The following is a 109,016-nucleotide window of genomic DNA, read 5'->3' as shown; positions in this document are numbered from 1 at the left end:
GTTTTCAGAATGAAAAGCTGGAGTTTCAACCAATTGACACACCCAACGACAATGAGAAGATGCCTGACTAGCTTTAAGCTTTATCCATCCATAGAACGCTTAGCTCAGCGCTTCTCATCTGGAATTCCTCCAGGAGGAGAGTTCACTTTTTAGATATCATAGACAAATGTGTTTGTATGATACCCCTACAGCCCCACAAACACTCACATTTAATCTTAAGCCAAATATTGGGACCATCTGCTACCAGGTACTTTACCTTGTTAGTGCTCAAACCCCAACCACATTTGAATACTGAGGAAGTGAATTTGTGCATCGCGCCCGTGGCCAGGGGCTCCTGCGACAGGACAGCCGCTATCGAGCCCCTTCTGCCTTTCACCTCCCTGCTACGCGAAGGGTGGAACAAGCAGCTATAGACACTCCACCAAAGCTCGTAAGACTCAAAAACATCCTGTAAAACCCCAGATCTAACATGAACCAGTTAACATACAAACTATCCAGAGCACATGATGCTGCATTTATGCTGACTTCATGCCAGCTTTATCCTGGCTGAAGGAGAACAGAAACTACCCCTGGCAGCATAAAGGTGAAGTGGGAGTCACACATCGCCTGCTGTAGCTGGTGTGCCAGCGTGGGGAGGAGGCTCCGAACTCTGTGAACATAGTGAGTGTGACCTCAAGCCTGATCAGCGCAGCACAGCAGACGGCCACAGCTAGTTTTGATCTCATACAGGAGAGCTCTCAGAACCAAATTAAATAATATCATTGGACCACGGCCTTACTTGCTAAAGAAGAATTTCCTACCAGCTAATGAAGGCATCACTGTTCCAGTCCAAGGCAGCTCACGATTCTGAAGAAAATCCACAGCTAAGCTGGGGAACTTCTGCCTTTAGCCTTATGTTTTCTTAAGAGCACACGTTGCCATTAAAGGCTGCCAAAGCTTTAGATGCAAGAGGAGATGTAGAGATTTCCTGTGGTGGCAAAATATCATGATCAGAATTAGTTCAAAGATCTTAATTTCAATTTAATTAAGACACATAACTGGATCAGAAAAGCTGCATCCTAGGGACACAGGAATCTTTCCCAAGTTGCTAGTCACGTCATTCCTCTCTCCAAATCTCCTTTCCCCCCTGGCATCTTTGCATAACAGTCCCTAACACACAGATTTTACCTCTTGTTCTGTTTTGTTCTTTTACCCCAGGGGCCACCAGCCGGGCCAGGGCTGCTGCGGGTGGAGGGATGGCTGTCGAAATGCTCCTCCTATGGAAAAACCATTTCCTGCATCTTCAGCCAGACAGACACAGGTAAGGAAAACTATCAGTCTTGTTTGTAAATTATTGTTGCTTGGGTTGGGGTTTTTACTCCACCCATCATGCATATTTTGTTCTGAAATCATATTTTTAAATATGAAGGTAGTTACAGAGACACCAATATGCTGCCCAGGTAGGCTGGGAATGAAAGCAGCCAACAGCAAGCATCAGTGCCAGCCAGTCGTGCCAGCTGAAGTCTTACAGGTACAAGACCCTGCTTATGATTAACTAGAGACAACATACAGGAGGTAGTTTCAGAAACTAGGGATTCCTGAAAATACTGTCCATTGCTGTTACATGATCTTCATCTGAAGAAAAGGTACTTTCTCCCAGATCTACAAATAGGATTCCTGTTTTTAAGAGCCATTATACAGGTTTATGGACTCGCCACGTAATTAAGTAAATCTCAGGGCTAGCTGCAGTAACACTACTATTGATTACTTTGGCTCACAAAATACACTATTGCTATTGCTAAGTAAGAAAGATGAGGGCAATTAATCGGTATATTGAAAGCAATGGTCATCAAGCACCACAAGATTTAAACAGAGAACAAAAGCGAAGCAAGGAAATCAATTATTCAAATACTGGATAGTCAAATCTTCTGATCTGGCAACACATTTAAACAAAAAGTATAGAAGGAAGTCCCCCTGCATCATTAGAATTAATTACACTGGAAAGTCCATATAGCCACATGACTCCATCTTGAAAAGAAGATCAATTAAGTACTATACAATACATCCAAATTATTTTTTTCTAATTATTAGCTAAAAGGCTTTAGAAAAGCCCCCTTCCATGTGTCTTTGATCCTCTGTCAGCAATTTCCACATACTTACACCTGTACTTTCAATGTTGCCTTTCCCTCTCTTGATCTTCTAGACAAGAGGAATTAGTACTGAAGGATTCTGCAGTAAGAAGCCTTTGAAGCTTATTTCTCTGAGGTAAGGCACCTTCCTGCCCCCACAGCTGCCAAGCTGTATGAGCCACAGATCAGCCTGTTCTGCAAAGCCTCGCCTTAGCACCACTGAGCCTAAAACAGGCCTTGAACATGTAGATTAAACAAATTAAAAACCGAAGGGAAGTCTGTGATTGTGAGGTGCGTAATTTTCTTTCATTAACAACTTTTATTCATCCCTTTATAGAGCATCCTAACTCTTTCGTAGCAGTTTCCTTTTACACGGCAATGAACTGTTTGTAATCCCTTTCATAAAAAGTCTTTTCTGCCATTTCTGTGGGAGAAACACGTCCAGCTGCCCCAGGTTCTGTTATAAAGCTGGGTGTCTCAATACCCCAAGTACCAACGTGTGTCATTCTTTGTTCCTTCAAGATATTTTCTTCTCAACGTGTGTCAATCTATGAATTTTGGTGATAATTATCACACAATGAGAAGCTGTGTCAGGGTGTGATCCTGCAGAGCATTTTCACGGTGAGTCCCTGCTGCAAGAACCGGGTAAGGAGAACTGTCCTTAAAAGGCTGGGGGTGGGGGGGAGGGGAGATGAATCGTTAAAAAAGCAAATCGGAAAAGTGCGTAGTGGAAAGGGGTTGGGTTTTGGTTTTCAGCCTACAAACTTTGTGCAACTTGTTTTAGATGATTTGTGGAAAATATTTTGAACAGACAAGCGCTTCCAGTCCTTCAGAGGGGGTGAATGCTACCCTCTGAATCTATTAACTTTTGGTTGCTTAAATTACTAAGCACCAAACGTAGAGCAGAGAGACTAATTCAATCAGAAAGGCCAAAGGGATAATTCTGGGAGACAAAGCAACGCAATGCGGAAATGCGGACTAATCAACCGCTTCATCAAAAGAAAAAGGAAACAATTTCCCAGCCTTGACTACAACCCCTAGTTGGTTCTTCATCTTTTCAGGGTTCTGTTTTTTGCTCTGCAGCATTTCTTCCATCTCACATTTGTTCCTCCGCTTCTGTTCTCTGTGCAAAACTGTTTCATTGGCTCCCGGTTCTTTGCTTTTATCAAACGAGCCGCCTCTGCTCTTGGTTTTCAGCAACTAGCCGAATCATGAAAGGGAGCACGTAGGGAGAGGTATTTATTATATTTAATGTCCAAGCCTACCTTCTATAATTGCTTGGAATAGCGGTTGAGTAAGAACATCCAGAGTCGCCTTGTGTCTGCGGGGTTTTTCAAAGCACGTATTTGCTCCATCCAATGGCAAGTGGCTGCTCACCGATCTCTACCAAACCTTCAGCGTAACCAGGACATTTAGAGGTTGGTAGAGTAACAGACCCAGGCTTCACCAGTAGGGAGACACTTCAGGCTTCTGCTTTTATCTACGCAGGTGCTGTTATGACAGATAAAATAAGCCGGCACATCGGAAAGAAGGAACTTGCAGAAGAAAAGACAGGAGATGGGAAGCACAGCCGAAAAAAGCGAGAGAGACTATTTAAGAAAAGATTTTCTGGATTGAGCCTCTTCTCTGGGTCCTCCAAGAATAAACTGTAAGTACATCCCCAATTATATTTTGTACGCATTTTTAACCAAGAAATTGTATGAGTATTTCCAGAGCACCTTTCCAAGAGCCACCAACAACACCTTTGTTGCCCCTGCTGTATTAACTGTCTCACAAACGAGGAAACAGAAACCAGCTAACCAAACAACTTGACCTAGAAACTAGCAAGGCACTAGCAGAAGTAGGTATGAAATTAAGGTCTCCAAACGTTGTGCTTCTGCTTGTTTATCTATTAACTATTTCCCTATGCTTTCTCCCAGCCAGCAAGAGCTCTGGAGGGGCAGTATCTCTGCTAACACAAACGCTGACGGTTGTGATAATCCAGGACAGTTTCTAGGAATGACATTCTGCTGGTTTAGTTGCAGCAATATCCCTGGCTCCAGGGTTTAATGGGGACTGGCAACACACGGGCAGCACCCAAAGTCCCTGTTCAATAAAGTTAGTGCTACTAAGTATCTTGCATCAGAGCAAAACCATTGCTTATGGTGCCTTTATGCTTACCACTCTTTTCAGACAAAATAAAAAAAAGCAGTGCAAAACTATTCCTTTTTTTATCCAAAGAGGCAACAATGAGTTTGAGCTTTGTGCATGAATTAGCTTTGAGTTATCATCATCATTCCTTCAAAATCTCTTCTTGGGTCTTTGTATTTGGTATTTTTCATCCTTAAAATGTGCATGCATCATGCTAAAATTTGGAGTAGTTTCCAAAAAGTGCCTTTTCTCATTCATTACAAGACCCATTTTCTATGCAGATCTCCTAAGAAGAGTCTGTCTTTGATAATTATCATGAAATTACCGTCTTAGCAGGAAGTGCATGCGAGTCTCTGCAATTACTCCGCTAACTACATTAAGCTTGATAGCCACAGCAGCTGGTTACAAGCTCAATATAAGATTAGAATACACTAGCCAGAAAATATCCTGAGAGACAGATTCTTCTCTCAGACTGACCCAACTGCACAACAGCTAATACCAAGAGCTTTGGGTTGGGATTTGCCTTGCTGCACTGCTGAAGAACCAAACTGGAAACTTAGCTGGAAACCAAGGAGTTAGCGAAATTACAGCTGTGAATTTTCTCTGTTGTCCATCATTGCACTGAAGCGTGCATTTAGGAGGCAGACAAGTGCAACTGAATCATGCTTTCCCAGGCTTGATCCTTGTGATGAAAACAGATTTTCCCCAGTTTGATCTAAAAAAAACCCCCAAAACAGAAAAGTAGCATTCTTGTTCCATGGAACTCTCACAACAATGGAAAAAGAGTCAGTCCTCAGACTGTACTGTATTCGGACAGAATAAGGTGAAGGTCTGCTAGGTCAGTAGCTGGTAATTCAGACACACAGAGCTGTGTGGAATTCGCCTTCATGCAAAAATGAGGCTCATGGCACCCACAGGAAAGCTGCACATTGAAGAACTGAATAGAAAGCTTTACCTAGTTGACTTAGGGGTTTTTTAGGTTTTGATTTAAATGGTGATAATCTTCTAATAATTCTGTGTTCCAAAACTAACGGCTTGTTAGCACTATTGCAGCACCAGAGCCAGACTCCCTGTTTTGGGTCCACTCCTGTTTTCTGCAGGTGACCGTACACTGCATTTGCTCCTTGTGTATCCCAGGAAAAGCCTCAGGAAGGGTTCATAAATCACACACTAATGGCTTCTGCCACTCTCATCCATCGAGGAAGAGCAGAGGTTCAACTTGTCACCTTTCTTTCTGACTTTTCTAGCCTTCAGGGAAGAGGTCAGCTTTTGGAAGACAAGAGGAGATGTTTACACAGAAAAGGTTCCAAAAAGCTGAAGCCAGCGCGGGAGGAAATATGTTCTTTAAGGCAGCCGCATTCTGGGAAGATGTGTCCGAAATGCGAAATCCTCATCTGCCAGAAGTGTGAGACGCTGCACTCAGCAAGCAGCTTCATTGCCCACAGCCTGCTGGATCACTACGACAGAGGCACCGGCTCGACTACATCGACTGCAGAAAGTCAAGGATATCGAGGTGATTAAAGAGGTGGTGTGGGTGCCTCGTTGGTACCTGACTCCATCCCAATCGCTAATGCTCGGATCCACGAGGCTGCCCGGATCTCGAGTCTGCGCAATCCGCGTGCAGCACCAGCAAGTACAGCCCCACCACAGCCCACACTCACCATGGGTGGCAGTTGCACCGTCGCTGATTTAACTAGCATCAACTCTGCAAACAAAGATTTGTGAGTAGGCGCTAAAAGTTCCTCAGCTATTAAGAACGGGGATCGGCTTCAGAAACAGTTTCAAAGTTTTCTTATTCCTCTCAAGGAAACAAGATTATTCCATTAAGCTGCAAAAGAGAAAGTGAATATTAAATGCAGAACCACTGGATAAATTACACTTATTTGTAAGGTGTGTGTATGTTTCAGTGTTGTTTATGGTCCGAAACAATAAACATTTATTTATTGATAAATTAACTAGCATGGCTATGCAATGCGATGAGGGAAAGAGGCTTCTAGAGGCTACCCCGGCCACAAAAATTCCAGATGACATTCAAGATCCAGGCATACACAAGGCTATTTACCTCCATGGAATTTATCACAAATACAGTTTAAGGGTGGAAGAAGCCTCCAGAGCAGACTAGCCCAAGTCTAGCAGCATGCAGCTTTTCTTCCCATGCAAGCTGGCACAACTCAATAGAGGGAAATTAATCCAACACATATGGTAGGGAACGGGCTAAACATAGTCTCACACCGCCATTAAAGTTACTTTTATTTAGCCACACAGACGGAACAAAGGCTAGAAAGTTTGGACCTCTGTCCCACCATTCCTCTTCCTAAGTTCCCAAGCCACTAGTCCATAGGGGAAAGGACTCGCTCTCTCTGTCCTTCCCACTCCCTCTTTGGAGCTGTTCCATTTTTATTCAAATGAACATTTGGTAATGGGACTGGAAACCAGATTTTCTTCCTATCCCTAGGGAATACTTTAACTGAGCTACGTAATCCACTCTAGTATTGAGATTTTTCCCTACCGTGCCACGGAAAAGTTTCGACAGGAGGAATTCAGAGCCATGTATACAACATTCCCACACTCCAGAGTATCCTGAGCAATACTGCTCAGCTTCTTTCTGATAAGCCAAACGAACGCTCTAGGCTGTTTATTCAAAGAAGGTAAAGAGACAATTTCAGGAACTAGAACGAGCTGCTTTGCCCGTGTTGTACAGGTGGTCAGATCACAACTGTACATCCAGAGAATCATCACAGGGCAAAGCCTGTTAAGCAAGAGAGGAGGGAGAAAACCTCAGGCAGGATTCACAAACTGGAGTGAACTGCTACCAGGTTCCTCACCTCTGCCCAGACTTCAGTGGTTCTGGACACGTGCAGCAAGTGTCCAGACTTGCTCCCAGACACAGCCTCCTAAAGCCAAAGATGAGATCTCACAAACATCCTTGCACTACAAGGGTTGCAATCCCTCAGAAACTGTTTCCATGGTGCTTGACTTTCACTTCTGCTCCTTTGCTTCATAAAAGTCAAATGATGCCTGGCAAATCAGAACTAACCTTTTAGGTTTCTCTCTGGTTGCTGTTCTCAAACTGCGATCCCTCACAGGTTTCCCAAGAATAAGCCATGCCATTACTTAAGACATATAATTACCCCCATCAAGCAATCCCAGAGGAAACTTCATCAGAAAATCATCTGAAGAAAAGCAAGGTAACAGACAAAGGACTAGCTCATCTCAGCAGTGGCACCTGAAAACATAGAATAGTTTGGATTGGAAGGGACCTTAAAGATCATCCAGTTGCACCCCCTGTCACGGGCAGGGACACCTCCCACTGGATCAGGGGCTCCAAGCCCCATCGAGCCTGGCCTTGAACCCCTCCAGGGATGGGGCAGCCACAGCTTCCCTGGGCAACCTGGGCCAGGGCCTCCCCACCCTCATCGTGAAGAAATCCCTCCTTATGTCCAGTCTAACTCTGCCCCTCTCCAGTTTATCCCCATTGCCCCTCATCCTATCACCACAAGCCTTTGGGAACAGTCCCTCCCCAGCTTGGTTGTAGCCCCTTCAGGCACTGGAAGGTCGCTCCAAGGTCTCCTGGGAGCCTTCTCTTCTCCAGGCTGAACAATCCCACCTCTCTCAGCCTGTCCTCAGATGGGAGGTGCTCCAGCCCTTCGATCATCCTTGCAGCCTCCTGAGAGTCCAACACAGTAAAACCTGGTAAAATAGGTTACAGAGCTGAACCGGCTTTTCGCCAGGTGTTCTGGAGGTGAAACAACTACAGTTCTATCAGCAGCCAACTGGCAGTTTCTCTTGTGGTTTGCTAGAGGACAGCGAGATCTTCACGTGGGCTACGAGGCTGGAAAGGCATCTGAGAACAGCATTATGATACCCAGCTCACTGAAGGACAAAGCCTTCTCTTCTCACCTCAGCAACAGTTGATGCTGCTTTGCTACACTGTGTGTAGAACAGCCAGTAATATCAGCAGGGTGAATGTAATAAATTTCCTGGCTAGCACTGGCACAAACACACCTTCTTTCTGATGGCTGCAAAGTCACGCTTGGAGATAATGACAAGATTTTTATTCTGCACGGAGGTAGTTTGAGGAGCATGGTACTCAAGCTTTCTCAGCAGGGTTAGCTGTTAAAATTACTGCACCTCTCCTGGACTGGCCACTAAAATCTGCTTTGTCCTGCATATTCCTGAGACCACATCTGTTCCTTCCATGCACTCGGGTCTCTAAGTCTGCAGTATCACCATGGAAACATTAGGGAATCCAGCTCTGCTGGCTCCCTGGCCCCTGAATCCCAGGTTACTTAGCTGTGCTCCCTAAGTAGGTGATATGTGGACACGAGGCCATGCTTGCTGCTCCCACAGAAGATGTCAGTGGAAGCTTTCACATCCTCATGGCAAAGCTGGTTTTCTGAACCAAGATGACAAGATACGAACAATTGGTAGTTCCTTTGTCCACTTAGATCTCTTCAGACGTTATGATTGTCATCTTATTGAGACTGATTTGCAAAGCTGTTCCAGTTACAGAAACAATTTCGCTGCTCACCCGACTCCCAGACCATCCCCACCACCAGTCAAGTGCCTCGAGCAGAATGGTTTTGCCCTGGGAACAGCGGTGTGGTGGTTGCCAGGTGATAAAATTCACCGCCCTGAACTCGGTCTGCATTTTACCTGGTGAGCCAAGCCAGAATAAGGCATATGTGTCTGTGAAAACCCACAGCCGCTCGCCAATGGAGAGGTCCAACAGCATCACAGCGCTGCCCTCTCGCGTGGCAGCACCCACTAGAACTGCTGCCACCAAAACTCTGCTCCCTCAGCTCTCAGGAGGGTTATGCCAGACAAGTTAATTCTAAAACTGGTTTTAAGAAAACTCTGACAAAAACTGGAATGCATTATGTGAACACAAGATTTTGGTTTCAGATTTTAAAGGCAGCTCAGACGCATAATTATATTAATGCAATATATTGTGAAGGAATAATAGAAATACTGATTAGATACTTAAAATATTTAGGCTAGAAATCATTCCTAAAGAATAAAGCTATGATCATAGACTGACATATTAAATATTTAGAGCCTGTACTATTCAATTATCTGATTTCAATAGCTCTAGAAAAATTGAAGAGTAATATCGGACTCTATTATATTAAATATATGAATAGGCTCTGTCAAAGACATTCATTAGAACATGAATGACTTGATCAACACACCACCGCTGATAAAACTGATAAGACAGGCAACTCCACTGGTGAGGGGCAAATCCATGGGCGCCCTTCCCTTGGGAATTAAATACAGGACAAGCAGCAGTCTAAATGCAGCAGCTATCAAATCAAACGATACAAAGTAAAGAAAGCAGATCCACCACGCAATCACAGCCAAAAGAACAACAGAGCAAGTCTATAGACCCCACACATCCCCCAGTGCAGTTGCTGTTCTTAAAGCCGCGTATGGGGATCTCGACCTCTCCCTGTCAGATACAACGCGGGCCTGAAGAAGCAGAGCTACTTTAAGAAAAATCCTTTTTCCAGTGGAAATGTACAGATCATATTAGAAGCAGACTTGGAGAAAACTGTTCCCAGAACATGAGACCATCTGAACTGCAGGTGTTTCACACCAAAGTTGTAGCTTATGTTTCTTTTCTGCAGCCACATAAAGCTATGACCTCTCCAAAGCCTCCACATTTAAAAAGGTCATTGCTCTTACTCGCCATTATGATTAAAATCTTTAAACTTTCCTATTATAATACAACCATGTGATGCTTCTGAATTCTGCAAACAGTCTAAAATAACGGCTCAGAAAAAGAAAAAATATGATCCCACTCAGCCCTAATGAACCCACCGTGTGAACGCTACAGCTGGATATTTGGAGGCAGATGCAGAAATAATCAATGGGCTGATATGAAAAAATTCCAGTATTCTCCTCTTGGATGACAAAATGTGGAGGGCAGACTGCCTCTCCTCCTACTTTTCACAAAGCCACTCACTTGTTTATTTATTTGCTGAATGACAATCTGCATGCCACACGCCACAGACAATGGAAACCAACAGAAAGTGGTGTTCTATTTACTAATACAATCCAGCAAACCAGTACTCCATCCAAAACTTGACAGGAAGATATCACAAAATTAACCTTGGTGACCTTGTAAACACGGTTTCACGTAAGGTTCTTCCCTGAGAGGCCAAGCTGGGAAAGGTTCTTGTGGGATGTGCTATCCTATCACCTATCTGAAGACCAAGTTAGTCCAATTTACATGAGGAAAATACATAATATTCTTTTGCTGCCAAACATGAAAATCCATCATCTAACAAGCCTCTTCCCCCAGTCTTGCTAATAAATTGTCAAGAGTAAATGTATTTGTTTTTCTTTACCCTTGCTACAACACATCCATTCAAGGGCCATTCGCCATCACAAATACTGCGCAGAAATAGTATTTTCTAATCATCTCTAAACACTAGCTATCTCAGAGAAGATGGTGGGGAAATCACATTGCCTACCTCAAGTACTTTTATCATCTGCAGTAGTGTCACATCCCAAAACATTTCACAATACGAAACATCTTTACTCTGTGCCAAATCCCAGCGGTAACTGATGGAAGGTGTTTCTGCTACTTCCTCCACTTTGCAGACAGGAATCCACGGCAGAGAAGTGAATGACTTATTCAAAGCCCCCCAACAAATCTGGGTTGGAACATGGAACTAACTTGCCTTTGTAGCTATGGATATAAAAGCTGCCGCCGCGCTCTCTCCTGTCGCACACCTTGCACACCAGCGCCAGGCAGCGAAGAACGTGCCAACCGCATCTTGAGTTCTGGGAGAGGTTATGTCCCCCTCCAGATGACATTCCAGAGACGTCCAAGCACTCTGTCTCACTGGAAAATGTAACATGTCCAGGAATGGCTACTTACACACATGCTGCGATTTATCCTCTCATCTGCTTTACAAATACAAAAATTTAAAAAGGGAGACATGGCACGCTTTAAATGCCACTATATTACTAAAAAAACCCAACCCAAAACCAAAACCAATCACAAAATACTTGCTACTTTTACAATATTCTAGAAGCAGAGGTCTTTCCAAACAGATTAGCTCCAAGGGGAAGGACAAGGGAATCAACTCACTATGCTATCCTGGCTCCAGACAGGTTCTTGATCTCTAAAAGAAACAAATCCCTAAAACAACAACAAAAAATAGTATATCACTCTCAACAAAGTAAAACCACCTTTAATTAAATTCCTACAGAAAACAAAATTTCTATGCAAACCAAATGTTTAGTCAAAAAGTAAATATATATGTTTAATTCTCTTTCAAAGGTCAACGGGAATTGAGAGCTACCAGTGTTCCTTGGAGAACAAGCAGTAGTTAAAGTCCATTTTGCTGATGTTCAGAAACAGTACGTTACATCTTTTAACCAGCAGTTCCCTATTGCACGTAACAAATTTGCTCTCCATTTAAGCACCTAAAAGCCTGGTACCTCACTAAATAAATTAAAACAAATCCAGTTTCTTCAGCAACCATCTTCAACATATATATCTTGGTAAAGCGACATTATTGCAAGCTTCTAATAAATACAGAAAGAAAAGATTAATGACTCCTCATTGGTGTTTGATAGAATGATCTTCTCCCATAAACACTTGCTTTTCCAAACATTTGGGGTTTTTGGTATGTATGCTCTAAAAATATCACTATGTGTAGGATACTTAACAAAAAATCTCCATGTGCAGGTCAGTACGTTTGCACGGCACAACTAATCCGAGATACAAATTTCAATGTAAGGCTGTAAAGCTCCTCTTGCTGAACCTGAAATAAATGTGCCTTTTAAGGAGTTGAAAACAAAGCCCCAGAGGCTGCACAGGAGACCATTACCAACAAGGGATTCCCAGACATGTTTAGAACTGGCCTAACTTTCCTCTGACCAAAGGGCTTCTGCAATTATGTAACAAAAGGAGAACAAAACTGTGCAACCCTGAAGATCTGGATGCCCCCTTGTTTTCAAAGGTCTCCTCCCTCCCATCTGGCCCTCCTCAACTTACGAATATCTACTCTTCTTTCGGCAGCAGTGTGAGACATGAAGCAGCTCCCTGCAGTACAATGACACTGTGGTTGCTATTTACAGTAGAATTAATGCATTGGTGCCAGCAGGGCAGAGGCAGAGTTCATACGAAAAATACACATAATACAGTCATTTTTAGCAAGATTAGGATATAAAAAAAAAAATTACTCTTCAAGTCCCAACTTTAAACAAAGAACAGTTCAGTCTGAGGTCTTCACACCTCCTGAGTATGTTAGAGTACATCACCCTAACGTATAAAAACAAATATTTACACCTCCATAAAGTACCACAGAATTCTTAAAAATGCCTAGTAGCTCTCAGCGTGCAAAGTCAGCAGGAACTGATTATCCAGGATCTTCACTGTTTGTGGAGAGAGTCTTGGAATCAAGCATTCAGAAGCAGAGTGCAAAAGACTCGGGAATTATTGCAACCCATTTCTTTTTGTCGTTTTTTTGTTTTCTTTAATATTTAAAAGAAGTTTTGTTGGTCCATTCTAGAGTTCCCCTTTAAAAACACTTCTCAAGGTAACATTCACCTTAGTGCAAATTCAAACATCTTCTAGGATCTGTAGTCTTTTCGAACAGTGTGAGCCATCCAGTTCACTTTCGTAGTCCAACTTTCCCGGAGTGCTTCATCAAACTTTTGCTTAAACTGTTTTAGTGCTTCTTCCTCACTCTTCCCTAAGGCCAGAGAGTCCTAAAATGGCAGGAAAACAAGTACTTTAACAATTTCAAACACCACAGTTAAGGCCTCTTTCACCTTCCAACATAAACCACATTTTTCTTTCTGTTTTGACGCTTGTCACTTATCACTCATTGAATCATAGAATAGTTTGGGTTGGGCAGGACTTTAAAGCCCATCCAGTTCCACCCCCTGCCCTGGGCAGGGACACCTCCCACTGGGTCAGGGGCTCCAAGGCCCATCCAGCCTGGCCTTGAACCCCTCCAGGGACGGGGCAGCCACAGCTTCCCCGAGCCGCCTCGACCAGGGCCTCCCCACCCTCATCATGAATAAATTCCTCCTTATGTCCAGTCTAAATCTGCCCCTCTCCAGTTTATCCCCATTGCCCCTCATCCTATCACCACAAGCCTTTGTGAACAGTCCCTCCCCAGCTTTCTTGTAGCCCCTTCAGGTACTGGAAGGTCGCTCCAAGGTCTCTTTGGAGCTTTCTCTTCTCCCGGCTGGACAACCCCAACTCTCTCAGCCTGTCCTCGGATGGGAGGTGCTCCAGCCCTCGGATCATATTTGTAACCTCCTCTGGACCTGCTCCCACAGCTCCCTATCCTTCTTACGTTGAGGATTCCAGAACTGGACACACTGAGCAACACATCAGCTGCTCTTTTCTGGGTTTTCTTGGTTTAAGATAAAATTAAATAAGAATTAAGCAAATAACTTTCACCTTTACAGCTCTATGCTTGTGCATGAGCTCTAACCCCAAACACCCCCAAAATGACTACATCTAAGATGCAGGGTAACCAAACTCATTACAAAATGGCTGAAAGGAACATGCAGTCACAGTTTCCTTTAACCACTAGGGCTGACTGCAGACCTTCTTCTGCAGGGCTGAAAAAGAAAGCTTGAAGAACTATGTGGAAGTTAAAACCAATTACAATTTTATTCACCTTAGAATCCAAATTCACATACTAGGAAAACGCAAAGTCCTGCTAGCTGTAAATCCTGCTTTACCTTGAGATACTGGATGTCCTTGACAGAGGTTAGCTCTGGAAGCCCTGCAGTTAGCATCAGTGCAAAGAGGGTAATAAATAGGTTTCCATGTTTCCGCAGAATCAAGTACGCTTCTTCACAATACTGGCGGAACCTTCATGTTCAACCACCGAGCACATGCAATGAAGACAACACATGAGAACTGATCAGGCAGTTGACAAATATAACTATTTCCGAAAGCTGTTATCTGGTCCAACCCAGTAACAGAAAGGACAGAGAAGTCTGCAGAACCTTCAATGTGTTCCTACAAAAATACCCCATGTCTTTCCAACAAGCACTTAAAACATCGGTACAAAAGACGAAAAGCTTTAAAAAAAGGCCACTTCTTCAGAAAGAGTGAAAAACACCAAAGGTAATGCCAGTGCCCCATCTCCCCGAGAACTGTTAGGTGAAATCCCCTATATAGTGGGCCTACAGTGCAAAACCAAAAGCCCCTCCCAACCCGTCTGTCTCTGTAAGGTAATTCCTCCCTGCAAACATGGTCAAAATTGAATTGAATGCCAGATCTGGCATAAAGACCCATCAGACAGACGCTTGAGAACTTGCTCATTGTCCCCAAATGTGCCACTGTCCAGAGACTAAGCTGTGAATTTCCATAGGATGACGAGTTATACATCAAAACAAGTTCTCAGGCATTTCTAAAGGGAAAGTGGAATCCTACTGCCATTTAAAGTACTCTGTGTTCTGCAGCTCTTGCAATAGCATAGCCACATAACAGCCTTTACTTCATGGCTTTAAAAATCGAGCTACAAGTTGATTTGCTCACTCTCCAGGAAACACGGGTCACTGACAGTTGTTTTCCATTTTTTCTAGATGCACCATAATAAATCTACGTACAGTTTCTTCTACTAGAAGTAGCTGTAAGCTTTATTAAGCTATAGCCAAGTACTTGATTTCATACCTCTGTCAATAAACTCTTCCTGGGGAAACTGTCAGCAAAGCGAGAGCAAAACACTCAGAATGCCCTTCCTGTCATTGGTGAGAACGATACAGAAGGGAGAAAGAAAAATCCACCTCCACAGGTAGGATCACAGAGGGTAGACTTCCCTTGCTACGTTCTTCCATAGTAGCTCTAACCCAAGATGGGGAGGGGCATGCAGATGTGCTGGATTATGTTATGGCTCTATAGAGCCAGGCACCTAATTAGGGCCAGGATTGATCAACACACTGAATGAGCACTGACAGGCAGGAGGGAGCCTGTTTCTAAATCCAGTCCTCCACCTTGCTTCAACAGCTCATGGAATCTCTCCCTTGCACCCAGTGCCACTGAAAGTAAAAAATGTGGACCCCAGAAGAATCTGCCATCTCCTGGTGAAGGAGAATAAAGGGAACCGCGTCGTTCTACTGCAGAGCTGCAGGTTCTGACGTACAAAGTAACACGTATATTCTGGCTCAGGCAGGGAAGTACCCAATATTGTATATGCACGTTAGCACACTTCCACACAACTACAGATGAGCAAACCAAACCCACCAGGTTCCTGGTGTGCTGGAAATTATCCCTAGAGATCATCTCAGTCATAAAAGGAAGAGATCAAAAAAATACTGACCGGCCAAATTTTTCGGTGTTCCCTGTTTTTCCTTGTTGAATAACATGAATGAAATCATAGGTGAGTATGAAAGGTACTCGTTCCCTTTTAATTCCAAACTTGGACTTGAAGTTGCCAAGAATATGCCCAAAATCTATATGAAAGAGCTAAAAAAACAGAAGTGAAAGTTAATCTCTCCAGGGAAATATTTCCTTTTCTAACAATCTCTACAGGATGCTGTTATAAAGAACAGTCAACTCATAGCGCTACTCTCTGCAGCCCATTGTTTCAACCCCTTGGGAATAGTTAGTTTTAAAACGTTTCAAGATTTATTTAAAAACAGTGATAACATCTACACTCTTACAAGTAACGTGTGCTACAAATCAGTGTGCAAAAGACAATCTCAGTTTTAAGCTTTTGATGTCTGCTGACAGATATCTTGTTGGTAATAGACAGAAAACTGAGCCCAGTGATGAGCCCCTGTGGCTCAACATCATCATGCCTGAGGGCTTCTAACAGAAAGTCAGGAGCAAAGCCAGCAGAACTTAACCCTGTGACAGTCCTCTCATTTTAGAATCAAAGATAGGGGCATTTCAGCTTTCTTCCAGTAGGTAAAAACTTAAGAATACTGTAACTATAAAACTCACTTTTATAACCCTTGCTACTTTTATTGGCAGAATAAAATCAGACAAGTTACACCAGAAGGTGTAATTAAACAGGAAGTTACCTTTTTAAGAGTTTACTGAGGTTCCAGGTTTGAGTCACAGCACTGTGCTAGTACAGAGTTCCACATGGGAAATTTCTGCAGAGGTGGGCTGCAGAGACTAACTTCAGGAAAACCACACTGCACAAAATGGCAGTTCATGGCTTTAAGAGTATCTTTCCAAAGGCCATCCTAAGACTACTTTTATTCAATGAATCCGAACCATTAACAGACCTTTTGGATGATCTGAAAAAGTTCTGTAAAGCAGCCTCACTCGATACAGAACCGCATACTAAGTAGGCATTGGTTGGTCCTTTGGCTAGTCCTACCACCTCCTCTCTTTGAGGCTCCCTTCAGTTCTCAGAAAACAAAGATATCATTCTAACAACATGTGGATTTAATTTTACTGGGACACAAAAAGAATTAAAAGTTCACGATAATTCTTGCACAACAGTGATATCGTAGTTGTTCTGCCTGCAGAAGAGGTTTTTACCTGACCATTTTTCCTGACCATGATATTGTCACTGTGTCTGTCACCAATCCCCAGCACGTAAGTAGCTACACAGTAGCCAGCACAAGACAGAGTAAATTCTTCAATGGCTCGATCCAGGTCATCTCTGTAACGACAAAGACAAACAATATTAGTGCCCACCACTGGTAAGCCATATCATGCCTTCACCTCAAAAAGGATTTTTGCTTGTTCAAACCAGAAACCCACTAGGCTGCTGTAAAACTAGAGTTATTTGAGAAAAAATACTGTAAAATGTATGGAGAGCAGGAGAAATGCAAATATGAAAGGCAATAAAATCAAGACTTGAGATCCATGTAGTTTTCTGGAGTGGGTTTGTTTGTTGTGCCAAATCTAGAATAATTTACTCAACAACATGCAGTGAAAATGCTGCAAATGCCAGAATTTCAGATGGATCGTTGTTTGAATTCCAAGGGCACCGTGACTCTGAGTCAGAACTTGACATAGGTAGCAACAAACCTACCACCAAAGCCATATGTTCCTCGATACTGAAACAAAACTACAGAAATTTTGTAGTTGAGGCCATAGATGAGAAAATAACTGGAGTGGTTACCCTAAGTTGTATTCCTTCAGCCAGTTCAAGAGAGCATCTTTGTTAAAGGCAGCAGCAGCAGCAACGTTGCTACTATTTAACTGAATGTCAGCAATGGTTTCTGAACTAGAAACAGCCTCAATAAGGCCAGAGTGATCCCCAGTCGCTAGACAGCCGTATGGCAATATCCTGAAAAAACAAACAGATTCGTGTTAAACACAAAACTAGCAAGAATGTTTCTTGGTCTATCAATATTTTGAGAGGGCTGAACGCTCAGGCTAACTTCAACGTTAAACTCTTGAAGGTATCGCAAAGTTAAAATACCAGCAACACATTTAAAACATTATTTTTTCCTGTCACATAAACATATGCAAAAAAAAAGAGAAATTATAAGCAACCTATTTTTTTCCCTTTTCCTAGGGAACAGAGTTACTTGTAATTCAACAGGAAAAACCGTAGAGGGAGCCCGTTGCTGTCATTTGTTATCCACTGGCTAAACAGACAGCAAGTTATACTCACGAGTCAATCTAGACTAAATTATTTGTGTAAATGGAACAGAGGATCTTATCCTTCTTCCCCCCATTCTTCCTCTTTCAACTTAAAGCACTAGAAATCCTTTTAAATATAAGCATAAAATAACTTCTTCCAACTCTTGCTAATTTTAAGCATAGAAACCTGGCCTGAAAAAACAGGAATGCATCTTTTAACCCGCCTGACGTGTACGAATATTCCTGGGTATTCATGTACTGTGCCTGGTAAAAACATCTACACCACATGACTGCATTAAAATAAGGCTCAATTAGAGATATGAATCAAGGAGAGATGTGTCTAAATAGGTAACTGCGTTTTCCAAAATGTTTCCTCACTTCAGATGTTTAAAATGCTAAACAAAATGGCAACTTAGATAGGAGCTCAATGTGTGCAAGGGAAATGTGAAGCAAACTCTCCAAAGGCACAAGGTTTCTGCTCTCACACTAGGATTTGTATCTACATACAAACCAGATATTAAGATTGATTGCAACAAACAGAACCATGTCTCCAAACTGACACAGCCTATTATTCCAAGTCCTGGCAGTAAAACAAAAAACCCCAGACAGAATTGATAGGAACTTTTTGGCATAACAGCTATTAGATAACTGAACAGTTTCTCTACCTCAGTGCTAACACAACTGAAGTGACACTGCGCAGTCATAACTACATAGCTAGGGATTCTTCTATATTGGCCACGATGTGAACTGAAAACCAGATTCAACAGGGCATTCAGGGAACGCTCAACTTCAGAACAAAGCAAGCAGCATAGACCTGGAACCTTCTTTCCGCTTCTATTCTAATCTATTTCCCCATTAAAAATCCCACTCCCTGGACCAGAGGACTCCCACAATGAACAGCAGGGCATCTGTAATTACCCAACACCAGCGCTCGATAGAAGGAAGCACTGCCCATCCTTATCACGACACGACAAATGAGAGCAAATATTGCCAGGTTAAAGTGCACGCTGGCCTTCTTCCATGGCATTTCAACCCACCCTCCTTGCAGCTTAACCGGGCACACGTCCAACAACTTCCCCTTCACAAGCAGGCAATGATGAAAGCCTCCAGCCCCTGGAGGACCGCGCGCTTACAACGGGAGGAAAAAACATCCTTGTCAGAGAGACAGTTTGACAGGAGTCAAGTTAGGGACAAATCCTCTGGGCCCTTTCCATCTCATCCTGGTCTTTCTGACTTCAACATCTGTCAGCAGGATATGCTCCCTGCTTTTTAACGCCAGTAATGAACACGGACAGATTGATACAGTGATCCAGGTCAGGACAGAAGGTCGTCTTCTTCATTCTATTTAACATGTTCTTCACATCAGGAGTTTAATTCTCTGCAGTGGTACCTTTCCAAATACAACACCAAGTTCTGGTAACTTAACACATTCGTGGTAATGGCAGGTTCAATGGTTTAGACATGAGCATAAAGAATGCCATCACAACTAATGTATTCTTAAATAGGTCTGTGAACTCTGATTTGATTCATACACAGCCGCTTACTATCAGAGCTCACACGTTAAAGGAGGTGAAAATGAAAACCCACTGTCAGTAGACAGAGAAATGACAAGAGAGTGTGGAGAACTCCCTCTACCTGTCCAAAAGGTAACCACTTTTCTGACAAATCAACACAGCGAAAGTTACTCATCACAGATCAAACTCCTCAAATCTAGGATTTTCTGTTGATCTAGTACTTTACTAATTTTTCCCCCAACACAGTCTCAACGCTGTAACGCAGGTAAAGCGGCAGGAAACTTTGATGCACTGATTACTCTCCTAAGGGGTGCAACATTGCAGACCCCACCACATTCTTGGGAAGGCAGAGATTATACTCCTCGGCCGTGATGTATTTGTAAAATTCCTCACAGAAATAATAGAAATTTATGTAATTTACTCTGAGTATGCCCAAACAAGTGACCAGATGCAGAACTTTTTTAAAGCAAAATAACTTGAAGAGTTGTAACTTCTCAGGGGCGTTGGACTCCGGAAGTCTTATTTTGTCATTCGGCAGTTGCAACCCCAATATAAATACCATTTAAGTTAAGTTTGCTCCTTAATCACCCATATTGAAGTACAACAAACAACTAGAGATAAGCTGCAGGAAGAAGTGAGGAGCTCAGTGGCACATACTAATGTCTTAGGCCAATGATTTTCCTGCTCGATTCCCAGGTAATGGTTTGTCTCAGAAATGAATGGCTCTGGGGATTAATTAACAAACATGCTTCTTTCGGTGTACTCATTTCTCTCTGGTTACTTGAGTGGCTGATGTCTGAGGCAGACTGACTCTGAGCCAGCCTGCTCAAGCAGTGCTTGCCTGAGGTGACTCTCTGCTGTCTTAGGGCTGGGCACGTACTGTGAAACAAATGCAGCCTGAGCTTTTATACAGCTGTGCCCCCCACGGTCCATCCAGCAATAGCCCAGGGTGAAGGACCTACTGGAGTGGAGTGTTGCATCTTCCCACATACACATCTTTCCCGTTCCAATGCAAACCCTGTCCTGTGCCTGGATTTGGCGAGAATGCATGCACGGGAACCTACCCAACAAAACACAGCATGTATGAAAGAAGTCTAGCCCTGCAGACAAATTAGTTGACAGTTAAACCAACCAACCTTTCTCCTTCTTCAGCTTTGGAGATACCAGACCCAACATATGTTTGGTGCTCCTCTCCAGAGCTGAGAAATCCCACTGGGAATATTGTGCTTGCTTTAGATACAGACTGGGCTAAGAATTCATTTTAAATTACTATTAAATGACTGCAATTGCAGTGCAACTAGAAGTAATCTGATCCTGTCCCAAACTCCTTGACAGCAGCACACTGGTTGCCACTTGATCCATGCTCCACAGAAACTGTATAATTTGCTTGTGGCAACGTACTATTGACTGGAAGAGAGGCAAATGGTGAGTGCTCCTGCTCCTACACTGCTGAAAGAAGGGAGAAGCCCTGCTTTTACTGGAAAGGAGTCACCAGACTTTCTGTAGTAGAAGTTGAGAAACACAAAATCCATTATGCATCCACAAAAGGACAAAGGGAAGCAACAGCTTCGGGAAACTACAGCCACAAAGGATGATAGAGGGCATGAAGGAAAGACTTCACTCATTGGCGTGGATGTATAGAGTTGTGTTTTTCAGGGAAGCAGAGCTATTCAGCACTACGTTTACACCTGGCACTGCAACTCTTACCCAAGCAAAAAGCAGCAGGCCAGCAAGTCTCGACCCATGAACAAGGCAAGAGAAGTCATCATCACTGCTGCTAATTCACAGATTTTAAAGTTGCCTTTTCTTGAGAGGCATGCAGACCATAAACATAGTGATGACAAACTCTTAGCTGCATCCTCATGCTTCAATTTTTTTTTCCAATTGCTGTTTTGTCCAAATTTACTCTCAACTGAAATAACTTCAGAGCATTCCCTTGGCAACTGCCTGGTTAATCTCTGATAGACACAGAACTGTAACCCTGCCTCAATCCCAGAATCTTATCTTATAATTATGAGGATGAATGGAAGGAAGATGCTCCCAGTTAGATAAATAAATGGAAGAGGCCAATTATAGAACTTCAATTCTCACTAGGAACTTCCCCTTTCCACTTTTTTTTCTACTGAGAGTTTTAAGAAAAATCTCAGACATCAGAGCCGCTTTTCGGTTTTTCTTTGTTGCATTTGAGAAAATGCCTCAGTCAGGAAAGGTACATTTGACGACTCCTAATTGCTATTCCTGTTTGCTAGACATGGTGTGTGGCCCAGGCTGGAACCACAAACTAAGCCTCTGGGAAGGCAGCGACCACAGAACGCCTCATCTGGGATTCCACAGCTGCCAGAAGCTGTCCTTGCCCCTAAACGCGGAGCAGTCTCCTCACAGGCTATTTATAATGACACAAACTCTTACGTTTCCTCAAATCCATGTTCAACTTACACACTCAGAGACCTCATCGCAAACATACACTTGCAGAAACGACTAATTATTCACATTAACTCAAAGGAATCTTTCCATAAGCAGCAAAAGTAACAAGCCTGTAACTGCACTTTTCTTTGAGGGCTGATGTTATGTGCCTTATGAAGCTCCCACTATTATGTCTCAAAGCATTTCAAGTAATACCTAAATAAGTCCTTCTAGTCTTATAAACAACATTTCAAAATAACACACAAAGGAATACAACTCTTTCACAGGCATAAAAATTTGAATTTATGGACTAAAAATGGCTTATAATAATGTGACACTCAGTATCTTCTTTAGAACTATTTTTCAAAAAAGAAATCAGAATTTGAGAATTATATTAGCTATAACTGATGCACAGATTTGGCTGTAAAAGTTTCCCAGGCAGGAGAGGCTCACATGATAACAGTGAACAGCCCCTAGTACTGTTGCCCTCTGGAATACGCCAGCATTCCTACAAAGAAATCATGCCTATATTAGCAAATAGATGAAAGTAAAAGAGACATTTTCATTCTGAAAAATGCTTTATGACATTCAAATAATGTTTTATCAAGAAAAGAATGGAAAGTGGGACTTCAGAACATACACTGAAGATGTTCACAATGACCGCAAGCCTTTGGGTATAAACAGTGATGAGAGGACTGCTTACACAGGAAGGAAAGGGGACTACTACAAAATAGTTATTTGCTAGTTACACAATTGACGACAAAGTGATCAGCTTACTGGGAGCAGACACTGCCTTAGAGACTTGACTAATGAACTAATCGATAAATGAAAAACCCGCAGCCCTCCTCGGAAACAAGTTTTCCAAATATCAGGAACTCCTGCACTTGTGGTATCTTGGAATGGGTTTATTACTCCATTTTTAGAGAAGCGCTTTGTAAGGAGCAGCAGAGCAAGTGGAAGGTTCTTCTCAGCTGACTAATTTCTAGAAAGGGTATTTCCCATTAAATCTACCTATTAGAGAATCTTGATGGTGTTTTCCAGATGCAATCCTCAGCAGAGACCTCTTAGCCCGCAGATGTATTCTGTGTTTGTACCTCTCTTGCACTCGTGTATCAGAACTTAAGAGCCACAATTCCCATAATCACCAAGTTCCCATCTTTGCATATGCCTGGAAACTCAGTGACCATTAATATGTAAGTCTGTTACATGAGGAGTTGCATAAACTCCTCTGTTCGGGAAGGTCACAGACACGAACAAAAGGCTCAAAACCAGCTTGGTGGACCCTTAACTCAAGAACTGTTTCCTGACCTCATAAGATGCTTTTTATCTAGGTGATTTTCAAAGGATGAAAACAGTAAACTACATAAGAGAGCATAGGAATTTTTAATCAGTATGACAACAAGAGATACAGCGCACCAGGAAAAATATTCTGCTTGATAACAAACAAGTGAAACTGGGATTTTTTGCTTCTTACATTATTTCTTTTTATGTCTAAATAATTTTGTAATGTGGGCAACCTACGGAATGAAATGCAGAGAGAAGCCATCAAATTAGTTAAGGCAACCTCTTTCCTCAGCCTGTTCATCTTGGCTACGACAACTGAAACCTCTGGGCATCAATGCAGATGTTTTGAAAGGGGATAGCTGGGAAGGTATTTAAGAAACAGAGAAGCTTTACTGCAAAAAGTGGACTCCCCATCCAAATACGCCAGCCCTCATGAGATCCTTACCGGAGATCCAGACCAGCTTCTTTCCAAAGTATGTCCATCAAACGCAACATCTGGAGCGTCAACATGTCCTGTCGGAGATCTGTAACAAAAGGTTGAAACTCAGTGTGTTGTCAACAAACCTTCTAATCTTTGTAAGGCTTTCAGAAAAAGGTAACTAAAAATACTCACCAAGCCTAAAGGTTAAAGTTGAACTACACATTGTTATATTATGGTGACTGATAATGCCTATACTTTGAAACCTAGTCAGAAGATGCTTCATTTGTTTACTGATGTCAGAGCAAACCACATTTATATTGCCTGCTTAAGCAAGACAGCTTAAGCGCAAGTGTGGGAATGAAGACAGAAAGGAAAAAATTTAAAATATTTGGTATTGCTTACCATCGCCATTTTTAAAGATGATCCCTACAAGATCTCCTCCAAACATCTTATTGTTGTATACTATCCATAGAGGCTTCATTTTAGAATCCATATATCTACATTTCTCAACACTAGAAGAAAACACAAGTTTTAGTCAAATAAGAATAATTCAACTGAAAAGGTCTAAATATTGTCCAAAACACAACATGTACAGTAGACTTCTAGTTGGAGTACTTGGATGTTATCTCTGCTTTCATTCTGCAACTATGCTATGAGCACTTATCAAGTTATGAACATATCTGTTACAGATGGAATGTATGCGATACCCTGACTGGCATACACATTAAATTAAGCACCTGCATTTGCAGAGAAAACAATTTGCTTTATACCCTTTCACATCAATTTTTTAGAGTTCACTATTAAAGTGTTGTTAGAAGTTTTAATAGCTTTGTGCTTATTGTTATAAACAGAAGCCAGGAATGCAGTCTAGTTCACTTTTAGGCTTACATTTAAATACATTTTGCTACGGTAATGCATTAAGAGGGTATTAAGTTTCATGGTGGATCACAAAGATGTTCTAACCTAACTGGTATCTTAACCTTAGGAAGATTCCCAACCGACCTTCCCTCATGATAGAAAACGTTCCCACTGGCAGCGCATCTGTTGAGCAGCACGGCCGACGGAAAGCAGAGCACATGCCTGTCTGCTTTCCTGTTCCCCTGCAAAAGCTGAAGTGACATTCTATTCACTCAACTTACTGTAGTTCTGAAAGTATGACAGAAGGATTCAGAGGAGACTGGAGGTCAGAAAGTGCTTCTCTGTAAGCATTTTGTTTCAAACACGTATGCATTGCATCTTTTCCTTTTGCTTTGCTTTGCTTCATGGCATTCAACTTAATCAGACTATTCAAAGTCTTCATTTTATTAAGGGCTTCCACCTGAAAGAGATATTTATCTTTAAAAGCTATTACTCTGATTTTACACACAATACAATGTGAAATCCCATTTCAAAACAGAAGATTTAACTAATTCTATAATTTTTTTAAAACGGAAATAATAAATGGCAATTAAGGTGATGCTCTCTCAAAAACATACATGCAGCCTTTTCCAAGTCCCTCGTATCCCAGAAATCCCATTTTCGTAAGTTATAAAAGACACTGATGGGATGAAAGCTCCTATGCTTCGCGTCATTTTTGATAGCACGACTTAATATTTCCAATTAAATTAATGAGGTATTTTAACGTATGATACATTTACACAAATTCCTTCTTCAAAACACAATTCTGTCCACTATTTCAAAGCATGTAACACAGATGCCTCTAGCCATACTGGAATCAACAAAAATAGAGGTATGAAGCATCTGCTAACAAAGCCAGCAGCACTTGAGACAAGCTGTAGATGCAGGAACTTCACTGTACACACTCGGCAAGTTGCACACCGTACGATACGGCCACATGAGAACTCCAAGACAGTTTTCACATCTATAACTACACTTAGCTTTTACAGAGCAAAGGCTTGAACGTTCACTCATTAAGATTCTGCTGAAGTTAGACATAAGGTAAATGCTCTACTCTATTAAGGTGTTCCAAATCGTAACATCTCATCTAAGCAAGTGTTACCTTAAAATACGTACAAAGACAAGGCAACTATTTGAGGGTTGGAACCAGATGATCTTTAAGGTCCCTTCCAACCCAAACTACTCTATGATTCTATGATTTGCAATCGATACAGGTGGGTGTAACTGTTTTTTCTTTCTCTTCTGTTTTGAAAACTTTTTTACGGGTACATAACTTCAAAGAAAACCAGTAAACTAATGGTGTACACATACATAACACCAACAGAGAAAGGTCCTTCAGTAACAAACCTAGAGAGCACAGGCAACAAATAGGATTTCTACACTGCACCTCGTCTGAGCACCTCGTCAGCCAGATAGAAAAGGGCAGTTACAACAATCAGCTGCATTTGCCCAATTAACATGCTTAGTAACACCTGGATTCTCTAGCAAACAGCATTTAGTAATTACTAAAGTTGATTTCTATAGAAGAAAGCTTCAGTCTAACCGACAAGGTGCTGAGTCGAACCTCACCGCTCCTCCAGACCGCCCGAGCCCTGCCGGGCAGGATGCTGTGGAAGCTGAACGCAGTTTGATTACAGAAGCGAGGCAGTGGAGACCTGCCAGGTCAGCCATCTGTCAAAACCAAACGCGCCTGCCTCTTCCACTATTCTAGGAGCTGTACAAACATCAGTGACAAGGGAACAAAATGGAACCTGCATTGTGCAAACAGGAACTTTTTGAAGTATTTCTACTTTGAATTTCTTCCGTGTTTGCACAGTTGGGAATTTTTCTGCCCCATCTTTGACTGCACTGACATTCGTTTCCTCTAAAGTGCACAACCCTGTGCCTAAAGCATCTAATCTTTTTGTGATTTTGACAACATTAACGAGCACACATGGGTAGTAAGAGACAGGCTTTTCAATGTCCTGGGAACTGCAGTGATGAAGAGCACAACAGTACGTGCCCATTCCATGGGCTTCTCCAAGCATAGTTCCAATGCAGACAGTATCAAAACTGTCAGAAATGACACTCACCAGACGAGTACCTACTGAGTTAGTTTCTGTGGCCTGATACAGCAAAACCAGTAATTCCAGAGAGATCACTTTTCAAAGATGTTTCTGGTCACAATCTAAATTAACTCGCTGGAACTGCATTAGAGCCTTCAAACAGGATTTGCAAGTGCCTCTATTAATGATCTGCTGACACATTTATTAGGGTATTTAAAAGCAAGCAGAGCTCTTTGGTTTTCTTTTTTGATTTTTGTTTTGGTTTTGGAAATGGTACATCTATATTAACCCTAAAATAAGTACATGGTTTACTTTATTTCCTGGGAGAGCTACGTTGTATGACAACTTCAGGGTTTTTCACAACACCTTTTAGCACAGGCCACAGCTGCAGGAAGCAATCCTGGACTCATCTAGATATAGTTTAGATAGAAAGGTAACAGCTCCTACCCTTACCAGGGAAAAACATCACCAGTTTCAAGTGCATAGAAACCCTATTTCAGACAACAACCCAGTCTCCTGTTCTACTCAGAACATATTAACACTGCTGACAGTATCGCGCACATCTTGAAACCCTACAGAAAGAGCTCCCAACCTCTGAGGCCCCACTGCTCTCTGTGCCAGGGAGGACTGCTCCATCATCCATCTATTCAGCCTTTTTGTTTCTCAGCCTCAGCTGTGCTTCCTTCTGTTCCCTGCTCCACAACAGATGGGCTTTGCCAAGGTAACCAGTGTGCCCCATAGGAGCAATGGGGTAAATATGTGAGTTACAGGCTGGGCTAAGTCAAAATTTCAAGGAGAAGGGCAGTCTATACCTGTTTAGCAAGCACTTTCATGTGAGCGACACTTCCTCGGCAGTAAGCTTCAAGTATCAAACCGAACTGCACTGAAACGGCGGGTATGTGAACCTCCGACCTAGAAGAACAGCTGCTCATCAGATCACAGCATTTCCACATTAGTGTGCTTCCAGTCCTTAAAATGAAAACAAAACTGCCCCAACAAACCAAACCCCTCTGCCCCCAAACTTATGGTTCAGTAGATAAAACAATGAGGCAAATCTCTTCAGAAATAACAGAACAACTCTGTGCTGAACACAATGAAAACTGGGTGGTTCCAGTGCATGACACCTCTTTCAAGGTCTGGGACTGTTCTGGAGGTAGTAATGCTAGGAGATGGCAAGCAGAGATTTGGTTTCAGGAACCCTTTTTATTCAAGCAAGTAATACTGATAAGTCATAGAAGACGAGATCGAGATTCAGGGCTGATGTTAAACCTTGTGTTCTCAAAACTTTTAATGGAAAAGTCAAAACGTGCCTGAGGCGGAAACAGTTTGAAACAAGCCACTGAACCTCAGACCAGAGCAAATTATCACCCAAAACGTTTTCATGTTGTACTTGCACTTTTTACTTAGAAGTATTAAAATTTGTACTTTGAAACCAGACTAAACCTACACTCCAGTCTGCAAGGTGTCTGCCATTCACAGAACTGGGCACCAAAAGTGCAAGGATACATAAAACTGCTTTTATTTGCTGTCAGAGACTCTCAAAGATAATATAAATTTTTCCCAACTGTGAGATATAAATATTATACTTTCACTGCGCGCACAGCCAAAATAAACACTAAAGTTAGATACAGAAACGTAACTTATCCAACTTTAGAGCTGAACACAGTGTGGAATACTTTCATTGAACAGTGTAGCACAAACCACTGTGATATTTTTAATTATAGGCTTGCTCTGATCTATAAATGCCAAAGGAAAAGAAACATAAAGAGCCCTTGTAGGGGACTACGATGAAGGCTTGATTCAAAAAATCCTCAAGAAATCCCATTTTCTTGTGCAATCAGGCTCAACAGTTTCAGAAAGATGCAAGAGAGCTCCTACCTTAGATGCCAAAACAACATCTGTCCTATCCTCCTGTTAGCAAGTGCTCTCTCTAGCAGAAATCTGGAGAGAGCGCAGTCAAGAAAAGGTTCGTATTTCAGGACTTGCACAAGTTGAAGAAGATACTGAGAGAGCTCTTCATCACTAGAAGGAGGTACATAAAGGCAGTCAGTAACAGAGTAACGAGATTAACGACGTTCCAGTCAGATGCATGGGACAAAATACAGCGATGCCAAACTGGTTTCAATAGTAGCGTCTCCCAATAGCAAGTGTCACATGGAGAAGGACAATAATATCCAACTCAGTGTACGTTATTCCTCCCACGGGATCTTAAGGCCCTCGGACCTGCAAGTAAAAATCTCATGATCTGTTATGGCCTTTCACAAGATCAAGACCTCAGCCTGGGTGCTGGGTTAATTGTCCAGGAGATTAGTTATTTCAAATCATTTTAGACTTGGCTCCCTTTGACCACTCATTCTCCAACCGAGGAACCGGACCTTTGAAACCATAGAGAGAACCAGTTAAAACCCAGCAGACAGCACGGTGGGCATGGACAAGAACTGGGAATGCCTGTGGGCCCTTATCAGAGTCACTCAGCTCACAGAGCAGAGGGAGAGGCGCATTTCCACCACTGAAAGCAACCCAGTTAGCCTGTCTTTAAAGTCCCTGCCTGTCAGTTAATAGGTGCTAATTTATTGAGATACACCTACAAAGCCTTTGGCTCACTTAGCCAAACTGCTTTGTTTGGGGTTTTCTGTTTGGCTGTTGGTTTTTTTAAACGTTAAGTACCACCAACATGAAGGTTTTTAGAAGCTAAGGAGAAGTGCATAATCCCTGAGAAACCGAGTGTCCAAACCACTCCTGCTTCAGAAGGGCAAATTTACATCTTTATATTTACATATAAATATGTACATACCACTTATTTACATATTCTGACACAGTCCATACCTTGGAAAAACCTCTATGCTCACCGACTCCTTCAAGCAACATTCTGACATAAAAATAATTTCAATAGTTTTCTTCAAAATCCTGTATTCCCCTCCCCTCCAAGGCCCCTCTCTCACTTAACAACCACGTTACTCTAGAACAAATGTGAATGTCCCTTGACTTTTTACACTACAGTATCTTTTCCCTTATAAAAGAGATGCAAACATTGAATTCTTTCATTGTCTCTATCTTACTCTGAAAAACTTCAGTAACTTGGTATAAACTTTCAATTATGCTGTGTTGTATTTATTTTTGCCTACTTTTTTAGGATCACATTTTGGTTACAGATTTTTAGGACCACCTTTAGGTTACAGGTTTCACCAGCTGCCTTCAATAGGCTTTTTCAAGAAGCTGAATACTGATTTCTGATCCCCAACAGTTTTGCTTCAGAGTCAGAACTAAGAATACTGGAAATCATTCCAGATGTAACGATTCAGTACTATTAGGATCACCCAGCAACTAAATTGCTTGTTTGCATTTGAAAGAAGTCAAAATATTTTTTTTTTACCCCAAAAATCTAGCCTTGAACATTAAAAAAAATTAATCATTAAACTATTCAGCACAGAGGATTCAGAATTCAAGGACAGGAAATCCAGTAATGCTGCAAATGGCAGCGTTACACAAATCTTGCCCTAGGTTACACTGAGGAGCAAAATTCCATGTGACAAAGGAAGAACTGCATAGCAAAGGTTACCGTGAAGAACAAACAAATCAGTAATTCTGGGGGTTTTATTGTTTGCTACAGCTTACACTGCTATGAAACAATGCAGCCAATACCTGGCACCGCATGTGAGCTGGCTGCAGGGCAATTTTTGTAGTATTCAACACCCTTTGATATTAAAGCGTTCTCTGCACTGTCTTGCTCTCCCTGTGTTGTGGAAAGGGGTCCGCACACAGCCCTCCTGAGGACAAAGGGATGCTGCTGTTGTCCCAGCAGCACAGACAACAATGAACACTGAACACAAGATGTCAGAGTAAGGTTTTATTTGGCTAGCAGTTTATTTATTTATTATTTATTTGACTAGAAACCGGACTGCTTTATTTGGTGATCTACTGATGGCAGGCAGCGCATTTTAAATGCTTCCTCTTTGGGTTTTTGGTTTTTTTTTCCTGTAGATAAACAGGACACAGCTTTTCACCCCAGAAACCCCTGCCTGAGATGATACAACATACTCACCTCATTTGCCTTAAACAGCCCACTGCGTATTCTCTCACGTACTGGTCCGGGTAGTTGAAATCCAACAGTTCTAAGGCTTCTCTAGGCAGCAGCTTGGGCCATATCTGCAGGAGAGCCTGCAGCTGGTTTAAAGAGACAACTATTAGGTTACAAGGAAAGTAACTCTTTGAGAAGGCAGATTGGTATAACTGCCCATAAAAGCACTCACACTAACAGAAGGACACTACAGACTGGTCTGGAAGAAAAGAGTGAGAAATAACAAGTGGGCCCACTTCTGATTCTTACCTTTTAAAACAACCCCAAACAAAGATCAAGCAACATCAGGTATGTATGGCTTCGACAGAGCTCCAATAAGATTCTGATTATGTTTTGTAAATGATTTTATAGATACATACATATTTTTATAATGGTAAAACTTTTCAGTATTAAAAAAAACCTTTATTAAGAGAGATCTTTGCCAAAAATATTTCTCCACCTCAGCTGATGGAACCTTCCCCCCGCTCCACTGATGAGTCAGGTTAGATATTAAAAAAAAATCCCAATTCTGAAGACAATGATATGCTGGAAAAAAATACAGAAAACCCTGACGTATTATTTTCGTCTACTAAGAAGAAAAACATCTAGAGGTCTCAAACTGAACTAGTTTTATCAAATTTTAACCAATCTCCCTGTTGAGGGTGTATTTTGATGTAGGTACAGGGCTGCATGACCAAAACAGCACACCACTACTTGAAATAAACAGGCTCCAATATGTGCAGTGTCTCAAAAGCACAGCACTGTTGCTCTCTGGAGGAACAAGGTGTACCTCACGGTAAAAATCTCCTTTCCTACAAACTGGGGGCAGGGGAAGGAGGGAGGAAATTTTCTGTTGTTTAATGATGGCCAAGTTCTGCCTAGAGAATAAATTCTGCCTGTAAATTCTTGTAACAAGTTCTGCCCCCCTATTACACTGCTAGGCGAGCAAGTCTGGACAGTAGTAAGAGCAAACACCTTCACAATTCCTTCAGTGCAATTATTCTACTAAAATATTGCAACTCAATGAAAGCTTGAGTGAAATCAGCGCAGTAAATGATGCCAGAAAACTTTAGTCCATTGTACATAACCGTAGAAATCACTGAACCAATAAAGATGCTCTACAAACCTTAATATTCTGTTTCTAAAAAAACCTTACTACTTTCAAGCTGCTTTAATAGAAACAGGAATATAGTTATTTAGTTCATTTTTCTTATAAACAGCTGGCTTCTTGTTGGTCTGGGGTTTGTGTTTGTTTGGGTTTGTTAAAATTTTTGCCTTAAGTGTCAAGACTTTTACTGGAGTGCTTACAGCTAAACACGCATTAATAAAAATGCTATTACTGCTGCATGCATGCAAGACAAATATTGCAACATACAGCTAGTGTTTATTTATATAATATTTCATTTTCATGAGTGGTAAATGATGAGTCCTGATAATTTTGGAATTAGTAAAATTCATGAGTCTGCCTTTCCCTACCTAAAAAGGTAACTGGGAATACTCACTGTCTGTGCACTACAGAAATAGACCATGCTTGCTGCCAAAATCAATATTAAAATATAAACCACAGTATTGTCTATACATGAGCAAACATAAACACTACGTTCTGTCCAGCAAGTAGACAGTAACAAGCAAGATGACTACATACATTCAGTCATCTGTTTAAATAAAATGCTTTTTACGTATTTTTTAATATTCCTAAATTTAAAGGACTTTGAGCTCTCAGCTAATACCCATACCCCAAGCAACTCCTCAAACCCCTGCTACCAAAGGCCATATTTCAAAGCCCCTAGCAAGAAATCAGAATGTTTTCCTTCCCATACTTTAATGACTCAACAAATACCTGCTTATATTTTTACAGCTCGTATTTCCAGATAACAGTAAATTCAGAAGCACATAATGGAATTACTATGGAGCAAAGGATCCTCACATGTGAAAGAACACAAGAGAAACCAACTGAGCAAGTAACGTGTGGGTGCTACCTCTAGCATACACTCACGTAGTGTTCATACCACAGACAATGAACTAGAATGAAATTCCAGTTATTGTTATAAGCTCATAGCGCACACACCTCTAGCTGATAGAAAGGATGTAATGAAAAATAAACTATGCTGCAGGCAAACTAAGATTCTGATTGATTGACTAGATAATCACAGAAGTCACATGGTGAATAGACGGAAGCCAAGTTTTCATGGAGCGGCTTCTTTTACTTCCAAGAACACCTAGCTTGTAATAGGCGAAGGTCAGAACACTGCGCTGGAACAGGAATTTATACCATCAGATAAGCTTTCACAGAAGAAGAAACTTTAGTTTAGAAGTTTAAAAGGGAGACTTGTGGTAAGACAAACACTCTCAGCCTAAGAGCCCACAAGAAGCTCTTGACTCCTGAATTGAGTCCAGCATTTTTCCCCCACCATTACTGTCCTTTTCTCTTACCTGAGCAACATCTTCAAGTTTGTTCCATTTTAAAGAGAGCAGCAGTTTGGGCAATGATTGTGGAAAATTTTCACGACAGTCGTATCGCAAAGTCCAAATAAGATCCATTTCATTTTCACAGAGTTGAGATAAAGGATCTCTTTCCATTATTTCTTTTAGCACAACATAAAACTTCTTACCACCTCGACCCTAGAAAGTGAGAAACATATAATGTTTTGATATGTTCACTAAGATGCTTAGATGTTAGCTCAAATACTAGAAATCCTACAGCAGCAAGAACATCAAACAAAACTCATGGAAGACAGAGAAATGACTGCTATGCCTTCCTTTCTGATTTCTTAATCTGTAAAAACCATAAGGAATAGATTAAAAAATCCAGTGCACAGAAGTTTCTGAAAAAAACAATAAAACTTTAGAGTTAATGACACTAGATGGCAATATTTCTATTTTCCAATTCTAACACAGAGAACTTTTCCTTTAGGGTGCAAATACTTTCTCCTTTTGCTTTTCAAGTAAGCAAACTCAATATACAGATCTATTTTTTTTTAATTAAAAGCCAAAAACCACTTTTCCAACAATAAACAAAGGGAAGCATATTTGCAAAGTAGACAAGGCTTTTTTGTCCTCTAATCCAGACTCGTCTTTTCCAGATATCTTACTCCATATTATATATTTCATGTCTCTGAAACATTAACCTTAGTGCTGATTCTGTAAATCAGTTTGTATGAATGAGTCCTGACACTGGCTCAGTTAATGCCTTCTGTCTCCAGCCGTGCCCGCAAGGGCAGAAATCAAAGCAATGATATGGGCAACAATAGTACTGAGTAAATTAACAGGAGACAAAAGCAAATGATTCTTCTTGGTAGGGAGGCAGTAGCTGAAGCGAAAAAACTAGTTTCAATACATATCTTGAAAAACAATATAGCATGCTCTAAAGAGCACGAAGACAACTTTATTGTTACAAAGCTGAAGAAGTTTCTATGTAACGTTAAGGTCTTTGCATTAGTGGAAAACTATAAAGGAAGGAAAGGTCAGGAGAAACAGTAGTCAAAAATCAACTAGGATCACAGCAGAAACAAACAGCTCCCACTCTGCACAGGTTTCCCATCTGACAAAAAGCACTCCTGCTGCACACAGAACTGAAGTTCAGTTCCTGCAAACGGTAAGTGCCCAAGCCTTGCAAGTATAAATTCTGTAGGAGTGAGTAGACTTTAAAAAGCCAGCTGAATTGCAGTACTTGTTTAGTTAAACTGATTACATCCTCTGTTTCCGTACCAAAGTATGGGAACAGCCCTGACAGTAAGGTGGTTCTTGTATCTGAAACTGTCAGTCTTTCAAATTACAAGGCACAGTACTATCCAGCTGGCACACCAGGAAGATTCCCAATTAATTGTACACCAAATTGTTTGCACCCAAAGTCACACAGTTTTCACTTTTCCTAAGGTCTTCAGGCTCTTTGTGTTGCAACTGACCTGTTTCCAACGAACTACTTTATTCTTACCAAAAAAACAGTTAATACTGTTGATCCAACTATGCTTTCACCATCTGAAATAGTTATGTCCTGTATTTTTGTATATAATACAAAGAAAGTGTGTTCAAATTTTATTCATGTTAGAGCAACCTAGTTCCTCAAGAAGAGCATCTAACCACATTTAAGAATCATCTTAGAAATCAATGACCGGCTTTGAGAAAGCTTATCTGGAAACATCTGACAATCAAGCAAATCATCATACTGGATAAAACAGCAATTTTCAGCAATACTTTTTATGCTGCTTAGGTATCTTTTACAGATCCAGGTCTAATATAATCTTTGCTGCATTGCAAATCCATTGAGTATGGGAAGCAACTGTGCTTTTTGATGGAACAAACCCAGCCAAATAATTCAAAATATATCAGAAAAAGTGGATATATACCTGAATTTTAAGGCAGTTCAAAGAGAACTGCATAAGAAAAGAGTAAGCAGAACTGTCATTAATTGAGCAACTGACTTATTTCTAGATTGATACAGAAGATAAAAACCACACACATGACAAAAAATTAATTTTAAAATAGCCTTTAGCAGACGCTTACCGCCATTGCAGCATTGTCACTACTTCTTGCAATCTCAGCTGCCTTTTCAAGTATCTGTAAAAAGATGTTTTTAAACACACCAGATTTAGAAACAAATCTGACTGCATAGAAATAATGCTCAACTCCAAGTTACTTTGGCTTCTAATCACAATGAGTAGTTAAACACAGATGTAAATACAATTCTCCAAAGGCTATTCCGCACACTGGTGCAACCAGCAGAGATGTGTTGGAACGGTGACTGCCTGAGCTAATCAGACAGCTGAGCTGGTCAGGCAGGTGTATCTGCAGCCGACAGATGCTGCTGCTTACAGGTACAATTCATAAAGTGAAATATCAATTAAGCAAGATGACTAAGGAACTACATCTCCTCTCCCTCAGAAGCCTGCCTCTGCCATCGCCCAGGAACACACCACCAACCCCAGGCACAGATTCAGTAAGACCTGTGCTGTCTTTATCAGGCGTACAAGAAACAATAAGCAGACCATGAATACCCAGCAGCTAATATCCTTAAAGAGGTATACCAACTTGTTTTATTTCTCTGTGTGAAATGTATATTAATATGATGGATTATATCTACTTGGCTACAATGCTTCTTTACCTACTGTGCATGAAAACATGCACAAACTCCCCCACAACATCCTAATTCTACGTCTGATGCTTGCTTCCTTGTGCTTTTTAGGGTTACTCTGTTTGCAAGTAAACTCTGAATGTTTCTGCAAGCCCAGCTCTGCTCAGCAGAGCCACGAACCCCTCGGGGTGCCAGCAGCACTGACCATTAACCAGCCCAACACACGGCTCCTGCATTACACAACAGTTTCTTTGCCAGCTGCCAAGGCACATCTACTCACTTGGCCCCAAACACAGTGCGCTGCCAGCAGATTGATGCTATGATCAAAAAGATTAATCTATTTTTGCACATTACATTTCTTCAAATAAAGACTTGGCACCTGATTCTCCATTTTCTTGGCAGAAATAAGCAACAACACTGGGAAAATCTGAAGCAGGCATACACCAAGCAAGTCCTATCTAGACAATTTTGAAGAACAGATTCTCAGCGGGTGTAGTTCAAGCAGCTGCAGTGTTATTCCTGATTCAGCAGCACCTTTAGCAGGAGAATCTGTTTTAACAGAAGAATACTGCCCTAACAAGGAGGAAAAACCAAACAAAATCCAATTTAAAAAAAAAAAAAAATCAAAACACAGTCCCATCGTGTTATTTGATTTTGTTTTGCTCACTCTTAAAGCCAGGATCCTTCTTTGATCAAGCTGAAAAAGCTTAGTGGTTTCAGTCTTTGTGTTTACAATCCCCATGGTGCAAAACACTCAAAAAAAATTCAGACTAACGTATGCATCAGCTAAACCTTGTCCTTTCAATGCATCATTAGCAGTTGTTTTAACACTTATTTAAGTATTCATTTCCTAGTCTTAGCCTTATGTGTTGGCTTGTGAACAACTTGCTCTCCAGTGCTCACACTACAGACATCGCCATGTGTATTCCAAGTACACCCCTCCTCTCTAGACAAACATCCTGATCCAGAGCTGTAGAAAATAGCAGGGCAACTTACATGAACCTAGATGGAGAGCAGACCTCAAGAAATCTATTTGCATACAGTATTAAGAGCTTATTTATCCTTAAAAGGATTTTAGCTCACAGAGGAAAGAAGTGCCCCAAAGAGCAGGTAACACACATCTGTACAAAGAAATAATAGATCTTTATAGACCAAACGCACCCTGAACGTTTCCAGAATGGCAGGTAAGTTTAGGTTTTTGTAAGATCATTGATACTGGAAACTGAATCCAATTCTGACCCTCCAGAGGCTATATAAATAGTATCTTTAAAAGCACACTTCTTCAAAATACTACCTGAAGACCCCGAAGCCAGAGCACTGGCCCTTGCACACACTGGCAGTTTAAAAACCTGTGGTACGTTAACTAGAAGGAAAGAATGGGGGATTCGGTGCTGAAAGGCAAGGAGCAATAGCTACTTGCACATAAGCATTCCTGACTGCTCTCTATGTCGTACCTTACCTTATCAAAGGGAGGGTAATTAACAGGCTGTTTGGAATATTCTTGAAATCTAATGTGCAAAGCTGTTGCGTTTTCAGTGTAAGGGTTAGTCTGGACGGTTCCCATTGGATTCAACATTTCTTCAAGCTCATCTGAAACATTACACAGAACGATTCATGTTACAGGCCAGGCATGCATTCAAATTAAAACACATGACAGGCAAAGACACAACAAGAAATATGTTTTGCAGCATAATACTTCTACAAAACCCGGCATTTCCAGCATAAACTACTCACACCTCTGTGTGGATGTGATTTTCCCTCCACAAAAGACAGAACTTTTGGGATACTATTTCCAAGCAGACTCTTGCTATTCCTCCTTCCTGATCCACAATACTGTCAGGAAAGGGATTAACCTTTTATATATATATATGTATATATGTATATATCTCTCCACATAAAAAATACAGGTAGTAAAGAGATTATGACAGGACAGTAAATGTAATGCACGCAGTACATATTCTACTATTTGACACTACTCTTCTTTACCCTTCCAAGTGTTTGAAGTTCAACTCTCAAAAGTTAAACCTTACCAGGAAACGATGACCAGCTGTGCAGTACCAGTTCTCCACTCTTCAACTGTCCTTTATAATCAAACACCATCGTATTTACCCAGGCCACAGGATAATGCTGTTAAAGGAAAGAATTTTCACATGGAAACTAAGATATCAGTGAATATTATTATGCAGCAAGCACTACAGTATAAGGAAAACTGAGAGGCCTGCGGTTTTTAAACAGTGACACCTTTCAAAAAGGCAGTTGAAACACACGCGTAGTTTCCGGTACGTACTCCAGTACCACTGAGGACAGTGAGAATTCTAAAGGGGTCACTCTGCCAGAGTCAGAATAGACGTGTCCCTGAACGCAAGCCTTCCCCCAAATGCAAGCCTAGATGTTAATTGTTTTGCCTTTTCCCAATCACATCTGCTTCAGAGTTCAGAACAAAGCTGACCTTTCAAAATACAATGCTTTAAGCAGCTATTTGCCCACAAGCTTAAGACCAAATTTTCTAGTTCTTTTCTCAATGTCTGAGAAGCATGAAAGGTATTCCATAGCAAGATCTGCAGTTCTTAATACATACGCTCTTTTTAATTTCTTTTCCCCTTTGCATTCTTGACCACTAAAATGGGGACAACGGGAGATTTCATAGAATCATTAAGTTGGAAAAAACCTTTGAGATCATCAACTCCAACCGTATTTTTCAGCAGTCGTCTCAACAGAATTCAGAGGTTCACTGAAGAAAGACAAATGAAATAGTTACCACTTTTCCTGCTTTCCTAATGGTTTGGTATTTGGAAGGATTCATCGCCTTGGTGGACTTTTTAGTTTTCATCTTATCCATGACAGCATAGACTGCAAAGCAGAGCCTTGCCATTCTTGGTAGATCACAGACATTTATTTCAAACTCAAGTACTTCATTCCAAACGTGGTCGCTTCTCCCAGATATTTCTGTGCTTACAACAGTTTTACAAAGGAGTTCTGTACCATGGAAAAGACCAGCCCTAATGTGAACCTGCAATAAAGAAAGGAGAAGTTTTAAGCTTGCTACAGAATCTACAAAATTCTCCATAGAATACGATGCAGAACACACAAATACGCTTTTCATCAATATCTCAATCTTAAAATAAATTTGAATTTTGAGGTTTTAAAATGAACCAAATAATTGAGAACAAATCCTTTTTACTTTGCTCTTCGTGTTCTCGGCCAAATCAAAATATATTTTTTTTAAATAACGTTTGCTACCATTTTTTCCGTACTGAATTACTTATATAACAACATATGACTAATAATAATAACAACTTCTCTGTAGAAACAAATATAATATCTGGATATACAGATCCTTTTAACAACATGCCTAACAGAGGAAATCATAGGAAACAAACAACTTAGCAGAATGAGAAATGTAACACTAATTTTCTAAATACAAATTCAAATCTCCAGGAAGAATCAATTTGCACTTCTAACTGAGAAAAGTTCTGGGTTTTTAGCTTAAGAAAAAAAAAATTCTTACTTAAACTGTTTCTAGAGAAGACACTGCTGACCCTCACATCAGAATCACCTGTAATAACAACATAGATAATTCCCAGGAATTCTGTTTGTTTTTAGTGCCCAGAAAACAACAAACCCAGCTAGCTTGAACAATAACAATAAAAATAAGGGACAGAAAAGGAAAAGGGCAAGGAGAGAGAGAAGCTGGAGTTATTAGCAGTGAAATTCAAACACATCACAGGCCACTGCTAACATGTGACTCATTTCTGCATTTTAGTTTAATAACATGTGCACAAAAAATGGCATGTTTCCAGGTATCCACGCTCTTGGACAGTTTTAATAAGGGTGATAAGGAGGAAAAGAAAGTTGAATCATCTGGTTTTGCAGATGTCCCTTACCACAGTCACAGGGGCTCAGGCAGTAACACTAGCTCTGGCTCACTTACCCATGCAGCACAATGTAGCACTGCTGATGTACAAGCAGCTTGTAACAATAGTTTTGGGGGAAAAAAATGCATGGAGTATCCCGAATAAAGCACCAGAACAGCAAAACTTCAACAGTAATTGAATCTCTTCCTAATCTACATGATTGTCAAAGTAATTCATTGATTGCCACGTAAAATGAAGGAACTGAAGCTTGTTGTGCCACACAGGCAAGAGTCTTGTAAGGTCCTAAAGTAGTCGTGCGATACATTCCCATGTGCTAACAACCTGTGGTCTGTAGAGCAGGCAGTAGCCCAGCCGTGGACATTTCTGCAGGAAATGATACTACAGCTTATTTTTGTGTTTAACACATTTAGAAAATAAAACACAGGTTGCACGGAAGCGTACAGTCCATGTTTGACACAACATATTCTGGACTACAAAAATACTTGATGTGCCATTGAAAATGTTTTAATATTTAACCTACTGCTGTTTGTCAGATGTTTATGACAGCTTAGTTTGCTTAAGCTTATTTCACATCAATACAAGGACTTCACAGATAGCCTTAAAAACCCAAGTACCTATGAACATTCATGTCATACTGTCTGTGATCATTGATAATGTTCTAATGCTCATATCCAACTTTAGAAAAAAAGTAATACTGTAGCAAAAAAACCCCAAGATTTTAACCAATGCTACCAATATAACTGGGAACAGGTAAAAACGCTTATCCTTTTGTTGAACTGAAATTATATGATTCTGAGTTCACTAAACATTGAAAATCCTTAGAGTGATAAACAGAATGTCTTCTGATACCAGGCACAGTTACTTACTTTGGCATTTTCTTCTGTATTTAGTTTATTACCCTTTAACAGAATAATCTTGAAAGGGTTGGAAATATCCCACACACTCTGAGGAGAAAAAAAAACCAAACACAAGGTCATTCTTAATTGAGACCTATTCTAAAAGCTAAGCATTTTAAGCAGAAGTCATAAATACAAACTAAAGAACATGCATTTTTAAAAATACAGATTTGAAGTCTTAAAAAATAAATTGGCTATCATGACTGTAAGAGCATACAAGATGCCGTAAAGGAAAAGAAGTTAGAAAAAACACTCAGCTGAAAGGGGTTGGGGATAACAAAATACATTGAATGCTACTTGCTGACAATTCAAAATAACCCTTCAACTTTATTGTTCAAGTGGAATATGCAGAGTGTGTAATAGAGCAAAGCCTGTCCACATTTCTTAGAACGACAGTATGTAAATTGAAACTGTGCTGCACAGCCGTAACTTAGCAATACGGGAAGCACCCTATTAAAAGAAAGTTAGATGCACACTATGGCAAAAGTTGCTATCATTGAGGTGGCAACACCACGCAAGGTATCGGGGTTAATGTGAGAGATCACAGACCACGACTGCCCAAACCAGCAGAGCCCGCACATCCTGTTGAAGTTGGAGAATCCAGTCTCTCTGGAATAACTTCTCCAGCTGCTGGTAACAGACTATTACCTGCTCTTTTGTGTTGTGACTGAAAGCAGAATCAATAACAACAGAAAGGAGACAGTGGAGGGAGGAGGAGGGTGTATGAGGTGAGGGAAGGCAAAAAGTTTCCCAAAAGCCTCATAATTTCTGATGTAAACCTGCTCACAAGCAACAGGAGGCTCTGAGCAGATCCAGGTGACCATTACTGGAAAACAGCAGTAGCAGCACAAATCCCAGGCACAAGTGATTTATATTCTGCAAGTCACTGTTCCTTTTGGGTTTTAGACAGTCTCTTATCAACTTACAGTTGTTGTTCTTGTTTTTTTTGGTGGCAGAGGAAGAGGAAGGTTGCATGATTTTCGGTTTATGGCAGCTTCTATGGCAATCATCTCCTGCTCGCACATTTTCTTTATAGTAATACACTCAACAAGAGTCAGCTGAGGAAGAGTCCTGTTCATCACACAGTTGCGTATATACTAAAAGCCCATGGAAAACAGTTATCAGCTATTAGACTATTTCTATGGTATAGAGGAACAAATCATACGCTACAAAGATACAAATTAAATGTCGCACATGTGTTTTACGGTTGGAAAGGGCTGCAGACATGAGTAGGAAGCGTATTACCATTCAGCACAGCTGACCATCCAAGGTCACACTTTGGCCAAGACACCAGAGAACTGTTACGTTAAGTTCCAAAGAGCTTTATGTACCTGAAACTGAATTAATGGATGATCACCAAAAACATACTCTAGCCTTCCGCTAACTTGCAGGACATAGTCAGCAGGATCAACTTCCTCATCTTCTCTTCCATGGATAGTCAAACGTTTTCGGATTGCCAGCTCATTCAGCTTGATGGGGTTCATGTTAGGAGACACCTGAAAACTAAACACATCCTAACAAAACACAAACAGGAATACTGAATGCCAAACTTGTCATAGTCAGACATACAAAGCTTAAATCAGAGCACACAGAATAATAAAGCTAGAAATACTTAACTGTTAAAGCCAGTCTATTTTAAAGCATACAGTTAATCTCTACATCTTCAGTGCAATCAGAGCAAGAGCCACCCTAAAAGCTGCCAAATGGTCAACTCCCAAACATATCAGAAATACTTCTAAGAACACAGAACTTCATCTAATTGATTCAGCAGTGACAGACAGACTTCTAGATCAGGCTATTGATCTATGACAGCTTTGTAGTTTGGAATGTGAATGAGGGAGACACTGAATCACTAAACATATTTCAAGGTATTTAGAAGTACTAGGTGTGTTGATTTTTCTTCTTTCTGGCCACTAGGAAGTTATCCTCTTTCAAGGCATCATTGCCCTCAGAAGAAAAACAAAGCTTCAAGTACTAAAGCAGAAGAAACTGTTAACGTGATTAATGTACAAACACACCATCTCATTTGGAGGCAAACAGAAAAGAGGTAGCAGTCAATAGCCGTAGCATTCTGAACACAAGACAGAAAAACTACAAGAAAGGAAACTTAATCAAACGCTTAGAGGCTATCCGTATATTTCCAAATTATCTCTAATTCTGATGTGTTCTAAAAAGGTAAAAGGCAAGAAGTTACTTTCTCTTTTAAATTAAAAAAAAACCAAGCAAACAAAAACCAGGTATAAATTCATTTAAAGTTCCTAATATAAAAGGCCTTCCGTGGCCATCACATTATGATCTGCACACTCTTATTTACAAAAAAGTTGATTCTGTGAGTTCTGGGGTTTTGTTTTGGTTTTTGTTTTTTTATTTATGCACACACACTCCTGAAGATGTAAGCATTTTAACGGTAGTTACTTACAAATGTGAAGCGTTATTTGGCTTACATTCTTTCGACTTCTGCTTTTTTCAAACAGAAGTTCACTGGTAAGAAGCCAAGCTGCCCTACTGGAAAATACCTAACTCTGGAAAATCAGGCAAAATGACTTGCGTGTTGTCGGTTTCTGCATGGTTCACAACAGCTTCCCCCTTTCAGAAAGCTGCCAAACTGTGAAGGCTTTCTTCTCCTATCATAACTGCTAGTGGGTAGACAGGGAAGCACATCTTTTTTTCCAAGGAAGGTGGTACTTTATGGCAGCTGCTTTCCTTCCATACTGTAGGTCTCCATACATTAAAAGCCACAGAAATGGGAGCCAATCTCTTTCTCTCGCTCCAGAGTCAATTAGGGAACTTTTACAGCAATCACACACATTCCAGGCAAAAAAGATTTTAATATTCCTTTCTGTCAATATTGCAGCATTCCTACTAAAAGAACACAATAGTCCCCATACCTTCTGATTTAATTCTCCTGACATGATTCTAGTACTCAATGCAAGTGGTAAAGCCTGAAACAGAGTTTACTGCTCTAAAATCAGCTCAAATTTGAACAGTTAACAGCCCTGAAGGTCAGAAACTGGCAGCAGAGGCATTCGAAATATTTGAAACGTCAGCAGCCCAAGCTATTACAGCGGCAGGCAAACACATTCTGCATCAGCATGAACTTCTGCACTGCTTTTGTCCCGTTATCACATGCATGTATATACACAATATTTTACTCAGAAGCTGACAAACACAGATACTTTCAGTCCTGGAAAACTGCAAGACCTCTGCTAAGCCAAAGACAACTGGAATTAGGTTTTGTCATAAAAATACCCATACATCCAACATCAGCTAGTGCTACTGGTGACAAAATTTAGTGTTTCCAGAGTCAGACTACCATTATGGATTTTGAAGTTTTTAAGTTAAAAAAGATAGCATCAGAAATAATACTGTTTTGTAAGTAAGAGCGGAACTATTAGAAAACCAGTATATCTAACACCTGGGTCAAAATGGACACCAAATATAACAGATACATTCACAGACTTGTGAGAATTTAGGGTTCCTAATGCTGATCCCTCACAGTTATCGAAAAAAACACAGTGCAAAAATGAATTAATGGGAATGCTGGACTCAAGGAGAATCACAGCAATTTCACCATCAAAATACTGAAGGTAAATCATTCCTGGTGGAAACTAAAGAGGTTTTTATTTTAAAAATAAGCTAATAAGGGGTTTGTCGGCAGAAACAAAAAGGTCACTCCAAGTGTCAGCTAATGTTTTATTGGTCTATATGCACCTCTAGCATAGCGAATACCAATTCATCTTTTTAAAAAACGTATTGCTCAACCTAATTAACAGACCAACCTCAAAGATGTTCAGCCTTCAATCACATACAAAGAGAAGTGTCTCGAATGTGGTGTTTTCCAATTCACCAGCATCCCGAGCCCAAAATTGAACGCTAGTGTGGCAATACAGCAACAGATGGCCAAAAAAAGTCCTGACTTTTAAATTATAGTTTAAGCTGTACACTTAAGTGAATGTGAAATAATATAGAATATACATGTTGTGCATTTTAACTTTAGAACTGTAATTTGACTTTAGAAGTTCAGTTCACAACTGTAGGTTTATGTCCTCACTTTCTTTCAGGTGCCAAGGATCCTGGTGAAAGAACTGGCATTTTAAAGCAACCGCCATGATTTCAGTATTCAATTTCATTTACATCCTTGATCAATCACAGGATAATTCCTATCTGGATCAAGAACAGTACATGAAACGTGATGAACAACCATTCCTACCTGGCAGTTATCAAAATGAACAGCCACTACAAGATTTCCGCCGTAGAGCTTATCCTGGAAGCTCTCTGGGATAACAGGTTCCTGTTCTGGTGGGTAAGTGTGCTTTAACCAGTCCATCCAGGAGAGACCCACAAGCGAATGAATCTTCTCCTCACTGATTCTCCGCATTTTAGCTCGGAAGTCATTCACTTCAGGATCTTGTAAGGCATCAAACTCATGGAGACCTGAAAGAATCCAAGCAAGCAAAAGGATACATACCTATACAATTACTGCCTGCCTATTTACCATCCCACTCAAAGGTTATGTAACTGATATCCCATCCAAACTGGGTGCTCAAAAGTCAGTTGGGTTCTACTTTACCCCGTACATCAGTGGACTTCCCAAGTTATCTGCATGATTCCCACGCAACCTGGCATGAGAGTTGAGTTTAACAACAAGAGTGAATGCCTCTCTAAGGCACCATGAAATGGAAAAGCCAATCTCATCCTCAATTTAGGACAGCTTGGAAAGTCCTAAGTCTTTCCTCACAGGAACAAATGCAAAGAGAGCACAGCAAATGCCTCCTAAAGACCACAAAGGGGAAGAAGTGTTTGCAAACTTATTTTTTTAATCCCACAGAAACATAGCATCATGTGTTTTGTTTAACACCAAAACTGAAGGACGGTAAATATACACATTTATCCTTGAATTTCTGTCATGATTAAAGTCTTCCACTCAAGTCAAAATGACAGGACTAAAACTTCAACCAATCCCAGACTAGTGGAGCTCCTTTTCCAAGATCCATAAAGAAGAACTACACAATGGAGAGTCCACACAGCTGCGATTTGTCGGTACTTCAGGAGGCACAGCACCTGCAAGCATGTATTTGTCTCCTTTCTCCAGAACTTTGAAGGACACAGTACAACACAAAGCGCTGAACACCTGAGAACACCACACTAGGTTTAGAGGCTGAGGCAGGAACATGCCAAGGTACAGAACAGCAGCCACAGATCCTGCACAGCTATAACAAGCAAAACATTCCACTGAAAAATGTGAATCTCTGAATCTGTCTGAATGGTTAAACTGGCAAATTGCTTCCATTGTTGGGGTTAACAAACAGGCAGACAGTGCACTTCTGAAATCTAAACAAAACCTGCAGTCTCAGAAAAGGACTAACAATGGCTCATTGTTCAGAAACAAGAGGTATGACCTCACACCACCCTGCCGATCCGGGTTGAATAACCAAGCAGAAGAGATTTAAAAGCTGAAAATTCTGAAATAACATCAAGAACAAGTTACTGTGAAACCTTTAAAAATAGCTTTTCATTGTTTGCTGAAAAATCAGTGCCACAATTGAGAGCAAAAACAAGAATCACATTGTTAATCAACTCAGAAACCACGTATAATACCACCATAATAATTTCTAGCTCCTTCTCTGTGTCCAGGTTGTTGTTAGGCTATTTATGATAACACTTTTCAGGGGTTATGCGTTCCTTAGCCTAGCAATAATATTATAGATTTTTCCCTCATCTAAGAAGATAAAATTTGCTCCTAACTGATGTAGTAACATAATATAGGCCAGGAACATGCTACAGAAAGCAGCTGTCAACAACTTTCAAATATTTCACCTCACGTATTTAAATTCATTTAAACTAGATCAGAATTAGCGTGAGAAAGGGAAATGTCAGGGAAATTCTTACCTTTTTTTCTTTTTATTATCTCTTTTCCTCACTGTTCCCTGCCCCACTAAGACCCTCACACAAAACAAAGTTTATCCTCATTTTCCAGAACAGTTAAATGTAATTACCTTTGCCTATAAGGACTCCTATTTTGGAATCCAACTTTTCTCCTGGATCACAATTCCTTGTCACTAGTTTAAGGACAGGAAGAAAGGGCCTAACATCACAAAGTCTCCGTGATTCATCCTCTAGCTCTTCATGGACAGCAGTCTGATTCACGCAGGAGAACATGTAGGAGTCAATCTCCATGAGGAGATGAAAGAGCGGATAGGCATGTGCCTGCTTCCATAATAGCTGCAAAGAAAATAAATACATGAAATAAAACAAAACAAGAAAGCCTGGACATGTCTTATGGCACTGAGGGTGACATTCATTTCCATTTATATTCTCCAAAGAACATGAGAATAACACAGTGGCTAACTTGGTTCATTTTTATCCCTATATATCATTCTGTGTTTACTTGGGCAGCCCTACCCCTTGCGTGGACACTGGTCTAGGATGGATGCGGTGCCACCCTGTTTGCAGGACGCCTGTGGGGCCACAGCTGGCACTGCAGTCACACTGCATGCAGGGATTTGGGAGGCAGACGCTCTCCACTCTGACCAGTGAACTGTCACTCTTCTCCATCCATTCCTAGGCCCACCCAGCAAAACCCCTCTCCCTCAGGACACAGCTAGACCTCCTTTCTCCAGGAATTCTTGTAGTATATAGACAAGAAGTTCCAACTATGTGACTCCTGAATAAAAAACTCCCCATTGTCTGGTTAAGGATTAAGTAATTTGTAAACTACAGGCAAGCCTGTAAGGCAGCAAGTTGCCCACAGAACACTGAACATTTTCCTGAACTAAAAGCTCAAGTAGCAGATCGCACCCTGGGTAACACCAATGTGCCAAACACGGAAAATATATCAAAACTTTAGTAGAGATCAAAATTGGAAGTAAAAAGAGCTCTCCCAACCTAAAAACCATTCAAACCTATCTGAGAGAATGTTTTTGCTTTCATTTTAAAAGTTTACATTTTATGGCTTTGTTTCTGAAGCTGCAAGATCAATAATGACATGGCAAAACCCACTACTCAAACTGAAGCCTTCTGCCAAACTGAAGATGTATTTTATAGATCCATACAATGGAGTCTGCCTTGAAAAACGTAATCCAGCATATTCTGCCTAACTGAGTGAGAGCTGGATCCAGCAGCTATCTTTGGTGTAGTGCAAAAATTCCAACTTCAAAGGTATCAAACCCCTCAATCTATTACTGATCCAGTTCTTCTCCAATAGCTAACCGCGTCAAATAAAAATCCGCACCTTTTTTGACCTGTCCTGAGCCGTCTAACTTCAGTTCCCAGTGAGTGGTGCTTACTACAGCCCTTCATGACTGTCGAATGTTAAAAGCCACGAAGCCCCTGAAGCCGACTTCCACTGAACACGGCCACCCCTCACCACCCAAAGGACTGGCCTAGTAGAACTGTGAAGCCTACAGGAATGAAGCACTCTTCAGTCCTCAAGTAACTGGCTACTTTTCTTCTTTTCCCTTATTGTAATCTTAACTGTTTCATGTACGAGACAAACTCCTTACGTTTGCTCTCAAGTCCACTATTTATATACCCAAGGGTCCACAAACTGGGGCTCGTCCCAGAAACGTGGCAGGAGCAAAGCCACTAACCCAGGATGCCGCCAAAGTCTTCCATTGGATTTTGCTTTCAAATACTGGGATTTCCATGATATAGTCCACAGTCAGGATCAACATTCCGCTTCTTTGAAAAGCAGCTCAGTATGAGCAGTGCCTGGTTGTGGCATATTAAGTTTCAGTCACACCACCAAGAGAAGCAGACAGCCAAGTCCAAGTTCCTTACTGTTGTCACTGACATGCTTGTTTTTTAAATTCTTCATCAGCTGAAATCACTATTCCATTACCTTACCCACCAACTAACCTGCAGTTGCCAGGTTACCCTTTTAGTAAAACAAACAACATTTTTTCCAGTCGGAATTATTTCAAGTATTTCAGTACAACACAAAGCTTATGTCTAAGATCACTTCAATTTCTAGTGGCATTCTGAATTCTTCTAAAATACAAAGTGGTCCACAGCATAAAAAGTACACTTCAATGTCTAGAAAGTTTCAAATCAGGAGCACAATAAATTGTATGAAGTTACCGCTGATAGAAAGAATTTCTATAAACAAATGAGTACCTACCGTCAGACTGAACAAGAATGGAAAAAAAAAAAAGGTCTTTATTTGCCAGGCAATGCAATAGAATGAGAAATCACACTTCTTTATTTTGTTTCAGAATTTTGTTATGTTTAAGGAGCAGATTACTTGGTGGTGTAATTCACCCACAACTTAATTCCACAGTAACTTGTCTGTATGCCCTCACAGGGCCATTATCTGATGAGAGGTCAGGAGATTACTCTTTAATAACTGTGGTTATTTCCTTACACGCTCCCCTAACCTAAACAATTCTGTGATTCGTTACAAATATAAGTTAACTTCTAAGTTAATTGATCGCTTGGTACTACCTGTTTAATATGAGATATGGTGGCATCTCGAGGGACATCCAGGTTGATGTAGATGCCAGTGGGCAACAGGAAGTCCACAGATACCGAGCCATCAGCACCAATCTGTGAATCCACTGCCCAGATGTCAAGGCTGTCTGTCACGGCAGGAGGCATTATGGAATCTCAATAATATCATAACCACATGGCCTAAGGGGGAAACAAAAAAAAATAAAAATCAATATACTTAACCTTCTATAATGAGAGACACATTTTAAAGCCTTTGGAAAGTTTACATAAGCCTGCTTGTACAGCTCAGTTTGCAAGTCTGGGGCCTCAAATGCCAGTTACTGCAAATACATAAGCACAGTTTTACTCTTTAATTCCATTTAGTACAATAAAACCACTTAGCTGGTAAAGCACTATCATTGAAACGTTTATATCACTAAGACAACGTAATAAGAGAAAAATCTAACTGACTAGAGGTTAGCTAAAACAATATTAGAAATTCCTTTTGGATCTTCTCTAAAACTATTTACCTGCACAAAACTCAACCAAATCACACTGCTTGGACAAAGCTCAGCAAAGCTTAATGTGAAACCACAGGATCGTTGTCAGAATTTTGTTTCTGCACATTTCCTGTCAGTTGTCCACAAATGTGGCCAGGGTGACATAATCAACTTGAAGAGTCAATATTACTAGCAGGAAAATCATCTTTAACTCTTTTAGAATGTGACATTTATCTCCATATGTTTTCACCCTTACAGAAAGATCATCCCCTACGAACTCAGCCTGCTGTGCAAACTGTCCTCACTGCAAGGCAGGGGGAACCTTTTGAGCCATCTACTTCAACTCACTATGCTGCATTCCTGATTACTTGTCCATCCTATTTCAAGATACTTTTATTTATTCTTAATGCTATCACTAGATTTTCTGATCTTCCACGTCTTACCTTTTGATTATCATTCTCTAAAGGTCCATTTTCCCTTCAAACCCTGTTCACAACAGTATTTACATTCCTCTTCATCCAGACAATGATTTCAGCTGTTAAAAGGATGGGAAGTGTCATAAAACACTCCTGTAGAGCATTTCTCCATTGAAGACTAGTTACCCCTACACCTTTCTAATTCTTGTTGGACATCACAAGATGTGGGAAATCACCATTTGTACAAAAATAAGCAAGAATGTGCTACTCCACTAGCACTGCAGTTTTCCACTACTTTTATCACTTCTTCCCTTCTCTTCTAGATCCCTTCCATGCTCTGAAATCAGGCCTGCCTGCTCAACTGAAGGCATTCCTCCCATTACAGCACCAGCAGAAGCAGCAGGATATAACCAATACCCCAGCATGCTGTTCTTCATACATCACAGAGCAGGTTCAAACTCGTCGGCAAAACCAAAATCATCACAACAGCTTTCTGAAATCCAGTTGCTACCACTGACCGCATTGCCAAAGTCTGCTCGATAAACAGTATTCTCTGCTTTAAGACACTAGGCAAAACCCATTATCAAAAGGTAACCCTTTCTACAGGTGCTACACATACCAAGGCATCCCTACATACGCTGCAGGAGCGTTTACACTGGCCATGTCATTGAATTACAGGTAATTACCATGCTGTGCAAACTGTCCAGATGCATGTGCATTTAGGAATACAGCTCTTCAATCCCAAAGCACCCAATTACCGGGAAATCTTTTTATATTGTACTCTAGTTGAACTAACCACAAAGCTCCAGGAGATCAACTACATCACAACAAAGGTGCTTCGCTCTCCTCCTTCTCCAGCTTATCCTTTTTCCTTTATAAAACAGCTTAATTTGGGAGAAGTCACACCACTAGTTACTCACTACAAACTTCATGACATGCAGGAGTTAACGCTTCGTTTAGAATTAATTAAAGTCGTTTGATGCTCCTATTTCACAGAAATTCAACTCTTAAAAAACGGTAGGCTTTTAGATCAAACAACTCGTTGCCATACACATGATCATCTTTACCTGACAACATAGATGCAAAAGTGCTATTTCAGAAAGTCTCCTTGTAATCCCTTGTTTGATAGCAACACCTTGCAATGAAATAAATAGGCAAACAAGCATGGATGTGCCTATCATGAATTACAGAATATGCCAGCAGCACAAAAATCAACTACTACAGAAGTATTTTATTAACAAGCTATTAATATTTTACACGTATCATAGAGGGTTGCTCAGTTCTGACTTCCAGTGATCATCATTGTTGAATAAATATTCCATTGAAACGAGCACTTTACAATACTCACAGCCCATCTCTGCCTTGTTCCTCTGTACTGGTTTCTATTCCTTCAGTTACTGTAAATGTATACAACTGCTCACCCGGCACTGGGGAAAACTGCGGAGATGAAAGCCTCCAGCAGAGACAGAGGGTTAGCGGCAAACACTGCAGCGTCCTTTAGCTTATCAGTCACTGGGGGAACAGCGGGTCCCACACCCGTGGGGAGCCCCGCAGCGCGCCCACAGCAGCCAGGGGGTACCTGGGCCGTGCTACTGTGAGCTCGCCACTTCAAAGCTGCTGTACCAATGTGATATTCAATCTATTATCCTGAAGGCTAATCAAAAAGAACATTAATAAAGGGAAAAGAAGCTGCAAGGAAGTTGATAAACAACAACATAACATGGTGTTAGAGGAAAATTCTGGCACCCTACTATCTCTCATAGCCCTTACTCTCCTGGGCTGCCTCACAGCACCAAGAAAATCTAGCATTTAGATTATTCTTTAAAAGAGATATTGTACCTTTGAAATGATGTCACCTACCGCTGAAATGTGGTCACAGTTCTCTTGGGATGAAATGTAAGTGTGCTATCCCAAACAGATGGCAAAAAAGCTGTGTGTGAGGAAGGAATCACTTATGCATGAAAAGGTCAATTTCCTTAAGAAATAAGTTTCTTTTACGCCATTTTTGTCCAAGAAGGGCATGCTTTAAGGACACACAAGTATCTACAGCTATTCAGGGTAAATACGAACCCCGGTTTATTTTTCTTTTCACTAAAAATATGAATATTTACATGAATGAAAATATAAAACTAACTCATTTTGATTATGCAAAAAAATAAGAGCATTCTGCTCCCCACATTTTTCCTTTATGTCCTGAATTATCACAACTGTTAGGCAGCACATTCGAGATAATCATCACTGTGATCATTACAGCCTTTGATTTCCTGCTTGCTTGTCATGTGGAAGCCAAGGGGCAGCGAGCACAGTTGTGAAGGGCCACCCTATGCAGCCACATGAGAACAGTGTTTAAACAATACCTTACTGTCCCAGACAGCCTGGATGACAATCTGACCACAGCAATTTTCTAGGAAACAGCAGCAGCAGCATATCACGTTGTCTAAACAGCAGAAACAGTAAGCACTTACACAGTACAATCCTTGTGATCATTTTTCTAACGACACAAGCATCCAGTACTACAAAGAGATGAGCAAGCCATAAAGGAAATATTTGAGGATAAATCACAGAAAAGAATCTAGCAGCAAAGATGGAACAGGAGAAGACTTATGTCCTAGGCAACTTAGGAGGCATTTTTAAACAAATCCAAGGAAAAATTCCTCCTCCTTTCTATTTGAAAGCGTTCTGATTTCTTCTGCAGACTCAGAAATCAAATATACACATTAGATCAGTGTGCCAGCCCATGGCTCTGTGGAACTACATTCTCTTCTACTCCTAAAACTGTAACCAGCCCACGGGTGCGGCCACAGCCCAGGAGCCTGCAGACACGCACGGCTGCTGCGCATCCAGGAGAGCGGCAGCAGTTTCAGTCTCGCACCAGACTCCTGTTCCACTGGCCTCCCCTGGATTTACACCGACTGCAACAGGGTCACGGCAGACACCAGCTTGGCTCTCCTGAGTCCCAGGTTCCTGCAAGCAGTTCCACCTTCCCTGCAGGTCGCTGAGGGCTCCCTACAGTCTGAAGTGCTGCCAATGGGAGAACAATACAGACAACTATGACTGGTTTTCCTTTAGTCGGAAGGACCTGCCTCACCCTGGGCCATGAAGGCAGCAAATCTGGAGCAGGGCTGGGGCAAGAACACTGCTGCTGCCCTCCAGCAACACTCACGCAGTGCAATGAGGGTTAACCTGGAATTGCAACCTAGGTTAACAGTTGAACGTGACAAGTGTAAGCACCTCCTTTGGGCAACTCGTATGTACTACCAGGAATGGTATTTTCTGTTCCCTAGACCCCACAGCAACCCTCTTTAAAGGTGGGAACTAACGCACTGACGATTAGTCTATTCTGTAGGTCATCTCATACCATGCCACTGAAATTCCTACTTTGCCCCCCGAAAATGAACCACTAGAGGTTCTGGCCTTTCACAGCTGCTTACAAACTTAAAAAGTAAATACAAATAACTTGATTAGAAGTAAATGCCCATATCAGCAAAGCTAAGATTGTTCCACCCCAGGAATGTCATGGTTATCTAACTACCACAGCAAAGACTTTAAGAATCCAAGACATCTACAGCGTAGCCTGGGAAGTTATTTTTAAAGATCATGTGGTACTATAAATATTTCCCAAGAGTTCAGTTCAACTGCCACATGAGCTGGCTCTATGGAATGGAAAATTAAGCTGTCCATTTGGTCAGGATTCCTCCAGAAATCAGAATAAAAATATCACCATTTAGTTTTCCAAAAATATCTACATAGAGAAAACAAGAAAGGCCTTAAATTTAAATGCCATTCCCTCCTAGTCCTCAGACTGATCCCGAGAGTGGTGTCTCAGCTAAAGTCTACATTCTCTTATGGTCCTCATGAAATATAGGTAATTTTTCACAAATGAGAAGAATTTAATTAGGTTTTTTCCAGCTTTATTCCTCTGCTGTACCCATGGTATCACCCGCTAAGTTCTTTAAATCCTGGCTTCCGTTTTTAAACCACAATGAATGGAGTTCCTACTTCGATATTAACGCCTCTAAATAAAAGGCCCAGTTCTCAAGAAATGTCAAGCACTTGAATTTTCAATTGATTTCAACAGGACTTAGAGATATGAAGAAACTGTAAACATGTTACCTGGTTTCAAATTAAAATTCCATTTGATTTAAAGCAACTTGATTTAAACAGATGTTTAGATTAGATAACCTCTGGTCATCTCTTCTTATGGAAATTATTCTACAAGTCGATGAAAGTGTAACTTAAAAACTAGCCACAAATGAGACTGTCTTTATAATATTTCTTCCCGCAAAACAAGCCTACAAGTAGAGAACGACACTATGAAAATGGTATTCCGGTCTTGGGAGACTTATCAGAAATGGTTTGAACAAGAAGGATAAAGGCAAATTCTTATCCCTCATTACTGAATAGTCAGACAAGTAAACACAGTTCATGCTCCCTCCAAAGACTATTCATGAGGAACCAACAAAATCAATAAAACTTAAGTCTCAAGCTTCTGATAGACTTCATACTGCACATCATTCATAACGTACAAAAAATTACAACAGTAACAGAACAGCTTCTCATAGGTAAATCTTGACTATCCTTTGCTCCACCTTGAAATCACTATATAGATACACTGAAATACATAAATAAAATTAGGAGTTTCAGGCCATATTTTGGTATTGTACAGTTCAAGGGAGTTGCAGGGAGAAGAAAAAACTCTTTTCACATTTACATGCTACTACCTGAAACTGTCTTTAGCAGCATTTGACCACTGGATTACACTGAAACTGGGGCCACTATAAGAAAGTGTCCCATTCCAGCTCACTGGAATCCAGCTCTGCATGGTCAAGACAGAAGGGAATACAAAGAAATGAAAGATAACCACAGATTAGAAAAGCACTGTCATCAGTTAATTTAGCAACTTGACCAACACAGAGAGTCAGGGAGACAAGAAGGAGAAAAGCTCTAATGAAGCAAAAAGCCCAGGCAGAAATATCCGTATTCTCTATCAGCTGAGCTGTGAGAATGTCTGTGGTACATTCATCTTCAGGAATGTTCGTCATCAGCTCCCTCAGATACATTGGCAAGATTTAAACAGTGGCAGGCACAGCGGGACCTGTCGTGAAGAGCAATGCTCCAGGATAGCGAGATGAGCGACTACAGCCTTGGGAGAAGGCTAGACCTGGTCAGTTCACAACCTAGGTGATTCGCTTTTGCTAATCCAGATCTCTGGGTATTTTATGTACTAGGGGAAGGTTAGCATGAAATGTTAGCATATGTTGAGTTATAATATTAGAAAATGAGTCTACTAAACATTTAAATGATGGGATGCTCACATGGATACTTTAAGCTTGACTTTAACAAAAAAGGTGAACAAAGCAAGGACAAAGGAAGAAAAAGGACTGGACTGTCAGACTGGAGGGGAAAGGAGGAGAAAGAGCTGAGCCTTTACCGAGACCCTTAACCCAGAACAAAGATACTATCTTAATACAGGGGAGTCAGACAGTTTCCTACAAAGTTGCAAAACTGCTTGTGCCAGCCAAGTGAAGATGGAAACAGAAGCAAGAGGAGTTCTGGAGGAAGAGCGACAGTTCCATCCAGCCGCAGGGCCGCTTTGCCACTTCACAGTTCTTAAACTCATTCGTAGAACAACTACAGCCTAAAGGTCTGGCTTTGTAACAGCCAAGCTATCATCCAAAGGAAAACTTCGTGTGTGTGTCACGAACCTGAAAAGATGTTTAAATAATCTGGAGTTGTGCTTTTGAGTGATTTACTGAACTAAGGAAACCGTGGGGTCCGATCTCCCCCCCATATGGGAATTGTGCAAAAGTCCTTAACAGTCTAATAAAGCCCCTCGGAAATATTGCATCAGCATTAGCTCTGCTCTCTGGTATTTTCTTGCCTGTTCCACAGTAAACACGGAGGAAATGAGGAATAAACATTCCATTTACAAGACAACTAAATATATAAATGGTTGATATTTCCTCTTTTTCTGAATTGTACAAATGGACCTAGACCATCAAATTTCACCAGCAGCCAGCTGTTTCACAGAATCACAGAATAACCAGGTTGGAAGAGACCCACCGGATCATCGAGTCCAACCGTTCCCATCAAACACTAAACCATGTCCCTTCAGCTATTAAAACAGTACATCTCTAAATTATGAGCTAGATGACTTTCCACTATAAAAAAGTTAAGATCAGAAATTGAGGTTTTCCTATATATAGATACCTTTGCACAGAGGAACTGAAAGGTTCATTTTTCAATTATTTCTGATATTTCAATCAAAACCTCTAGGAAAGAGGGTTATTCTCTAGCAGAGAGATTGTATGCATCTAGAAAGAGAGGCAAAAAAGTGAAATAATTAAAAACAGTGGAAAATTAATTAGGAGTGAAATACCATCCTAAAAAGAGCACACATGACCAAAGCATAGCGCTACCACAAAGCAGACTGTGCTTAAGGCTCATATACAGAGACGCCACGGATACTAGAAGTCAGAAGGATCCAACAACTCAAGTCTAATGACAATTATTAGATATATTTTATGCATCTTTTTCATTACACTTGTTTATAAAGACATCTTGAAATGCAATGCCATTTAGCAGAAAAGAACAGTCCTAGGAATCACACACAATCAATACTTTTGTCATGAAGTTAATAGTAATATAGCCAAAAGTAGTCCTGGCCACCCATCCTAAACGCTAAAAATAATTAAGAATGTCTAAGAATCAAAGACTAATTTAGGCTTGAAGGGACCTCTGAGAGTCATGTGGTCCAAGATTAGTTTCTACACTGAAGCTAAAGCAGGCTGCTTAGGAGTTTGCACCATTAACTCTTAAAGTCCTCACGGATGGATGCTCCACAGTCTCCATGAGCAACCACTCGAGTGCTCAACCACCCTCACAGCAACAGTAGGACATCAGGAAGAATTTCTTGCCCAAGGAAGCTGTGACTGCCCCATCCTCGGGGTTGTTCAAGGCCAGGCTGGATGGAGCCTTGGGCAGCCTGATCCAGTGGAAAGCGTCCCTGCCCATGGCAGGGGGAGTGGTACTAGATAGTCTTCAAGGTCCCTTCCAACAAAAACTATTCTGTGATTTTTTTTCCTCAATGTTCAATTGGAACTTTTCTTGCAACCTGTGCATTCTGCCACTTGCATTCTGGCTTTCCCTCCACCTCTCCAACACCTGGCAGTGCCTTCTCCATAACCCAGTGGAAAACTCTAGTAAGGATCCTTCTCTCCTGCTCTCCTCCAAAGGTCACACACATCCCATGCACCCCACGAGTGTCAGATGCCTCATCACCTCGGCAGCAGCGCTCGGCCAGCCTCCCTCCAGGCTGTGAGCATCTCTCTTGTTTCCAAGACTCTAAAAGCACTTCAGTGAAGGATTCCTATTGCTTTGTCACGACTGAAATCTGTACAAGCATACACAAATGTCCAAACTAAAGCAAACAAAGAGGGTTAAAAAAAATGACAAATTAAAATCAATTTTAGGTTATAAAATCTGAATTCTCTAAGTCCCTTAAAAAAAAGGGAGGCGGGGAAACAAGTTTACTGGCTCCTAAACACAGGAATGAGTTTCGTGCCTGGCTGAAGCCTGTATACAGAGATTCGAAATTACTAAAGCTGTCTCCAGTGGACAGTTTTCATTTTATATGTTTGGAGGGCTCAGTTTCAACTTTCTTGCCCATCTGTTTCAGTAACTTGATTAATGGAGTCAAGAATTAACTTGTCAAAGTAAGCGTGCAAGCAGCAAAAAGGTATTATTTTATTTGGACATTGTGATAGGTACCTGTATTTTTACTGTGCTAAGTGAGTAAAAGACAAATAACTTCAAGCAACAGTTTCCAAAAACTGCAGAAATGAGAATCAAAGCATCAAGTGCTGCCAGAACCTTTCCCAAGCATGTTTACCCACCACTTGGCGTGTGGCCTAGATCAGAAACTGATATAAATTCACACATGCTGACTTAAAACAGAAGCACTTGCTTCAAGTACTTACAGAAAGGGAACTAACACACACACATCAATCTCTTTAAATCCATGTTTAACTGAAATATTATAATGATTTATTTCCTGCCTTTAAAAAAAGGTTATAAATCCAAACATATTACCCTGCCAGTTAAAAACCATTTGGCAATAAAAACAAGCAGGAAAAGTTTAGCTTGTCTGACTCTGCTTCACAGACATTTTCTACTGAAATTATGACACCATGTATACATCCCTTTTTAAGGAAGCTAAGAAAAGTCACCTCCTCTTGGCAATAAAGCAGGGCGCCCAAATATACTTGTTGTCAACAAACTTCATTTTCCACCTGCTTTCAGCTCTAATGGCCAGATTTTTCTCATCCCCAACTGTGCATCCAGTGCATTTCCAGTGCCTCCTGCAGAACTACTTACGGATCGCCCAGCATCAGTGAAACCTGCACACAGACAGCTGTGCAGATTGTTCTCTTTCTGACCTCCCCAGGAACATGTTTAAACACCTGACAATGTGATGCAAACAAGGTGACAGAAGAATGGTTAGACTTCCCATCTCAGGGAAGCTCACCGAAATGAAGACACCGAATCAGTGTGTAAATGTTTGGGCATCTAGTGCCAAAGGGTACAGTCAACAGTCCCTGAGTAAGGTAGCTAAGCTGCTTATAGCACAAACGCGACACGTTTCCGCCTAGAATTCACAAAAGCTAGAAATACCTCAGAAATAGGCAAGAAAAGTCATATCCGAGATCCAAGAACTGAAAAATTAGGCTAGTTTGATGGACAATGGAATTGTAATACAATGCAAATACTAAAACACCAATGACCAAAAAAAAAAAAAAAAAAATCTAAGTTGCAGAGAAAGTACCAGGAGTGGGAAGTTACAGACAAAAAAGAAAACAACTAATTTTCAAATTCCCTGAAAGATACAGGCAGAGTTTAACTTTCGCCAGCAAATCAGGGGTTACATGCAATTACAATACTTCTATACTAAGCCACTTGCTGCCCCAAAACACGCCCAGTGTGCACAGCAGCCAAGAGAAAAATCTGAAGCCCATCTGAGTCTCATATGATACAATTGCTTTTAAGAGGGCAGATGCTTTAATAAGAGCCCAAAAGAGCATCTGTTAGTAGCAGATCAACTGAAATGAGTATGGAGTCACTGCTTTTTTTTAATGCAACTATAACAAAGTCCAATACCATAATAGCTTAATAACCATGCTACTGACAAGAAGCAGCCAAACAAACCACCTATAATACTTACTCCAGAGAACCCGTTCCTATTTCAGTTTGACTGCATAGTGAAGATATGTTTATTAAACATCGTTTCCGTACTATTACCCTTGTTTTCTCAGAAGACTCTACAAGATGACCTAAATGTGACCTAAAAAAGCAAACCACAACCACCTAACTAATCAAATGAGACAATCAATCAGCAATTCAGTTGGTTTAATAGCTCCGTAAACATCTTGTGCAGGAAAGTCAAATCAACCACGTTTTCAATCTCTTTGATTACTACAGTACCATATTAGTATTAATTTAATTGTTAGATCATGTAACATGAAATCCTTAAACATGAGGCTACGGAAAGAAAGAAGGGAAGATAAAAATACATGGAAGATGCCATTTATTCTAGCAATATAGGTAGCGTAATCACGAATTACATAGTCAAAAACATTTATACCTGCTACAAATATTTTTAAATGTATGCTCAAGTTGGATTGGATCAACATCCATCCACTGCAATCAAAGACAAAAGCAAGGGAAATGGAATTCCTTTCACTCTCCTAACCACATGTTCTCTTTTACACTTGGCTGTAACCTGGCTTCTGGGGTTTTTTAAGAATGTAATGTCAGCTGTTGTTCTACTGTAGAGAGTTTGAGTTGATGACAGAAATGATCCCATCTTCCTATTCATATTCTAAGTTGAGAAACAGCAGGAGAAAGGGTCAATGTGTCTTCTCTTAGCAAGATCTTGCAGATGTGCAGGACAACATGCCTCCAGAGCCTAGACATCATCTCTATTTAGCACTACCTTGCAAACCAGGCCCTTGGCAAAGTGCTATAAACAAAAAATAGTTAAACTCCCTCAAGAACAAAGCAGTGCTACCATTTTGCACTGAGATCTGCAAGTCTGTAGGCCAAGCCACAAACACAAGGCATGTCACCGCACTCCTCCTCACATAAACAATTCTTTCTCTAAACCACACTGAAAAGTCCACGCTGTGCTTGTAGGAACTAACACAGCACAGTGATCAGGAACAAGGGCTGCCATTCCCTCCATCCCACACAGAGCCCAACCTTTCTAGGGATCATCACGTAAAGTACCAGGAAACAACCTGGATTCCTCCAGTAGCTTTGAGGGGAAAATAGTTGCTGCCCCATCTGCTTAAACCTGAAAAAAATAAGTTACTGCTCCATACACAACCTTCTGGAAACAACCTTGTAGTGCACAAAGGTACGAACCAGTCCAGAAACCTCTCATGACAAAAGCCTACAGCAGGCAACAGCCAAAAAGCAAGATGAAAGAAAAATATCAGAGGCAGCCTTCCACAGTTTGGAAGTTGCAAGGACGAAGGAACAGTGTGAATCTCTTGTGACCAACACTAAAGTACCACTCTGGCATTAATGTTTTACAGCTATGTCAATAATCACGTTTATGGAGCCAGTAAAAACAAGCAAAGCCTAGCAGCCAGAAGGCAGGAGCCTGGGAGGGGGTGTGAAACACATCTTACTGTAGGTGCAAGATAACTAGAGACTGATTCCAGAACCTCCCTCTGAGGAAGAGTCTTCCATGATGTGTTGCCCTTTAAGGGGCCACATGCCATATGTCTGAAGCACCATCCCCTCAGAAGCAGGATGTTAGCTGGACTAAAAACTGGGCATCCCCACATTCTAGAGGTTTCCAAAGGGTGACATGATGACAAACCAGACGTGGGAGCCAAACACACCATTCCAAATCCATCGGAAACCTGTCATAGGAAACCCACCAGCACCAGCAGAGCAAAGAACAGTGTTTTGAAATTGCATATATGCCGCTGCTGGCACATACACCATCAAATTACCCTAACAACAACAACCACTTCCACAGAGGTTAGCAAACCACAGAGAAGCCTCCCAAACATGATGTGGGAATTACAGGCAAAGCACATAACACCAGTTTTCTATATCAGCACTGATACACTGGAAAAACCTGTGACCTCCTTCCTCCCCTATACTATAATATCTACCCGCTTTATTAGGTGCACAAATAGGAACAAGGTGTAACAGATGTGTTGTCAGATTTTTTGACTACGAGTGCGTTTGAAAAAACAAAATCAAAGAAGGCCAGCACTAAAAAAACTAAAATGCACTCAGCAAAGTAACTCCAGTGCTAGAGGAGAAAGCAGGCAGCCACACAAGTGCTGCATCTCCTGCTTGGAGACTGCTTCTGCCTCATTCTCTCCTTCTGTTCACACCATGTACCGCAAACTGTGACCTGGAACGGGATAAGTTGCTTGGCTCCTATCGTGCTTCAAGTCATTTCCATCTCAGAGCCAGCCTCCTGCACTGTAGTCTTCTCCCGAACACTGGCGAGGCAAGGAGAGCAAATGCTCCTCACACCTTACACAGAATTTGGTGAGAAATGAGAGAAATGCGTATTAGCACAGTGGTCAATGCACTGGCATCTAATCCGATGGTCTGGTTCATGCACAAAGCGCAGAAAATCCAGGGTCCATGAATCGTACACATTTAAGAAGCCAAGTTTAGCAATTCCTGTGTCCTCCACGGTCTCTTGCTGCTAGATTTCTGCTCTCTTCCCTACAGCTCCCTGTGCTTCCCTGCTCTATTCTCACAGCTGTTCCCATCTCTGTGGCAATCCAGACGTGGCATTGACCGAGGGGTTCCTGGTGCTCCTTGGCATCCCTGGGGACAGCCAGGGGCATGGCTATCCCTCTAGACCCCAAAACAGACAAACTTATCCAGTACCATGGTCAAGTATCAGAAACAAATCCTTCATTACAGGGTGACAGCAGGTAGCTTTATTTTCCAGCTAACCAACGATTCTCGTTTTTTTCAGACCAGCAGAACAGAAGTAACGAGAGGTGGTTATCAGCGTAGCTGCAGATCACATCACGGTCACTCTTTCATGTGTCAGTACACCTTCTGCCTTCAAAGCATGGGTGGCAAATGTTTCAAAGGCTGGCAACTGTTTTACTTAGCAGACCAAGGTACCAGTTGTGCCAGCATTCTAAACACCAACAGCTAATGAGACCTCCAACTACATAACACACATGCAAGCATTTGAAGCAACTGCCTCAGGTGGCAAATACAAACTGGATTCTGATGAGCACACACCCTTTCCTCGCTGCATCTCTGTGGAGCACAAGGAAAACAGAACTGTCACTTGGGTGTCAGCAGCAGGGCCGCTTCATGGGTCAATACGGGCTGTGAGCTCAGCCAATACCACCCCACACCCTGGGCTCTTATCGAGCTTCTCATCAACCAGCACCCCCAAGTCCTTATCCGCAGGGCTGCTCTCAATCACATCAACCGCCATCCTGTACTAAAACCACAGATATTGCCCTGACCCAGCTGTAGGACCTTGCACTTGGCCCTGTTGAACCTCTTAAGGTTCTCACAGCCCCACTTCTCCAGGCTGCCCAGGTCCCTCTGGATGACATCCCATCCTCCTGGTGTGACATCTGCACCACTCAGCTCTGCGTCACCTCCAAACCTGCTGAGGGCCCACACCATCTCGCCGTCTATATCATCAGTGAAGACTTTAAACAGCACTGGTCCCAGTACGGACTCCTGAGGGACACGACTTAGCACAGATCTCCATCTGGCCATGGAGCTGTTGACCAGTACTCACACAGCAGAACCGCACATAAGCATCATCCTAACGATGCCGTGCCCAAAGGCAGAGACCAGCTTTGACCTTCTAAAGGTTATTTCTGCACTAACATCAAAGAGACAAAATATTTTACTGATAAAAGACAGCACACTGCTACACAGCCAAGAGTGTTCTACTTCATGGGTGCTGGTGGTGGGTCAAAAAAACCGCAAAAATATCCTTTTGAAAAAATGGCCTTGACCTTTTCCGACATGTGTCACTTCAAAAGGCAGAACACAATCGTTCTACAAAACTCGCCTATCTCATAAAAAATCTAACCAAAACACAATGGGCGCAGAGCTACAGCCTCTCAGCATGTGAAAATACTCAGAGAAAACTGCAAAAAACAACAAGTAGAGACAGAAATTGCAGCACATTGAGCTCTAAACTAAAGGAGCTGCAAAAAGAGATCTATATCAGAACCACAAGTCAGTTTACAGCCTTTCTTTTTCCTTAGGATGGACAAAACAAAGACCACAAAGCACTTTCATGAATAACTAAAAAATATGGGTCAGTGTTATAACTTAAGTTAAATGGATAACAGTTAGAAACATGATTTGGTGCTAAATGCAGTCACCTGTCTTCACTGAAGCACTCCATATGCCAGTGACACTCATCCAGTGGGTGATTCCGAGCAGAAGCTCTGTACTTGCTGCTCTGAATCCCGCTATGAGGAAAACCGGCTCACCCTGCCCACTTTGTTTTGAACATTCTGATTTCTAACAGGGTTGAATTTAACACTGGGGGGATCTCTCTGACAGGGACACATCTGATGGTGCTCAGGGTCAAGTAACCCAACAATCTTCCTACTCGCTGTAGTTCAGAATTCAACATGACTGAAATTATGAGGCAAATAGCAATCTTCCGTCCTTACAATAAAGTCAACAAAGGAGCGGAAAACTTCAGGCTCTTACTAGCACTGGAAAATGAAGGACCTTCAGCTAAAGGAGCAGAGAACAGATACTGCCAGATGGCAAGGCATCACCTGCACGACTAAGGATCAACAAACAAAAATTAACAAAACCAATGTATTTTTATTTTTCCCAGAATAATTAAACCATTTTACTTCTGCTCTGCTACCTCCAAAGGAAACGCCTCTGGGCAAGGCAGAAGGAGAACACACTGCTGTTAATGAAGCTGAACAAAAAGACTCCAGTAGATGGCAATTTTTTCCTCTTATTCTGTCAGGCAACCAGCCATTCTGCGATCCGAGCACAATGTGCTGAGATCTAGATTAGCAAAGCCTCTGCCAGTGGAAGCCCTTGCAAACGCGCTCAGTACTCAAGAGGCTGCCTCTGCCAGTAACTTCAAACAACAACCACCGAATACATAAGCATCCCAGGAGAGACTGTGGGCCAGAGAACCTACCGGATCTGAGGGTACTCTACAGTTCAAAAAGCTCTACGTTCTAGGCAGCATGTGACCATTGTATAAAAACAGCAGTGTTTTTATGAGTCACAAACAAGTGCTTAGATTTGCTTTATGTTGATTCATAATCACAGAGTCAAATGAGTAACACTTTCCAGCTCATTTCCACTTCCACTCCAGTTCAGGGCACAAGTGATTACCCGACTGGTTCAGTAGCTCCAAAGCTGGTGACAAAGAACTGAATAGTTTAGATTGAACAGACTCATCTGTGTGAAGTTCCCCCAGCTCCTCCCAGAGCCCACAGATCACTCACAGCTCCAGGCAACTGCCGCAGCTTTGCTAAATCTGGTTCACTAAACCTGGCTGGCTGACCAACGTGAAGAATCAGAAGCCGTGGGCAAGAGCAGTGCTCCTCCTGCAAGAAAACCAAAGCACATGAATACACAGTGTTGGGCTTCAAGGCTTGAGGCTGAGCTGACTGAACCACTGAGCAGTAGCCGAGATGGGCGCAAATGAATCCCACGCCCTGCACAAGCCCTTGTGCCACCCAGAGAGATGCCTGCGAGTACGAATGAGCTGCCAGCCCACCGGGCTGCAATCGCTGAGCACCCTCAGCAGCCAGACTGCCAAAAGCCACCTTCTGGAACACTAACACAGACTGCAAGCGGTGACACAAATTCTGATTCTTCATGGCTTTTCCTTATATCCAAAGCAGCGTTTGAAACCAATTCTCAGGGAGGGGGGCACTAACTGCCAGCAGCACAGCAATTCCTACCCCTGAAAGATGTCAGTGAAGCACTGGTTCACTGGTCCTGGATCACACCACAACTATGTCCCATACTTACGTCTTCAAACCGACTTTTGAAGCCAGGTTTATTATTGGGCAGAACACAGGATTGTTAAGGAACAAAAATTACCTCCACACCATCGTTTTTTGGTAAAGAAATCTTATATCCACTTAATGAGCTCAAGGCAATTTACAGATGCTATAAAGTTCATGAAGTCCTTCTCCACAATTTCCTGTTGACTGACTTCAGCTGGAAATAAAGAGTTCGGGCACACAGCTCCCACTGCCTCTGCCTCTCCTCAGAAGTCAGGATGCCCCGATACGGCCTTTATCATTGATGCATTTTCTACTCACCAGTGTGTCCCAGATAGACAAACACTACAAAAACCCTCAATGGTTCCACTTAAAAGTTACTAAATGAATAAATATTTACTTGCATTTAAATAGTGAGTTTGAAGACAGCATGTTGGCTCTGCAAAGATATTATCCCAACTACTGAGTTACTTTAAACATGATTAACAGGACTACTCGATATTTGTTTCTTGTTGTCTCTTCTGTGTATTCAGTTTTCTCACTGCTTTCACAGGCTGATGTTTCACTTCCCATTTACATTCTGTTAAATGCCTAACACGAAGCCGTGCAAATTTATTTCTATTTAGTTCCCAAATTCTGCTTTTTGTTGCATGCATATTTGATTTTATAAAAACGAGAACACACTAGTAGAGTTCAATAGCAAAATAAAACAATTAATCTCTCAGTATTTAATTGTTATGCACTATTTTGTGAAGCTACTTCCCACTCTGCTCCAGATACCAGTTTAAAGGCTTTGTTAAAACAAACTCCAAAAGCGTGGACTCCGGGAGATTATGAATGAATACAGCAGTGTCTAGCTAAGTTTACTTCAAAGGCATGCGACTGCGGTTTAATTCCAAACTATTACCACATGATAATATGATAAATACAAACAGTATTCATAGCTAATGTCATGTACGGGGTAAATACTAGCCAAGAATACAAGTAATCACTAGGGATATTTCTTGTGATGAAGAATGGGAAATCCAAGCATCTAAGAACAGCAGTTTACCCTCAGCTATAAGCAACACTCAAGTCCAAGTCTACCAAGCTCATTTAGGTAATGAAAAAGTGCATTTTAATTTGCTTGAGCTCCCCACTCTCCCCTCTTTCAGACAGTGAGATTTCCACAGCCTCATACTCTGGTGCGTTATCCAAGGAGCTGCATGTTACGTGTCAGACTGTACAAATGCAGGTTCTCGGGGTGTGTATGGAACCGCACCGAGAACCAGCACTGTGTTACGAAACCAAAAGGGAGAGTATCCCTAGGGGAAGGTGGAAGCACAACGAGCAGAGTCCAAAGAGCGCAAGGCCAGGCAGTGCCGGCTGCTCAACAGCCAGCACCAAACCCATCTAGAGGAGTGGGGAAATTCACAACCTTCTCCCTTAATGCCTCTTTATATAAAGTTCTACAACCTTCTCAATCATCTGGTATATCCATCTTCTTTTAAGAAGAAAAAGTGCGTGGCTATCAAAGATTCTATCTTCCTAGAACTGACAAATTATTCCTAACATCATCAACAATTTTTATTTAGTTTTTAAAAACTCCCCTCTGTATTAATAAAATTAATCGTATTTCTTCATGAAAGTTACTGCACATCAAACGAGGAAGAATACCTCAACACGTATGCAACTACCAGGCTCTGCTCAGGGAATTTTGGTTGGGACTTGAGGGGTTATTTTGAGTTTGGTTTTGGTTTTTTTTTCCAGATAGAAAAAAATGTAACAACATCCAGCATAATTTCAGCACAACAGCTCATATAACATTGCATCCTCTGAGAATCCTAAATTTGCACTACTGCCACACTAGAAGCAGGGAAGTGCTTGGTTTAAAAGAAACAAACACAGCAAAATCAAACACAACCAAGAGACAACCCTCCTCACATGAAATCAACGGTTCAGATCTGGATTTAGATCCAAAATTCAGATTTGAATAGCATTCCTATGTTTTACGCTGGTTTTGAATGTATCACTTAGAATTACAGAACAACCGACAGATTAAGAACCCCCACACTGCTGTTTTCATCAATGCTCAGCAGAGGAATTTCATAGAATCACAGAATCGCTTGGTTGGAAAAGACTTTTGAGATCATTGAGTCCAACCACACCTGTCCAGACTCTGGAAACCACTTCAACAATATGGCATTTTTCAGCTTCCTTCATTAATAAAGAGGCTTTGGTGGATTAAAGAACTACCCACCTTCTGTACAAGCTTATTTCTGATGGAAGTAAAAGCTCTTTGTGGCATCAGGGAGAACTGCAGTGAGAAATGTACTTCTCCAATGGGAGAAGGAACCGAGCTGTGGTAGCACTAGAGCTGCACCTTGCTCCAAGTACCCTTTCCCGTGCATTGCTGCACGCAGCCCCCTCAGCTGCGGCAGCTCTGACCCAAGGGACAGCAGAACAACCCAGGGCATCAGCTTCCTCCACAAACAGATCTCTGACACAAGGGAACGACTCCTTACCCTTCATACTATAGATGCTATGGGAACGGAACTGCCCTAATCAGGTCAGGAATAATCCTATATTCAACATGATCACATTGCAAAGCAATTCCTGACACCAAGATGAACCAAGAAGAGCAAGACAGAAAGAATTAAATGCAATCCTCTTCACTTTGTGTGCAACATCCCTAAACCTGACATAGGCTGGAATGCAAATGATACGCCCTCTATCATTTCCAGAAGCAAGGTGTGCCAGGATTGAGAGAAGGCAGCAGATGCATTTGAGAAAGCGTGTGTCCTCGTATGATCACCAAGTTACGAGATAAAGGCACACATCAGTTCCTGGCAATGGGCACCAAAAAGCTCTCTCTTCCTCTGGCAGATGAGAAGGAGTTCCTCCTCGTTCCAGGGCAAACCGTTAGAGAAACTTTCTTCTAACAATCCCTTCACTATACCAGAACACCCGTCTGCCCCAGGGCATGGTGCTTCACCTCCAAATCGCACCACTGGCAGACAACGTATATCAACCTAGGCACGCAGCAGAGCACTAGAGCAGCAGCGCTCAGAGTGAAGAAAGTGGTTCTTAAAATAAGCCACAAACCCAGAAAATCAAAAGTGCGACTCTTGTAAATGAAACCAAAGACTTTTCAGTTTTCAACAATGAAGAACAATAATGAAAAATATTCTCATTGCCACACTTTGACAGCACAAGAGTGATTTAGCAAGGGGTGTCAGCCTTGAGGAAAGACGACAGATATTCACCTTAACTTCTTTCAAATGCTCTCCCACTATAATTCAGAAAGCAAGCCTCTCTATAATCATGCTGTACTTCTCACTAGGAAATCACATCACAGAACAACAGAACATTAAACAACACTTACACCATTTCATCTTCCACCACACCCCAAGAAATCTTTGTTCAGGTTACCTGTGTCAGCTACTCCTGAGCTGGAAGTTTCAGGAATGTTGCCATTCCTGAAGACTCGTCCTTAACTTGTTGGGTTCTAACCAACCACCCTGCTTTTTTTCCAAGGAAATTGCTATTGCACAGGTAGAAACCCTTTATTACCCCACAAACAGAGTTAAAAAAACCACAGTAAAAGTAACATGCTATTTTGCTGGCCACCAAGTCCCAATAAAATTAACAATGAAGCAGCAACTTCTGGCATCAAGAGTGTGGAAAACTGCCATAATAATTTGGATATATTAGGTCTGGCTCTTTGGAGCTTTGTCAGTAGAGAGCACACAGCCTGCATTCCTCATCTCACAGGCCAATAACACCAGAAGTTCAGGTCCAAGCAGGGATATGCCAGTATTTTAAAAACCTGCAAGCAGTGATGGGCAGACAAAAGGAGCCACCAAACACTGTAAGCCTCTAAACGCCGTAGCTAAACACGACGGAAGCAGACAAGTTATCAAAGTACAAATAAATCTGAAAATACAGTGACGTAATTTGTGTAATTCACATTAAAACGGAAGTAACTTGAGGACACTAAAATGGTTAGCAGCGGTGACAGATTAAGGCAAGTGTTGCTCTGCCTTCTCATAAAAATGCACCTAGAACTTAACTGGAACAGGAATATTAACTCAGCAAAACCAGCTATAAATAGAAGGGGGTTAATCATTCAAATTGTTATTCCTGTGAGAACAATACACTAAAGAATTAACATCTTAATGTGGTGCTTTAAAAATCCTTTAGCTGCTGTACTACAGTCTGTTTCCACCTACTTTTTATGAATAATTCCTCCTGCTTTCTTTAAATACAATAAAGGAGATTTTCTTTCAACAAAAGCGTTTTCACAGGCACTGGGCAGAGTGTGGCTGTGCATCAGCTGGGATGATTATGTGGCCACTGTAATGGATTTTTATAAATGAGGCTACTTAAAAATACACTTACCTCTTCTCCATACTAGCATAAAGCACATAAAACCTATTTGCTCTTCATTTCAACTATCATAGCTGCTCCGAAGGATTTTTCAATTAAGAGCTTGCATTTATCCTAAGGTAGCATGTCACACACATTAAGGTCCCTGACAGGTGACGTGATGTATATTCAAGGACATAAACACAAGAACACATAAACACAAGAGAAGTTTACCAAGCAAGGACACCACAGAAAGAAGAAAGAAGGTTCCCCTCCCTAATGCCAAGATGAAGACACACCATGTTAACCAAACTCCCGCAGGCTTCAGCAGCAGCCGTGTGACACACTTGGAAACCAAATTAATTACTACAAATCCCCAGCCAGTGCTTCACCCACAGTGGTTCTCACCCAAGAAACTCAACGCTGAAGCTTTCAAGTTAAACAAAAAGTGGAAATAGATCAGGACTTGTGTCATTTTGTGGTGAATAGCAAATCTAATATAAAGTACCCAGAGTATTTGCAGTAACAAGTTAGGAAAGCACCCCATGCATGCATTCAGTTCTGAAAGACACAGAGCTGCTGCAAACCTTGATGAAGCTACCTCAAATTCAGATGAGAGATGAGGAAGAGACTTGATTGTGGTTTTAACATGACTTCTAACCGTTTAAGTTGCATCTTGTTTTTACTGAAGAATTCAATTCCTACTCAATAACCTTTCATTTTTACACAGTACTTCTCTGCCCTTCTTAATCACCACAGCACTTCATACATCAGGATTTATTTACAGCACCCAAAGGAAGTGAAGAGTACTATAGTTATCAAAACAGACTGCTGTAAAACAATAAACAGTTTTTACGTACTCCTGTTAGCGGAACCTTGAGGCAGAATCACATTGAGAATTAAAAACTGGTATCCTAACACTTAAAACAACAATTCAGTAAAGAAAAATGCTTTTATTACTACCCAAGTGAAAAATAAAGTTAGAACATTCTGTTGAGGTTACTAAAATGTCCAGCATGGCTAGAGGGCACCCAATTCAAGAGTGAGTAAATATTTCTTAATAAAGAATATCACTTCCTTATATTATTATCGGTAGTTCTATACGTAAACAGTACTTCTGAAGCAGTGGGGAAGTAAAACTGGCCGAGGTTGAAGACTCTCTGTACTCCATACAGTTTAATACACATTTGACAGTGGTATCTCTCTATCTTTAAATAACACTTGAAATTTTGCAATAGTTGATAGACAGTTTGTAACCACAATAGATTTTTATTTAAAGAAAAGTCAGTTATGTAGGTGGATGCAGATTATTAGCACACTAGAAAGTTGGGGTTTTTTTTGATTTTTAATAAAACATAGAAGGACCTTTGTCAAAATCATTGTCTGTCTTACCTGGATATTAAAAACAAGCTGAACAATACCAGCCTGCAGAGAACAAATAATCAGTCCCTCCTCGTTCCTATTATCAACAACAGAAAATCTCTTTTTTTTGCTAGCAAGAATTTTGTGCCAAAAATTAATGTACCATTTGCTGCTGACAATCTGCCAGACTAACGATGCTTGTCTTCACTGAAGAGCATTCAGAAGGTGCTCCTAGTACTCACTTCCCAGCCGTCACTTATCACGGATCCCCAAAAACAGCCCTCCCACAAAAAGAAAAACCAGACGGCTCTTCTCTGCACACATAGAAACACGTCTTTACACTTAAAAAATTACTAGAGGTAAATAATTTATAGAGCAGATGCAGACAAGTGTTCTTCACCTCCTGATATTATAGCTTAATCCTAATGCCATGGTGCACGGAAGGCTCCTGTGGAACTGCCATTCTAAACCAGACATAATGGTTGGACTCAATGATCCGGTGGGTCTCATCCAACCTGGTTATTCTATGATTCTATAAGAAAACTCCAAGAACAAAATCACAGAGTCATTTAGGTTGGAAGTGACCCTTAAGATCATTGAGTCCAACTGTAAACACAACGCTGCCAACTCTACCACTAAACCACGTCCCTAAGCATCTCCACGTCTTGCAAATCACTCCAGGGAGGCTCCACGGCTTCCCTGGACAGCCTGTGCCAGTGCTTGGCAACACTTTCCCTGAAGGAATTTTTCCTAATGTCCAATCTAAACCTCCTGTGGCACAACCTGAGGCCATTTCTTCTCATCCTATTGCTTGTGACCTGGGAGAAGAGACCAACAGCCAACTCGCTGCAATCTCTTTTCAGGGAGCAGCAAGACTACATTGCAAATTTTGTTACCTCCTCGATTTGGACTCATTACTGGGTTTTTTGTTCCTGCAGATTTCCACAGATTAGTAAAAGGGCTCATATCCTACTGAGTCTCACTGATACGTGGCCATTTCCTCTGCCCATACAGACCAGACACACGTACAAGCTGTTCCACTGTCATCTGCAAACCAAGCACTAACCTTCTTTGCCCAGAGGGTCCCTGGTCGTGCCTCAATCCTCCTCAAACATCCCCCTGACATCCTCAGCAAGGCACACAGGTAAATACACAGCGAGGTCAGAGGTCAGAGGTCCTCCTTTGCATCAGCTGACACAAAAGGAAGACGCTCAGCGCTAAAAGCTAGAAATACAAATAACTCCAAGCCCACGGGATTTTCAAACCACCACACACAATGGAGCGCCCCAAAGGCCTTTCCTGCCTTGGCAACACCCAAAAAGGGTCTGAAGAGAGGCAAACCCAACATCCCAACCCCGGTTGGGATGCTGCCAGTAACCCTCAAGCACTGAAACACCCAGGTGCAAAACCAATCAGGAAGGGGATACAACGCCAATGTAATTTTTAAGTAACATTTTATGAGCTTCTTTCTACTATATCAGCTTTGTACTTAGCTTTTGAGTTTCTACTGACAACAGTGATGGTTTCTGCCTGGCTCTGGACTGTGCACAGGCGCGTTTGTGTCACACTGCAGGACCTGGGAGCAGCCTCTGGGGGAGTTATCTGTGTGATGCAAATGTAATCAGTTTTTGAAATCAGGCACGCCTTGTATTCTTCTGTTACTAACGTTCTGCACTCACGGACATCAAACGGTTAACTGAAAATTACAGCATATTTCAAAATACCACCTTTCTTTTCTAGAAAATAAAATGATGCAACAACAGCAAAATCTCTCAAGTACCTTATTTACAAAAGATTTAAAAGGTATTGTTGAACAGATAGCTACGATACCACAAGAACCTCAAGTACTACAGATGTTACCGGTTACTCTGTTTTCTAGAGACTTTCTACACTCTCCAAACCATCTACCTACTCTGGGTTTTTAAACTGCTTCTACTTCTCTGTAGCTGCACACAAGCTTAATTCTTCTGCATTAAATCTGTCACAAAACCACTCGACAGCCAGACCGTGAGCCTCTTACACTGTCAGGTCGATGGACAGAACGCCCGCTGTTGCACATTCCACACAAGAGCATTCATAACCGACTGACTATTCTTATGCTTATTTTTTAAACATTTCATTGCTTTGTTAAAGACACCTTCTGTGCTTTCAGACAAAAGGACTGCCAGAAGCACTGAAAGCCAGCAAATGTTTCACGACAATACTGTATCACACAACCAAAGACACACTCATACCCTTATTAATTCTTGTGAACTGACAACACAAACCACAAACCCTCCCATGACTTCCACTAAACTATTTATCTGCCTCCACTCTCCAAACAAGCTATTGCGCACATGCTGCCAGCTGATGCGAACTCAAACCTTACATCATCTGCCTCATCTCTGAAACCTCCCTCAAGTTTTGTTTCCAGTCCAGTGGCTATATGGTGCCTGGGGGCAAGGGGAGGACAGGAGCGACCCTGGACGAGAGCAAACAGTGCAAGCTCCTAAAGGACTCCACACCACTCAAAAATGTTCATCAGTTCCAAATTAACACACGAACAAAGGCCTCTGCTTTCTGCTCTGGATACAAGAAATCAAAGAACAAAAAGCTTCAGAAGAACATTGTGAAAAGAAGTTTAAGCCTTTGACAGGCCCTAGAAGTGAAATTCAAAAGACAGTAAAGAGAATAACACCGACTACTGCAGTGTCATAAAATGAAATCAAGAATCACAGGGCTGTCACCTCCTCCCCCTGTACAAGTAAACTCACACAAAGAGGAAAGATGCCATCACATACAGGCACAAAACCCAAATCTATATCACAGATTTTTTTCCATTCAGGGCACACATTGCCTATTCAACTACCATAGTTTCAGAGTGAGTGTCTTTGCATAGGTATTTTATGTGCAATATTCATAGTTTTCTGTGATGTCTTGGCAGTACCGGGTTTTCAGAGGCAGATCAACCCCACCAGGTCAATCTGCTCCAGCCCTGCCCTAAGGAACTCAAGTTCTTGCTTGTTCACACTTTCTGTTAAAAAAAAACAGGAAGAAGAAAAAAAAAAACCTGGCGATCATTTATTAACTTAACACGGGAAGTAAAACTGCTCAGCATTACAGCAACACATTGAGTTAAGTTACAGAAGCATAAGGCTACACACTCATGTCTCCAAGGGAGTTCTTTTGAGATCTTTTGATGCAAAATTCACATGGGCATTCCAAAAATCAGCATAGCTATTTCAAGTACTAGCAAGATATTCTGGAAACAGAAGAGCACCCTTTACAATTCAGTTTCATAGTGAAAATTTAATGCAACACTACTTAATAAAAATACACAAGTTCTGCAGTTTTAGAAGAAACAAAAGTAGGCTGAGTAGCAAAGTATATTTTGTATCAAGAGAAAACTTATAGCACTAGTAATTCTTACGCTCCTTTTAAAGTAAACACAATTATTCCTATATAGGTTGGTCTAGCTCCAAAGACACAAAATTACTCCTGAGTTCAACTAATTCACAATTTTAAATCATGAGCAAGTAAGGTGAGAAACTGAATAAATTCTCTCAGATGCCCCTCTTCCTCCTCCCATATTTTTAACCCACCTGAAAACGATCTGGGGCATTTTTACCCCCATGGTCAACAGCAACGCCAGGAAGCAGAAGTAGTAAAGACATTACCTGAGGACAGCCTGGGTCCTGTGTTTTAATCACGCCAGTGATTAACATTTGGCTACTTAACACTGTCAAAATCCAAACAAATAACCAGTGTGCACCACCCCACTCTCAATTATCAGTGGGAGACAGTATGATTGCTCCAATCCTGTCCCAAAGGAGGCTTTTTTTTTGACACATCAGTGTCACTTTTTGTCTCTTTTATCTCCTGAAGCCAGTATGTAAATTCAATTATTTTGGCAGCTACACATCCCCCAGTGTTTGCAGAGGAGAGCCTCACTGCCACTCTAATATATGTAAATATATTAGAGCCACATTCCTGAATTTATTTCCACCAGAGGCTGAGATATAAAGATTTACCCTGTCAATCCAACAGACCGTAACACACCCTTGCACATGAACTAACTGGCACTCCAGGCGTTACACAGACACAGGCAGATTTCACCCTGCAGAGCCCCCATTTGTGGGTTTGACAGATCCACCACTGCGTTACTTGCTCTTAACTCTGGACCGTATGAATATACTTTAACAATCCACCACAAAACCAACTGCTTACAAGTTACTGCTGTGATTTCTAAACATTAATTTTAAAAACCTATCACAATGCTAATGATTTTTTTGCCAACAGACCTGGTTATCAAAACAAAACACACCAAAACTTTCACATGGTGAGTGATAGCGCAGACTAAAAGCACTGCTGCAAAACAAATAGTTCAATGCATTCAGACACTAGTACTGAATTTTTTTAGCCATCTGTGATTCAAAGTGCTCATATTCTGAGGCTAATCAATTGAGATTTGAGATGCACTAGGTATCCCCCGGCTGTCAATACTCCAAGGGTATCAGTTTGACTATGAACACGTATCTCCTAAAAAAAAAAACAAACGAGCAAACACAGTCTTAAGCAATGCTTATTTCAGATAGTTCCCTCCTGCCCGCTCTCATAGGATGACCAGCTTCACAACTTCAGAGTCTGCTGCTGCCCGGCATGGCAAGCCAGAAAGCACCTCAAACCGAAACAGTCCCTGGACTTCGCATAAAATGTATCGTCACGTTCCCCCACCTATTTGTTTTCAGATAAGTCAGCTGGTGGCAGCTTGGAGGGAACACCAAGGGCCAAGTTTCCAGCTGTTATCTCCAGATCTTGGAAAAAGCACTAGAGCTGCTTCAGCTCCCTGCCTCTGGTCACTGAAATACAACACCAGCTTTCTAGCTTAAACAGCCACAACACTAGCTGCATTTCCACCCAGCTCCCAAATAATCCCAGTTCCTATTTTTCCTGCATCTCCTCATGTGGACCGCACTCTGACAGCTGGTATTTGTGTGGGACTCTGTTGTTAAATCTCACATTTGCGAAACAGAGAGTATTGCAGACAGATGCAAACTTAAAAACAAGTGTGGAGCATTTCACAAGCCTACTGACTCGCCACTCACTTCCAGGGAGGGGAAAGGAGAAGTGCAGCAGTGCAATCACGGAAAGGAGGCAGGGCACGCTCTCCCTTTACAACAGCCCAAGAACCACAGACAGGTTATTTGTTTTTAAGCCTTTCCTACTCCAGAATCTGGAGTTCTGCCAAAAGTCTATAGACAATTGGAGAACTAGCAAATTTATGACATCAGATATTCCAAGGAAGTGAAACCTGACTTAGCGGAAGTGATTTTTATTTAAGAAAAGGAGATATTTAAATAGGCACCAACAAAAATATTGTAAAACCATGTATGGAGGAAGTTCCTTTAAAAAAGATTTTTAAAAGCCATTAATTCCAGGCTGAAACCCCACCCAAACATGTTTCCTCATCAATCCACAACAAAACATTCTTGATATCACCGAAAACCCGACAGATTTTTAAAAAGGCTGGGGAAAAAAAAAAAAGTTACCCAAGAATTTTAATTGCATAAACCTTTTCTTTCCCTCACTCTTCCAAAAAGCACTGTTTGCTGGCTTCAAAATTCCAAAGCTTGGAAAACCATCATCAGTCTGAACTGAAGCTTAGCAGACAAAGTTTCCAAGTCACCCGGTGCTGGACTCCCTGGCCACCCTGATGCACTCCACCAGACTTCACAACTCTCTGACAATCATACGGATATTCAATAATTCCTTATACATAATTTCACTGAAAGCAAGCACGTTATGAAGTTTAATTTCTCCTTTGAATTAACCTTTGCAAACCCTTTCTGTGAAAAACTTCTTTCTGACATCTAGTCTGAACCTCCCCTGGCGGAGCTTGAGGCCATTCCCTCTCGTCCTGTCCCCTGACCCTTGGGAGAAGAGCCCAGCTCCCTCCTCTCCACAACCTCCTCTCAGGGAGTTGGAGAGAGCAATGAGGTCTCCCCTCAGCCTCCTCTTCTCCAGGCTAAACACCCCCAGCTCTCTCAGCCGTTCCTCATAAGGCCTGTTCTCCAGCCCCCTCACCAGCTTTGTTGCTCTTCTCTGGACTCGCTCCAGAGCCTCAACATCCTTCTTGTGGTGAGGGGCCCACAACTGAACACAGGATTCGAGGAGCGGTCTCCCCAGTGCCGAGTCCAGAGGGAGAAGAACCTCCCTGGCCCTGCTGGTCACGCCGTGTCTGATCCAAGCCAAGATGCCATTGGCCTTCTTGGCCACCTGGGCCCCTGCTGGCTCATGTTCAACCAACCCCCCCAGGTCCCTCTCCTCCAGGCAGTTTCCAGCCAGACTTCTCCTACTCTGGAGCTGCTCAGGGTGGCAGCAGCACTGCCTCGGGCAGCACGTAGCATTTCCTTTGGCTACAGCTGCCAACTCCGAACGAGCGCTCAACAGCGCATCTGGTGCCAAAGAAACATCTGTAAAAGGAGAAACTTGTGGCAAAGCCCGTGAGCGTTCCGGCTGCCGCGGGGCCCCCGCCCGGGGCCGCGAGCCGCACAAGCCGCGGAAGGTCTCCGTTTCTCTTTCGGCGCCCCCCCGGGACCCGCGGGGACTCACCCCGGAGCACGGGAGCGGGCTCCGCCCCTGCACCGCGGAAAGCCGCTCTGGAGCCGAGCCGGACGTGGGGAGCGCCGAGCGCCCCCGACGGCGCTTAGGGCGGCCGAGGGGGTCGGAGGGGAAGAACCACGGGTCGCCGGGCGCCGAGCGAGCGCGGCGGAGACGGCACCGAGACCCCGCGGGGCAGCGGGCCGGGGGCAGCGCCGCGCCCGGCACCCACCTGTCCGCGCGGCTCCCGCTCCGATCGCGGCGCCTCCCGCGCGGGGCGGGTCCGTCTCGCGCCACTGGCGGGGGCGCGCGGCCGCCCGGCCGCGCGCCCCCGCCAGTGGCGCGAGACGGACCCGCCCCGCGCGGGCCACGCCCCTCTGAGGCGACGCCCCCCCCCGACCCCTCCCGCGCCGGGCCGGGCTGCCCGGGGTCACCCAATGGCTACTGTAAATCTTCTCTCTTCCAATTGAAAGACATTCTCGCTTGTTCTATCACTCCATCCCACCTGTAAAAAGTCCTTCCCCAGCTTTCCTGGGGCCCCTTTCAGCACTGGAAGCTGCTCTAAGGCCTCCCTGCAGCCTTCTCTTCTCCAGGCTGAACAGCCCCAGCCCTGTCAGCCTGGCCTCGGATGAGAGGTGCTCCAGCCCTCGGGTCGAATTCACAGCTCTCCTCTGGGCCCGTTCCAACAGCTCCATCTCCTTCTTACGTTGAGGATTCCAGAACTAGACACAATATTCCAGGAGGGGTCTTACAAGAGAGGAAAAGAGGGGCAGAATCCACTCCCTCTCTACCTGGGAGAAGAAACCGACACCTGCCTCGCCACAACCTCCTCTCAGGCAGCTGTAGACAGCGATGACGTCTCCCCCCAGCCTCCTTTTCTCCAGGCTAAACAGCCCCAGGTCCCCCAGCCGCCTCTCACAAGGCTTGCTCTCCAACCCCTTTCCCTACTCCCTTCCCCTTCTCAAGGGAAGGGGTTCCCAAAGGACACCCTGCCCTTGTTCCAGCCATCACCGCCCTGCCGGTGACACCTGCCCCACGCTGGCACTGTGAGAACCCGGGTGCTGAGCTGCTGGGAGCAATCGCACCAAAGCCAGTGCCAGTCGGTGGGTTTCTAAGGCTAACAAGAGGCAATGAAACCAAACCAAGGTAGAACGTAACCAGTAATAAGGCAGTTTCTGCCCAGCCAGCCCAGTCCCCACCCACTGAAATCAGGGGCAACATTCCTGCTGCCTGGAATGGAAACAGGGAGAGGCACAGCACATCATCCTCGTCCACAATCACAAACAGGATGATCCTAGTATGCATATTTTAACATCCCTATGCTAATAATTGTGCTGTGTTATTAGTCTCGTCTATTTTTGTCTGTTCATTTTTCCAGTTATTCCAGTCTTGAAAATAGAAGGATGCATTTACTTCCTTGTCAACTTTACTCACCGATTCTCACAGTATTAAACTCATTAAACTTGGATCAGAAAACATCTAAGGGATATTTAGTTTTTTGTTTCAAACAAATAAACCACGGATTGACTGGAAATTTCTGGAAAATCATCTTCCAACTTATTTCAGCAAACAAACAGCGAGCGTGCAATGCAACATCCCAGCAAATCTCAGTGGAAGGGCAGAAGTTAATGGGAAGCCTTGCCTACCGTGTGCCGGTTACCTCCACGGCCCGTTTGTTGCGTCTATCAATTAACAGTTCCCCCTCCTGCTTTCAGCCAGTTCTTTTAGGGCCACTCAGTACTGCAGGCGTTGTTTCTGCACGTCATGCTGCTGCTTCATACCGCAGGAGTGTGGTAACTTCACTTGACTTCCCTTCTTCCTGGAAAAGAAATAAGTCAAAAGATTTCAAATGAAAGTTACCAGTTTTTCAGGTGAGCGCACCCATCACACAAAGCGGCATAATCTCTGTCATCATGTCCTGTGTAACGAACCTTAGCTCAGCGCACTGAGCCACATGTCTCTTTTGTTTACATTTACATTGCTACTGAAATATATTTCTGAAAAACAATGTACTGATGAAAGCCAGTAGTGCAAGAAGTCCCAGATGTGTGAATTTTCAAACCATTCAAATACTTGCAGTTTTGACATTAAGTATTCCAGATTGTCTCGGCCTAGATATTCCAATCTTGGCTCGTCAGTTGGCCTCACTGATGACAAATGGGTTTGTGCCTGGAAGGGCTAGATAATGGGTTTTTAGAAAAGAGCTGTTTACTCTAGATTTTGCACCATTAGACGGTTGTCCTATAGGATCCAGTGCAGTAAAGTGTAAGTCAACTACGATGGGAGTGATTTACTAGACTGAGCAGAGGCTACAATCTAGAAACTCCAAACCTGGTTACTGCAATGACATCTTTTCAACTGAATAATGATGCCTTGAAGTTTCTGTCATGCATACAGCCCAAAGTGCTCAAAAACTGTCTTGTAGAGACAACTCCTGCTATATTTCTGAAAAGACTTCAATGAAATCTGCTCACACAGCCTTTTTTGTGTGTGGTCATAATCCCCGATTTCAAATTTCCTTTCCATTTTGTGTTTTAATGCCTTCAAATACAACATTATTATTTGGCAGTGTGAGTCAGGAGATCTCAATCTGTAGTTATCCACATATTTCAGATTATAGTTCATCAACTTGTATGATATTCACATTCTTGTCACACATGGAGTTGCAATGGACAGTGTACACAACATCGATAAGGAACTTGTCTTGAAACCTCTTAAAGAAATGTTTTGATACTCTATGTGGCGGGGGGGGAAAAAACAACCCAGACTTTAAATATAATTTTAATTTTCAACTTCCTTTTCTCTAGATTCTCCTCCCACCCCCCTTCACAAAACAACAATTGTTCTATTATTCTCCCCCCAGGCTATTGTTACATGTGTTCTCAGGATAACAAAAGGGGTTTGTCTAAAAAGGCTGGATCTGAGTCATGTCTTTGCATGTGAAACAGCTGTACACCTAGGGCACATTCCCGGTCACTGGAAAATGTGTCTTTTTCAGCATTCTGGGTTTACACTATCTTAGCTCAATGCCCCCCAGCAATCAGAAGAAAGGAACTAACACACAAGTTGTCTGCATACCTGCAGACATCACAGCAAACCTGGACACCGGGAAAGAGAACGCAGGTGGAAGTGCCACAGGAAGGATGCTTGGCCTAAGGTAGAAAAAGCTGGTCTGAAAACAATTCAAGTTAGTAAATCCAAAAGACAATGATCCAGCTGAATATTGGGCAGGAGATGCTTAGAAACAGTTTATTACAAAACTGGTACTGTGATACAACGGCAACATCTACAAACCCAATCAGTGCCAGGTGGTTAATGCACAGGAATGTTCTGTGGTAAATACAAAACAACAGGAGAATCTCATCAGTATTTCTTTTACTTAAAAAAAACCCCCAAAGTTATATTCAAAACTGTGTGACCGATGGTAGAGAGAATAACGGTCACTCTGTCAGTGCGCTGCCTACTGTCATCCAAATAAAAGGCTTTAGAACATCTTGCATGTGAAAAGTAACGTGACAGAGTCCTCAGGAGTCACTAAAGAAAAGCCAGTTGGAGTGGTAACATTCCAAAAAAGCTTTCTGGAACTAACAGAACTTTCAGCCCCCATTGCAAGTCCTTCCTTCATTCATACTGGAAAAACTGTTCCCTGTTGCCTAAGGTAGTGGGTTGGTACCACTTAGGGGACAGAATCCAGCGCTGGTCACTGAAATGTAAGAGCTGTTAATAAGCAAGTGAATAATTTTGGTAGGACAGTTTTAAGCCTTGTGTTTAGAAAAAGGAAATCACAAGAACCAGGTTTAACTGCTGAAGTCCATATTTAATCTCCTAAAAAGGACATGTTAAGAGGAATTTTGCATGTTAGGAGTAGTTCACTAATTGTACACATTACATGTACCAGGTTAAAGCACTACAACACAACTAGATGACAGGGTAGAGAAGGAATGGTGTGTGCATAGCACAACCCTGGAACAGCCTCCACTGATAGCTAAAAGCTGGCCTGCAGGACTGGCCCTTCCCCAGCCCTGCAGATGTTAGCCCAGCCTGCAACCCAGCTGGCCAGGGCTGTTCCTCGCAGGGAGCACCTGCAGAGTGCCAGGGGCACAGTGAGAACGAGCGGGACTCGAGAGCTCAATGTTGTAAGCGTTACATTCCCTCAGAGGTGTTCTGTGCAGTATGTTGGTCTCTTCCTGCGCTCGCACCAGTGTGTGTGTCTATAATAAGCTGCTCTTTGTTTCTCGCACTGACTCGGGTGAAGGGGGAGGCAGCAGCAAATAATGGACTGAGTGACATTCGGTACCAGACTACAAATGCAGATGTCAGACAAAACGGATGCTGAATCTGGCTAATGAAGCTACAGCCCGCAGCAAGAACAAACAGCTTTTAGCAGTGCTTTGCTAAACCAAGCTATTTAATATGTGCAAAATTCAGTGGAAAAGTTCTGTGAGAACTTTGAGCTGGTGTAGAGGAGCCAGAGAGGCAAACCACTGCTATCTACAGCAGCACCTCCAACAGCCAGCAGCACGGATAGCCAAGCGTTCAGCAGCCTGGCACTTCACGCTTCTGTTCTCCCCACTGAATTTAACCCTAACTTAAATGACGTAAAACCACTTGAAACTGAGGGCCAATTCCTTGACCTCCCTGACCTCCTCCGGCCGCTGTAACGCACCAGAAGTACCAGCACGTCGGCTGACTCTCCGTCAGCGCAGGCAGAGCTCTGCGGTCAGTGAGGGGGCTCAGCTCCTTCCCCTTTTCCCTGCTCAGGCGAGCAGTGTCAGCTGGCAGGCACCAGCAGGTCCAAGCTGTTGAGAGGCCTTAACCCACCAAAGGTCTCCTCTGGAGCACCAGCTTGGCTTGTGAGCCCACAGAGCACAACTGCTTCTCGCAGTGCACCGGGGAATGGGAGAGCCCCTCTGTATGGAGGCTGCGGGTGCACCAGCAAGAGCTGGGAGCAGAAGCCTCCTACCCTACCCTGTGAATCCACACCAAGAAGGCACATCATCAGATTGCTTCCAAATCAGAGTCTCCATGACTAGGAGCTCTTAAGCAAATACTTTTAATTGCTGCCATTCTTGATCAATTTATGCCAGTTCTGTTGTAATAAAGCAGCAATTTTTTATACCGCTTCTCTGTAGAGAAAATGGTTGAAAGTACTTTGTTATCACCGATTCTGTACTATTGCAAATGTCCATGTGGTTGCTCATTTTTTGCAGGCGTTCAGGGTAAGCAGAAGTTTCTGGGTATGGCCACACTTCACAAGACAGCTTGTCATGAGGTATGCGGATCACAGCGGGTATTACAGCAGCCAGCAAAGCACAACAGAACCACTCAGAGTTAGGAAGAGCGAGGCCTTTACAAACATCAACAGCATCCTGAAGCAGCCATCTGACTTTGTTGCTATGTTCATCCTTTATGTATCTCTACGTTGTTTCTCATTTTTCCAGTGCCCTAACACAGAGTTTGCAAAAATAGTTCCATTCATCTATACAAAACAACTTCTTCCATCAAAAGCATCTTGAATAGCTAGTGCCTATTAGAATCTTTCCACATGCAACTTCACACAGCACACAGGCAAGTAAGTCTCCCACCAGCTGTTGTCTCCTCTGCTCACTTCATGGGCCTGACCTCATGCCCAATATTAACACATTTTTGTAATAAAAAGCAGCACGGGATTGTTAGAATTGCCACTTCTTAGATGAGACACTGAGTTCCCTTGTGTTACTTCTGCTGACTTTTCTAATCAAATATAAAGATCCCATGACACATTTTGACAAAAAGTAGGGCACAGCTGGCTTATTTATTCTTTTACTAAAAATAGGCTTCAATGTCCAGCACGTTGTAATGTGTTAGACAGCACTTCAAGTGTAACAGCCGCTGTACCTGCCTCCATGCAGCTATATTACCAGCTCATCTCTGCAATGTGCTAATTATGAAAATCAAACATCAGGGCTTCCAAATTACCTTAGCAGTTCCATTTTGCTAAAATGCTAGCAGGATGCTACAATTCAACTAAAATGCTAGGATTCAACTGTCCAGCAATTGAAAAAGCAATAAAATAGCTTTTCTTCCTTACTGGAAGAGTTTCTGACTCCAAGCACTGCACAGCATATTTTACATCTCTTGGGTTAATGGCATATTACTATTCCCAGCCAGAGGCAAAGACTAGGAAAAGATTCATTACGGGAAATGGCACACAAATAGTTTAAAGAACTTGTATTTCTTCCACCTTCTCTGCATATTTATGTTCTAGCTGGCCTTTTTGTTAAGGCTACTCTGATAACAGAACAAATGTAAAACCTGTGAAAATTAATAATGATCACGAATACTACTGAGTCTGTCCCACTTTTTAATGGCTCTGGAAGTGAAATACACTATCTTATTTCTGAATTTGGCCTTGCAGAAGACTTTCAACTGATGTTTTGTCAAGTTTGCTCAGAGAAAGAAGCCCAGTGTCCATTCACAATTATTTAAGTCAGGGTTAGCAAGGCTTGATTTTGTGTAGAGCTGCCATAAGAGAGAAAACAAGGAGCCTTTAGCCCCTAAATGGCACTGATGTAGTTACCCGATGAGCCCAAGATGTTTACTTACCTGCAGTGCACAGTGATCATTACTGCTGAATTTGGGCATGTGCCATTTGCAAATCATGACAGACTTGCTCAAACCCAAATCTTTCTTTATCTCACACAAATTGTGTGCCACGTGTGAACCAAAGAAAGAGATAAAAGCACCTATGTTATACTACTGCCACCATAAAACACTGCTACTGTGTTACTATTTCCCTAGCCCACGGAAACCCACGATCGCTGGAATCCCATTGATGTCACACACCACTAGAAAGCCAGTACATGTGGACCTATCTATACAGACACCTCAGGGCAAGCTGCAAAAGCTGAATTTTAAAAATCAATAAGCAGAAGAAAAACAGCAAATAGGACATGCAACATCATTCCTCGAAATATCAATTCTTAATCACAAACGGACTGTTCTATTCTTTTGAATCCCTACTTAAAATTTCAGATTTGAACTTCTTCCCTTTGGTGAATGCAGTTTAACGCTGCTTATGAGCTTCTAATTTTAAAACGACTAACAAAAATATAAAAGGCATTTATAGATGTCTCACCTCTTATTAAGGATGTCTCGAGTGTCTAGAAACCTCTCTAATATTAATTTATGAGCATCTGATCATATCAATGTTTCTTCTGCGCTAAGATCAGTGCAAACAGAGTCATGAAGACACAGTGAGCTCAGTGAGAACCAGGAATATTCACTGCTCTGCTGGAAACAGAAACACTTTCTTCTCGCTCTTCTGATTTAACTTCCCATGATCAGAAGCCATGAGTCCTACCCTCATTAAAACCAACCCTCAGACACCTCTCAGAACAGCGCAACACGAGGCGTTCACACGGCCACTGCACAAGCAATGCAGGAGAGATTGTGGGGACGCTCCTGAGGGGCCAGCACATCATTTGCAGCAATACTCTGCACAGCCTATTGTTGCTAGACAGTCCAGTCATCCTGAATCAGGAAGACTCATGTTATTTCTAGGAATTACATTTTATACGGTTTCTTTGAGATACTTATGTATCATCTTCATTTTTAGCCCTCAGTTGTGAACTAAATCTGGCTGGGCGCCACCAATAACAACAGCAAGATTGTTGCGGCATGAGAGGAAAAGTACATTATTATTATGACTTCCCAAACTAACAAATTAAACCCGCTTAAATATTTTGGAAACTCCAGGCTTTGTGCTTAATCTCTTTTTACAACAACGCTTCCAGGTATTGATTAACCAAACCAAACTAGGTGTGTGTTTTACCCGCTCTGCCAGGCAATCTATCACAACAAGGCTGAAAGCTTCATTCGTGTGACTCATCGCCTTTAGATCCAACAACCATACAAACACTGCCAAGTCTCTATCACAGCCCTGTCAGCGAAACAAATCATTCAGCAGGTGAATCACGAAATTATTGTCTGTGTAGACACTAAGTAAACACAGAGGGAAGCAGAGAGATGCCTGCTTAACTTCACGCTTCCGTGTCTGTTCTTCATTCCCATCTCCCTCGCTGTATCACTGTGATGTTGCTGATCTGAGCAGACAAACTCCTCTTGCCTTTTTGTCAACACGCAGCCCATCTGGCTGCAGTTCAGGCACATCAGGGAAAGTGAAGCACAGGATCAAGTGCTTTGCTCCCAGAGAGCACTCGCTGCGCACGCCTCTGAGGCGGAAAGTGGGGTTTCATTCCCACCGAAACGTACAACCGTTTAAACGGCTCCACCATCCAGTGTGGAGAGCTCCTGCTCGGAGGGCTCTCAGGGGGCTCTACAGAAGACAGACCAACAGGATATTCCTGCTCGGAGAAGGGCAGGCCATCTGGACAAGGTTAGATCACCTCTGCAAGAGACGCATTCCAGCAGTTCATAAAAATGTGGCCAAAGAGCATTTTTTTTTCATTCCTGGAATGTACCTCATTGCCAAAGAAGGTAGCTGTGCTCAGGAAAATATTCCACAGGGAGCAAACAAATTCCTCCGCACAGCCATTCCTCCCTGCTCCACCCCAGTTGACATTACCCTAGTTGAATAATGCATGTCAAGGTATTAAGTAACATGTAAACATTTCCAGTAAGCGTTCCTGCTGCAAGCCTTGGCTCCACTGCTACTGCTTCCCGCAGTGAGAGAGCAAAAACAACGTCCCCAGCACTTCTGCACCTAAAGCTGAAATGAATGAAACGGCTCCTACTAGTCACTGACTGGAATATTCCTCCTCTCCCACCTCCCAGTGTAGGTCTTTAACCCTTTGAAAGCATCCCGAAGCAAGCCATCCCCACTCACAGCCGGGCCGCCCTGACAATCTCCCCGGCTTGCAGCAGGGGAACCTGATGTCCCAACAATACCATAGTTCTGGTCACACATTTAAGGACAAATGACAAATTCCAACTGGAAACAGGCTGGGATTTTCTCACACCACTAAGAATGTTCGATATGAATCCCTGGTTTCCTATTGCGAACCGTTCAACAACATCCACCCCACTCCCCAGTTCTGGTATTATGGATTTCCACATATTTTATCGCAAGGGTGTGAAAGCACAGTGTTGGGAAGCAACAGTCTTTTACAATATGGTAGAGGAAACCCCCTCGGAATTCAGTATCGCCTTAGGCATGCACACCGTCTGCACAGCATATGCCAGTAATTCCTTTTCCCTTACTGTCTGTGACACTCCACAACACAGGGAAATGCAGTTCGGAGCCAAATATCCAAAATGGGACATGCTTAAAAGCTAAAGCATCACTGGGATGAAGATGGGCTCTCAAATCACCTCCAGGAGACTGAGAACTGTTAGTCCCAATGCAGAACTAACCAAGGAAATTTCTGGGAGTTTCCACTGGAATTTGTACTTTCCCAAATGATTTTCTGAAGGAGAGACTGACCTAGCATCAAGTATCTGAGGAACTCCCAGGAAACAACACCTAATTCCACTCTGTAAAGTGCTTGGGCAGAAACTTTGGATAGAGCTGTTAAGTCGGAAGGTAAAGTCACACGTGTTCTCTAACTTTTTCCAAGTATAAATTATTGATATCTGTTCACTGCACAGGGCTGAGAGTTACGGGTGAGTTGGACTGTTCTCCTTTGCCCGAGTGAATCATTCTCCTGGCAATCAAACTTGCAGCCCTGCTGGGGAATACAACATCAGCAGGGTTACATGTTACTGAGAACTGAGGGTCTTGCTGATCCTTAAAAAAAAAAAAAAAATCTTTCTCAAAACACAAAGGTGCTCAAAAAGGACAAAGCTCAACTGATCTTCCAAGCTGAAAGCATGGCAAATTAACTCTATGTTTTACTGTGGGTTTGAAAGGGGTTCATAAGCTATGCACACAGAGTCTTCTAGCACAACAAGACAGAGAAACATCCAAAGAATGGGAGAGTAATAACCTGTTCTGATGTTTACGGTTACTTTGGCTCCAATGCTACTTTTTGGAAGATTGTCTTAAAGTGACATTAGTTTCCCTGGGCTTCATTATTGAGTTGCAACAAGAGTGCTCCTAGAGACAAACCGCGACCGGTAAGAAACGTCCTCCTGTTTGGGCAATATATGGAAAGCAGAAATACCAGAGGACAACCTCCTCCAAGACCTTTCTCTTCTCCTGCTCACAGAAGCAGCCCTTTTTGCCTGATCTCCCACATGTGGATGAGACATAACGGGTTAGTGGTTCTGAATATCGCTGCTCCCAGCCCCAAGGCCACGAGCCTTAGCAGGCTTCCCGTCCCCAGATGATAACTGCAGCACCCGAACCCATGACAGTTCGAAGAAATTAAAGCATAAGGAAACAGGCGTTATGGCCACCATGGCAAAACCAGAGCACAGCATCACGAAAACTACTGCGCCCCTAACTGATGTGAGTCTGGGTTTATATCTGGGCTGACTGGGACAGGTGCAAAGCAAACACCATGCGAGAATGAGCCCGTCCTGCTCAGAACGTTGTTCCCAGCAGCACAGCAATGAGTTAATGATTGCATTACAGCCGTCATGGGAATGCCAGCGCTCGGTAAGGGCTATGCTGAAGAAAGGGTTTTGAACGCTACTTCCCTGCTGCTTTTAGTTTCCTCCCAGAGGAGGAACTATTGGAAAGACCAAACCATCTGCAGACACCTGTGGAGAAAGCTCTGGTGAGCCACTGCTGCTTTCCCAAGGAAGAGTAACTCACTGCACACTTAGTTCTTCTTTATGCTGGGAAATAACCCTCTCTGGTGAAAGACTAATAAAATACTGATTTCCAGACTTCTAAGAACGGTACTGCCATGGCTAAGTGGACTTTCAGAAAGACCATATTCAACTGAAAAGCTGAGTTTTTTTATAAAATACTCATGAGTACCTCACGCTTAAAGAAACATGGTACCTCATGGGTACCAAGGGCAACAAAAGGCTCAAGTGTGAAGTCCCTACACAGCAGGAACGTGATGACAGCAAAAGAAATGCATTTTTACTCTCATTTTCCCCTCTACCCACCAACCAAGAAGCGTGTCCCCCAGCTACTGCCTGGAGCTGCCTCCACAGGGCCCTGGGAACAGGCAGGGACAGCACGTGGGGTACAGCAGGGCGTGGGACTGCTGGCAGAGAGACTTTCCCAAGGAGGGTTATCACCATGCACACTGCACACATACTCAGGCACATCATCCACACCCCTCTGCAACTCCACTGCAGTTTGCTATCTTTCAATACGGTACCTGCCAGGGATGCCAGACCTCAGCCTGACATCCACCACAATCTTATTGTTATAAAGCAATGTCTGGCAGGAGTATAGCCGCAGCACAGCCTCCTAGCCCTCCTTACACAAGTCCTAAGTACCACGTCCCACCAAGGAGCTGGAAGCAGATTCATCACCTGGCAGACAATGATGGCTACGGAAGACCAAGTCTGGCCAGTAGCAAGAACCTGTACATATTTGGCACATGGAAACGCTTATAAACCCACAGATGTGTATCCTTACTGCTGTAGGCTCAGAGCTCTGAGCAGAGGATTTGGCAGGACTGTCGCAGTGACCTGTATCGTAAACTAGAGAGTGGCTAAAGTAAAGCCGTGATGTAACGCGATTCGACAAGAGCAGGCTGCCCTTAACCAACTGACGCAAACCCAACAGCATTTCTAACGCCACCATACAACTGGTACAAACACAGAATCATTCAAACTAAAACTTCAAACACACCTCACCGTTAAGCGATATGTAAAACTTCTTTTGCCAAGTACAGCTTCCAGTTAGGGTCCACCAGGCATAGTGAGGACTAGAGAGGGAGCTCATGATGCAAGAAGCGTCAGGTGTCAGCTCTGGTGCCCCTTAGAAATGCCGGTTTTGTCACGGAGCACCATTAGCAACAATTGGACCCAGTACCTAGAACGGCCCTAATACAGAAAAAGAGATCTCCACACTGTAGCAAGAAATAAGTCTGTATGTGTGAAATACTGACTGTTAACTTAACAAACCCATGCTGTGCAAATTTCCTCAAGCAGCAAACCCGAAAGAACATCTTAAAACACTATAATTTAACATTTGTGCTTTACTCTAGTAGTTTAACTTGAAAGTGTATACTTAACCTTTAAATCTTGACTAATGCTAAATATTCCTTTGAGAAAAGGTCTTGAGTACAGTATTAGAGATGTGTGCCTTATCTATTCTAATCTTAGTCACATCTCAGACTGCCGTTTTCCACAGATATATGTTAGAAAGAAATACACATCCGTACGGAACATGAGGTCCTGTTACACGAAGTCAAGTTTTCTATCAAAGAACATGACATTACACTTTGTGACTTAATCATTTTACGCAGACCAAAGAACTGATGATGCTCAGCTAAATTATAATTTACCATAAACACACATTGAGAAACTGAGCATGATTTTCTTTTGTTGTTTCCTCTTCTTCCCCCAAGACCACAGCTGGGGGAACAGTTCTTCAGTGGCTTGGCCATATGAACCCCATTAAAAACCTGATTATTTCAAGTTGTTAAAGATCAGGTGATAACTTCCCTCAAAAGACAAAAAAAAATGAATAGGCTTTAATTAGTATCTGATAAAGAAGTGGGGCTGCTGCACTGTGTAAACCCTGAATTAGAATAATAATGCAGGGAGACTCAACAAAAGACGCTTTGTGTTTCTCCTTGGCCAGCAATATCTCCTCGGCAGCCTGCCCCTTCCAGCACTGCCGCATGCAGAACGTAGTCCCAGCACAATTCCACACCCTGGGCGACACTTCTGCAGCGCAGCTTGGAAGGACAAACCTCTGTCCTATGCTATACATCCTGCCTGAAACAAAGCATTTTGAAATAAGCCCTTCTGAGCAAACTCTGCGTCAATCACAGTCTGAGAAAGAGCTCTTAATGTAACATCCGAGCACGTGTTCGGCGAGCACATGCGGGTCTTGCCGCACCCCAGGGGCACATGTGGCGTTGCCTGCAGACTATCGGAAAGCTCAGCTATTGGAACACGGCTCCTCCGGGCCCCTACACTGAAAACGCGTTCTCTTCTCTGCCTGCGTTTTGTGCTGATGGGAACAAACACATCAGGATTAGATTCAGGGCTAAAGTCAGAAGACTACAAATAAATACCTGTACAGTGAGTCTATTGCCCGCGCTGTGTTACTGCAGTTGCTCCATTCGAGTTCTTTGACAGACACTGAGATACTGCTTGCCTGAATTCACAATCTCCCTTTTTAATGCACAGAGAAACAGAGTGTGTTTGGTGCTCTGGGTCTGCAGTGCTGGATTCTGCATGCCCACACACATCACCTGACACACGTGAGCAGCCCTGCTGAGTTCAGCCGTCTTTCCAAACCAGCCTGTGCCCGGCCCACGTCAGGTTCCGTACATTTTACCCTGTTCCACTCCCATCTGTTTATAGTATTTTCCATATAGCTGACCGTGATTTTCCAAGGTTTCAAATTCACCTTTTTCCTTTCAGTTTTTCCTATCTGATGCACACTGCAATGATATTAAGGGGAAATTTATTAAAGAACTAGCTTAACTCCGCTGTCTGGCTGACTGTGACCTTTTCAAAGGTATTTGGCAGAGCCCTGCCATTTGTCAAGTTATTTTTCCAATTTTTGTCAGTGTGGGTTTTCAAATTGGTGTAAAATTCTTTTTGTTACATCAGATCAAAAAAATGCTGTCTAGCTGAGCTGACATCTTTTAGTCTAGCTCCTTAAAACGGCATGAGGCAAACCAAGTGCACAGTGGAAAAAACACACAAAAGTCTGGTTTGTGGCCAAAATTCCACCTAGACATATAGCGGGAGGGGGAGAAAAGTTATATGACTTGAACAGTATTTCCCAAGTGTTTGATAAGAATTACTTTCTTTCAATGCTAAATCTGGGTTTGATGAGACCTGTTGAAAACACAATGAGACAAGATCTCATTCTGCAGCCCTGCCATCTCCAGCAAGCGATGTGTCCACAGCACAAGCAGGCCAAGCCGCTTGTTTGTTACAGCTTGTATTAATCACTGCTTGGAGTGTTGGTTCTGGATGCTAGGGTGGAATCAGGAGAACCGTTCAAATATGTTCTTATAGCGGCTGTTAAATCGTAACTATTTTAGAAGATTGAGTATGGCAGGTCAGAGAGAGGAACAAAGAGTTTTATTCATGGAAAACCTTACTAGCCTTCAAAGCAAGTCATATGAGAGATATATGAATACAGATATTTTTACAGCTTGTGTCTGAATTAGAAACAAGATTAAAAACCTCAGTGTCCCTTATGAACTCCTTCCCTTCTCTCTACATTCTCCAGTTCATTTTGGATGGCAGACTGCCCCCTTTATTTTTGTTTCTCCTGTCCCTCATCTCCCCACTCTTCCCATCCCACTGCACGGTGCCTTCACGTTCACTTCTACCCATGCAGCAGATTCAGAGACGTGACGCACCAAATGCTGGCATCTTGTAAATCTGAAAGTTCCCAGCTATGAGAACACCTTCCCATCTTGCCTCCCCCAAACAAGCCATGAATAAAAAACACGCGAGGAAAAGAAAACCAAAAACAATACAAAGAGCAAAACCTAAGACTGCTTTAAATGATGGTGTTACCAGTCCTGTGCGTCCCCAGTTTAAGGCAAGGTGACCCCACCACACTGGCAGAAGCCACTAGCGGATGCAGCTTAAACTGTCTAGGATTATTTTTAATATTTTACTTCTAGGAAGTTCCCAGAAACCGTAACTACACAATTGTGCCAGAAATCCTGAGGGGATAGGGCCGCCTTCTCAGGGCACATCTGAACTCGTCAGCTTTGCTGCAGGCCCTGGCTCAGTTATTTTACTGTAACCGCCTCAAAATAACTGCAGCAACAGGAGATTTGATAGTGGGACTTAGATTTCTTGTATTTTAGGTGTGAAGAAAACACGACTGTCCCACGTGCTTCTGTTCTGGCAGTGTGGTTTCACAGTCCTGCAGAGCTTCAGAGAGAGAAGGTCTGTCTGGTCTGCAGCCCAAGTGCTGGTGTCCACGGCAGCTCTGCCACGACTGCTGCCCGAGCAGCTGAGCAAAGGCAGGCAGAGCAGAACCGTGCGGAAAGAGTCGTCTTTTGGTTCACGACACGCTTCAGAAAACAAGCCCAGCATGTGTCCCCGCTCCTTCACTTTGTGGGGGTCTCATCAGTCTGCTAGGTCCTGTTTTGGACCAGAAGGCTTTGGTGCTGCCTTTGTAATACATCATGTCCTCAACCTGCTATGAAAGGTGGACGGTCTTATGGGAACGCAGTCACTGCCGACTCCTCCAGCTCCCTCAGACATCGTACCGCGGGGCTAACTGTACTGCGGACCTCGTGGTGCATCTCCAGGGGACAAGGACAAGCGGCACGTGTGCACCCAATCACATCCAACGACATCCCAACAAAATGAGTGAGAAGCCAGAATCTAGTTCTCCTAAGCAAGCTCTGTTCAAATATGCTTCATAACAAGGTAAGAAATATCCCAATTCAGTGCCATAGACGTGAATGGGAAAAACCATCAGAGGCAAAATTCCCTCAGAGAAAGGCCACTTCCTCCCGCTCTGACTCTTGGAATCAGACCAGGACAAGTAACTGGGCGAGGCAGAAGTGTTAGCACTTCAATCATCTGGACTGGGTGGGGGAGAAAAGGAAAAGAAAGAAAAGGAGCGAAACCTCTTTCCACAGGAATACCTCGGGCCATCCAAACCGGGTGGCTGTGTCAGAAACCACTTTTGTGTCCTTCCTGAATTAAAGCTTTGAAGTCAACCATGGCAGCTGTTTTCTGAGAGGCAGTAAAATACAGCTAACGACTTTTGACTTGGAAAGAAGAGATAATGAGAGGAGAGGCAAAGTTCTAGCTGGATAAAAAATACTCTGGCTACAAGACAATGACCTCTAAAAGAGACAAAGGAAGCCACCGCAGCTACTTGGATTCACTTCCATGGGACAGAACAGAACTGACATCAGACAGTTTGGTGTCTCTAAACAGTACCAACTGCTTTATTGGTAGGCGTGGACAACTTTACAGCCTCAGAAGATTGCAATCTCCCTTGCCATACAGGAAAGGAAAATCGTTTCTTTTAGAGGAACTCAAAGTTACTCAACTCTAATTAATCTTCTAAAACAGGAAATCCCTGCCAGCACAGGTGGAACCATGATCTCTGGCTGCGCAGCTGGGGAACATGAAAAATGAGATTTCCGAGTTCCCATCTCGCTCGTCAAAACCAGAGAACAGATACTGTAAGTAAAACACACAGCTGAAAAACCTGAAGAAAGGCAAGCAAGTAAAACAACTGACAGCAGGACTATCAAAATCCCTCCGGTCACTCATGTGAAGGTTCATGGCGATGTTAACAAAGGTCTGAGCCCTTCTGAGGAAGCTACCATCACTTTGAGAACTTAGCGATAAGGTAAAGGAAATTCATCTGATTTTGTATTTTAGGAAATAGTGTTGAGAGGACACAATGCTGACTTCTGACGTCACCTGTCCTCCTGAAGGAGCCCTGTAATGTGGATTGATAACACCAGAACCTCTCGGCCATCTCTTTGTTCTCTATAACTGGTGTTTTTAACTACAGCTTACAGGGTTACTCACTGGACCATGTTACAAAAGATGAATGGCAGGATAGAAATTTCTTTGCTGTCGAAGCATTACTGGGGATAAAAGTAAAGACAAGAAATAGACATTCTTTTATAATATTTACTTGTATGCAGCATTTTAATTGGGGAGGCAATTAATTTAATTGGGAGGCAGGGAGGTTGGAACCGGATGATGTTTAAGGTTCCCTCCAACCCAAACTATCCTGTGATTCTATGAGAACCACCAACCATGTGAAGTGACCCCCTCTCATCTGATGCCCCAAAACAAGTGAGGAACTAAACCAAGAACAGATTAAATTCCTTTAACTACAGATACACCATCACCACACTTTCCCACTGAGGGAAAAGATGAAGATATTTACTACCTATAAAAATAATGTGGGACAGGGGGGAACAAGTAGGTTTTTTCCATTCCTACAGGTAGACACAAGTAGCTCAGTATTTAGACTATTAAAAGGCTAACTTTTCTCACACATACATTTCAGCCAATAGAGTGGTTAGGTATTCACATTATTACGTTACTTTCTCATTCATTTATCTTTTATTGCAGAACTCCCAAAAGCCACTGAACCCACAGGACATTTTAGTAGTTGACAGCATATAGTACCACACAGCAAACGCACACTTGAAAATGACTTAACACATGCAGTGGAGGCAGTAAGATGAGTAAGATTATCTGGCTGATCTGCCATTTCAACCCAGATATTCGTTCCAGCAAGAAACTAACATATATTTAGCAAAACAAATGTCCATCAAAGCCACAAATGGAATTTAATGCTTACGCATCTGCTGACAATGTTATGTCAGAGCTGTGAGTAACCTGACAAGGGAGCCCATAGGTAGCACCAAACCGTGAGCTGGTCCAAACGCACACGTCCCCTTCACCGACATGAACTCCATTCTCAGCCTGGCCTCAGGAATCCAGGCTGCTACATTAAAGATTGAAAATAAATATATAAGGATAACTGAAAACAATTTTCCTCCTGGCCATATTGGTAAGGGAAGGTGTTTAATTGAAAGAGAAGAGCAAAACAACCCCATGATTTAACAGACACGTTCTTCCTCATAAGAGAGCTTGGTAAGACACAGAACGTAAGGTAACTTAGCAATGTTGAGATAATGTCATGATCTATTGCTTTCTACAAGGCAAAATGAAAGCCCTGGTTTTAGTTGCTGCCTTAACTAAGGGGGGAAATTGTATTTTAAATAAAAAGCTATCCTAAATTCCTGGCAAATTATAAGGTTTAGGTCAGCTCTGAAAGGAATTTGTGTCAGCTGGAAGAAGGAATCTATCTGAAAGATTAATAGTAATGAAAACCAACCCCTTTAAAAAGTAGAAGCAATGCTTGTCAAATTTATCATCACCTGCAAGACTGGTTATGTTAATAGTCCTTCACGTCATGCCAAGTTCTCAACCAACCTTTCCACAGCAGCTTCAGTGCCAACATTGGATCAACAGATTACAATTAATAAAAAATACAATCCCAAGTATTCAGGGCTTGAACACAAATCCCTTATATCTGAGAATCTTCCATGAAAAATAATAATAAAACCGATCTCTCACAGCATTATCCTGTCACAGGTAACTGAGTTCCTGTACGGCAGCATCACTGGGGAGCTCTGATCTTGCTCACAACTCTCTATCGAAGCCCATTCTGTTCATGAGATGGAGAAGCCAAACCAAGGGACACAAGCAGGGGTCCCACCACCAAGCTCTGCTGAGCCACCACAAATGCTCCAGAGCCAGAGGGTGACAACCAGGGTACTGTGATGCCTTCAAAAACCATCAAAGCTTAGCTGATGTGATATTTAGGGGGTGCTCGTTCAGTCCTGGAGGCGATCCATGTCACCATGCCAGATCTTTCCTCCTCTTGTCTGAAGTAGCTGCAGAACAATGGTCAATTGGTAACATGTCTCAAGCCAGCAATAAGGAATGTCTGCAAGGACACAGGGCTGTGAGAGAGGATGAAGAGAAGGAAATGGAGAATAAAGCAAGAGATGGAAGTGAGGAAGGTCAGAAGGTTGTTTATACATTTACAATATCACTAAAATAAAGTCACACCCCAGAGAGATGCAGGTGGCAAACTGATCTCATTAGAAAAACCACAATGGTCCAGAGGCAAGGTTCATCTTTGCCAAGGATCTTGTTTCCAGCACTTCTCACCCAGATGTGCAGAGCGAGGCTCCCAGCCGCACCATTTGACAGACTTAAAGGTAATTCTTGCAGGACAGGCCAGAAATGTTTTGCTAAAATTCAGCAGGTTAAAGAAACAAGAAGATAAGATGCACTACTCAGAACATGACATCCACGGTCATAAAGCTTAGAAGCTGCCTGTGACACTGTTCCCTGAAAAGGGCACTCGGTACAGCACAGAGCACCCCAGCAGGGCTCCTCGCCCCCACAAGCTTTCCAGAAAGCCTGGGGAACAGCCCCGGCACGTCCGCGCCCCGCTAGGCCGGGCCCGGGGAGCCGCCGAGCGGGACAGGGGCGGGCGGCACCACCCGCCCCCCGCGGGCTGCCGGGGCGAAGCATCCGGACTCCTACAGGCCACCTGCTCCTAGGGAAGAAGGTGCCGCACAGGGTGAGGTGGCAGCCCGCGTGCCGCCCGCGGCCGCCGTCGGGGCGAGGGGCAGAGCGGGCTGACCGGACCCCCCGCCGGGCCCCCGCGAGCCCTTGGCTGCCCCAGCGCCTCTCCTCCCGCTGCCGGAGGGGATTAAGCTCGCCGGGGAAGGCTGCGCATCGCCCTGACAACGTCAAAGATTAACTCACTGGTCTTTGTGTTCGCACAAAAACTGTTACTGGAAGGCGACAGGCAAACGCTCCCCAGAGCCGACGGGAGGGTCCCGGCAGCTCCCCTGGATCACAGCCCCCCCCCCGGCCTCCAGCAGGCTGTTGGCTCCAGTCGTGTCCCACTGCCAATAAAACACAACAGCCCCAGACTGGAAACGCCTCCGGGCTACCGAGAGTCCGAGCGGCCGAGCCCGCCGCGAGCCGAGGGAGGACGGAGGAGCAGGGCGATCAACCGCAGCGGAGAGGGAGCGGCGGCACCGGGCTCCGCACCGCTAGGCAAACCCCGAGGGCTCCGCTCAGGACAGCGCACGCCGAAAACATTCCAGGGGGGAAAAAAAGACGAGGTGTTGCCTCTGGCAATCCTCCCCGTGCCCGCAGCCCCCGCTTTACCCCCGGCTTCCTTCCGAGGCAGCACAACCTGATCCTCTCCAGCCTCACGCCCTCTCCTCGCCCCCAGGCGGGAGGAGACCCAGAGGCGGCCCCCGCCGCCCCGAAAGGAGAAAGAAGCGAGCGGAGCCGCTGTCCCTCCCGGCCGGGAGCGGGCACCCGACCCCCGGCGCCCGCACTCACGGCTCCTGCAGGTCCCCGCTCGCTCCCGCACGCTCAGACAGGTCTCACAGCTGCTGCCGCTCCCGCAGCTCCCTGTGCTCACGGCTCCCGCAGCTCCCGCACTCGCAGCTCCCGCCCTGGCCCGTCCCAGCCAGCGCCCGCCCCGCCTCCTCTCTCTCCTCTCCCCCCTCTCTCTCCTCTCCCTCCTCCCCCCGTCTCCCTTCTCTCCCTCCTCTCCCTCCTCTCCCTCCTCTCCCCCTTCTCCTTCTTCCCCTCTCCCCCCTCTCTCCTCCCTCTCCCTCTTCTCCCCCTTCTCCTTCCTTTCCCCCTTCTTCCCCCTCTCTCCCTCTCCCGGAGAGCAGGAGCCTCTGTGGCCGCAGGAGCCCGGGGCTCCTAGACGGGGCACGGTGCCCATCTGGGGGTCAACTGACCCCATTTGGGGACATTCACCCAGTTTGGGGATGCGGTCCCTGTTTTAGGGGATTCTCCCTGTTTTGGAGGCCGGGGTCCCGCCCAGCCCCGGGCACCCAGTGGGGCCGCTCGCCCTCCCCCCGGGCAGGGAGCACCCAGCACCCACAGGTTACAGCATCACTTTTCCAGCCACGGCTTTGCCCCTGGTAGTGAAATCACGCTGAATGCTACCCAGCCATTCCTCGCGTCATTCCCCTTTATCTCCTTCGCTCAGGAAAGGCGATCGTTGCCATAAAACCTGCGGGTTGTTTGCGTGTCGTCTCCAGTTCCTGCGGAGGAGCAGGCTGGGAAGGAGCAGGACGGGGATGCGGCGCCCAGTCTGCCACAGCCAGAGAGCACCGCACCCCTGCCATCCCCCCTCTCCTCCCAGCCAGCTCTCACGGCCTGCACCGAGCCTTCCTCACAAACCTCACACGTGCCACAGGCTCCTGCCCACTACAGAAACTCACGCCGACGCCCCTTGTCAAGCCCGTAGGCTGCACACGCAGTCCCACTGGCAGCCCCCGCAGTCGCAGGGGATGCTCAGGCTTGCCCGAGCCAGCACAGCCCCACTGCACGTCTGTCAGGCTCCAGCAGAAACCTTCTCCCCACCTTGCTAACCTCCAGCCTTCAAAACACCTTTGCTGCAAGCATCTCTGTGCTCCAGCAGCAGCTCGTGCCAACCTCCACTGGCAACACCAGGCTGTGCGCCACCAGCCAGGAGACGGTGTTGCAGTGAGTCAAAGCCTGTACCTTGGGGTGTGGTGCTCACAGCCGTGCAGGTCCCACGTCGCACTTTGCAGCGTCTTGGGTGCAGGACCACGAAGCTTGTGCTGGGGTCTGCCAGTTGTTCATGGTGGGAAAGCCAGGGGGAATCTGCTAGGAGACGAGGCTGTTAGAGCTAAACCGAGGACAGCAAGCAGCCCCCACACAAGGGGTGGCCTCATCCATGGGGACCAAAGGCAAACGTAGCTTCCAAGAAAAGTCTGAATCCAAAAAATGCTCTAGTAGGAGGCCCAGAACATCCCACCGGGCAAGCTTGATACCCTATTCCTGTTTTATTGGCTGGCAGTGGCAGCAAGAATGGTATCTCTTAAGTGTTAGTACTTGCAGAAAGGTCTAATGAGAATTTCCAAACCTAGAAAGTTGAAATAGCTGCTAAAAATGCATCAACATGGTATTTTGAAGCCTGCCATTTTTTTACTGCTTGGTAAGGGCAATAGGTTGCACCAAACAATAGCAACTCCAGCCCCTCTCCTACAGCTGTGCTGGTCACAAATAGGGGTATGAGCAGGGCAGGAAAGCCAGAGTCCCAGAACAAAGGAACCCAAAGCAGCCTCCACCTGGAACTTCCTTTTCCAGGCTCCTCTGGAGCCTATGCGCATGGGATTGCTTTGTGGATCATCAGTACTGGAGCTCTTCCCTGCTTTGTCCCCTGGAATAAGCCAAGTTCTCCCTCCCCACCAACAGAAAACAAAACCCAGCTGGCAGTATCTTCCTTGCCATTCCTTGCAGGGCACTGGTCCCACTCCAGCTGAACAAACATCCTATCCTACCAGTTACATGAGCACTCGGCACCATCACCTTCCCGCAGGATGAAGGGCTTGGGGCGCTCTGTGCGTGTGGCTTCCACCTGGAGTCGCAGAAAGCCCAGATCCAGAGTTCAGTCAAAATTGTAGTTGTTACCTTGCACCACAAGAACACATCATCTTCCCTTGCTCACTCGTGGTGTTCTCTGCATTGCCCTCACCTTTCCACTGCTGCAAGATTCTTTCCCACAGGGCAAATGGGATGACTGAATTAATCCAGCCCAAGTCAGAGCTTTTTGCTCCTTTTCCCAATGTACTTGGGACTTCTGCTTAACAACTGCCTTCCTAAAGGAAAAAAAAAATATATCCTCTTGGCTTCTTTCAGTATGAAAGAGCCAGTGCTCACTTCTGTACCTGGGAGTGGTTGTTTAATAATCTAAATGCAGGCAGTTGTCCTAACACCTAAAGCAAGAGCAGATATAACAAAAGCCCTATAAGCAGCTGAGAAATAACAACCAGGAGAAGCAATTTTGGTCAGGACCTTGCGAAAGTGTTTTCACTCAGAGACCACTGGTGCTTTTGAGTTTATATCTGCATCAGTGAAGTGTAGCTCCCCATGAGCGACTCTTGACAGCACTTTACCAGCAGCTTTTATGGCATCTGTAGGTTAACCCATGCCTTGAAAGGGCTCTAATTCCTTTTGACACACCCTGGTATGAGCCAGAGCAATTGCACCTAGGCCAAGGGAGCTAATGTGTCACTTGAAAATCCCAGAGAACAATCAGCAGCAAAGGCACTCCTGATTCCACCGAAGCCCTAAGACAGTTCCTCAATCCAAACTCCCAATTTCCTCCCCCAGAGCATGGCTAACACTGCAGTTCTTCCACTCTCCATCCGCTGTCCCTGCACGGATGATGGTGTCCGAGTCAAGCCGTTCCCCACGCACTGAACAGAGCTGTGGCACCCAAGCCTCACCAGAAAGGGTCAAAATAAGTTCTAAGCTACCACAGAGACAAGTCCAACTTGCTCCCTTTCTTGCCCTTGCTGTGAAGAAACCTTATTCTGAATTTCGACTAGCACAGCTGGATTTTTCAGCCAGCCTGTCTGCCCAGCCTAAGTTCCATCCTCCTGGCCCCACCTCACCTAGCTGTCACCTCTCAGCTAGGGAGCAGCCTTCAGACCCTGGCAATCCACGCCTCTCCCCCGGCACTTCCCAGGATCCTTGTATTCTTGTTATTATCTAATGCTGTCTTTCATGCTTGCCTTCTCTTTTTACTGTCCTCTCTCATTACACACCTCGAGGAGAGTGAGTTTCCTGTAAGGAGGCTTACGGAAAAAGATCTTGCCTCCTTATCTGAGCAAGTAAAGGAGCCAGACCTATTTGCATATTCTCTGATAAGCAGTGAGAATGTCCTGATGGCCCTGTGAAGTCCCCGAGGAATTGGCTTTGTCTTGTTCAATATACTCTTGCTTGTCTGTGCTTGCCTAATTCCAATCAACAGCATTAAACATCCTTTTACATACTGCTATAACATTATTTGGAGGAAAAAGCAGTCGTAGCCTTGAATTTAGCTATTACAGAGAGGGTATTGCCAATACTTAGCATTTAAAAATCATGCAAATGACTTAATTAATATGAAAAAAATCATACTTTTAATCAGTTAATTTCTGCCTGAACTATTAAGTCACAGCTGCATCCCATTTCTACTTTTCTCCATGAAACTATTAAGAAAAAATGTATTTTATAATTATTAATTTAATTTTGTTATTAATTTAAATTCTTTACTTTTTTATAAGGACTACGGTTGGGGTTTTGGTGGGGGGGTTGTTTGGTTTGTGAGTTATTTTAAGGTTGGCATTTTCTTTTTCTTAACCAAACCGTAAAGATTTGGAATCTTACAAGAAACCCCAAGCCCAGAACCCCTCCTCACATACACACGCTCAGCAGACGGAGAGCCAAGCCTGGAGCCTGGCGACACCGCTGAGAGCTCCTGCTGCTCTGGCGTGGGGAACCCCTGGGAGTGGGGCAGGGGGGGCTCAGTATTTTGCTTTCGCTGCGGGAAGAGGAGAAGGCAGCCAAACCCACCCTCTGGGATGAAGCAGCAGCACCACAACCATCCCAGGCGGTGAGCAGGGGAAAACTGGCACATCACACCCAAACGCTTCCCTTTCAGTCAGAGGTCCTCGCGTGTTATGGACACAGCAGATTTCAGAGTGTTTCTTGCTCTATAATTAAGCAGTATGAAAGCAAGCCCAGGCTAGGAGATGACTGGCTACTAGTGTGCAACGTGCATGACTGCTTCTGACAACACTACTGAAACTCCTTCAGGGGAAGATCCTGAGATTTTCACTGGTTTTACTCGGGCCATATTCAAATCACCCTGTGCTGACAACAGATTAACCCAAAACTAAGCCAAGCCACGGTCTTGGGAGAAGACGCAAGCATCTGCACGAAGAGAGCAAGCTAACCGCCTCCACGGAGGCTGCTGGCTGCCCATTATGGCTCTGGTGGGAACTCTCCTGTTCCCGCTAATTTAACTCGTTAATTTTTCATTAGATACTCAACCCGTTATGACTTTCAAAGTGCCTAATTCCAAGTTTCATCTTGCTAACAGCACTTAGCAAGCCCTCGTGCTTAGTAAACAGCTCTAAAACGCCTGCTTTGGAACTCAGTTCAGGTTACAATAGAAAAACCTACTAATTTGGTCACCTAAAGCTGGTTGGTCACCTTGACAGTCCTACTTATCCTGCCTCTGACATTCATCTGGTGCACTGCCTCTTGCAAGCCGATTAAAGAAATATTTATTAATTTTTGGTTCTTCTAATTGTTGAAATCGAATCCCGTTGTGGGCATTCTCCCTGAATTCTGAAAAGATTATCAAGGGGCAGTTTGGACACAACAGGGGCGTTAAAGCACTACAGACACACCATTTGCACAGAAAACATCCTCATGGACTAGAGCAGAAGGCAAGCCTCCTGCCAAGGAGCAAATCCCATCATCTCAGAGGAGCCCAACACTGATACAGGACCCTGAAGACGGTGAAGCAGAGGCCTGGAACACACGACTCCACATGTCCATTTGCCACCATACCAAACACTTGCATGTGAAAATCCTTCTTAGCTCAGTTTTTGAACAATCGCTCTCATTCCTTTTCTGGTAAGGTGCTGGTGCGAACAGGGCAAGTTCTGTGCAGTTCTCTTCATGGCACTTTATTCAACTAAATGAGACCGAGCTGCTCCTTCACCTTGCTGTGCCTGACTGGAGTAGCTCTGGAAAGGGAACGTGGTGGCCATCTTCTGCTCCAGGGGAGGGAGGGGAAGGGATAGGTGAGGCAGAAAGGTTCTGACAGCGTGACCTCCGGGACGGCTAAGGTTGCCAAAAGTGATTCTGAGTGCTGGCGCTGCTGGGCATTGGGTGTTTGCTTGATGCCTGTGGGAAGGGGAAGGGCTGGCTGAAGGAAGCCCCAGAAACTGGCTTTAATCACCATCATCAGTCACTCCAGCTGTTCCCTGGGAACAGTATTTGTGGTGAAAGCCCCAGGGGTGAGCGTAGCCCAGCTGCCCACCCAGGGGGACCAGCAGCAGGGCTGACAGATGTGCGAACCGTGTGCCTCCTGGGCCGGCTACAAGCGCTGAGGAAAGCAGCATCTTGGTGCACTGGGTACTGCTCCAGCATATAGTAAATATTCACCCCCATACCATGGACCTCGCAGCCTGAGAGGAAGCATTGCACTCACAGCACGGAGAACAGCCTTGACCTTGAAACGGTCCAGAAAGCAGGGCTGCAGAGGAACGAAGCAGCAGAACGTTTGCAAGTAGCTGCATTCAAGCGGAAAGACAACCCTCTGGCACGTCGGACACAGGATCACCTACCGCTGCAATTCTGCCACGTTGTGCAGCCGAGCGCGATGCCCCTGGGAGGGCAGCTCACACGGGGCTGTCTGGCACAGCCACTCACCTCTCCACGACCCGAGACTCAGCCGAGCAGCACCGTGAGTCTGAAAACACACAGCAGAAAGAGCCAGCCGGCTTCCTCACCTGCAAGCTTTCGGTGCGCAGTGCCCAGGCTGCTCCACGGTCAGCATTTTCCTGATGCAAAATGGCATTCGGCTGACAGATGTTTCCCTGTGGAAAAGCAAGGATGCTTGTGGGGTTTACTTTAAAACAGTCATTGTCTGCAAAGTCACTGTAGTGCTTTCTAGAATCCCTGCGATATTTTTATACTTGCTCATTATCAGGTCTACCAACTGCTAGAAAATAGCAAGGGCAGCAATAAGAGCATTACACATTAAGGATGGCTTTAATTGCATACAAAATATCTAAGCAAATGCCAGATAGCATCTTCTGCATGAAAGGCAGGGTGGGTTGGTTTGCTTCTTATCCTCGCAGTATGGAATCCTATTGCTTCTTATGACGCAATATTAATTTGGTTAGACTTAATGCAGTTACTTTGGTTAGTAATTAAATTAACATTTCTTAAATTAAAAAAAAAAACAACCCAAACAGTATCATCATGAAATATCTCTATCATGGTGGCTCCTAAAATATATCCATCAGGACTAGAAACCTCTTGTTGAAGACGTTGTGAAAAAAAAAAAAAACCACAAGAAAAACAGGGCCAGACAACCCCACCCGCCTTACGCTGTGAGGAAGCCACTGCTGGTGGCCAGTGTCTAGCATCTCTGGACATGGACCACAGGTGCCTATTTGGAACCAAAAGCACTTTTTTTCTCAATGACATTACTTTGAGTACTTTGGCCTGAGCGTCATGCCCAACATTTGACATGAGCCAGCAATGTGCTCTCGCAGCCCAGAAGGCCAGTTGTGTCCTGGGCTGCATCCACAGCAGCGTGGCCAGCCGGGCGAGGAAGGGGGTTCTGCCCCTCTGTCCCTCTCATGTGAGACCCCCTCTGGAGTATTGTGTCCAGTTCTGGAATCCTCAACATAAGAAGGATACAGAACTGTTGGAACGGGTCCAGAGGAGGCTACAAGGATGATCTGAGGGCTGGAGCACCTCCCATTCCAACAAAAACTATCCTATGATTCTATGATTACACCATAAATCACCAAAGTAGCTTTTGTTTCACAGCTTTTCAGTCTGTTTGGTTGAACACTGAACAGCAGAGAGTAAAGTCATATTGTGATACTCCCCTGTAACCCAAGGCACCGAGAGGTAAAGCAGCTTGACCAAGGCAGTGGCAAAATTCAGTGGGTTACCCTTAACTGCACGGCTGTCATAACTGTGCTGAGCAGCTGGGTAGGAGTAAACAGCTCAGGCCCTGGCTGAGTCACTAGCACAGTCACAAGTACAACACCCTGTCACTGACAGTGAGGCACAGGCCACAGCACACAAGGGAATGGGGGATCTTCAACTTTTCTACAGGGCAGCTTCCCCTAGTGTAGTCTGCCCAATCAGGCCTGAGGCAGAAAATAAGCATTAACTCCAGATTAACAGAGCAGTTGTGGAATAAAAGAGCTTGATGATGACCATTGTGGAATATCATGTATAGGGTACAAAGTTACACACACGCTGAAGAAACTGAACCAACCCCACAGATTGCCAGGACAGTGATTGCCAACACAGCTTCAGCTTCATCCTCTCCTCTACACTCCATGTGGCACAGCCTCGATTCCTTTGATCCTGCATGAATTCATCGGGGAGGCTCGAACCCACTCTCCCTTGGAGGTCTCAGGAAGGGGGTGCTCCCAGACTCTCTCTTCTGGCAGAATGATGAGGGAAATATTCAGTGTGGGCCAGGAAAATGCATACCCGGCAGCGAGTTACACAAGCGTTTGTGAGCCGGCACTGGAATGTCAGCTAACAGGATCTTTGGGTCTAGCCGCAGCTCTGGAGGCAGAGAGCAGCTCATCAAAAGTGAGAGGCCAGACCACAGCAGCAGGTGGTTTGTTTTGAAAGGTGACGTGGTGAGCAGAAGAAGCGCGCTGCTTTAGAAGGCTCAGCTCTACTCCCAGCTCTGCGCACAGCCCACTTGCTGGCAGTTTATCTGCCCCCACGGGAGGGGTAACTGGGTGCTAGGAGTGCACACACTAACAGCAGCAGTGAGCACGTGGGAGCAGGCATCGTGCACTTCTGGGCAGCGGTGAACAGTGCTGTGGGTGTATCTTCCGTCTCCCCCTTCACCGGCTCTTCCCTCGGCGTTCTGCAGGTTGGCAGGACACCCGCCAGATGTGTCAGAGCCACACGAAACGCGTGACACTTGTGAGCCCTGACCTCACAGCCCCTAGGCTGATGGGCAAGTCTGAGACACAGACCAACCCAAAAGGAAACGAAGGTCCTACCCAGACCGTAAAGGACTGGAGCGCTGGTCTCAGTCTGTTTGTTTATTCTGCAATTTTTAAGTTGGAAAAGCCCCTTGTGCTAACAACAAAGCTTTTGAGTTCTCCGCTATGTGTAGCAGTTCTCTTATAGCTGCATGTGCTTGTTGATGTCAGCGTCCTGCACCCAAGAGCCACTGCCGTCTGCCACACACAGTCCTCATTATGTTGCATAACAGATTACCTTTGTTGCCTAACAGAATGGCACAGTAGATTTTGTTTTTCCCTCATGTAAAATTTAGTCTTGCGAATTCCATTTTGCAGTGATGCACTGCTGCTGCCTGACAAGTGCTCTATTCCTGTTGTTAAGCAGCGAGCTTCATGATATGCAGGCAGCCACAGATCCTGAAAAACGAGTTTAGAGATACATAAATACGCCACCATTATGTCTGCAAAACAATCGGCCACGTGGATCCTGGTTGCTGTCGTAGCGCTGGGCTTAGTGCTGCAGCTACACGTCCTGGGAGGCCGCATCGCTCAGATTCATTGCTCGCGGTCATCTGATGTTTTCAGTTACAAGAAAAAACAGTAGCATAAAGAAACAAAGAAAGTGGCAGAACAGCAAAGGAATTTTAAACCAACAAAGAATTCATAGTGTTGGCATTTTAGTGTTATACTATTGCCTTTTTAATGGATTTACCCAACTGCGTTACATTATCTCTTGTTCCCAGTGTTTGATTACCCTTCTAACTGAATAGGATTAGTTACAATGTTTATCTATTAAAGAACAAAGTGTGGAAAATGTTAACAAATCCACCCATATGATTACAAAACATTAAATCGCACGAGACACATCTTCTGAGTCGTCTCTATATGTGTTCAGCACATATTTCAGGGGAAGGAAAACATTTACTGCCAGGCTTCAGACAGTGTTTCCTTTCTTAAAACATTTTAGTTGGCAGCTTTTTCCATTGGCAAATGACCAATTCTCTGCCTAAGTGGAAAAGCAGCGGTGATAGCTACAGGCCAGCTTTTGCCACTTCTTATAATGAGTAATGCTCTCTTATTTTCCTATGTGCTGGCCGTCCCCTCTCCTTGGAGCACGGCTGGGGTCTCAGCGATAGCTGCTCCCTACTTTCTCTGGACAAAATCCAAAGAGGAAGAAGCCCCAGTTGTTACCGAAGCAAATCTGAGCAGAGCCCGTGACTCGGCCTCCCAGGATAACCTTAAATAAGGGCGACAAAGGCTTGCACGCCAGCTTCTTTAACGATGCACATATTTTGACATGCCCTCCTGCTCCTTCACGAAGCGGGGATTGCAGTTTCCAGCGCTCCCCAAATCGCTCGGTTTAAGGCGAGTCTGGGGGAGCCCGGAGAGCCCCAGAGGCGAGGGCGGCCCGGGCGCTGCTCCCGCTCGCCGCCCCCCGACACCGACCGGCGCTGCCCCAGGCCCCGCGGCAGCTCCCGCCGCTCGCCCCCTGGAGCAATGCAGCCACAACACCGCTGCGGCACGTTTGAGACGCGGCATTTTAAATTATAATGTTCCGTTCCCCACAGCAGGTAATGAAGCGATGGAACGCGGTCCCACAAGACTCCAATCGAGCCGAGCCCCCTCAGCACCCCGGGCGGCGCGTGTGTTTCCAGCCAGCCGAAGGCTCCGGGGCGCGGGCAACAGCGCCCCCCGCGCGGGCTCTGAGGGCGGTTTCCAGCCCCTCGGGAGCCGCGGGAGCCGCATCCCTGTTCGCAAGCAGCAGGACAGGGGAGCGCCGAGCTGCCGCCTCCGGTTTGGAGGCCGCTGGACCCGGCTGCGCCGACACCGAGCAGCACGGGGCCACTCGGCCGGAGAGGAGCCCGGAGCCCCAGACCCGCCGCCCGCGCGCGGCCGAACCGCCACACCGGCGCCCCCTGGCGGCCACACACACAAACAGCCTGACAGCTCCGCTCAGTGCCCCCGCTGCCGGCTGAAAGCGGCTCCCCTCGTCCTGTCCCTGCCCGCCCCGATCCACAGCCCCTCCGCAGCTCTCCTGGATTCTCCTTCAGCGCTGGAAGCTGCTCTAAGGTCTCCCTGCAGCCTTCTCTTCTCCACCCCCAACTCCCTCAGTCTGTCCTCATACAGCTGGTGCTCCAGCCCTCGGATCATCTCCGCCGCCTGCTCTAACCCCCCTCCAACAGCCCCGTGTCCCCCAGAGCCGGACGCAGGGCTCCGGAGCAGAGGGGCAGGATCACCCCCTCACCCCGCCGGCCACACTGCTCGGGGTGCAGCCCAGGACGCGGTTTGGCTTGCTGGGCCGTGAGCGCACCTTGCCTGCTCACGTGGGGCTGCTCATCAATCAGCAACCCAAGTCTTTCTCTTCAGGGCCACTCTCAATCCATTCCACGCCCAGCCTGCATTTCTGCTTAGGATTGAGCAGACAACGGAGATTTTTATTCCTCTGCTCAGCCAACACTCAGAAGCCTTCACGTGGAATCACTTAGTGAGATAAAATACCCCAAACCAGCCCAAATGGCAAAAAAACACAGAGCATCCTGGAAAGCATGGAATCATAGGACCATAGAATGGTTTGGGTTGGAAGGAACCTTAAAGCCCACCCAGTCCCCCCCCTGCCCTGGGCAGGGACACCTCCCACTGCATCAGGTGCCCAAGGCTCCATCCAGCCTGGCCTTGAGCCCCTCCAGGGATGGGGCAGCCACAGCTTCTCTGGGCCGGGGCCTCCCCTGGAACGCATGCTCTGCCCAAGGCAGCTACTCAGTCTGGAAGCAGAATGATTTTTCAGAGTATTCATTAGCACAGAGAAGATGACCATGGCAGGTTCTCCTTTCCTAACAGAAACACGATATGGTAAAGTACTGCCTGAGCGGGTCCAGGCGCTGCGCTTCACCCTGGGATGAAGGCTGCCATGCAGATCACTGTAGCAGAAGCAAAGGCATGGAATTCTGTCCTTTCGCTACGTCCCGCCGTCACAGACCCCTCCCGACAGGCCTTCAGATTAACATCGGTAACGCGCAGATGGCGGAGGTGCAGCGGCCCCGCAGGCTGTGCCGGCGCGGTGACTGCTCTCTGGTGGCAGTCGCTAACAGCGCAGGGCTCTGCTCTCTGCCCGACTGACCCCTTCTTAACACTGAAGCTGCAAACCGATGCTCCATAGCAGTAGATCTCCAGATGTACTGAGAAAGAAATCCCTCATGCCTGGGGTAAAAGCTAGTTTCTGTTACCATGAAACAAGGTGGATCTACACATCAGTTCCTTAGTAAGTGAGACATAGTAAATGTTCCTATTGATACCCAGGCTCCAGCAGCACCCAAAGCCTTTCGCTCCGTATCCGTGTCCTCCCCTCCACGCGCTGCAGCCTTGCCTGGCCCTGACTCCCTTCGGCTGCCTTTAAGCTCGGCCCCAGGCCGGAGGCTGGGCTGGCTGCAGTCCCCAGCGGCACCGGCCCAGTTTGCCTCAGCAGCTCCCTGGGAGAGGAAGGACTGGGCGTCGGGACGGAACCAACACAGCCTCTGCTAGCCTGACCATGGGGCAGCATAGTGTGGGAAGGGATAGAACTGCAATGGAAAACCACTGGGAGCTGTGGGCTTGTCTGAGATGCTCAGCTCAGCTTCTCCTATCAAAGATGGAAGCTTAAAGGCCTTCTGGAGGGAGAGAAAGCGGCGTATCCTCACACCGCTTTGGAGGGGGAGAAAGCGTTGCACTGTCACAACTCCTTGGAACCGCAGTAACTGCAAAGACAGCCTGAGCAACCTCTGCTGGAAACAAAGCAGAGGATCAGCAGAACACGGGGGAAAGAAGCAAAGAAGACATGAAAGCTGACATTGCTCTTAAAAAAGGGCAAAGCAGAGTCCAGGCTGCAGCAGAGACAGGACTACGGAAGGGAGAGGCAACGTTCAAACAAACTAATTGAGGAGAAAAACTGGAAAACAGGGACTCTACCATTTTTGCCTCTGCAATTCATCTCCACTTTTTAGGACACCTT

General features: G+C 43.7%; 1 protein-coding gene across 2 annotated transcripts; it reads right to left on the bottom strand.

Moving 5' to 3' along the window:
• Positions 1-11,425: 11,425 nt before the first annotated feature.
• On the bottom strand, positions 11,426-96,924 carry PIK3CB (phosphatidylinositol-4,5-bisphosphate 3-kinase catalytic subunit beta). 2 transcript variants are annotated; one of them, XM_069865401.1, is made up of 25 exons: positions 96,892-96,924; positions 78,533-78,705; positions 58,799-58,918; positions 48,678-48,863; positions 46,232-46,457; positions 44,446-44,669; positions 41,567-41,749; positions 41,162-41,332; positions 40,206-40,283; positions 38,223-38,474; positions 37,495-37,591; positions 36,924-37,054; positions 34,897-34,950; positions 32,827-33,015; positions 30,379-30,500; positions 28,215-28,358; positions 27,149-27,248; positions 24,534-24,712; positions 23,797-23,906; positions 23,419-23,497; positions 17,306-17,473; positions 16,717-16,840; positions 15,542-15,687; positions 13,956-14,088; positions 11,426-12,965 (listed from the first exon to the last, which is right to left on the bottom strand). In XM_069865401.1, exons 4-25 carry the CDS (start codon positions 48,828-48,830, stop codon positions 12,828-12,830), a joined length of 3,201 nt encoding a protein of 1,066 aa, XP_069721502.1. In that variant the 5' UTR covers positions 48,831-48,863; positions 58,799-58,918; positions 78,533-78,705; positions 96,892-96,924; the 3' UTR covers positions 11,426-12,827. The 2 variants fall into 2 exon arrangements, with proteins under 2 accessions (XP_069721502.1, XP_069721503.1); XM_069865402.1 differs by lacking the exons at positions 40,206-40,283; positions 41,162-41,332; positions 41,567-41,749; ... (4 more) ...; positions 78,533-78,705; positions 96,892-96,924 and adding an exon at positions 38,973-38,989.
• Positions 96,925-109,016: the final 12,092 nt, after the last annotated feature.

The sequence above is a fragment of the Phaenicophaeus curvirostris genome, chromosome 10, assembly GCF_032191515.1.
Source record: "Phaenicophaeus curvirostris isolate KB17595 chromosome 10, BPBGC_Pcur_1.0, whole genome shotgun sequence".
Lineage (NCBI taxonomy): Eukaryota > Metazoa > Chordata > Aves > Cuculiformes > Cuculidae > Phaenicophaeus > Phaenicophaeus curvirostris.
This window is presented reverse-complemented; position numbering and strand designations above follow the sequence as displayed.

Coding starts and splice junctions, on each gene's coding strand:
- PIK3CB (XM_069865401.1), bottom strand. CDS start 48,830: ATGCCTCCTGCCGTGACAGACAGCCTTGACATCTGGGCAGTGGATTCA. Junction 37,592..38,222: donor TTAGGAAAGCAGGAAAAGTG/GTAACTATTTCA, acceptor TTCCTTTAACAG/CATTATCCTGTGGCCTGGGT. Junction 28,359..30,378: donor GGCTGTTTAAGGCAAATGAG/GTGAGTATGTTG, acceptor ACCTCCTTCTAG/TGATGAAGAGCTCTCTCAGT.